The sequence below is a fragment of the Gossypium hirsutum genome, chromosome D05 (genome assembly GCF_007990345.1).
Source record: "Gossypium hirsutum isolate 1008001.06 chromosome D05, Gossypium_hirsutum_v2.1, whole genome shotgun sequence".
NCBI classification, from domain to species: domain Eukaryota; kingdom Viridiplantae; phylum Streptophyta; class Magnoliopsida; order Malvales; family Malvaceae; genus Gossypium; species Gossypium hirsutum.
This window is the reverse complement of record NC_053441.1, coordinates 61600099-61721017: the sequence shown is the minus strand read 5'-3', so window position 1 is coordinate 61721017 and position 120919 is coordinate 61600099. Positions and strand designations below refer to the sequence as shown.

General features: G+C 32.5%; 6 protein-coding genes, 2 long non-coding RNA genes and 3 other non-coding genes across 13 annotated transcripts; 7 read left to right on the top strand and 4 right to left on the bottom strand.

Moving 5' to 3' along the window:
* Nucleotides 1–8238: 8238 nt before the first annotated feature.
* LOC107902909 (dynein light chain 1, cytoplasmic) lies at nucleotides 8239–9600 on the top strand. Its single transcript, XM_016829017.2, has 2 exons — nucleotides 8239–8588; nucleotides 9322–9600. Exons 1-2 carry the CDS (start codon nucleotides 8451–8453, stop codon nucleotides 9511–9513), a joined length of 330 nt encoding a protein of 109 aa, XP_016684506.1. The 5' UTR covers nucleotides 8239–8450; the 3' UTR covers nucleotides 9514–9600.
* Nucleotides 9601–26677: 17077 nt separating this feature from the next.
* LOC107903527 (double-strand break repair protein MRE11) lies at nucleotides 26678–34043 on the top strand. The gene is made up of 23 exons (XM_016829601.2): nucleotides 26678–26878; nucleotides 26976–27022; nucleotides 27095–27230; nucleotides 27308–27465; nucleotides 27754–27844; nucleotides 28138–28257; nucleotides 28339–28407; nucleotides 28516–28607; nucleotides 28780–28882; nucleotides 28968–29075; nucleotides 29172–29234; nucleotides 29329–29400; nucleotides 29555–29632; nucleotides 30308–30370; nucleotides 30463–30523; nucleotides 30853–30935; nucleotides 31284–31397; nucleotides 31747–31824; nucleotides 31986–32057; nucleotides 32171–32421; nucleotides 32754–32853; nucleotides 33286–33486; nucleotides 33704–34043. Exons 2-23 carry the CDS (start codon nucleotides 27006–27008, stop codon nucleotides 33734–33736), a joined length of 2163 nt encoding a protein of 720 aa, XP_016685090.2. The 5' UTR covers nucleotides 26678–26878; nucleotides 26976–27005; the 3' UTR covers nucleotides 33737–34043.
* A 274-nt stretch (nucleotides 34044–34317) lies between these two features.
* TRNAF-GAA (transfer RNA phenylalanine (anticodon GAA)) lies at nucleotides 34318–34390 on the top strand. Its single transcript has one exon. It is a non-coding gene; the product is annotated as a tRNA-Phe (tRNA).
* Nucleotides 34391–38690: 4300 nt separating this feature from the next.
* Nucleotides 38691–38763, top strand: TRNAF-GAA (transfer RNA phenylalanine (anticodon GAA)). Its single transcript has one exon. It is a non-coding gene; the product is annotated as a tRNA-Phe (tRNA).
* Nucleotides 38764–38825: 62 nt separating this feature from the next.
* On the top strand, nucleotides 38826–38898 carry TRNAF-GAA (transfer RNA phenylalanine (anticodon GAA)). The gene has a single exon. It is a non-coding gene; the product is annotated as a tRNA-Phe (tRNA).
* Nucleotides 38899–40185: 1287 nt separating this feature from the next.
* LOC107903528 (uncharacterized) lies at nucleotides 40186–45676 on the bottom strand. Of its 2 annotated transcripts, none has more exons than XR_001685838.2 (5): nucleotides 45030–45676; nucleotides 44850–44931; nucleotides 44407–44767; nucleotides 44181–44303; nucleotides 40186–40440 (listed from the first exon to the last, which is right to left on the bottom strand). It is a non-coding gene; the product is annotated as an uncharacterized lncRNA (long non-coding RNA). The 2 variants fall into 2 exon arrangements; XR_001685839.2 differs by having other exon boundaries at nucleotides 44191–44303; nucleotides 45030–45661.
* Nucleotides 45677–46401: 725 nt separating this feature from the next.
* On the top strand, nucleotides 46402–48071 carry LOC107903531 (chlorophyll a-b binding protein 13, chloroplastic). The gene is made up of 3 exons (XM_041092412.1): nucleotides 46402–46717; nucleotides 46928–47089; nucleotides 47430–48071. Exons 1-3 carry the CDS (start codon nucleotides 46601–46603, stop codon nucleotides 47937–47939), a joined length of 789 nt encoding a protein of 262 aa, XP_040948346.1. The 5' UTR covers nucleotides 46402–46600; the 3' UTR covers nucleotides 47940–48071.
* A 982-nt stretch (nucleotides 48072–49053) lies between these two features.
* On the bottom strand, nucleotides 49054–58748 carry LOC107903530 (myosin-2). Its single transcript, XM_016829603.2, has 25 exons — nucleotides 58589–58748; nucleotides 57873–58319; nucleotides 57007–57108; nucleotides 56766–56909; nucleotides 56524–56674; nucleotides 56394–56421; nucleotides 56109–56277; nucleotides 55853–55916; nucleotides 55712–55725; nucleotides 55534–55618; nucleotides 55177–55280; nucleotides 54929–55067; nucleotides 54623–54741; nucleotides 54351–54503; nucleotides 54176–54265; nucleotides 53851–53928; nucleotides 53392–53550; nucleotides 52035–52220; nucleotides 51651–51856; nucleotides 51407–51542; nucleotides 51157–51286; nucleotides 50926–51039; nucleotides 50724–50839; nucleotides 50410–50625; nucleotides 49054–49805 (listed from the first exon to the last, which is right to left on the bottom strand). Exons 2-25 carry the CDS (start codon nucleotides 58299–58301, stop codon nucleotides 49332–49334), a joined length of 3606 nt encoding a protein of 1201 aa, XP_016685092.2. The 5' UTR covers nucleotides 58302–58319; nucleotides 58589–58748; the 3' UTR covers nucleotides 49054–49331.
* A 22364-nt stretch (nucleotides 58749–81112) lies between these two features.
* On the bottom strand, nucleotides 81113–85512 carry LOC107903532 (ADP-ribosylation factor GTPase-activating protein AGD5). 2 transcript variants are annotated; one of them, XM_016829604.2, is made up of 11 exons: nucleotides 85194–85512; nucleotides 84336–84394; nucleotides 84082–84172; nucleotides 83608–83662; nucleotides 83407–83497; nucleotides 83068–83302; nucleotides 82543–82738; nucleotides 82212–82393; nucleotides 81809–82036; nucleotides 81665–81720; nucleotides 81113–81506 (listed from the first exon to the last, which is right to left on the bottom strand). In XM_016829604.2, the coding sequence occupies exons 1-11, from the start codon at nucleotides 85242–85244 to the stop codon at nucleotides 81347–81349; spliced, it is 1404 nt and encodes a 467-aa protein (XP_016685093.1). In that variant the 5' UTR covers nucleotides 85245–85512; the 3' UTR covers nucleotides 81113–81346. The 2 variants fall into 2 exon arrangements, with proteins under 2 accessions (XP_016685093.1, XP_016685094.1); XM_016829605.2 differs by having other exon boundaries at nucleotides 82543–82723; nucleotides 85194–85503.
* Nucleotides 85513–94685: 9173 nt separating this feature from the next.
* On the bottom strand, nucleotides 94686–95532 carry LOC121216912 (uncharacterized). Its single transcript, XR_005913121.1, has 2 exons — nucleotides 95393–95532; nucleotides 94686–94963 (listed from the first exon to the last, which is right to left on the bottom strand). It is a non-coding gene; the product is annotated as an uncharacterized lncRNA (long non-coding RNA).
* A 12720-nt stretch (nucleotides 95533–108252) lies between these two features.
* On the top strand, nucleotides 108253–109434 carry LOC107903533 (protein indeterminate-domain 14). Its single transcript, XM_016829606.2, has one exon. It carries the CDS (start codon nucleotides 108509–108511, stop codon nucleotides 108992–108994), a length of 486 nt encoding a protein of 161 aa, XP_016685095.1. The 5' UTR covers nucleotides 108253–108508; the 3' UTR covers nucleotides 108995–109434.
* Nucleotides 109435–120919: the final 11485 nt, after the last annotated feature.

Here is a 120919-nt window from a genome sequence, read left to right as displayed (position 1 = left end):
TTCATTGTAATGGATCTCATATTAGGATTATGAATAAGGAAAAAATTATATATTTGGTATGAATCATTCTTGCTATGAATATCTACCTGTTTTCATTTTGAGAATGATAGAGAAGTGTTCCATTATTGAAATATATTATGCATGATTCTTGAATGCTTCAGTATTTGATTGACTATTGAATTCTTGGTTGTTCAGTATGTTTAAAAAGTTGAAATTGATTAAAGTTGTATGTGAAGGGTTGAAAGTAGAAAATTTGACCGTGCAGTATCCACTTGAATTGTGGAATAATTTAAGAGAAATATGGCTATCGAAATATGACAATTTTATCTAATCCTTGTTATGATTAGATGCGGCTAAAGTTGCATTGTGAGTGATGATAACTCTACAAAATTTAGGATAAGTTCTCAATTAAGATTATGTGAAAATATTATTATTAATGGGAACTTGTTAAAGAAATTTCTTTTTCAACTTTTCATGCTTCAAATGTGCTTCTGCAATAGCAATATCGTGAAAAAGATTTTAAGAAATATTCTGAATTAATATAATATCTTGAATAAAATAACAAGTTATTAAATGAAAAATTATAAATCATGGCCTCCTGGATCTGTTCCATTCCTTGAAGTGAATGCAACAATACATAATAAATTCAAAAGATGTAAACGTAAACATGATAGGTGGAGCTATAATAATTGTCAAAGGGGTGATCATAATAATTGTTTTCACCACCAGAAGTGGAAAGGTGAAGATGATATGGAGATTGATAATAAGATTAATGCTGAACTTTAGGTTAATACTTTCATACTATATTTTAGATTTTAATTGTTGCAGAATTATGATATATTCATACGCTTTGCTTAATTTTGTACATATAACTATGCAAAGGAAATGTTCGTTTATGCATATTTTGAAACTTGATAAATTGATAAATTCTATTTGCAACAAATCTACATGGCTCGGGCTTAGATTTTATTGTATTTAGGTTAATGGTCTATGTTTGAATGCTTCAAAGATGACATCTATAACTACTTTTAGATTTATTAATTTGGTGCCTTCTTCGATACAATGTTATTATATATGTTTGTATGGTTAAATCACATGCGATGATAAACTAAAAGTTTACATTAGTATCGTTGAACCACATGCATAATAAACTAGAAGTTTATTTGTCTAAATATGTTAATTAGTTGGCATGATTGGTCAGACCATCTTGATCAATAATGATGCGACAAGATAAGAATTTATATGAATATTTATTAAAGAACCTAAAGATTTTTCATTTATCGAGTGTTGCTTGTTTTCAGATAAATTTATTAAACCTCATTAACAAAAATTGATATTAAATTTGTTGCATCTATGAAATAAATATAGGTCCATTTATCCAATAAGTGGATATTTTGATATTATTATATATGGTAGATGTATCTATAAGATAATCACATGTGAGTTATCAAATTGCAACCTGCCGTATGTGTGATTAATTGTTTAATGATTTGTTTAAGAACAAAATTTTCAGATTATGCAATTGAGACAATTCTTACTTACTAATGTTGGTGAGTTTATTACTCAGACTTTCAATGATCATTATATGCAGATTGTTAGTGTGAGTATCTAATGTAAAAGCATGATGTTTATACATATAAAATGGTTTAGCGGAATTAATAATTAAATCCCTCCAATTAGTAGCTAAATAATATCTTTTGAGAACACTACTTTTGAATATATGTATGAGCTGGATCTGATGTTTTACATTAATTGACACTTGTATGCATCATGCCAATAAGTTATGATATATACTCCCCATTACAATTGCTTTTGGTAAGGAGCCAAATACAATCCATTTATTTGAATGTGCAATATATGTTCAAGTTGCTTCGCCACGATACAAAAAAAGGGTATTCAAATAATGTTGGGGATATATATTAATTATGAATCTCCTTGTATTATTAGATGCTTTGAATGAATTGTATATTAAATTATGACATGATTTTTGTTTGGATTTGATAGTTTTCCAACATTAGGGGGGGGGAAGAAATAATAGCTGGATGAAATAATTACTTGGATGAATTATATTATCTAGATCCTCATTGAAAGTAATTTGAACCGGAAGCTCAAAAGATAATTCATTTTATTGTAAGTTAATTGTCAAATGTATTTACTAACCTAATAAGAATAATCAAGTATTATATACCAGCTAATGTGTTGAAGTCCCATTAGGATCACCTGTTAGAATAAATTAAAAGTAATGCATGCCAGAAGCATGGTAGATCCATTGGTTTCAAATATGAAAATTCTCGTAAAAAAATAATAAATCAAGATGGTTGTATAGTAGAGGCGGGTTCTCCTGAAGAAACCCAAAATATAAATAATTATTCAAACTCTAGAAGAGATTCAAATACCTGAAAATGGAAATGATGAAAATAATGAGATCTCAATAAGTTATGTTAGTACAATAAAATATAGAATTGTAGAGAATAGAAAGCTCTTAGCAACGATTTTACATTCAATATTATTGTTGAAATAATGAAAGAAAAGGAAGATATTAAATAAATTTGTCGAGAAATATAAACATAGAATAGATTGGCCAAAGTGGAAAGATGCAATTCAAGTAAAATTAAATTCTTAAAGCTTTTGGACTAGTAGTGGAAATGAAGTTTTTTACTAAGTTTGTCATTGATTATAAAATGTATAATATTCTTTTATGGTAGATACTATTTTTGATATCTTATTAGTACGACAATTCATGAAATTTTGGCAAGTGTCTAATGGTTATTGTTACAGCTTTATATGAAAGATTATATAAATAAGTTTATACTGAAATCCTTGAAAGATTTAGAATGCTAAAAACATATGTATTTTTTATAAAAAAATCATGATCAAAATTTGTTATGATTACTGTTGGAACTTTTGAAGAAATCAAATATATTTCTCTAAAATTATGCCTCACTCATAATTTTCAGAAAAATGATGATATGAGAGTTTATTAAATCTGTTCAAGTGATAATTTGAAAAGACAGTATTCAAGATTAACTACGTAAAATATGAGTAATTATGTGATATTGTCACGAGGGACCAACAAGTTTTAACAATCAAACTAACTTCAGACCACACTCCATTTTTTCCAAGCCAATAAAAAATCTCCAACCACCAATGTGTAAATCCTCTAAATCCCTCTTTTCTTAGACTGTAAGAGAACGTTGAAACTTTCCAAACAGTTTCTACATAAGGACAAAGAAACATAATATGTTCAAGTGTATCATTCTTCGATTCGCATCTTCAAAGAATTTTAAATAGTGGACATGTACATTTTTTTTAAGAAATCATTTTAAAAATTTAAAATGTTTATTTTAATAATTTTATTAACTCATAAAATAATATGTAAAATTACACTTGGATTATTATCAACTCATTAAAATTATTATGAATTTATTTATAATAATAAAACTATAATGACACTTTAAACCTTTTAAAAAATAATAATAACATAGAGTATCCATTTTTCTCTTTCTTTTTTAAAATTTTTCTTTCCTTCAACCCATTTTACCTGGCTAAATTTTATATAAAAAAATTTGATGGTTTTAGGTAGTTTACTAGGATATTTAGAGAAATAGATTGATTTTGGAGAGAAAAGTAAAAATGCGTCTAGTAAGACATTTTTTCTGCTTATGTGGCAAGAAAGTGTGCCTTGCAGGATGCATATTCGCAACAGTAAAATTCCAACAGTTACAAAAACTCCAACGGCTAGTTTATTTGCTATATAAACCCTAGCCATTTTCTCTAGTTTGCATTCAAATCCAATTCTCTCAAGTTTTTAGTTCTCGATTTTTCATTAAATTTCTCTAAAATTTTTGTTGTTTTAATTTTCTATTTCATATTTTATTCGTTTAAACTGATGTTTATAATGACAAATACTCTTATTCATTTTGATAACAACCACATTTTCGACGTCCAATTGCAAATGGTAGGAAAATATTTTTAATTTTTTAAATTTTAATTAAGTTCATTATTAAGTTGTTAACATTATTAAATTTATAATTTTTAAATTTTTTTATATTCAAGCTAAAGATCAGATTTTGGAGACGTACATACACAATCTATCATTGAGGGCACCGCGTGTAATTGAACGATACTTGCAAGAGGTGAGATTCTTGCACGTGTCTCGTGTGCTAGGGGGTTTAGATTGGATTCCACACTTATTAGCGTGTTGATGGAAAGATGGAGACCTGAGACACACACATTCCATCTTTCAAGCAGTGAGTGTGCAATTACACTCGAGGATGTACCTTTACAACTCGGTTTACTGGTGGATGGGCCAATCATTATGAGATCAAAGATCATTGGTGGTTGGAGCGACATTTGTGAGCAACTATTAGGCAATGTGCCAGACAAGGTTTTTGGTAGTCAGATAAAGATGAAATGGTTGAAAATTAATTTCAGTTATCTCAACGACACCTCGAGTGCCATTGAAAGAGAACAACACACCCGTGCATTCATCTTAAGGTTAATCAGTGGTGTTCTACTGCCCGATAAATATAAAAATTTGGTACATTTAAGGTGCCTACTACAACTCGTCGACTTGAAAGAAACGGGTCGACTTAGTTGGGGATCAACCATGTTGGCTACATTGTACCGAGAGATGTGTCGGGCAACACAACCATAAAAAATTAAAATCAGTGGTTGCATACTCCTTCTGTAATCATGGGCATGGTACCGGCTACCATTTTTACATCCCTGAGTCGACACCCCTTATACTTTGCCGCTCGTAACAGGGTAAAATTTATTTGATAATATAGTAACCATAATATTTTTTCATTATTATATTTTTGAAATAACATGGTATTTGAATAGGAGGAACAATCGCGCGAGTCATGTGGGACTAGCAACGAAGCTTGAAGGTGTTCAACTAATGTTAGATCAATGATCGAAAGCCGATGTTAGTTTTTAAAATTTTTAATTATATAATATTTACCTAAGGATTTTAAATTTAATATTATGTAGATAATAAAATTTATTGTTTCGTACTATAGTTTGAATGGATGTCATACGCCGATTCGAGAATTCAAGCATGCATTCTGGTCAAATTTTTTGTCAATCCTAATATTTGGCACGTGAAAGTGTCATTGATAGTTTACACTATGGTGGAGATGCATGAATCCGGTCAAGTGATGTGACAGTTCGGGTTTAGGCAAACTATTCCACCATCATAAAGCACTGCACAAGGTCAATTTGTGAAGAAGAATCAATGAAGATTTGCCTAAATTCCATGGGCAATATATCAACATTTAGGAGCATAGGTACAATTTCATACCTAGTCACGAACCATTTCTCGCTCCAAAATTGGTGACCTTTTTGGACTACATGCCATGGTTCAGACATCACGGCAAGCCATATCTTCTGTCGGAAAAGGCAAGGACTAGGCAATGTCATACTAGGAGGCCAAGACAACCCCCACATCAATCCTAGGTCGGGAGTGTATGCCTAGATGGATTCATCGTCAACTCCAACCTAACACGAGGCACCAAGAGCTATACCACCTCTCGGTCAGTATGATTCATATTATTCTGGTGCTTTCACTAACCCTGTTATTTTTACACAAGCACAACACTATACACCACCAAAACTTGCTTCAACACCTTATTTAGATATGTTTTTTGCACCATCTTCGTCCCCAGCACCATATTACACACCAATGCCAACAACAACACTGACGTATCTGCCATTTCTGATAATTCCAACATTTTATTTGCAACCGGGTTATGTGACACCATACACTTATCTGTCGATAGTGTCGCAAACACCTCCAACATCACTATTCTACCGTGGTGGCTCATCTTCGCGACGACTTGTTAATGGAATGGAAGACATATGATAGCAAAGTAAGAGGACACAATACTCAACCATGAAGGAAGGAGATGAAGACGAAGACGAAGAAGATGTGGAGCCGAAAACCCAACTTGTACAAAGAAATCTGTCTCGCTACCGACACCCATTAGGTTGTGACACACATTCGGTCTGGTGACATTGATGATTCTTTTAAAGATTTGTCATGTAAACCATCATTTACTTTGTTAAATTTTAATTTGTATTGTATACAATTTTTTTCATCCATAATGTATTTGATATCAATAATGTACATATATTTTTTTTACAATCTATGGAAATTGAAAAAAAATTCTTATATTGCATTTTACTTATTTTACATCAATAGTATATAAATATTCACAATTTACCAAAAAATAAGAAGTAATAAAAAATGAACAAATTGTCTATCAAAAGAATAAATAAATGTGTTAATGAGGTATTGTTCTCAATGTTTGCCCCAAGTGTGGACATGTTGGTCTCGTATGCCTTGAATTCCTACAATAATTACATAAACTTTGGTTGGTCTATCCTCTCTCAAATATCTATATTTTCGTGTATCCGAGTAGAAGCCGGCCGACCTTTTGGCTTGCGACGTAACGAAATATTCGGTACCAACTCGAATGAAGCGCCCAATATAGGTGGTCACATACTTTCATCTGGGACATGTGGAAATTCAGATTTCCATACGTTATACATGTGTTCTAGTTTGTACACTTCGTCAACATAGATCATGCAATCTAGTCGTGCCAGGACACATGCAGTAATTGCATGTGCGCATGAAAAACGAAGTGGTTGAAATCTCTCACAATCGTAGGTCCATCATTTCAGGTATACACGGTACAATCCCCTAATAATACCTTGGTCGAGTCTATTGAACTCCGTAACCTGAAATGATAAGTTTGGACATGAGTGACACATTGTAGATATAGAGTTCACTCTTTTTGCATTTTCTCTAATTTCTTTCATCACATCCTAGCACCAAATGTGACCTCCCTTTATCTATCCTATATACTGTTTAGGCATAAAAAAATTATTTTTGGTGAATTTAAAACCCATCAATTTTAACATTTTTTTATTTCTTATTAATGTGGCACATTAATAAACTGACACACATAAATACTATGTCTCATCCATCGTTAATAACCACATCATCAAATGGTTAAAGGATTTAATCGATTAATTTTTAAAATTGAAAAACTCAATTAGAAAAGAATTAATTAATTTTTCCGAAATAATTGAAGAGTCTTTTATAAAACCAGAAAATGGAAAGATATGTCAAAACTTTATCCCAAATGAGAAATGCACCAAATTTTGGCAGAACTTGACAAATAAGAGTACGAACGTCATCGTTAAACCATATTGATGAGCCACAACGAGTAATCCACGTGTTTGCAATATCCGACCACAATGGTACTCTTGTAATTGCCTGCCCCTTAAATTCCCCCATGATGCATCTCTCTTCGATTTTATTTTATTTAAAATTTAAAATATGAATTTAATTTAGAGGTGAAAAACCCGAATCACTTGATGAATTTCGAACATATTCACTTCGAATGGAGCATATATATATGTTGAAAAGTGGATATAGGGTGGATACTTTCTTTTGAATAGTAGATATGGAGTGATTATAATAATTACTTGACTCAACTCAACTTGCGTCATTATATGAAATTACCATTGTATCATTGTATATGTAAGCTATTAATAGGATAAAAATGTAATATTTTAATATAAAAAATTCATATATTTTATGTTTGAATATTTTTTAAATATTTAATTGACTTTAAATAGATAGAAAATATTGAAGATAAGTAACAAAAATTAAATTGAAGTGGAGCGAGATGGGTTGAGGATGGATGCATATAGCATCCATGGAGGTGATAGTAGTTTTTAATATTATACATCCATAGTAGGGCAGGGCGGATGGTGGAGCAGAGTGTGCCAATGGTCGAGCAATGGTGAATTTAGCAATATTTGTCCTGTCCCACTCCATTGTTATCCCTAATTTGATCCCAAAAATTAAAGAACGAACTCCAAAACTCCAATTTGCTCCCCCTGAAATAGGGTTCATCCAATTTTTGGGAGCTTGAACTTGGTAATAGTTCTCACATTGGGGTCTAAACTTTTTGTTCAAATTAGTCCTTGAATTAAGCAATTATTCTTACATTTGGAACTAAACTTTTTTCAAGAAAATATAACGAACTAAATTGGACAAGCGGAAACAATTCTTAAGTTTAGAAACTAACTTCATAAAGAAAACACTTACTAAATTCAAACCTCAAATAATGCATTAACTCCCGAGGTATTATTAAATTTTATAAAAAAAATTAAAAAATTAAAAAATCACTTCTATAAATTTGGGTGGAATCAAAATCCATCAAATTCAAGTTATTTTTTTGCAGTATCAAAATGGGTTCATTTCAGTATATTCCATTGAATCTATTGGCGACCACAAAATGTAAAATCCTGGCCTGGTTGATCCACTGGCACCTAACGCCTTCTATTTTCATCCATAAATACCCTACTTTTGCTTTCATTTTATCACCTCAAATCTTTGTTGAACTCCTTTCATATTATCTATTATATCAGCCATGCTTGAAGGCAAAGCAGTCATTGGTGACACTGATATGCTTCAAACCATGCAGCAAGATGCTCTCCATCTTGCCGCTAAAGCCCTCGATTTTTTCGACGTCACCGAAGCTACCGACATTGCACGGTTCGTAAAGAAGGTGAGATAACAAGTAAATGCAATTTTTTTCTTTTTTTGTAGTTGAGATTGTCGGGGACTGAATCCTGATCACTGAAAAGTTTAAGAGTTTTTCCATCACTGCACTGACACACCGCAAAATGTTTATGGAAATTGAACCATTTACGAGCATGAATTAGAGGTTAATGGCATTGTACCAATGATTCATTTCATGTCATGTGTGATATGTATAGGGGCGTAGCCAAAAGGGGCAAGGCAGGCAAAAGCTTGGTCCCTTGGCTTAATGGTTTAATTGTTTTTTTAGTGCTTTTTAAATGTAAATAGTTCAGTTTAATTTTTTTAGTTTGTTTTAAATAAAAAAAAATTGTAATTTTGGTCCCTTTTAAAAGTTAAAAAGTTTAGTTCAAGTCATTTTAATATAAATTTTTTAACTTTGACCCCCAAACTTTTTTAGTTTTATCTCCACCCCATCATATAATTCTTGGCTTCGCCCCTTTATATGCTTTGTAATAAGAACAATAATAGTTTGATTGAATCCGTTTTGAGAAAAAAAATAGAATCCTATCTGTTCTTTTAAATTTTATTTAAAATATCTTATATAGTAACTAAAAATTGAACCGAACTAAATACACTTAAGTAATATCAGTAACAAAACCGAATCAAATTTAATAAAATCGAACCAAACATTTTGGTTCGAAATAATTTTTTTTTAATTTACTCGATTTTTTTAACCCTAATTTTGTATTATGATGCAGGAATTTGACAAAACATATGGAGAAGGGTGGCAATGCATAGTAGGAACAGATTTTGGTTCATTTGTGACACACTGCTCTGGCTGTTTCATTTATTTTTGCATTGGCAGCCTTGCTTTCTTGCTTTTTAAGGGTTCAGCTGTTCCACAATCTCACCCAAACCAGTTCAATGCTTTAGAAACAGTCAAAGCTTAACATAATTTGTTTTGGTTCAGCACAGAAATATTTGTCATTAGAATTAAAGAGGAAAAAATGGCAAAAAATGATGAGTTTTCAACTTTAGCAATCTCTTTTCTTTTTTCTTTTGTCTTAATCAATAGTCAGATTGAGTTTTTGATCATTCCAGAATCAAATTGTGTTCCGATTAATCCAAAGTCAAATTATGTCGGACCTCAAATAAAGAGAAAGGTCTCTAAATGATTTTCTTTTTCATTCATAACACTTAAATTGAGACTTAAAAAAAATAAACACATTTGAAGAAAGAGTTTATTATCTTCCCTCAATAAATTTATTTTTTTAATCTAACTGTAAATAATTTAAAAAAATTTAATCTGTAAATTACACACGGCTTAATGAAAAATTGTGCCACATAGATAACAAGCTTAGTGAAATGTGAAAATTGAACTAAGATTAGAGTTTGATGTATTCAAATACACTAAATTAAAGTTAATATATGTATTCCAAGGAGAAGATTTCGATGTATATCACATTCTTCAATCTTCGTTGTGTTGGGCGAAGTTAATTAAACATAGTTCTATGCCCTCTACTAGTAATAATATGAGACAGAGACAATGTCGAGAAAGGAAATCTCCACCTTTGAGGTACATTAAGCTGAACACAGACTAAATATCCCAACTAAGCTGGTTGATCCACTTTTACAACATTTTTAAAATATCCATAAAGGAGTGTGTTAGACTAAATACTTGAAGGGTCAACCAACCTCGTAGATCCACTTTTACAACATTTTTAAAATATCCATACCTCAGTTTTCATTTAATATAGTTGAAATAAAAATTTTAAAATATTCATAGCTTAATTATCATCTAATGAACTTTAATTTTGGGTTGTTTGATCAAGTAAGGGAAATTCGATGCAATTCATATTCAATGTAATTATTATTTATACTCACTATTGCGAGGATAGCTCAATTAGGAGAGCGTTAGACTGAAAATTTGAAGTTCACGTGTTTGATCCACGTTCATCGCATTTTAAAACATAAAGGAGAGTGTTATACTAAATTCTTCAAGGGACATGTCTTCTATCCACTTTGACAACATTCTTAAAATATCAACACCTCAATTTTCATTACATTTATTGTAGTTGAAATAACATTTTGAAAATATGCATAGCTTCGTTATCATTTAATGTACATGAATTTTAGGTTGTTGGATCAAGTAAGCGAAATTCGATGGAATTCATACTCAATCTAATTATTATTAATTTTAATCACAATTGTAAGGATAGCTCAACTCGGAGAGCATCAAATTGATGATCTAATGGTCACGTGTTTGATCCAAGTTCATCGCATTTTAAAAATATCGATAAATGGAGAGTGTTAGACTAAATTCTTCAAGGGTCACGTCTTCAGCCCGCTTTCATAGCCTTTATTTTTTAAAACTATACATAGCGCACTTGTCATTTAATGTAGTTGGAATAACATTTTTAAAATATGCATAGCTTAGTTGTCATTTAATGTACTTGAATTTTGGGTTGTTGGAAGGGAAATTCGATGGAATTAATACTCAATGTAATTATTATTTTTACTTATAGTTGCGAGGATAGCTCATTGGGAGAGCATCAGAATGAAGATCTGAAGATCATGTGTTCGGCCCACGTTCATCACATTTTAAAAATATCCATAGAGAAGAGTGTTAGACTAAATACTTGAAGGGTCACTTGGTCGATTCACTTTCACTCTATTTTTAGAATATCCATACCTCGGTTTTCATTGAATGTAGTTGAAATAACAATTTTAAAATATGCACAGCTTAGTTATCATTTAATGCACTTGAATTTTGTGTTGTTGGATCAAGTAAGGGAAATTCGATGCAATTCATACTCAATATAATTATTATCATTTTTACTTATAATTGCGAGGATAGCTTAGTTGGAAGAGTGTCAGATTGAAGATCTAAAGGTCCAAGTATTCGACCCATGTTCATCATATTTTAAAAATATCTGAAGAGGACAGTGTTAGACTAAATACTTGAAGGGTTACCTGGTCGATCAACTTTCACAACATTTTTAAAATATCCATACCTCAGTGTTCATTTAATGTAGTTGAAATAAAATTTTTAAAATATTCATAGCTTATTTATCATTTACTGAACTTGAATTTTGTTGTTCGGTCAAGTAAGGGAAATTTGATGCAATTTATACTCAATGTAATTATTATTTTTATTCACAGTTGCGAGTATAGCTTAGTTGGGAGAGCGTTAGATTGAAGATCAAAAGGTCACCTGTTCGATCCACGTTCATCACATTTAAAAGATATCTATAAAGGAGGGTGTTAGACAAAATTCTTGAAGGGTCACGTCCTCGATCCACTTTCATAGCTTTTTTTATTTTTTTAATATGCATAGCTTAGTTATCATTTAATGTACTTGAATTTTGGGTTGTTCTATCAAGGGAAGGAAATTTGATGGAAATAATACTCATTGTAATTTTTATTATTTTTACTCATAGTTGCAAGTATAGCTCAATTGGGAGAGCATTGACCCGTATCGATTGATGGTTAGACTGGATCGATCAGGTCGTCACTGACCCAGATCGAACCAACAGTAGTCGAATCGGCTCGGAGTATCGTAAGGGTGTCGCACCTGCACCACCGGACACGGCGGTGCTGGCGGCTACGACGACAGTGTTTCGGTGGATGGCGGTGGTTGGTCTTCTGTGGTTGAGTAGTAGAAGAGTTACACTCCTACTGGAACTCTACCAAAGAATTTGATTTCAGATTAACTATTTCAAAAATAATATTATTTTAGTAGTTCAATATTAAATTTAATTTAATACTTATCTTAATAATATTTTATTAATTTAATATTAAAGTGATTGTCTTAATATTAAATTTAAAAACATTATATTATTTTAATAAGATTTATTATTAAATTTAATCTAATATTTATCTTGACAAATATTATATTAATTTAATATTAAAGTGATTAAGTTTAATCAGAGTTGAACTCTCTAAACTCTCCCAATATAAAGAGAGCCTTGGGTTATTATTTTTGACACACTTGAATGCAAGAGAAAGCTGTAGAGAGAAAATTCTCTGACGAGGTTATTTAAGAAAATTTCTAAAGATAATTTTATGATTTATAACTTGACCCAAAAGTTTAAGAAATTGTGAAAAAAAATTTTTATTTGAAACAAGCCCACACTCGATAGACGTGAGCTTGAGGGTAGCAAAAAAGACTACTCAGTCAACAAGCTTATCCTAGACGAATCGAAAGGTACAATTTTGATTAAGTGTTTATTACTTTAGATATCATAATCAAGATCTTGTTTTGAAAAATCTTTTAAAACTCTAGTTTTTCCCTAAATTTATTTTTCACTGCATTTTCCAAACCCGTTTTTTCTAACAAGTGTGCATTTAACATATATCAACAAGTCATTTGATAATTAATCACAAGATTAACTAGCCCGATGAACTATAGCAAAAAAATTAAGATATTCAGGTAACTACACTATACCAAGGAGCACCGTAGTGCCATCAGGGGTATGATTGTACAATCAGAGGCACCAAAGTGTGAAAAGGGCACCGAAGTGCAAACCTGTACAAGCGCACATTCTAGCTCTATTGGCATGTCAATCATATTCTAATTGTTTACTACGTTCAAACGGGCATTTATACAAGATTCATAACATTTATAAGTCAAGGCACTTCCATGTTATCAATACACATTTTGTAACAAGCCACATTCATTCAAAAATCCATATGAATCATGTTTCATAAGTATTCAATAATTCTCAATTAGGTCCTTACTTACCTTAGCATTAGTTTGTAACATTTTAAATCCCAACTCACAATATTAGCAACATATATATACTCACAATTCAATAGTAAAAAGTATGTATAAATACATTTCTATACCTTATGAACTTACCTAATATATTCGGATAATGAGTTGGTTCGTAGGGGCTATTTTGCAATTTTTTCTTTTTATTGGTTTTCCTCTTTACAATTTAATCTTTGATCTATATAATAGTTAAATTCAATTTATCAATCTCAATTGCATTACCATACTCATTTTCATGCATATAACCTATTAATTACCGATTACACATACATCCCTATCCAACCTTCAAACATTAAAATTTACCGAAATTTCATGTTAAACTTGTCATACTTTCATTCTACTCCTTAAACTCAAAATTAACCAAAATCTCTTTACAAATTAGTCTTATTTAACAACCAAGCTTATAAATATATCATTTAACCTCAAAAACATCTAAAAACATTAATGGCAAGTTTTAAAACCTTTAACAATTTTATGAAATAGTCCCTGGGTTAACTAGATTAAGCTACGATGATATTAAAAATATATATAAAAATTACGAAAAAGGGATTTAGATAGGACTTCCATGCAAAGGCCGAATAGTTTGAGCATTCAACAATGGTATTTTGATTCTTTTCCTTTCAACTTTTGATGGAAGATGAATAAATAAAAATGTTAATGGTTTTGTTTTATTTAATTCCAACATATTATAAACTAATTATAATTATTTTAACATATAATCACCTAAAACAAAGCAATTAATGTTCACTACTTTAACATTAGGGTCTAATTCCCTTTTTTATCCTTGCACATTCACTAGTTAAGCCATTTTTACTAACAAAATCTAAAATGATTAAGTTTTATGATTTTTACGATTTAGTCATTGTACCTTAATTAGCTATCCAAATACTAAAATTTTCGGACCAAACTTCAATTCACCTATACAATAGCTCTGCAAATATTTAATAATACTTACAAGCTTGGTTTATGAAAACAAGGTCCTGATACCTTCTTTTCCAAAACTACTGACTTATGGACAAACTACTTGCACCTTGACTAATTGATCAATTAATAAAATCTGTCAAATCACAATTCACTAAATCACTAAATTTGACTCATAAATATTACTTAAAAATATTTACGGACTCACTCGTCGAAATTGTGGTCTTGAAACCACTATTTTCGACACCAATAAAAAACGAGTTGTAATAAGTAATATGTGAAAATAATAAACTAACATGACATTACAAATATGATAACATGTTTAGTGCATTAGATTTTGGAAATAACTAAATTTTACTTAATGAATTTAATAGTTATTCTTTGGTGAGGACTGGAATTTTAAAATTTGTAAAGTATAAGGACTAAAAATGATCAAATAAAAGTACAAGAATTGAATCCACAACTTTTGCAAAGTATAGAGGCTAATAGCATAGTCTAACTTATATTAAATTTCAACAAGTGATTCTCAAGTTTGGTAAAAGTACTATGGAGGCCCTTATACTAGGAGCCAGGTTACATTTTGCCCTCTCTACTAAAAAATGAGCAAATTAGTCATTGTATGCTAGATTAGACAGCAAACTGGTCCTTTTGTTAAAAATTCCATCAATTTACTGTTAAAAATGGTCCATATACGTCAACATGAGGTACACCTAGCACGCCATGTGTATTTGTTTGGTTATTATGTTAGTCACGTCAGTTTTTAATAGTAGAAATTGATGAAATTTTTAACAGAAATGATCAATTTACTATTTGATGACTAATTTTCTCAAGTAAAGGGGTAAAATGTAATCTAACTCCTAATAAGAGCCTCTATGATACATTTACGCTCAAGTTTTTGAGCTTGTTAAAGTTTGACAACTGAATTTCAAATGTCAAAATATGCTCATGTGGATCTTCTTCTTTTTTCTATTTAAAATTTTTAATCTAATCCCTAACGTATTGTTTTCAGAATTAGATTGGATCAGTTGGGGTTTTTGTCTAAAATAAGAGATTGGATCGGTTAACTTACGAATCGATTTCCTTTATCTTTTAAATATTTTTAATAATTTATTCCAATGAATTAGACAAACTTGTTGGATCGAAAATTAATGGTATAATATTCAATTATTAGTTCAGTTATAAAAAAACCTTATTTGATATCAGTGAAATTTTTATGAACTTAATAAGTATACTTACTAGTAAGTAAAATTTGATAAAGGAAATACTAATGCTATTAATGATTGATGTACAGGCCCATTTTGACCCAAAACCCAAAAACATTAGCCCAACTAACTTACCCAACAACCCTCAACCCCTCAGCCCAATAACTTAGCCTAAACCTGAGGCCCAATACAAACCCAGGCCCAATTTTAAAAAAATCTGCCTAGGGTTTCAGCTGACCCTAGGGCCTGCTGGCCAACCACCCCGCCGCACGTCCACTTGCCCTGCCACTGCAACCGCCACCTGCAACACCTGCAAAATGGAAACCAAACACGCAAAGCAAGAGAAAAAACAGCAAAGCAGTAGTAAAAGTAAAAGAAAATGTGTATTAAGAGGCTATAAAAAGGCCAGGAAAATACCAGAAAAGGGGTTTCGCTCCTTCTTTGTTCCATGAACATTCGGCAATAAAAGAAAGGAAAGATATCCAAAGGTTTTGATTTTTTTTCTTTTATTTTCTGCTCTTTTTGTCATCTTTATTTCATTCCAAATAATAAATATTAAATTAACAAAGTAAAAAAACGGAAAGAAAACCATACCTGCGCCGCGCCGGAGGAAGGAGGACCGAGTGGTTTCGCTTCTGTTTTTGTGTCTTTCGTGCATCTTTCGCGAGGTTCGGCCTTAGATCCGTGGCTTAGAGGCAGTCGGCTTCAAAAAGGAACCAAAAAGGTCCGATTTTGAGCCTCCGGCCGCTATACATGGTGGCACTCCGGCGGAGGCTCACCGGCGACCTAACTCCGGCCATGGCCGAAAGGGGAGAATATTTGGGAGAGTTTTCTGGTTTTTCTTTTTAGAAAGGAAGAAAAATGAAATTTTTAAAGAAAAAATGAATTTTATAAGGCCCCCTAAACGACGTCGTTTAAGGCTGGGCTTAATAGCCTAAAACGACGTCGTTTTTTCCCACGGACCCGCGCATCGACCCGACCCGAAGGGGAAGATCCGCGTGTTTTCTTCAAATGGAATAATTCCACGCACAGTCCCTCCGACTTTGAAGCGCGTTACAATTTACCCCCTTTTTATTATTTTTTTTATTTCAATTTAGCCAAAATTTTCTGTTTGTTTCAATTTAGTCCGCTAAAGTGCCGCGTTTTGAGTTCTTGTTTATTTACTGTTTTGGTCCCTTCCTTTCGGCGCACGTTGCAACTTAATCCTTCTCATTTTTTTAAATTCGCCCAGTATTTTCATCTCTATTTCAATTTAGTCCCTTTTTTTAGTCTTATTATTATTATTATTATTATTATTATTATCATTATTACATACTTATTTATATTTATTTTATTAAAATTTCGGTACATGTATATACGTACATATATTTTTATGATATACATACATTATTTTTGTAACATATATATACTTATATATTTTTATATATTTTACAACTTCTATACATATCTATATATCTATATACATATTTTCATTTTCATAAATATATACATATTTATATATAATCTTTATATTTTAAAATATCCCCTTTTTATACTTTTTAAATTCATAAATGCATACATATTACTTCATATATTTTAATTTATATACATACATATTTATTTTTTTCTTTTATATATTTTGTTAATTTATGTATACACATATTTTAGTTTATGTCTGTATATATCTTTTTATATTTAATTGTATTTGTTATTTATTTCATTTTTGTTATTATTTTAAAAGAATGCTTTAACTTTATTTGTTTATATTTATTTTGATTTGTCCCTTTTTTATTTATCTTATCTTTGATGCTATTGCTCGTATTATTATTTTACTTACATCATTATCCTCGTTATTCCATTACACCCATTTTTATTTAGACTCCGAAAAAGAAATTTTAATAATATAAGTAATACTCGGTATTTTAGATTTTCGAGAGAATCGAGCCCTAACGTATTGGGTTCCGACTTTCTTCGTTGAATTTAAATAATCGAGATTACTCTTTTAAAAATGATAAAAAGCTTGTTATCGAGAATCCAATATGTTGTGTCCTAATGCATTGGATGTGACACGTTGTTTTCTCGAGACGAGGATTTTTCGAAATAAATGCAATATTCAATGTTTAATATTTTGAGAAATTGTGCCCTAACGTATTGGGTTGCGATTTCTTCATTTGATTTAAACAATTGAATATTCTTTTAAACTTTATTACACGAATCTTTTCAAACTCAAGTTTTAAACGATATCGGGAATTAAAAAAGGATCGTGCCCTAACTTACTGGTCGTGATCCCTTTTTTATCCAAGATAGTTAAATGTCTTTTGAACAAGCATTTCCATTCGCGTATCGGGAATTCGAGACATTGTGTCCTAACTTACTGATATGATTCTCTTTCTCGAATAACGTGAAACATGCCCTTTTCCTGAAAATTTTCAACTTTTTAATACAAGGACCGTATTTTTAAATTCTTCAAAGTTTTCACTCTTCGACACTAAGACATTAAGTAATCAACTAGGTACCAATTTTGGGCGTATCGAGGGTGTTAATCCTTCCTCGTGCGTAACCGACTGTCGAACCCGTTTTTCTGAATTTCGTGGACCAAACTTGTTGTTTTAATAAAATCAAACTGTTTATTAAAAACAACCCCTTTTCGAGGTGATCCAATCACACCTCATAAAAAAAGGATTGGTGGTGACTCCCGTTTTCGTTTCATTTTTCAAAACCCAAGTCAACCCCGTTTTTCATAAAAAAAATGGTGTCAACAGCTTGGCGACTCCACTGGGGACGGAAAATAAGTGAGTCGAGCCACGAGTTGATTACTTTTTGTCTTTTTGTCAAAAATTAAAAATTTGGTTTAAATTTACGATCCTTTCATTGCATTTTATTCGTCTTTATTACAATTTTCATTGTTGTGGTTTATAATTGCTCTGTTTGTTTAAATTTTGGTATCTTTTTGCATTGCATTGCATGACCGTTGGTCACCCCTTTTAGGTGGGAGTGAGAAGCTAGTCCTTCGTGAGGTTTTCACCTCCGTGCAGGATAATGGATCGCTTTTGGGATACATCCGTACCTATGTCTTCGTGAGATTTTCATCTCCGTACAGCCATAGGGAAATGTATTCCCCTGAACCGAACTCGGTCCGTATGAGCCTATAATGGGTGAGGATCGAGGAATCTGCTGGTTCGGGTACCCTTACTTTAGAGCCAAACCTCATGTAGTGAACCTTAGGAGCCCACCCTAGGTAGAACCACTTCGAACCCCTAGTATTCACCCGAATAGGGGTTCTATATATTTTTGCTTACTTGCTTTGTACTAACCTATTTTCCTTTTTTGATGATTACATTGCATTTTTATCATAAAGAGGTGTTGATTCAGGTTCGGTTGTTAAATAAAGAGCTTGTCATAAGGAATGGGTCTTTTGATAAAGTGGAAAATAATACGGTTGCCCGAATATGTTCCGAGAAAACACAACAAGAGAAAGATGATAGAGGACAACACAACTATTGCTCTGATGCCCGAGGATTCAAGATGACGAAGATTATTCAAGAACCACTGAACTTTCTTAAAGAGGAGCCAACGAGCATCATGAGGATAAACGAGTAACGAGCCGAGGCCTGGATCAAGCAAAAAGGAAATAAAAGAGACGTCCCTTTCGAAGAGTTCATGAGATTCATCTAACGCGCGAATGAAGAAAAGGATCGTTGTCTTGGAATATAAGGGCAAGGCCGTATGTATATCCGCTTTATGTAAAGAGATTTGTTTTCTAGTAAAGTTCATCTAATATAATTGAATCAAAAAATCAACGTCTCTTTTTGCATTCATGCATTTGCATTACATTGCATCATATGCAATAGATTTTCACAAAGTGACCCTAATTGAGTAAAATTATTTCAGCTAATCTGGAAAAACCAACATTCTTGTGGTACCCGAACAGGAACAAAAGGACATGGGCCAAAGATTGGAAGAACTTGAACAACTCCAAAGGGGGAGGCAAGACCAACTACAAATACATGAGCGGTTAGCTAAGGTCCAACGGGATTGAGTTCTGTGAAGGGGTCAAAAAAATGTTCATATCAATGTCATACATGAAGATAAAAAGGGACCTTGTTAGATATCCGCCCTTATAAACTTGGAAGTGTTCTAAATAATCAGATTGTAGAAGAGACCCCTATAGTATTTAGAACTTACTTAGAGTAATATTCAAAACAAACTTGTTGCTTTTAGCTTAGAAGCAACAATAACTCTTTTGTGAAATAGACTCATTTTAATGAAATGCATCTTTGCGATCATTTTTGAGCCAATATTCTTTCATTCTTTATGAATAATTATTCTTTCATTCTTTTTCCAAACCATTCATTCATTCATAATCATATTGTACAGATAATCATTCTTAAATTCATACATTCTTCGTATATTCTCTTGTACCTATAATAGGTCCCCAAATATCAACGACATGAATGACACTGCTACAGACTTAGAATCTCCTTTTGAGCGAGACATGTGTTTAGAAGGATCTCACGACTTTGAAGATAACATAGATCGTAGCTTATCTCCAAACTTGTTGAGGATGGTAGAACAAGAGGATAAACAGATCCTACCTCTCAAGGAATCATTAGAAATTGTGAGCTTGGTGAAGATTAGAATTGACCTGACCACAAAGACGAAACAAGACCTTGTTGAGTTACCTCTAGAGTTCAAAGATGTCTTTGTATGATCATACCATGGTATGCCTCGATTCTTATAATAAAACATGTACAACAGCACGATGTCAGAAATTTACAGTGCGAACGATGCAATTCTTTGCCGGGGCAAGCCTCTCTCGTTGAGTCAGCATAGCTTTGCCCATTTGAAGTCGAGTTTCCATCCTTTCAAGATGTTGCTGGATTTTATCCTGATTAAAGAGGAAGATCCAAAGGTTTTGTCGTAGTTGCGTCCCAAAAGGGCTCTATGAAAGAAATCTGGTACCAAAGAAGGTTTTTCACATACAAGATAAAAGTGGAAGATCTTATGTGGAAGACTTTAGAATAACATTGATTCTGGTCGAAAAGTGTGACCAGGACTTGCCTGATCTCGTGAGTTCAGACTCCAAAAAAAAAATAAAAAAATCAAAAAAAAAATAAAAAAAAAGAGAGGTCAAGGCGAAAACCCGCAAAGGGCGCTTTGACCAAAGGTAGATCTGAGTTGAAAACCCGAAAAAGGGCGACTCAAATTTTGAGCAAAATAGGGCATGGACATCACTATTATCGAAGACTTCTAATGGGCATTGCTTCATTTTTGAGAGGCTACTTCATGGATCAAAGTCATCCTATACCGATACAAAATTTCAGAAATGATGGTATTGGAAAATGCATTGAACTTAAATGATAGCACGATAACTGAGGTTTGAAATCAATTCAGAAGCAGACACCACATTTTGTCACCAAATTACCTAGAGGTGAACAAGGACTGGCATGAGAAATTACTATTTGCCCTCATCGTTTGTCGAACATCTGTACTGGGGCAACACCTCTCTTTTTGGTTTACATGATTGAGGTAGTTTTACCTATTAAGATCCCCTCATTGCTTGTTGGAGGGATCCAATCGCGATATGATCAGTTGGCCCTAGGAAAAGGGATTAAAAGCTATTCATCAGAGTCGGATGTACCAGAAATAAATTATATGAGCCCACAATAAACAAGCTCGTCTCAGAGAATTCCACGAGAGGGCTAGATGTTGAAAAAGATTCTTCTTTAACGAAGGGATTCTAAAGGGAAATGAATGCCAAACCAGGAATGTCCCTATGTTATAAAGAAGACCATTTTCAGAGGAGCACTGATCCTGAGTGAGATTGTCAATCCTATAAACTCGGATCCAGTTAAGAAACACTTCGTTTAAAGAAGAAGGAAGGACCAATATGAAAACCTGCAAAATGCACTTTGAGTCAAACAAAAAAATATATAAAAAAATGAATGAATGAAAAAATGAAAAATGAAAAAATGAAAAAGTAAAAATGGAGAGGCTAAGGGGAAAACCCACAAAGGGCACCTTAGGCCAAAGAGGATTTGAGTTGAAAACCCGAAGGGCGGCTCAAATATTGATCAGAATGGGGCATGAAGTGATCAGATTGGGGCATATGGTGATCTTGCTATACCTGAAAGGGTAAGGCGACATCTTGGGGCATCGACAGAGTCTTGTAGATCTCCTAAACACATGTCAAACTAAGGAAAATCTTCAGAAAGTTTGTACAGAGAAGTTCAAGCTGCGATATCTGGGGCACCTAACCTTCATACTATTTATATATTGAATTTGTTGTTCTTGGAATGCTTTATTCTTTTTCGAGATATGTGTTCCAATCAATTCCTCTTTTATTCTTGCTACCCTTGATAATTCATTCATTTCAAGCTTGCTCTCAAATCAATTCTATTTTATCTATCGGTATAATCTTTTGCAAGCATGTTGCATTAGAATAATGATTAATGGACTAATAATACTTTCACAATGGAAGTTTTGTATATTACTCTAGAAGTTTCTAAATAATATAGGAACCTGAAACAGGACTATTGTTTAGAAAACACCAGGTTTAAAGGGTGAAATATCTAAGAAGGAAGAATCTAAGACTATCATTTCGGATTTTGTTGTCCAAACATTGATGGAACAAAATGACAAGAGACCAGAGCTTCAATGAACCAACAAGCGATGTTCACCAAGCAATAAGAAAAGGTTTTCTGGGAAAAGAAAGTTCTTCATTGTGCATAAACATTTGGTATGACACCTTGGGAATGGTGCAGGAGACCAAAGAGTTTCACATTATGTATTCTTGAATTGTGATAGCAAAGGATAGAGAAAAGGCCAGATCTTTCTACCCTTGGGTTACAGCGGGAGAAAGATGGTACAAATTTTATGACCCAGTGGATTGAACTTTGAAATTCACAGTGGGGGGCAATCAGATTAAGTGTTTCTTTGGATATGCCAGCCAAGCAAGAAGGCGTTGTAACACGTCAGTGATAAAACAATGAGTAATAACAACTCAAACATTAAGGAATCATCTTCATGACATCATGCATTCATTCAAATGTCATTCATACACATCTAGTTAGGAGCATTTGATTCGTTCTGATCATGTCATCCTAATCACTAGGCACAATTAGGTTCATAAAATAGAACATGCAGGTCATGTTCTCCAGGGAACAGATCAATGAAGTAGCAGATCTTATCTTCCTGTATTTGGCAGCGGAGGGGATCGAAGATAGCAGATCTTGTCTTCCTGTATTTGGCAGCGGAAGGGATCAAAGATAGCAGATCTTGTCTTCCTGTATTTGGCAGCGGAGGGGATCGAAGATAGCAGATCTTATCTTCATGTATTTGGCAGCGGAGTATATCGAAGATGGTGAATCTTATCTTCCCAATACAGTGGAGAAGTAGATTTAAGCCATTAGTCCTATCTCTCTAAACAGTAGTGGAGTAGGTTGAAGATTCCAAGATTCTGTCACCCTAACCAGTAGTGGAGCAGATCGAAGATGGTGAATCTTATCTTCCCAATACAGTGGAGAAGCATATTTAATCCATTAGTCCTATTTCCCTAAGCAGTAGTGGAGTAGGTTGAAGATTCCAAGATTCTGTCACCCTAACCAGTAGTGGAGCAGATCGAAGATGGCGAATCTTATCTTCCCAATACAGTGGAGAAACAAATTTAAGCCATTAGTCCTATTTCCCTAAGCAGTAGTGGAGTAGGTTAAAGATTCCAAGATTCTGTCACCTTAACCAGTAGTGGAGCAGATCGAAGATGGTGAATCTTATCTTCCAATACAGTGGAGAAGCAGATTTAAGCCATTAGTCCTATTTCCCTAAGCAGTAGTGGAGTAGGTTAAAGATTCCAAGATTCTGTCACCTTAAGCAGTAGTGGAGCAGATCGAAGATGGTGAATCTTATCTTCCAATACAGTGGAGAAGCAGATTTAAGCCATTAGTCCTATTTCCCTAAGCAGTAGTAGAGTAGGTTGAAGATTCCAAGATTCTGTCACCCTAAGCAGTAGTGGAGCAGATCGAAGATGGTGAATCTTATCTTCCCAATACAGTGGAGAAGCAGATTTAAGCCATTAGTCCTATTTCCCTAAGCAGTAGTGGAGTAGGTTGAAGATTCCAAGATTATGTCACCCTAACCAGTAGTGGAGCAGATCGAAGATAGCGAATCTTACCACGAATCTCATCCCCCTGAAGTTGCAGCAGAGTGGATTGAAGCCACAAGTCATAATTCTTTTTGAAGTTGCAGTGGAGTGGATCGACGCAACAAGACACAGTGAACTGGAGTGAAGCTACTTGAAGAAGAGAAGCACCAGAACAAGTCAAGAATCGGCGAGGCCGGGCAAAATTTCTTAGTCTTTGCTCTATTATCGTTACACGACAACGAGCAAAGAGGGGCAACTGTACAGGCCCATTTTGACCCAAAACCCAAAAACATTAGCCCAACTAACTTACCCAACAACCATCAACCCCTCAGCCCAATAACTTAGCCTAAACCTGAGGCCCAATACAAACCCAGGCCCAATTTTTAAAAAATCTGCCTAGGGTTTCAATCTGAAACCCTAGGCGCCGCATCTGCTGACCCTAGGGCCTGCTAGCCAACCACCCCGCCGCACGTCCACTTGCCCTGCCACTACAACTGCCGCCTGCAACACCTGCAAAACGGAAACCAAACACGCAAAGCAAGAGAAAAAATAGCAAAGCAGTAGTAAAAGTAAAATAAAATGTGTATTAAGAGGCTATAAAAAGGCCAGGAAAATACCAGAAAAGGGGTTCCGCTCCTTCTTTGTTCCATGAACATTCGGCAATAAAAGAAAGGAAAGATTTCCAAAGGTTTTGATTTTTTTCTTTTATTTTCTGCTCTTTTTGTCATCTTTATTTCATTCCAAATAATAATTATTAAATTAACAAAGTAAAAAAAGGGAAAGAAAACCGTACTTGCGCCGCGCCGGAGGAAGGAGGACCGAGTGGTTTCGCTTCTGTTTTTGTGTCTTTCGTGTATCTTTCACGAGGTTCGGCCTTAGATCCGTGGCTTAGAGGCAGTCGGCTTCAAAAAGGAACCAAAAAGGTCCGATTTTGAGTCTCCGGCCGCCATACATGGTGGCACTCTGGCGAAGGCTCACCGGCGACCTAAGTCCGGCCATGGCCGAAAGGGGAGAATATTTGAGAGTGTTTTCTGGTTTTTCTTTTTAGAAAGGAAGAAAAATGAAATTTTTAAAGAAAAAATGAATTTTATAAGGCCCCTCTAAACGACGTCGTTTAAGGCTGGGCTTAATAGCCTAAAACGACGTCGTTTTTTCCCACGGACCCGCGCATCGACCCGACCCGAAGGGGAAGATCCGCGTGTTTTCTTCAAATGGAATAATTACACGCGCAGTCCCTCTGACTTTGAAGCGCGTTACAATTTACCCCCTTTTCATTATTTTCTTTTATTTCAATTTAGCCAAAGTTTTCTGTTTGTTTCAATTTAGTCCGCTAAAGTGCCGCGTTTTGAGTTCTTGGTTTATTTACTGTTTTGGTCCCTTCCTTTCGGCGCGCGTTGCAACTTAATCCTTCTCATTTTTTTAAATTCGCCCAGTATTTTCATCTCTATTTCAATTTAGTCCCTTTTTTTAGTCTTATTATTATTATTATTATCATTATTACATACTTATTTATATTTATTTTATTAAAATTTCGGTACATGTATATACGTACATATATTTTTATGATATACATACATTATTTTTGTAACATATATATACTTATATATTTTTATATATTTTACAACTTCTATACATATCTATATATCTATATACATATTTTCATTTTCATAAATATATACATATTTATATATAATCTTTATAGTTTAAAATATCCCCTTTTTATACTTTTTAAATTCATAAATACATACATATTACTTCATATATTTTAATTTATATACATACATACATATTTATTTTTTTTCTTTTATATATTAAGATATACTTTATATATTTTGTTAATTTATGTATACACATATTTTAGTTTATGTCCGTATATATATTTTTATATTTAATTGTATTTATTATTTATTTATTTCATTTTTGTTATTATTTTAAAAGAATGCTTTAACTTTATTTGCTTATATTTATTTTGATTTGCCCCTTTTTTATTTATCTTATCTTTGATGCTATTGCTCGTATTATTATTTTACTTACATCATTATCCTCGTTATTTCATTACACCCATTTTTATTTAGACTCCGAAAAAGAAATTTTAATAATATAAGTAATACTCGGTATTTTAGATTTTCGAGAGAATCGAGCCCTAACGTATTGGGTTCCGACTTTTTTCGTTGAATTTAAATAATCGAGATTACTCTTTTAAAAATGATAAAAAGCTTGTTATCGAGAATCCAATATGTTGTATCCTAACGCATTGGATGTGACACGTTTTCTCGAGACGAGGATCTTTCGAAATAAATGCAATATTCAATGTTTAATATTTTGAGAAATTGTGCCCTAACGTATTGTGTTGCGATTTCTTCATTTGATTTAAACAATTGAATATTCTTTCAAACTTTATTACACGAATCTTTTCAAACTCAAGTTTTAAACGATATCGGGAATTAAAAAAGGATCGTGTCCTAACTTACTGGTGTGATCCCTTTTTTATCCAAGATAGTTAAATGTCTTTTGAACAAGTATTTTCATTCGCGTACCGGGAATTCGAGACATTGTGTCCTAACTTACTGATATGATTCTCTTTCTCGAATAACGTGAAACATGCCCTTTTCCTGAAAATTTTCAACTTTTTAATACAAGGACCGTATTTTTAAATTCTTCAAAGTTTTCACTCTTCGACACTAAGACATTAAGTAATCAACTAGGTACCAATTTTGGGCGTATCGAGGGTGCTAATCCTTCCTCGTGCGTAATCGACTGTCGAACCCGTTTTTCTGAATTTCGTGGACCAAACTTGTTGTTTTAATAAAATCAAACCGTTTATTAAAAACAACCCCTTTTCGAGGTGATCCAATCACACCTCATAAAAAAAGGATTGGTGGCGACTCCCGTTTTCGTTTCATTTTTCAAAACCCAAGTCGACCCCGTTTTTCATAAAAAAAATGGTGTCAACAATTGAAGTAAAAATTTTAAATTAAAAATAAAAAATAAAAAATGTAAATTTTAATTTTAATTTTCTAATTATATAAATTACATCTCAATTTTCTCCAAAATACTAATTTCAAATATAAAACTCGAACAGAATCTTCTGACCATCAGCTCCACCATATTAGACCCCTTTTCTTCTTGGAACCGGGTTACGTGGACCGGGTTATTGTCTCCCCCAAATTCTGTCTCATTTTCTTCTCCCCCTTCTTCTTTGAAATTACGCGCCGGTTTTTTTTCCTTCACTTTCTCAACTTCATACAAAAACTGGAAAATTTTTACAGTTCATATCACTTATTTTGGCAGCTAATCTCGTACTCCCCCCCTCTTTTTTAATATATTTTCTCCTTTTTATTTGATTTACTTGCTGTTGAAAACTAAGTTCTTTCTTTGTTTGTTTTTTTGTTTCAGGTTTTGAATTTTAGAGCTTAATCTATTACTATGGCCGACTCAAGAAGGTACAATTTCTCCTTTTTTTTGTTTTTTTTTTGGGGCTGAATATTATGTATTGAAGGAAAAAAAATTTGCAGTGAGGATAGTAGCAACACACTTCGAATACTAGTAGCGACGGATTGTCATTTAGGTTATATGGAGAAAGATGAAATACGACGACATGATTCATTTCAATCATTTGATGAAATATGTTCAATTGCGGAGGAAAGACAGGTATATTTGCTAAAACATGGAATTTCTTCCTTAATTTCTTTTAGTGTTGGTATGCACTGACTGTGATTTGGTATTAGGTGGACTTTTTACTTCTTGGAGGAGATCTTTTCCATGAAAATAAGCCTTCGAGGTCAACTTTGGTTAAGGCCATTGAGATTCTTCGTCGGCATTGCCTTAATGATCAACCTGTGCAGTTTCAAGTTGTTAGTGACCAGACTGTGAATTTTCAGAATGCGTAATGGTTCTCTCTTTTTCAGTGTCGTATTGTATCTTATCTTTGTCTTGTACTTTGCCATAAGTCATAAGGCTCATATTTTTGTCTAGCTAGTGATGTGATAATATTTAATCAATGATTCTATGCTCAAATGTTTTTCTTTTTTTGGTAAATTTGTTTAGTTAATTAAAGTAAGTTCATTTACTTATATGCACCCGATATGCAAATATGCTCTTTCCATTGGTTGCTTGATAGCTGGTTCACAGATTTTATCACGTTCATTTGTAAAATGCATTGCTCTCTTTACAGATTTGGGCATGTGAATTATGAAGATCCTCACTTCAATGTTGGCTTGCCCGTGTTTAGCATTCATGGAAACCATGATGACCCTGCTGGAGTGGTAAGGAATTCATTGAAACATGCCTTTCCCCCACTGTATCTTTCATTCTATAGATAAATCTTGCTTGTTCAACCTTTTCTCTAATTTTGGTGTTCCATCCTATGTCTCATAAATTTTCATGTTTCTCTAATCCCATGTCTATCTACATATGGGATACGATAATCATAGATAGAACTTTCCAACTGTTTACTCCCTTTTTGATTTGTTAGGTAATCTTGTTTTCATAGAGTGAATAAGTCTGCTGTTCTTAAAATTGTTTGTGTGTTCTGTTCCTAAGTGTTTATTGGTGACAGGACAACCTTTCTGCAGTTGATATTCTTTCTGCATGTAACCTTGTCAACTACTTCGGGAAAATGGTTCTTGGTGGTTCAGGCGTTGGTCAGATTACACTCTACCCTATTCTTATCAGGAAGGTCTGCTTGTCATTTTGTTAATATGAGCTAGAAAGGTAATTGTCTTTCATTGGAAAACTTATGTTTCTTTTTGAATTGCAGGGCTCAACTGCTGTAGCTCTTTATGGTCTTGGGAATATTAGAGATGAGCGGCTCAACAGAATGTTTCAGGTACTCTACAAGTTAAAGTTGATCATTTTTACAGCTCATTAGTTTCTGAGTTCCTGAATATTCAGTTAAAATTCCTGTTTATTTGGTTTATTGTATTTGGTTTCTCAGACCCCCCATGCCGTGCAATGGATGCGACCTGAACCTCAAGAAGGATGTGAAGTGTCTGATTGGTTCAACATTCTGGTGCTTCATCAGAACAGGTTCTGTGTGTGTGTGGTTGTTGCTAGTCCATGTCTGCGTGTATCATGTTTACGTATGTTCTGTGTTTTGATTGAGTTATTTCATGCATGACCAAAATTAGAAGTGGAAAAGGATGTTATGATGTAAATTCACATTCGGACATATTAAATCTTTTTATAATGTGGCTTGCAGAGTGAAGATGAATGCTAAAAATGCGATAAATGAGCGCTTCTTACCACGCTTCCTTGATTTCGTAGTGTGGGGACATGAACATGAATGTCTTATTGACCCTCAGGTGCTGGAGGTGTAAAATATTTTTGTCTTAGCCTTTATACCTTTGAGGATGCAAAAAAAATTGAAGGTTGATTTTAATTTCATAGGAAGTACCAGGGATGGGATTTCACATTACTCAACCAGGTTCGTCCGTTGCAACGTCACTGATTGATGGAGAATCAAAGCCAAAACATGTGCTCCTTTTAGAAATTAAGGTTGCATGTCTATGAAAGATTGGATTTTTCATGTAATCAATCAGCATCTGTTTCTTCATTATATTTTCTCTCCATAATTTGCTGCTTTTTTTGTAGGGAAATCAATATCGTCCAAACAAAATACCTTTGACATCAGTGAGGCCCTTTGAATATACCGAGGTAAAGCAGTTCCGTTTTTAATTATTTTTAAAAGTATTTCAAAAGGCAAGAAGTTGAGAATAGTTCTTTTATCTTACTCATGTTCATGATTTAGGTTGTGCTGAAGGACGAACCTGACATTGATCCCAATGATCAAAACTCAATTCTTGAACATTTGGACAAAGTGGCAAGTCTCTTTCTTGCATGAGATAACAGTTTTGGACTTTCTGAGTTCCTATATTATCCAATAGAGAAGTTTAACAAATTAAGTCTTTTAGTTATTTATGGTAGGGACAAAATCCTTTGCCAACTTCTTAGTAATAACTTAACTTTTGATTTAGGTGAGCGGTCTGATTGAGAAATCTAATAGGAAAGCTGTCAATGGATCAGAGCAGAAGCTCCCATTAGTCCGAGTTAAGGTAATTTCAGACTCTGTTTTGTGAACAATGCTACTATGATAGCTTATGTGTACACCTGAGTTTTTTTCTTTCCCACTGACATGTTTCACCTTTGAGAGGTAGAACAATCTGTCCCTTTCCCTTGCACTCTAGTGTGTATCACACTCAAGAAGGAAATTGAAGAAAGACTGTTAAAGATCTCTAACTCAACTAAGCCCAACAACCCTTTTTTCTATTTTGATTTATTTTTAGCCATGATTTCTTTTATGCATTTTTCTTTTCAACTACCTCTATCCTCTTTATCTCCCCTTGCATTCTCCTTTTCCTCCCCCCCCCCCCTTTTTATGATGTTTTATTGTTGGATGTGAGGGTTGCTATATGGTGACAGATATAAAGGATCTCACTTAAAAATTTCGATGTTGTCAAATGAGTCATATGTCTAAAATCTTTTACTATATTCAGAAAACTTTCGTCATGGTATCTTTGTTGCTAGCACTTCATCATTTGGAAAATGCTTACACATCCCCTTTTTTTCTTTTTTGTTTCTTAGATCATCCATCCTGTATTATTTGCAATTTTTTATTATTATTCTACTTTACTCTATGCTTGTCTTGATTCTGTAAGGCGTTGATTTCCAAAAAGAATGTACCTTAGCATTCAGAGATAACCTTTTCAATATTACTCTGCGATATTTAGGTGGATTACTCTGGATTCATGACAATAAATCCTCAAAGATTCGGGCAGAAGTATGTTGGGAAGGTATCTTGAGGCTATTGCTTGTACCATACGATGAATAAGTTCTCATTTTTCTTTCATTTACACACTAAATTATTAGAATTCAATATTTGCAGGTTGCAAATCCTCAAGATATTCTTATATTCTCCAAGTCTTCTAAAAGGAGTCAGAAAGAAGGTAAACAAGCTTATGCCTGCTGAAATTAATCTTGTAAACCCCTAATTCTTAAGAAAATTAGGTAGCCAGTTAAATGTTCTGCTACAAGGCTCAAGGGGCGAAAGTGACAAACATATACTGAAACTGCTGTTGGCTTGGAAGCTTGATTTCACTTTTGAACACTATCAGATATTATTACTTGTTAGAGAAATCTGCCATAAGATGCTTCCAAAACAGCATCTGGATTGTCAAAGCTCTCCTGATGTCTTAATCTTATCTGCTTGATGTTAGCTCATAGAAGCATGGTATAGCTTGAGTTCAACTTAAAAGGTTTTTTTTAATGGTTGTAGCCAAAATTGATGATTCTGAAAGGCTTCGTCCAGAAGAACTAAATCAACAGAATATAGAAGCATTAGTTGCTGAAAACAATCTGGTAAATCAAACTTAGCATTCCCTGTTTCCTTAGCCTCTTTCTTAATTTTTATATATATCATTTAATACTTATTTCATTTAGTCCAGGAGGGTACTGAGCATAATCATCTCGAAATATTGTTCCTATGGAAACTATTTTTTTATTGAAAACTAATTATTCTATTTTCGATGCATGCTCAATTGTACATGATTAAGCATGAATTGAGCACTTCTGCATATGAAAGTTGTATTAGATTCCAGTTTTCTTTGAGCTAGTGCGCTCAGTGGGACTTGCTTGACAGGAAACAAATATTTATTCTGAAGTTTATTCACCTTTAGCCTGACCCTTCTTATCATGTCTATCTTGCAGAAAATGGAGATTCTTCCAGTCAATGACTTGGATGTTGCGCTGCACAATTTTGTTAATAAGGATGACAAAATGGCTTTCTATAACTGTCTGCATTATAATCTTGAAGAAACTCGTGTAAGTATTTACTGCTGTTCACATAATGCAAATCATAATGTCTGAATGGGGCGGGGAAGACCAAAGAAGAAATGGCAGAAAGTATTAAAAGGAAACAACTTCTGCTGGTTTAACTCATGGTTCTAAATAGAGCTCAATGGCTTTATTTGATCCGTACAGCCTTACTTGATTTCGAAAAAGGCTTGTTTTGGTCCTTGTTTGATTTTATGTCCACTGGATCTTCCAGTAATAAATTCCTTTTGGGTGGTATATTGCAACATAAGCTTATGATTTTCTGCTTGTATTTGCTTGACAGTGGTTAGTTCTTTTCTTCATTGGTAGTGATTTTTTCACTCTTTTGATTTGACAGAAAAAAATTGGAAAGGATTCAGATGTTTCAAAGTTTGAAGAGGAAGACTTAATTCTTAAAGTTGGAGAGTGCTTGGAGGCAAGAACTTAAAGTTGATATAAACATTACTACAAACTTTTACTGCTAAATGCAATACCCTCAACTGGAAAATTGTTCCTTGGTCAATTGTTCTTTTTTGCTTGTGCCTCCGATAGATGGAAATGGTAGGCTATACTTCAATTCATCTGTTAATTTTACAGGAACGTGTCAAGGAAAGGTCTTCGCACCCTACAGATACCTCTCAGTTCACATCCAGTATGCAGTCGTTTGAGGTATCTTATTTTATATTTGCTCTGGGCTAGTCAACCATGATAACATGTATGTTGCTTCTGGTTGCTTGTATAAAATTCTCTGCATCTAAACTTCTCTTTCTTCAATATTATAGAACATCCGGAGCAAAAATGTTACAGGAATAGGAAGTGCAGCCTCCTTTAGTGATGATGAAGACACAGCGCAAATATTAAGCTCCGCAAATAGAGGCCGGAAAGGGTCTTCGTCAGCTTCTCGATCATCACGTGATGCTTCTGAACTTGGTAAAAGTTCCACTAGAGGAAGGGGTAGAGGTAGGGGCAGAGGCTCTAGTGGCTTAAAGCAGACAACTCTTGATGCTACTTTGGGGTTTCGCCGTTCTCAAAGGTGACACTTCGATCTGACCTGTGGACTAGTAATTTGACTTAGGTCTACAGAAAAAAAGTATCAGTACAATGCAATATAAATCCCAATACCTTCTTATGAGACTGTTAACTCTAGTTTAATGCTAAATGTTTCTTGCTTTGTACTAATGGTGCTTCTAATTTTGCTACTACTTGAAAATGAAACTAATGAGCTCACAACTAGAAATATGAATTGTTGTTAGTAGTATGCCATATATCTTTCTTTATTGCACTAGAGATTTCATTATTAATTTCTTTACAAGTTTGGATATTTGCATCACTGGCTAAGTTTCATGGGTAATTTGCCTAAAGCAGATCTACCTCGGTTAAGGTTCAAAGTATTGCTGATGATGAGGAGAACGTTGACTCTGCTTCAAGTGAAGAACATGAAATTAATGAGGTTGAAAGCAATTCGGTATGAAATCCGTTCTCAATTAATTTCTTACCAGCATCCATGTTTCATTTCCTGTTGCTCCTCTTTGACTGTACATGGTAATCGCAAATTAAAGAATGATCGCCTTTTAAACATGGATTATCCCTCGACTTCTTTGTTTTTATATCTGAATCTATGTTATCTGCACTAGGATGTGAGTGTTAGACATTGGTATGGGTTCAACACAGTATGTTCATTTTTTTGAAGCTTTTCCATGTATTTGGAGGGGCATCTTCCCATACCCATGTCTGAGTAATTGTCGGTAATGGATGTTGGACACGGGTAGTTATACAAAAATGAAGAGTCGGAGCAACATGGATTTGAATTGTGCTGTCCATATTGACATAATACCCCCATATAAAATAATGTAAACATGGACTGATAAATGTTTCTTATCTTTCTTATCCTTTGAAGGAAAACGAAAATGATGAAATTACTAAAGGTAGAGGACGCAAAAGAGCTGCACCAAGGGGAAGAGGTAGAGGCACTACATCTAAGCGGGGAAAGAAATCTGCTAACTCTTCAGTTCATAGTGGGTTGATGAACAAGCTTGACGATGATGACGACGATGATGCTGAAGAGATTGCTCGGAGATTTAATAAACCTCAACCTCGGGTTTGTGATCTTCTCCTTGTTTCTTCTGTGCACCCTTTTTTTACTCAGGTTTTAGTACATGTTTTACCGTTGTCGCTTCTAAATTACAAATTGAGTTCCGATTCTACTCTTAGCTTCACTGTGTTGTTAATCTCGGCAAGTTTCTATTCAGTATTCTTTTCCCTTCATGCATCAGGATTGCGTGATTGAAATTTGAACCTTTTCTCTTGTTTCTTAGGTAACAAAAAGTTATGGTGCTTTGAGAAGGTAAGAGTTGTCACGATTTACTGTCCCCCATCAGCATCTTAGCATCAACCTATATATGATTCTGAGGAAGAGCAACTCCATGTAGCAGCAGACCTTGGTCGAGAATGTACTGATCTGATTTGTACATTGCGTTTCCGATGCAAGAAATTTACTGTCAACTTAGTAAGAGTTGTGTACTGTTTTGCATATAACCAAAACTGGTAAAGACGTTTCTAGTTCCGATTTGTTAAATTTTACTGTGATTCTCGAGAAATGTATGATTTTGTTAGAATAGCGGGTCCACTTGTAATTTATTAATTACATTTTATGAATGTCAACCACGTAAATTGGTAGTGGTAAAGTGAAAATGAGGATGGGAAAGGAAGCATGAGAGGTGAGTAGCGTACAAAATGAAAAGAATGGGCAGTGAATCTGGACAGTCACAAGGCCTATTGATTCACTTCTTTACTAAGTATATTTAATTTTATGAGAGCGTCAGACTGAAGATCTGAAGGTCGCGTGTTCGATCCACGCTTACTGCATTGTCATTTTTTTCTTTAAAAAATATAAATTGAAATATTAACCATCTAAATGCAATAAATAGTTGCGGGGATAGCTCAGTTGGGAGAGCGTCAGACTGAAGATCTGAAGGTCACGTGTTCGATCCACGTTCACCGCACATTTTACTTCTCTTCTTGTTAAATCTAGACCGTCCGAATGATGAAATATGTGAAATCTCGACCGTCTAAATTCGTATTCTTCTTCTTCTTCTTTTTTGTTCTCTTTTTCTGGGAATCTCGCTTAAAACCTCGACCATCCAAACCGGCAAATGTTTTAATAACTTAAAATCTAGATAGCAAAACCTTAATAGGATACACGAATTTCATATGCAGACATTTGGGTTATTTAAGATTTGATCCCTAAATTATATCTAATTTTTAATTTTGTCCTAATTTAATATTTGAACTGTTATTTTGTTATATTAATCCAAAAAGTTAAACAGGTTGAAAAAAAAATCGCACACTCAGCCAATAAAAATATGCCACCTGATTGTTTCTCTACACATGTTTAATGACATGACACCTATAATAAATTCAAAATTCAAATATATATATATATATAAATTATAAAAAAAAATAAAAATAGACACGTACATAATTCCTTGAAAAGCATTTATAAAATTATAAATATATAAATTCAAAAAAAAATTCTGAGAGTTTGTTTTTATAATATATAAATTATATAATATAAAAATTTTGAAAAATAAAATTTGAAAACTTAAATTGAAATATATATTTGATTTGTCTTATTTGAAAAATATAAATATAAATTGTTTTTGAAAAACAAAATAGCTTGAAAAACTTAAATTGTGAAAGATAGAAAGTTTGGAGAAACAAATTTTTTATATTGGAGCCTATTACAAAGAGCTCGTGCCTCTTTACAATATTTTTTCTGAGAAATTCAATCCCTTACATTATTACAAAGATTGCATAATAGCTAATTTTCATATTATTATTATAATTTGTAAATAATATATTCTCTCTGTTGACACCATTTTTTGATAAAACGGGGTCGACTTAAATTTTGAAAACGAACACGGGAGTCGTCACCAATCTTTTTTGATGATGTGTGATCGAGTCACCTCGAAAAGTGCTTGTTTATAATAAACGATTAGATTTTTATTAAAACCGCGATTTTGGTCCACGAAATTCAAAAAAACGGGTTCGGAAGTCGGTTACGTACGAGGAAGGATTAGTACCCTCGTAACGCCCAAAAATTGGTACCTAATTAATTAATTAATGTCTTAGTGTCGAAGATTGAAGAGATCTAAAACACGATCCTTTATTAAAATTATTAAAAAAATGCTTGAATAAATTGAAAGGAGAGTTAAAGACCCACTTGTCTCAAAGTAACGAAACATCACATCCCGTAAGTTAGGACACAATATTTGGAACCATAGAGAATAAGCTTGCCTTTAATTTTTATTGAAATTTTATATTTTTGAAAATTAGAAGGACATTTTACTATTTTGGTTTAATGAGAAAAATCGAAATCCCGTAAGTTAGGGTACGGTTTCTCAGGTTACCAAAACACGAAATGTTACCTCATAACGAAACTTCTTTTATTTTTTTGAGGTTTTTTTTAAAAGGGTATTTAGCTATTTAGGTTTAGCGAGAAAACCGAAACCCTGTAAGTTAGGGTACGACTTCTCGAATCTTTAAAACGCAAAGTATTGCCTTAATTTTCAAAAAGAAATCCCTTTTTTATTAATGGGCATAAGTCGATGAAATATCTATCAAAACGCGCATAGTTTATTCGGTTATGCCTTAAGAAATCGTTTAAAATCTTTGGAGGGATCATACGGCTAACAATGATATTATAATACAATTGAAATGATCATGACATAACGTGCATCATAAAATACATGTAACAATAACAATAATACTAACGAACCTTAATCCCAATATGCATGAATAATAATAATGCAAGTAACAATATAACAATAACATTAAACATTATACTAATGAATCTAAATTTGAAAAGTATTTGAAAATAACAAATAAATAAATGATGGAATAAAATTGCAATAATAATGACAAAAATGAAATAAACAAGCCAAATTAAAAATAATGAATAAATAAATAAAAATAAAACTAATGTTATTTTGACCAAAAATTGAAAATAAATAAATAAATAAATGGAATATTAAATAAAAAAATTTGTGCTTTTTTAAAGGAAAAAAAGAATAAAAATAAAAATAAACAGGCTAGGGACCGAATTGAAAACGGACTAAAATTCGAGGTCAAAATTGCGAATAAATAAAACAGGGTTGCCAGGGGATTGAAATGAAACGCGCTCAAAGCACGAGGGACTTTCAGGGAAATAATCCCCTGTCCTAAAACGCGATGCTTCAACGAGGATTAAAATGAAATCAGCATAAAATTTATGGGCCAAAACGAAAGAAAACAAAAGGGTCAGATTGCACTGCACTATAAAAGCGGAGGGGCTGAGAGCGCAAATGGCCCCTCCAGACGCAACACGCGGATCCTTGAGGCCATCTGGTCAGGTCATGCACGGGTACCTCCATACGACGCCGTTTTGAGGCCACTGAAACAGACCTCAAACGACGCCGTTTTGCATCTATTATAAAGGTAAATTTTTTTAAAATCATGCTGCCATTAGAAAATAAAAAAAACTGTTAGAAACTCTCTCTTTCTCTTCTCTTCTCTTCTTCCCCAAATCTGGCTAGAGCATCAACGAGCTTTTGTGGTGGCTCCGTCGCAGCTCCGCCCTAGCGCCGCCGTGCCGGAAGGCTGACAGACGTCCGAAACCCCAAAAAAAATTATTTTTTAAAAAAAACTCCTATTTTCTAAAATACCCAACCGATTTGGGTGTTTTTGAAACAAAAGTAAAAAAAGGAAAAAAGAATGGCCTTTCGGCCTTACTGCCCTGTCGATTGTGACCCAGGCGAAACCCTAGAGGGCTCTCGGGGCCTTGACGAACGGAGGAGACCTCCAACGATGGCGTGCAATCCGGCCACAGGTACGTTTCCTTGCTTTTTTATATTTTTGAATGTATATAAAAGAATAATAAAAATATTGAAAAGAAAATCGCATAAATATTGAAAACAGAAAAACGAAAGTACAAAATCACCTTCGTTTTTGAATTTTATTTCTTAGTGTTCGTAAAAGTGGAAGAAAAATACAATCATCCGATTTAGGCTTTTATAGCTGATTTGAACAACTCTCTATTCTATTGTTTTTGTTTGTTTCTGTTGTCCGCTTCTGTTTGGCTTCTTCTTTAGCGTGTTATTTGCTCTTGCAGGTGCCAGATGCGGTGGCAGAGAAGGTGTGGCATGTGCTGGAGGTGTGGCAGAGGCCTGAAGACCTAGTTGCGGCACACCTAGGGTTTTCTTTGGCTGAAACATGTTACGTTTTGTGGGCCTAGGGTCAAATTTGATTTGGGTTAGAACTTTAGGCTTGATTGGGTTTAGATTGAGGCTTGTAGTTTTGTATTATTAGGCTTGAAATTTTTAGGTAGTGGGCCCGGGCAAATTGGATTTGTTACACTCTCACTACAACATTTTTGTAGGGAATCTCATTGTTCATTCTTAGTTGTTTTTGCAGGGAATCTTACTATTCATTTTTGTCTTTGCTTGGCGGGGAACCTTACTGTTCATTCTTGGTTGCTTTTGGCAAAGAATCACTCTCGTTCATATCTGTCTTTGCTTTGTAAGGAATCTCACTATTCATTCTTGGTTGCTTTTGGCAGGGAATCACTCTTGTTCATTTCTGTCTTTGATTTGTAGGGAATCTCCCCTGTTCATATTCTGTTTTTGGACTGGGTGTATTGTATGTGCCAATTGCCATTTAGCGAATAAACCCATGCATATTGAGGTTCCACAAGCGATACTTCCTGATACTATATTTGAAGCGGTTGTTAGAATTTCTTATGATATCCAATTGAAACAAGTTCTTGCTAATGGTAAGAAAGAGACTTTGAATGTGGGTGTTGTTCCTATTTTACCAGAGGGGTTCGAGTTAGCTGCTTGATCGTATTTCGTCCGATATGAAAGAAGAAATAGACAATCTTTCTTTTTATTCATCTCTTGCCTTTGAATAATTATCATCAATTTTTTTCTTGATTCTGGTGATAGTTACTCATCTCTCTGTAAATTTATCAAAGTTATAAATATATAATTTATATATTATAAAAAATGATAAAAAATACTAAAAGTTGAAATAAAACGAAATTAAAATTTATAAAAAAATTAAGAAGATTCCAAAAGTATATAAATTCTGAAAAGTTATAAAAAAATAATATATAAACTCTAAAAAATAAAAAATTTAAAAACAATTGAAATTTTAGAAAACTTCAAAAAAGAATAGGTAGTGAATTGTAGATACCTTCAGGGAAAAAAAAGCCTATTGATTTACTTATGTACATCTATTATGTTTTATAAGATCCTTTACACGATTGCGGGGATAGCTCAGTTGGGAGAGCGTCAGACTGAAGATCTGAAGGTCGCGTGTTCGATCCACGCTCACCGCATTTTCATTTTTTTCCTTTTGAATATAAATTGAAATAGAACCATCTGAAGGCAAAAAATAATTGTGGGGATAGCTCAGTTGGGAGAGCGTCAGACTGAAGATCTGAAGGTCACGTGTTCGATCCACGTTCACCGCATATTTTCTATTTTTCTTTTTGTTAAATCTAAACCGTCCTAAAGATGAAATACGTGAAATCCTGACCGTCTAAATGGCTTTCCCTTTTGTTTTTGTTCTATTTTTCTGGGAGTTTTAATAACTTAAAACCTAGACCGTCCAGATAGCAAAACCAATAAGATACAGCACGAATTTTATATGCAGACATTTGGGTTATTTAAGATTTGGTCCCTAATTAATATTCATTTTTCCATTTTAGTATCTAATGTTTTAATTTTGTCCTAATTTAATATTTGAACTATTATTTTGTTATATTAATCCAAAAAATTAATAGGTTGAAAGAGTAAATTACACATTTAGCCAATAAAAATATGCCACGTTATGGTTTCTCTATACATGTTTAATGACATAACACCTATAATAAACTCAAAATTCAAATATATATAAATAATAATAAAATAGATAATTCCTTGAAAAACATATATATTATAAACATATAAATTCAAAAAAAAATTCCGAGAGTTTGTTTTTATAATATATATAATATAACATAAAAAATTAGAAAAAGATTATATAAAATATTATAAAGTTGAAATAATAAAACGAAATTAAAATTTCTAAAAAATAAAAAAAATTCTAATAATATGTAAATGGCTATTTATAAAATTGACCCAAAAGTTTTTTTATTAATTATAAAATTGATTCACTTTTCAAAATCATGTACGTAAATGACCCGTTTTGAACAGTGAACTTCGATGTCATCATTGCCATTAGCGGTACCATGCTTCATAATGGGCCAATCATTGGCTGGATTTAAAAAGAATATTTTTTTGATGTTGTCGTTTAGAGGGTAATCTGGGGGCTGACAGGAGTCCCGACCCCCCTAAAATAGAAATTTGTTGTTTAGGTTATTTAAAACTTTTTAAAATTTTAAATTAGTAAAGGTAAAATTATACTTTAGCCCCCCTAAAATTATAAAAAATTGATTTAATTCTTCAAAAATTATAAATATATAGACTATAAAAATTTGAAATTTCATGCGACCCTCCGAAAACATTGTTTTGACCTTGCCCCTACCGCTGTTGTCATTAACTTCACCTGATTGAAGTGCAATTATGTAAAATGTTTAAAGACATGATGAAACAATTTTCTTTTTTAGATTGGATGAAAAAATGTAACATCGTCACTGGTGACTATACCTAGTTAAATGCTTTTAAACTTTTCTTTTTAACTTTTAATCTATTTGCATGTCAGTTTTATTCTCTTTTGAAATTAAATTTAAATAATCTTTAAAAAAATATGAGAAAAATAAAAATAAATCTTTTTCATTTTTTTATTTTTAAAAAATAAACTTAAAAATTTACGTCAACTTTTGTAAAAAATAGTCTGCTACCCTAGCACGTCTCTGTATGCTTCTCTGGCAAGTTTTTTTCTTGTGTTTTCTTGTTTTGGCGACGTTCATCTCCATTGATTTGAAGTGATTTCTTTAACGGAGGATTCGAGTACAGCATCCATGGAATCAGAATTTGCGGGTTTATCTCTTGATGAAGAAGAAGAAGAGATCCTGCAAGCACAAGGTGACTTAGATTTAGTTATTAATGAAGAATCTCTTAGTCTGGTTCGTTGTTTTCTTACAGCCAGTATCATCCATTATCCAACAATGAAAAGTACCATGGCTAATCTATGGCATCCGGTCAAGGGTGTTCAAATTAGGGATCTGGGGAAAAAGGTACTTGTTTAAGTTTTTTCATGTTATTGATATGGAAAGAGTTATTAAATGGGCTCCTTGGACATTCAATAATCATCTACTAATTTAACACAAGTTGCAAGGGAGGAAGATCCACTAAAAGTTCATTTAATCTCATCATCGTTTTGGGTTCAAATACATGATGTGCCCATTGGGTTTTACTCTGATAAATTAGTGATGCAGTTAGGGAATTTTATTGGAATTTTTTCAAGAATACGATGGATCTAGTTTGGGGAAAGAAAATATGAATTTCATGAGGATAAGAGTTCAAGTTGACATTCGGCGCCCTCTCAAAAGGAAAAAGCAGGTTATGTTTAATAACAAGTGCTCTTATGTTAGATTTAAGTACGAAAGACTGACTCTTTTTTGCTTCTACTGTGGCCGTCTTGGACATAATGACTCCTTTTATGAAGCAAAAATGTTGGCAGGGGTTGAAGTTGATATGATGGGATGGGATTTATCTTTGCGTGCACAATCAAGGAGAGCCCAAGCAATGAGAAGTGTATGGTTAAGGGAGGAAGGAGGTTCAGGGGGAGGAATGAGCGGAGGAAATAATGAAAGGGGAAGCGTAGGAAATTTTAGGGGAAGTGTTGATCCTATTTTAAGATTTAATCTGAAAGGTAATGGGTTCTCCTCACAAATAGAAATGGTTAGACTTTTAAATGATTATAGTCAAATGGCTATAGAACAGGAGTTGGAGAATGAGATGATTATAGGAGAAGAGGGAAAAAAGAGAGGGAGAAAGGATATTGAGGATAGTAGGGAGATGAAAAGGAGAGATAGGAAAGTACAGGGATTCAATCATTTATTATCGGCAACTGCCAAGAGGCAAGACGACCGATCGCAATGAAAATATTAAGTTGGAATGTCCGAGGTTTGGGGAATCCTCGGACAATTTATCGACTTTGGCATTCGCTGAAGAAACACTATCCCCAAGTGATCTTCTTAATGGAGACAAAAATAAACAAAAAAAAAAAAGATGGAAAAAATTCGAAGAAGTTGTAGATTTCACTTTGGAATTGATGTGGATTCGATTGGATCTAGAGGAGGACTTTGTTTAGCATGGAGAGGGAATACTAGTATTGCACTATAGAGTTTTTCAAGTAGACATATTGATGTGATCATTGAGGAAGAAGGAGATGGAGAAAAGTGGAGATTTACAGGTTTTTATGGTTCCCCTTATTCATATGATAGGAAGGAATCATGGAACTTGTTGCGAAAATTAAGAAACCAGGGAGATGACCCATGGCTGGTTTGTGGGGATTTTAATGAAATCTTATATGTTTTGAGAAGAAAGGTGGTTTGCCTAGAGAAGAGAGAAGGATGGAAGCATTTCGGAAGGCTTTGGATGATTGTTGTTTAGTGGATTTGGGATATTCAGGTAAGAGGTTTACGTGGGAGAGGGGAAATCTGCCAGAAACTAATATCCATGAAAGATTATATAGAGGGGTGGAAACAGAAAGATGGAGTGACTTATTTCCAAATTTTCTAATTCAACACCTCCCACATTCATTCTCAGACCATTGTCCACTTCTTATTGATACGGATCACAGAGTTAAAAGGATAGCAGATCAGAGGTTCAGGTTTGAAGCATGGTGGATTTTAGAAGAGACATTCTTGGATGAGACTAAAAGTATTTGGGAAAACTCAACATGAGACATTGTGAAGAAGCTGGACAATTTAAAACGAGGGTTACAAATGTGGTGTGTCCGGTTCCAACAGAATAAAAGGATGAAAAAAGAGGCCTTATTGTCAAAATTAGAAATGTTGCTTGAAGCGGATAGAAGTGAGGAGAACTTGGCAGAGATTATTGACACAAAAATCCATCAGAATTTAGAAATTGAGAAGGATGAAAGCTATTGGGAACAGAGGGCCAGAATTAATTGGTTGAAAATGGGAGACAGAAATACAACTTTTTTTCATAAACAAGCATCGCAACGAAGGAAGCAAAATAGAATCCACAAGCTGTAGGGTGAAGACGGTAGGGAGACGGATAAATGGAAGGATATGGAGGAAATTGCCAGATCGTACTTTTTACGTTTGTTTTCAATAGGAGGGCAAAATAACTTTGAGAATATCTTGACACGTATTAGAAGGTGTATTTCTGAGGAAGATAACATTAAACTGAAGGCAAGGTTCACAAATGAGGAAATTCGGGAAGCTCTTTCAGGAATGGGTCCTACAAAGCACCGGGAGAGGATGGTTTCCCAGCCTTATTCTATCAAAAGTGTTGGTCAATTGTTGGGGATGACGTCTCCAATTTTTGTCTCCAAAGATTAAACGAAGGTATGAGGTTACATTCAATTAATAAAACAAATATTGTGCTCATCCCATAAATCCAGAATCCCTCAAGCATTACCCATTTTAGACCTATTAGTTTATGTAATGTGATTTACAAATTGATTGCTAAAGTCATTGCGAATAGGCTACGGGGGATAATTCATAAATGTATTGATTTAGTAAAGATTGCTTTTGTTCCAGGAAGGCATGTGATAATGTGTGACTTGCTTATGAAATTCTACACACTTTGAAACTGAAGAGATTGGGGAAAAAAAGATTCATGACTGTTAAACTGGACATGAGTAAGGCATGTGATAGGGTTGAATAGGGGTTTGTTAAAAGAGTAATGGAAAAAATGGGTTTTGACCCAGGATGGGTTGATTTAGTACTGAATTGTATCTCTTCAGTCTCATACTCCGTGAGTTTCAATAGAAATATTGGTCAAACGTTTCTCCCATCGAGAGGTTTTAGGCAAGGGGATCCTCTAAGTCCATTTTTATTTCTTATTTGTGGAGGACTCTCAAGTCTAATGAGGTTAGCAAAAGAGGATAATGTTTTTAAAAGTGTTAAAGCAAGTCGAAGAGGGCTAGCTATCTCCCATTTACTATTTACAGATGATTGTATTTTATTTGCAGAAGCTACGGATAGGGGAGCACATTCATTAAAACAGATACTGCAAGAATACGAGACAAGTTCTGGGCAATGTGTGAATTTTGAAAAATCGACAGTTTTCTTCAGTACTAAATACAAAAGAGAGTGAAAGGAGTGCTGTTTCACAGATCCTTGGAGTCAGAAGAGCTAATGATTTTGAGCGATATCTAGGACTTCCTAGTATGGTGGGGAAAAGAAAGAGATTATCTTTTTAAAATTTGAAGGACAGACTCAAGCAAAAAATCGACAGTTGGAGTATTAGGTACCTCTCACAAAGAAGAAAGGAAGTGTTTATTAAGGCAGTTCTCCAAGCTATTCCAACATACTCGATGGCTTGTTTTCTACTCCTTAAGACGCTTTGTACTGATTTGGATAGAATAATAGCCAACTTCTGGTGGCAAAAGAGATTTAATAAAAAAGGTATCCACTGGTGCACTTGGAAGGATATATGTCTATTAAAAGAATATGGTGGTCTCGATTTTCGTGATTTTGCTAAATTTAACGTTGCATTATTAGCGAAGTAGGGATGGCGTCTTATTAATTATCCGAATTCATTATTTCCCGTGTTTTGAAAGTAAAATATTTTCCCAATTCAGATTTCTACAAAGCTCAGTTGGGGAATTTACCTTCATTTACCTGGAAAAATATATGGGCTGCGAGAGGACTTTTTAATAATGGACGCTGTTGGAGGGTGGGGAGAGGTGATCAAATTCCCATACGGGGAGATTCATGGATACCGGGGATCTAAGCTGACAGAATCACGATTCAAGAAGACAATGAAAATGTTAAATTAGTCTCGGATTTAATTGAGCCAAATAGCAGGAGCTGGAAAACAGAGCTGATAAGAAATACCTTTCAACCAGATGTTGCAGAGCAAATTTTACAAATCCCTTTTGCGAAGACAGAACAAGAAGGTTTTCAAGCACGGAGAGGAGAACCGACAGGGGAGTTCTCGTGAGGAGTGCCTATAAACTATTACATGATTCTAATCTGGATCCTAATGATTTATTATTACATACCGAGACAAAAAATTTCTACAACAAATTATGGAAGTTACATATCCCTTCAAAGATTCAGATGACAATTTGGAGGATTTCTTGAGATTTTATCCCTTCCTTTGTCAACCTCAAAATAAAGAGGGTAGTGATGAACACTTTTTGTCCCAAGTGTGGTTGTGCTGAAGAAAATAGCTGGCATATTTTTATTCAGTGCCCTAGATCAATGGAAGTTTGGAATCAGTTAAATTTATTGTGGGTGCTGAATCAGAGTATAAATAACATGTGGGGATGGCTTACCTGGGTTTTTGATCGAGGTAATGAAAAGCAGTTTCAACTTTTCTGTTGTAGCCTTTGGTTCATTTGGTTTAGCAGAAATCATCTCGCATATGAAAAAAGACTCATGTCAGGATCAGAAATAGCGAGGAAAATCAGAGTCTATATTACAGAACTTGCAGTAACAAAAGTAAGAAATCTTACTCTCCATTCATCTGACAATCTCCAACAGATACACAAAAGGGGATGGACCTTCATTCATTTTGATGCAGCTTACGATCGTCTGGAGTTCAGATCGGCTTCAGGTATAATAGTACGGAACGAGAATAGAGAGATTCTTGCATCACAGGTAGTCATTCACTCCAACATTGCAAATCCATTCACAGCAGAGGCATATGCAGGGTTACATGCAATAAAATTAGGGATTAGACTGGGAGTAAATAAATTAACAGTTTTAGGAGATTCCAAAACTGTTATCAAGAAATGCCAAAGCTTCTTCACAGATAAATCAGTCATTGGAGCAATTATCACAGATATCCAAAGTCTAAAAAACAGGTTCCAGGAGATTGAGTTTACTTTTGTCCCTAAAGCACAGAATATTTATGCACATACTATAGCAAATGAGGCTCTTAGAAGAAGAGAAAGTTTTTACCTGGAGAGGGAAGTCCCAGAAGTGGTTCGGAGAACGGTAGGAAATCTCTGGCCAAATCCTCCGGATTGAAGAAAGGGAAAGGTTTTCATTAAAGGATAGCAGAGACAAAAGCATTAAATTGGTAACCTGCTATCGTTATGACTGGACGGTGGGTTTGAAAAGACGATAATTAATGGTGTCCAGCTATCTAGATTTGACTGGTATAGGATTAGCTTTATTTTCAAATTTTGTTTATTTTGGTCAAGATGGGCTAGTTTAAGCCCGATTTATTTTCTTTCTCTAGTCCTTATTGTAGTGGCTATTAGCCCAATTTTCTTTTTTACATATGATATAAATCCAGTCAGAATTATTTAAAAAAACTTAAAAAACTATATAAAATTTTTATTTAAATTACTGAAATATATTACTCAATTTTTTAAAAAATTATCCAAATATATCTCTCAAATATATCCCTAAAAATTGAAATTTTAAGAAACTCCGAAAAAAAAAATCCCGATAACGATTTATATGAAAAATCTAGAAAAGTTTAATATGGGGCAATAACGTTGGACGGTCGGTGAACGTTGAATCGACAACTGGTCAATAGTCCACTTCATTGCATTAAAACCAAACACGTGGCGTTTTTACTTCAATTGGATGAACGTCGCAACTGTTCTTTGTGTTTTTTTTCTTTAACGTTAATTTTGTTTTTGAGGTATACTTATATATATATTAAAATACAAATTTAAATAAACAATAAGTATTTTTTTATCTTAATAAGTGATCGATAATTTAATATTTATTCTAAATAAAAAATAATTTAAAATTTATAATCAGCGTTTACTTATTTAATATGTCTACAAAATTATTAAACTCGTTCTGATAGATACATTCCGAAAATAAATTATAAATTAAGGGGAAGATATAAATTGTGGATAATAAGGATATGAGTAAGGAGATACTTAAAAATCCTTTGCAGCCTTCTCATTGGTTGATCATTTGAAGCCTTAAATCCCCACCACAATTCCCTTACCCCCTCTTTGCCATCCATTTCCTTTGATTCTTCTTTTCTTCACCACATATAAAATCTTCACATCCATTTTCATACATTTTGCAACTCAAAATCAATCCCCATTGACAAACAATGGCTTCCATGCTTAGCTCTGGAACTGTTCTTAGGCCAACCCCATTTCTTGGCCAAACCAAAAATGCTAACCCTCTTAGAGATGTTGTCTCTTTGGGCACTCCCAAATATGCAATGGTTAGTTCTTTAGGTTTCCCTTTCTTTTACAATTTTCTTCTTGGGTGAGTAGTTTTAACCTATGTTTCTCGATTTAGGTGTGATTTTCTAAATTTTTTCATATATTTGGAAATTTTCTTTTCATATTCATGTGTTATTTATGAAAAATAAAGAGTCGAGCTTGTTTATTGGTTTTTGTTTGCTCTGATTTTGGGGGTGTGATATGTGTAGGGAAATGAACTATGGTATGGGCCAGACAGAGTGAAGTACTTGGGACCATTTTCAGCTCAGACTCCATCTTACTTGACTGGAGAATTCCCTGGAGACTATGGTTGGGACACTGCTGGTTTGTCAGCCGACCCTGAGGCCTTTGCCAGGAATAGGGCTCTTGAGGTAACCCTCCCACGTAATATAAATATTACAATATTATATCAAGGTTAAAAATATCATTTGATTTTAAAAGTTTTTTTTCCAAGCCCAAAATTTAGAGATTATAGTTTTCACTCAACTATATTAGTAGTCACCCAATTATGATTTTTTGATTACCCAATTATAAAAAGTTACAAAATGATCACTCAATCCATTCATTTTTAAGTTAGCCAATTAGTAAGTAAAAAAGATAAAATTGAATAGTTAAAAGGACTATTTTATAACTTCTCATAGTTTTTCATTTTCCTTAAAAGCTATACCTTGATAAATATTTACTTCATTGTTACCAAAACAAAACATTCAGGTCATCCATGGAAGATGGGCAATGTTGGGAGCACTAGGCTGCATCACACCAGAAGTACTTGAGAAATGGCTTAGGGTTGATTTCAAGGAACCAGTATGGTTCAAGGCAGGAGCTCAAATTTTCTCAGAAGGTGGCTTGGATTACTTAGGCAACCCTAACCTAGTCCATGCTCAAAGCATCCTCGCCGTTCTCGGATTCCAAGTCGTCCTAATGGGACTCGTCGAAGGATTCCGCATCAATGGCCTCCCTGGTGTTGGTGAAGGCAATGATCTTTACCCTGGTGGCCAGTACTTTGACCCTCTTGGCCTTGCTGATGACCCCGTTACATTTGCTGAACTTAAGGTTAAAGAAATCAAGAATGGTAGGCTAGCCATGTTTTCAATGTTTGGTTTCTTTGTTCAAGCCATTGTTACAGGTAAAGGTCCCTTGGAGAACCTATTGGACCACCTTGATAACCCTGTTGCAAACAATGCTTGGGTCTATGCTACTAAGTTTGTGCCTGGGTCTTAAATGAAAATAGCCAAAAGGTCAAAACTTGTATAATTTGCTTTGTGTGGATTAGAAATTGAGATATGTGTATTTATGTGATTGTAGGTTTTGAACAACTTTGACAAATCAAATTATGTGCCATTAAGAATTGAATTTAACTCTTCATTGATAGATAAGTATTCGTGTTAGACACTAAATAGAGATAAAGATATGACACATCAACAATCTTCTAAATACAACCAAAATGTTTAAAATAAAAAAATCTAAGCATACTATTGTTAGACAGATAATTGAATTCGAAATCCAAATAACTTAGCTTGAACAGTGAAAAAAAGGGTAAATATGCATTTCGGTATTTAAATTTGGCTTCAAGATTTAAATTGATATTTAAATTTGTGTGTGTATAATTTAGGTACTCGAAATTGATTTTAAGGTTCAATTTGGTATATAAAATTTATTCTGATTTAATTGGGCACCTGAACTTGGTTTCTTAATTCAAATTTGTACTTGAACTTGACTTTTTAGTCTAAATTAGAACTTCTAGTAAATGACTTATTTGAACAAATTTGGACTATGAAGCCAACTTCATGTACTAATTTAAAGCAAAAAAGTCAAGTTTAGGCAACTAGACCAAAAAAGGTTTAGGTACCAAATTGAACATTGAGGCCAAATTTAGGTACCTAACTGGATAAAAAAAAACCCTTAAGTACCAATTTGAACCTTGAAACCAAATATAGGTACCAAAATTTATATTTACCCATAAAAATAAACATACTAAGATTTTACACATACCTGAATCTGTCTCATCCCAATCCAAGTTAGCTCTAGAGAACAATTTTTACCTAAGAACAACAATGCCGAATCCTAATCATAATAAAATGCCAAAATGATTCTCTATGATATATAATATGTATTTTTACTATTTTCTCAATTGAAAAAATGGAACATGTAGTGCTAAGAGATTGCATTCATGTCATGATTATATTAAATTTTGATATTAACCTTGACACAAAAAATATATATTTTTTGACATATTCATGAATTAATATAGAGTCTACGACACTTGTATCGAGTGGTTGACAAAGAAGAGAGAGATGGGACAAACTAAAATTGCACTGTTCCATAACAAAATAAGTTAAGGAAAGGCATATAAACATTTCTGATTTCATCTGAATTACAAAGAAATTACAAAAGTTTGATCTTACATCACTAACAAACACAGAATTATACACAAAAAAGAAAACTATGCCAAAACTATTCAAAGCAAAAAAGCAGTCTCAACAAAATCCCTATTTGTCTTATGCACATTAGAATATATCTGTTGCCATAAATGTAAAGAAATTGTACCTGAGAATGGAAAGGGGCGGTTCTTTTTGGCAGCAGTTCAGTATTGCTTTCAAACCAGGAGTTCTATCACGCTCTTGAACCTAACTTCCCCCACCATTTTCTTCGAGCTTTGTCTGATTCAGGGTGGCCACGCTTATGTAGTCTTGCCTTGGCTTCCTTTAATCTCAGCTTGTAATCTTTCTTCCATGTCTCGAACCGGAGTCTTAATGTCCGAAGTTCATCATCAGGATTCATATTAGAAGCCTGCTGTGGCACTCTGAGGTCCATTAAAGATTTTGCATCGGCATCGAAATTTTGTTTCCGCTGCTCAAATTCCTTTAACAGATTGCCCAATGCATTCAAAGAACCGTTCTCTCTCCCCCCAACAACATCAGGCATAGCACCAGAAAATAAGACAGGTGTGTTCCCACCGGTTGTTCGAGATCCCATGGACACGTTATCTTCAGAATCATAGCATCGAGGCGATAACACATCAGCTCTTCCTAGCTGACCTGCACCATTGTCAGCAGCAAGACTCTTTCGGGCTGCAGTAAGACTTGTCTGCAATAAATGCATTGACATCTAAGTTACTACTATAATAAATTTTTTCTATAACATTACATGGAAAGTAATAGTCAGTTTACATGATTAACTACAATCATTAGGATCATAATAATGTTGCAATTACTTAGATGATTATCAAGAACTTCAGTAAAAAGTACCATGGAGGCCCTTGTTCTAGGAGTCAGATTGCATTTTGTCATCTCTACTTAAGAAATGGGCAAATTAGTCCCTATATGTTAGATCAAAGAGCAAATCGGTCCTTTCTATTAAAAATTTCATCCATTTGTAATATTAAAAACTGGTGTAGTTGACAGAATAACCTGACACTGACACATGGCATGTCATGTGTACCTCATGCTAACATACAATGACCAATTTTCAACAGTAGAAATGGATTAAATTTTTGAAGGAATAGACCAGTTTGCTTTTTAATTTAGCTTACATGGACTAATTTGCCCATTTTTTTAGTATAGGGTGCAAAACGCAATCCAACTCGTAGTACTCCATGAAACTTTTATCCAAGAACTTCTGTGCCGGTCAACAACTATCGCCTTAGTACAAACATGTTTTGATATTAATATATAAAAACAGAAAAACTTACTTGCAGTGATACCATTTGCTTTTGCCACATCTCTTCCATTGATTTCATCTTTGCCTCATAGTCCAACCACCTTGCCTCGGACTTCTGTAATTGTTCCCGTAACGTGGCATTTTCATGTTCTTTTTGCCCCAAATTCGTTTCTGCCTTGAGAACCCTTCTTTGGAGTTCTGCCATTACAGAAGGTAGAACTTGAATCTGTTGTTCATGGAGCATGTCCTGGTCAGCCAATAAAACGGGTCATACTAGGGAAAAAAAACATGCTTGGATGCAAGCAATAAATAAAAATAAATGGTCAGTATATCTTTAAAGAATACCTTTGCTTCAAAAATCTTCCTACCCATCTTTCGTCTAGATTTTACACTTCCACGGTTTGACTGTTTCAAATTATGCATGTTGTTGAAATGTCTCCGGGCCAACCACCCACGGATTACTGCAATGGAAAGAAAAAAAAAAAGTGGTTATGATAAGAAAACCGTACAGTGGAAAGTGACAAATTTAGTTACCAAGTATATTTACCAGATTGTAAATATATGACTGCCGTCAACTGCTCATCAAGTAATTGAGAAGCAAATGCTGAGCATCTATTTGACTCAGCAGCATACTTCCTTCGTATATTTTCACCACAGACAACTGCATTGGAAAGAAAATGTCCGTCAATTGATAAGCAAATAATATTAAAATGTGAACTGGCAAAATATAGGCGCTCGTAATGTAAAATGGAAATAAGTTTTGCTTGGAAGAAATTACATGATTGAATACTTTTTGCTCCTTTGTTGAGCTCATGGAAAAGACGACGAGCTCGGTGACCACGGAAGTATTTCTGAACCTCAATTACTCCTCTCAACACCTGTTTTCTCCTATCCTCCAATGCACTAATCTGCAAACCATAAACAGAATGAAATAAGTTTGAACTTTGAAGCTCCGTTTTCCAGAAGTATGTTAACTTGAAGGTCCAACTCCGAGAAACATATAAACAGGACAAGAGTAAAGAACTTACCTGTCCAGTTCGAAGAAACAGTTTGGTATAGCCAATTTGATACATTTGAGGAAGGACATTAAATTGTTTTAGAAGTGCAACTGAAATACTCAATGGATCCTGAGATTCAATGGGCTCCGACAGTAGGAATCCGTACCTGAGAAATGCACAAATATAAGATAACTATGCTGAAAATAATATTAAGAAAAAAAGAAACTAAAAACATTAAAACTAGCCATAAACTAAAAATGGTTTTATCCCTTACCTTTCTGTAAATGCCTGATGTGTCATTCTAGTAGGATATCCAGACCTCGAGATTCTAATAACCTCAAAAATTCCATAACATCTAAGCTGCTGCAAGACAAGATCTTCTTCATATGTACCAGGGAGTTGCTTGGAGTTTGGTTTTATGCAGCAAATAAAATGAGATCTTGTACTCTCCAACTGGTGCATTAATTTGAAGAGCTGGCCCTGCAAGTATGGAAGAAAACGAATTTACAAAGCATGCCAGCATGTGGTAAACACAAATATTTCCAAAGACAGTTTTAGATATCCCTCATTGCCAAAGGAATGTAGAGGTTTTCAAAGGCAAATTCAAATATTAGTTTATAATCACAGATACATTTGGATCACAAGAAAGCAAATTTACCTTGAATTGCAAAGCAACACTTTGCATTGGTGTGTCCAATGAAGTTACTGATTGCAGAGGTTGATTAAACATTTTTTTGACAAACAATTGTGGCAACTGACTGTCACAGGATGATAGAAGTTGGACTACCTCAGAGCTCAGTGGATCACGGTTCTTATCCAAAAAGCCATTTGTATCATAGAGTACCTGGCAGAATTCATATAAAATCAATAATCATGTATGCATACCATTTTATTAGTATGGAATGCCATTTAATTAACTTGCAAACAAATCAAATATATATTATATATTACAAGGTATAAGATTCCATGCTAAGTTGGACGATCGATTTAAATGCCATGTGGATAATTTCTTTTAATTAAATTAGAATGTATTCAAATTTTAGATACAATAAATCACTTACATATATCGTGTAAATATTTTATATATAAAAAATATAATTAATTAAATGTATTTTTTAATTTAAATACAATAAACCCATTACAATAAACTCATTCATCTATATATAAAGATTACTTTACACCAATATTAATTAAAGGCACATGGATTGTTTTATAACAATAATTAATATTATCATGTACACACTAAATTATTTTGTTACGGGAAAGTGCAATTTTAGTTTTTCCCATCTCTCTCTTCTTTGTCAACGGGTGAGGGAGAATGTCATGAGCTGCACAAACGAGCCCAAAACTAATGTGCACGTTTTTAGACTCTTCATGTTCCCTTGGGGTCATTCAGCCCAACAAGACTGGCCCATTGCTTGAAAGAGACCCGATACCTATCTACTTAGATCCATGTTAAAACGTAAACACTACAATAACTTATATTTTTACCAAAATAATTATTGTAAATCCTAAAAGATGTATAAAATTTAAATCCCTTAGAACTATCATCTTATAGATAAGCACTAATCTCAATCATTGATATAATTCGATCTGTATTGTTGGTTATGGGGTAACTTAACCATAAAGCTCTCCCCCTTCATTTGTAATCACTTCATTCTTGAACTAGAGAATATTTTTGAAAGCATTTATTCATACACTTGGTGTGCTATTGCTTTCTTGTGACTTTTCTGTTCGATTCTAAGTCTATTTGTCTTTACAAGTTGCTTCCGCTTTATTTTGGTGCCTTATAGAAATTCCTTTGTGAATTCTCATTTTCAAGAGTCAGGTTGATTTAGGTGGATTTGAAATAAAGAAATAACCTAAAGTTGCGCGGTTTACCAGACTTTAAGTTCTACCAAAAGAAACTAGTTCTTGAATATTATCCACTTTCTTGATTAATTTCCATTGAAATTGAATGAAAGGACAAATCCTAAAAAGAATTTCAAACTGTCCCCTAAAGACCAATAACTGACCTCGCCCGCAAAATGTAGAACACCAAAGGCCCTGCCTCTGTCTCCTTTGAAGTATGAATTAGAATTCAAGTGTTGCTTCAACTTATTAGCAAGGGTGAAATCAGTTGAGTTGGGTGCATTTGATTCCTCGTCCAGCAAGGAAAGTATCCCTAAGGGTTTCTGCAAAATAAACACCAAAAATGAAGAAAGACAGATTATAAAGGCACGTTTTTATTTGAAATGCAACAAGATGTGATAAGGAAATAAAATCTTCAGCCAACATTAGCACCCAAGCTAAGACAACGTACTTTAGTAAGACCAAGTTCAAGTTCTATCTAAAAAGAAAAACTATAGAATACACAAGAAACACATGATACATAAGATACAGAACAGAGTTCAACAATCCCTTAAAATAGTCCTAGGAACTTCAAATGAACCTTGCTAACAAAGAAACTATCGAACCTTCAAAGTTCAAATTACCTTCTCAAATAAGTCCAAGCACTCTTGGTTGTCTTCAAAAACAACTTTAGTCCAATCAATCCCTTCCAAATCATACTCCTGAAAAATGAGAAAAAAAAAAAACAGGAAGTTGGCCAAAATAATAATCTCAGATAAGGAAGTGAAATCAAATCCAGATACAAGAATAGACAACTGAGAACTAGATTATAAAGAACTTTTGGCTTGAAAATTAATATGTTCAGTAAGATGAAGGCAGAGAACCAAAATCCCAACTTAAGAGTATAGAGGTACCATTCTTATACAAAAGTCAAAATACTGTGGCAATTAAAAGATTTGAGTGGCTTACCTCTTGTTCAAGCTTAAAGAGGTGTCGGTTAAAGTGTTGCTGCAACCTCTCATTTGCATAATTTATACAAAACTGTTCAAAGCTATTCTTCTGAAAATCAGATGACGACATTATTAGTTGGACAAACTGAAATTCACAATGATAATCCCCAAACAGCTGCTTCGAAACTATTTACCTTCAATGACTCAAACCCATAAATATCAATGATGCTTATGGACCTGCCAATGTGTTTTTTGCCAGCTTCAAGTGAATTGTTGATTTGTTCCACAAGCCAGTCAAACAAGCTTGCATAGATGAATTTTGCCAATGCATCTCTAGTGTCGATTGCCTATATTACAATTTAGTTAATGTATTATCATGTTGTCAATGTATGCATCACAGCAAATATAGAATGCAACTTATGAAGGATTGAGAAATAATAATTTCGTTAACAAATACTAGACAAACCTGTTGCAAAGTCAATTTTTTAGCAATACTATCCTTCCCAACTTGGATTCTATGAGTAGATATAGCTTGCATCAGTTCATGTGGTGCACAACCGATCAGCGTGGCAACACTGGTTAAAGCTGCAACAAGGAATTAAAAAGACCTCGCATAAATAAGCATCTTATGAACACAATATATTAACAAACATGAAACAAAAGACTCATTAAAAATTTAATTTTAAACAGATCCAACTACCAATTATATTAGCAGGCATATAACTACTGATGATGAAAATCACATATAATGAGGTCTTTACTGCACATATACCTTCGTCAGCTAATGCCTCCACATGATTTTCTTTGTCAATTACTTGAAATGATATATTTCCTAACCATAACACTGCAGCAAGCATTGCAAATACTTGCTCTTGCTCTTCTTTGCAAATCTGAACAATATCAAAGGCTTCCTGCAGAAGTGGCGAAACTATTGCTTAAAAGCCAATGAGACAGAAATTAAAGGGTAAAGAAATGCCTACACTATTGATGGCAACATTAAAATCGGATCTTCTGAATTACCTTTAGCTTTTGGAATTTCTGACCATCATCAACACCATTAATTACCAAGCAGTCACTCTGGACAAGATAGTTGTACTCATTAGCCATTTTAAGATTCAATCTCTCTGCAAAGACATGATTCCAAGGATCATAAATATACATCACAGATTCAATCTAGTGAACAAAAGACCAAGTATCAGGAATGCTTTGGCAACCCGAATATTTAAATGATACAAATCATATGATACAATATCTTAAAAAGTAAGTTTCACAACTTGAAAGAAATAACATGTCCAAGCATAATTCCACGTAGATAATACAGACTTCAACTTTTCTACACTAGCATGGATTGCAAAACACTGTAAAATGAAATTGTACCTCTTAGAGCTGGTGGAGCGCCAGCACAAAGTTGATAAAAGATATGGTAAGACCTTTCACCAGCAGCCAGTTGAACTACCCTTGACTGCTCAAAGGTGACAAAAAAATCCACATCAGACACAATACATGACAACAAAGATAAAACCTGATATAATGTTGAACTATGGCAAGAACTCACCTTTTCGAGAAGAACTATCCAGGATTGTCATTGGTGAATCAATATTAGCACAAAAACCAAGTCAGCAACCAGGATTAGTCTATACTGTTTTATTACAATAAAGTATAATAGCATTTTATTTTTCAATTTCACCATGCTTACAAGTTTGGATATTGGCACCAGATATCTTCCCCAATGCAGTAAAATGAATATCAATAAGTTTCCCCTGCACCAGAAAGAGTGATAAACACGACATTTTTTTCTGAGGTATAGCAGATGTGAAATGTATAAACCACAGTAGAAATTGGTCATCTAGGGTAAAAATTAGCATTGATTCTTTTAGCCATGAGAATAATTTATACATATTTACCTTCAGTAAAGAACATTGGGCAAATGAAAGAGGGGAAGAAGAACTTACAAATCTGCTAGAACTGTCATTCCTAGATGTCTTTGCATTCCCAAATGCTTCAAGTATACAATGCGTCTGAAGGATTTTACACTCTTTCCCACCATATCCGCCACCAAGGGAAGCTAGGTACTGCATTGCAAATTTTGCTGTCTCAGTTTTCCCAGCCCCAGTTTCCCCACTGCAAGATAAATTTAGATTATGAAATTCTACAGTTCATAAAACAAACAATTTGCTTAAAGATCCACAACTTATATTTTATCATATATAACTACAAGTATTAAAAATCCAGCTAACCTTATGATTATAGACTGATTTAATCCATCTGCAAAATTTAAATTACAGACAATAAATAATCAGAAACAATTTACTACAATCACTTTATGCTAACTTTAGAAAGAAAAAAGGAAAGAATTGTTTCATTCACCATTCATCATCTCATTATAAGCATTGTCTGCTATAGCAAAAACATGAGGGCTATCTGTAGCTTTCTCTCTATAACTTGTGACAAAATCCTTCCCATAAATTTGGACATCTTTGAATGGATTGACGGCAATTAAAACCGGACCTGCTTTACTCTACACAAAGAAAATACATATAAAAATGAAGCTCAGAAGCAGAGATAATCCTCAAAAACAAGTACATGAGCAAGGATTTTATCCTACTTACATATATCATATCATGAGAATATCTGCGCTTAAGATTGTGAAGAACTGACGGCTCATTCAAATAACTGAGCTGTATGAGATCATTCACACCCTCCAGAATTCCTGGGTTTGCTGGTAAGAGCTGGCTGGTAGAGACTTTGATGACCTACAAGAGCCATAAAATATAAATTAAACACCAACCTGCCAAAAGGTATACTCTAGTCATTATACAATTGCAAAAATCATGACACATTTGAACTTACATTTCCATTGGAGAGAGAAACAATTGATTCCTCTCCAGACGTAGATTGTATAGTTCCAGATCCCCACATCCCATTGGATAGCCGACACCAAACATGAAGTTTCTGTAACCAAATCCTCTCACAATGAATAGATTTTCTTTAATCAAATAATTGACCTAAAATAGTAATAACTTTTTATAGAAGATAAACAAATGCCAAGTGGATGCTCCGATTTCATGATGTTCCAATAAAAGAACACAATTCACAGTCATCTTGCAATCCAGATACTTGCTGAGTTATAAACCCTAGCACCGTATAACAAATCAACAACACTACCAACTCTAGATTTTAACATTTCCAAGTTCATTATAATGAATCGTAAGTTTATAATGAAAAAGTTGGATTCCATTTAGTTATTGCCCTCAATTACAAGTATAACACCCCCAACTCATTTCATCAAAATTCATAAGTATTCCTAGTTAAAAGATTCATTAAAGCAACATTACATTTGACACACACATTACTAACAGCAAGAAAACCCTTTTTTTTTTTTTTAAATCACAGCTAAACGCCCTAAACTTTTCTGCAAATTCCCATTTCATAAAAATTCTATATTTCCTCCTGTGCCTACTAAATTTACTACTTAGCATTAAATCAAAAAGGCAAAGAAAACAAAACCTTTTGCAGATTTATCAAATATCACCCTAAGATTAATCTAGAGATAATAAAAACTCTTCTTAAGCTCACTAATCAAAAGCTTCATTGGGTTAGGCAGTAACACATTAGCAGCAACAACAATATATATATATATTAAAAATTAAATATCAAACCAAGTTAAACATATCAAAATTGGGGAAAAAAAACCGTAATTGCCACTTAATACTTACTTTGTTAAAAAAATACCCAATATTAGCATTCCCTTTCCCTCCTTTCACCTCAATTTTCCCTTCCAAATCCTCCCCTTTCTTCTCTTCCACGGCATCCAAATTATACGGTGAATCCACATTCACATCTTTCCTCATTTTTTTACTCCCAAAACTAACTATCTTCACTCCCAGCTCCTTTTCGTTCCTCTTAACTTCCTCTTTTCCTTTCACTTCACTTAAAACGGCACCATCTACACCATTAGCATCGATTTTGAAGTTCGTCGGAAGGGACCGGCGAGCCGACGGGAGTCTGGCTTTGGAAGTCGGTCGGACCGGTAAAGCCGGCGGTAAATCTTTAGGTTTATCGACTTCGTCTTGTCGCCGGAGAGATTCCAACATTTCTTCTAGCGAACTTTTCGCCGGAGCCTTCGGCGAAACCGATAACATCATTTTTTAGAAACAAGAACCCTAAAATCAACCGGAAAAAAAAGTGAATTCTTCTTTTAGAAACTCAATTTTAGTCTCTTTATAAAACTCGCATTGAAAAAAAGAAAGACTAAAAAAAGAGATCAAAACAGCATAAATTATGAAGTAAAAGAAACAAAACAGAGAACTGAAACGTTTCGAATTTTGTTCAAAAACTGCGGTGGAACTATCATCTGCTAAAATCCCAGAAAGATATAGAAAAATCAAAGATTGAAACTCATAGAAATTCAAAAAAAAAAAAAGGTTCTTACAAAAGATTAAGGTTGTTAGAAGCAAACATTTACACACACACACACACACTCAAACTGTTGAAGTTGTTTTGGAGTAAACAATGAGCTTCTTCTTCTTTTCTGCTTAGCTATGGCCTACGGGTTTAATGTCAGAAATTTAAAAATATACATAATTAAATAAAAAATATTTTTTTGAAATAAAATAAATAGAAAGTTTGGATCTGAGCAAAGAGGGGGCTTTTTAGGGAAATATATTTAAGATTTGTTAGATTGATTAATATTTTAAAATCTGAAACGAAAGGAAAAAAGAAGGGGTTTTTGGATTAGATCGGGGATTTGTATAAAATTACCGTTATAAGTACTGTTTTTTGAATTTTTATTGAATTACTTTTATACCCTTTTAGTTGTATGATTTTTTTTTTAAATTTAAAATTTAAAACAAATACATATTACAAAACTAGGTCAATTCCCCCTTATGCCAGCTTGATTAGTCTGTTAATCTCTTGATTCTCTTTTCTAGAAATATGCGAAACATGCCAATAATTAAGCAAAAATTCTCAGTAATAACCTCCCGTTGGTCCCTTTTGAATAATCTTAGCTGTCTTAATACATGACCAAAATCTTAAACCCTTAAAATGCTTTAACCATCCAAGATTCCCCAGAGAGCCATCAGTATACAAACACGCCCAATTCCCAGCCAAATGTGTGCAATAAGTCAGAATCTGAGTTGAATAATTTACGTTTTGCTCACTTCTTTTTAAAAATTTACAAAATAATCACTGAACTATTTGAAATTTTTCATTTAAGTTTCTAAACTATTTAAAAGTTATTTAAGTCAATAAACTGTTAAACTCTTTTTAAAAAAATCACATTAACAAATTTTAAGAATGGATCAATAAACGCATCTTAAATCGAAGTAGATTTAACAATTAATATCGAAAATCGAAGAAAAAATGGTTTTAATATATATCAACAAATAAAATAAGTTATATGCAACAATATATTTGAATATTAATATTATTTTATAATTGAATTAAATTTAAAAATATTTTTTATTATTCAAATTGAAATCATGTAAATTCAGCCTACTGGATTGTGCAGACCATTTGACCGGTGACCAAATGTAACATAGAGAAAACAAGATACAAATGGACAGAACAAAAATCATTTTTCACAAAATAATAATCAACATGATATTGTAAATTCAACTATGGTAGTCGGTATTGTTGTAGGACCAATACTATCACACTATCCTTGTCGTTTTGGTGTTAAATCGATATTAAATAATTTAAAGGTCGTTTTAGATAGGCAATTCGTTTATCTATGGTTAGTGTAAAAATAGCAGTGGCGGTGAGATTAGACATAGTAATAATACTGTAACGTGAGATAAAAAGAAAAATTAAATGCACTGTGTTAGAAATAAACATCTATCCAAATGGACCATAAGTATTGTTCAAATTAAAATTTAAGTATGTTTCGGCCGTATATATCGATTAATCAAGCATTTTAATATTTTAAATAATTTTTTATCTCGACTATTTTACTTTTATAAATACATTTAAAATTAAAAACGATATATTTATCAATAAAGTATTAAATACTCTAAATTCAACTTTTCTTTTTGTGATATCCAAATCATGGTCCATTATTTGGTTAGTTTAGAATGCAAAACGTTTGCATCCATGAACAAAAAGGCTTACTCACCTCTTTACTGTCCCCCTTAACGGGATGACCTCATATAAGCATAAATCGTATGTTTTATGTTAAGCTAGTTTAACTAGTCTATCACCATCCTAATTATCCTCTCCAGAGATGTGCCAAATGTGTCAATGATCAATCTGCATCAACCGCTGATGAATTTTCCTGATCAAATCAAAATTACAACCATTAATACAACTTCCATTTTAATATTACACTATGGTAGGTAGATAGGTAAATTTAAATTTAATTACCCATATTTATACTTTAACTATTTTTTTTTAATTTTCAATAGACCCTTTAATAATATTTCCCTTTAAATTATCAAAAATTAATTTAACTTCTAATCCAACCACAACAATTAATTTACTCACTCATTTAAGCATTGATTTACATAAATTAATATGATAGTTAATCCCCCAACTTAGATGTTGTTGGATCACAAATTAATGAACCATGTTAATATTTATGCCCCTTATGAAGTTTGGTCACATCTATTTTGGGAAGGTAGCAACTAATATTTAATAATTTATTTATTTATTTATAATTTTTTTTAAAAATTGTGGTTAATTCTTAAATCAACTAAAATTGAGTAACTAAAAATTTCATAAACATTTTTACCATATTCAATTAAAAATATAGATCGACTTAAACTCCAGACGCCAAAATTTTCAAAAACCTTACTTTGTCATTTCAACCGAAATTTAATTATTTTTTAAACAAATTTTCTTACAAATACTAGAAATCCTATCACATCTGTATGCGTGTGGGAACCACAAATTTAGAACACCAATGTGTGTTTAAAAATAATATACAATAAATAATTAAACGTATGGTTTGAAACTAATTACTAATAACACATGAAATATGTATTATGTTAAAATTGTTTATCATAGTGTTGTCATCAATCTTGAATCAATATCGAGTTAACTTGTAACACCAACTAAAATCTCACCATATGCATATTTTTATTGTTATTTTAAATAAAAGACTAAATTATCCTCAAATAATATAACTTATTTTAATTTCAGAAAAGTATTTATGTAATTTCTTAACCGAATTAATGATCCGATTGAGAGTGATGCTAATTTAATAAAACAATTAATAAATAGTACATATTTGATGTAAAAGAGGAAACAAATTTTGTGGTTTGAGAATTTCTTTTCTTATTTTGATATTTTTTAAGTTTAAATGATGAAAGCTTATTTTATAATTTAAAGTAATTAGGTTGATGACTAGAAATTATAGCATGATTAGGTATTTTTATAAGTCAAAAAGTTTGTTAATGAGGACTTTGGAGGGAAGTTCAAATAATTAAAAGTTTGAATCTTATAATGAGAAATTGTATGGATATTCTTTTGACTTTGTACAAAATAGTTTATGTCTTGAGTATAACTCATAAATAGGAGGATAATGCGTTTCATCGCACTTGAACCCATATCCTCCTACATTGACAACAATGTTAAGGCTAATTGAACTAAGACTCAATCGACTACTCAAGTTAATCATTTGGATTAAAATGACGAAAATTGTATTTTTTTTATGATTATCAATTATAAAATAAGAAAATATATTTTATTTTCTTTTAGATAAATTTGATATCTAGGAAATTAAAACTAGTGCTTTCCTAAAAGATTAATAAATAAAGATAGTGCCAAAACCACCCATTAATATTTCAAAATTCTTTTATTTTACAAGGGCATATAAGTAATTATGCATTCACCTAATTCCAACGGTTAACGTGGCCCACTAATCTTGTCACAAAAGCAAAAACAATTAGGAAAGGGAAAAAGTTGTAAAAGAAAATCGAATAATAATATTTTATTTTGTTAGAGTTTACCGATGTATAAAGTTTTGTCATTAATTTTTAAGGATTAAGTGTAGCCTTTAATAATATGTTGTTAATTAAAAAAAGTAAACAATTTCATACTGTCTAGGAATAAACTGCAAATGGATTATGAGTCTATATAGACCCATATCCCACATCGCTTAAGAAAATAAGAGAAATGAGACTTAAGATCTATATAAAAACTTGTTTTTGTAAAGTTTATTTTCACAAGAGGTGACACCAAATTAAAAAAAAAAGATATTGGGGGCAGAAAGTGTTTCCAACTGGAAGCGTTTTTCTATCAATACATTAAAAGCGTTTATAGCTAGAAATGTTATTTTTACTTAATCTTGTAATTTTTCAAAAAAAAAAAGCCTAATCAAGTAATTTGTAATTTTATTTTAAAAAACGAAATTTTTGGGAAATTTACTTGTATATTAAGGTATATTTTATACTTGATCAAGCTAGTGTTATGAGTTAACTAGGTATTAATTTAGTTTGATAATAACAAAAATACTCTTACTTTACAATCTAAATTGTACTATTTTGAGGGAGTTTTTGTCATTTTATATATTTTACATAGAAAAATATACCAGTGTATAGAGTTGTCTATGGGTTGGGTTGGGCTGGGTCGACCTGATCTGGCCCGCATTAAAATTTTTTATATAAAAATAAATTTAAAAATATAATACATTAAAACATTAAAATAAATGTTTCCCAAAATATGAGAAATTTTTTTAAAAAAAATATATACTTAAATAACACTAAGATAAGTGCAACTTAGTAAGTAAATATCTGTTAAGTAGTAGCAAAATTAATAATAAAACAAGAGTAATACAATATCCAAATAATAATAACAAAATAGTAGTAATATAATAGTGAAATTATAGCAAAGCAATGAAAAAAAAAACAGTGGCAAAATAGTAGGAAAATAACACCAATTTTTTTTTTTTGCAAATTCGGTTTGGACCCATACAAAAAAACTTACCCAATGCCCGATCCATTTAAAAAACAAGCATTATTTTTTTGTTTAAACCCATTTTTTGAACCTATATTTTTACCAAAATCTTCCTACTTTTTAGGCGGACCAGGTGACTCAACTCATGTCCTCTATAGTATTTAAAATTTATACTTTAACCATTGAATCAAAGTCTCATTTATTATTTATATCAATTTTTTATAAACATATTTATTACTATCATAATCAAATTTTATATCTTAATTGTGTTTCATATAAATTTAATATATTTATATAATATTTAAAAGCTTTTTATCATAGGAAGATAAATTAAGAAGAGAGTGTTTAAGGGTTTAAAGCTTAATTATTTATGAATGGAAGCACTTGAATGAAATAGGTCACCAGTGTCTCGTCTCGTGACCAATTTTAAGAAAAAGTTTCATAATTTTTGTCCCCCCAAGGATTAAAAAAGCAATTAATCCCGGCGAGATTTTGAACTTTATTGCTTCTTTCTTTCCCTTGATTTATGTTCTAAATGGGACCTATTTTTGCAAACATGTGGACCCATTTGATTTATCTCACTCTAATTATCATTTCATTTTTTTAAAAAAATTAACATTTTTAACATTTCCAATAATGTTTATGACATGAAAATTGCTACGTGTGAATTCTGTCTAAATTTATTATTATTTAAGTCTAAAAACATTTCGATTGTCAATTCATTATGTTTTCATAATGCTTGATTTTAATTATAGTTAATCGAATCCATATTATTTATATTTATAATTGTAATTAGAAGTGCTCATGGCTAGGCTGGGCCGGATCAAAGTATAATATTAATATATTTTATGCTTGGCTAAGCTCAGCTCGACCTGAAATATGGGTTTAAAATTTTACCTAAACCAGTTCATATTTGCAAAAAACTAACCCAAGCCTATTTTAGGCCCGACCATATTATTTTTAAATTTATATTATATTATTTTAATGTTTAATAATTATATATATTTTTATTTATTGAAAGTTTTATATAGTAATCTTAACATTATTTTAATGTTGATATTAGAGTAATATTATATATTTAGTATAAGTTTTTTTTAATATGTTCTAAATTACATAATACATATAAAAAAAACATAATATAAAGTATTATAAAATTTAAAACAGGTCAGGCTGGGCTCGGGCCTTGAATGTTCAAGCTCAAGCTCAACTTATATTTTAAACGGACCTAATTTTTTTTGCCCAAACTCATTTTTTGGGCCTAAAATTTTTGTCTATACCTTCTCAAATTTCAGACGAACCGGGCGTCGAGCCATGAACAGGTGTAAATGTAATACATTTTATATTTATTTAATTTTAGGGTAAACTACACCCATGGTCACTTTTGTTTACCTTAGGTTACGTTTTAGTCACTTATGTTTGAAATGTTACGTTTTAGTCATTTACATTATCATGTTGTAACATTTTAGTCACTGAGCCGTTAATCGTCGTTAATGGTGTAACGGTAAGCTGACATGGCACGTTAAATCATCATTTCAAACAAAATTTTAGGTTAAATTATACAATTGATCCCCATATTTTTTTTCGTTTTAAGTAATTTAATTTTTTTTCTTTTATGTTCTTTAAACTTTCTTCTTTTTTTTTCCATTCTCTTTTGTTTCTCCCTCTGTTTTCATATCTTTCTCATTTCTTTTAACATATTAGGAAGTCGAATTGGCAGTGAAAAAAGAAGTAGGAAGTCGACTATCATCATTTGCCTATAACTAAAACCCATAAACCCATACCATGCTTCTTTCTTCACTACCAATTCGACTTCCTGGTATGTTAAAAGAAATAAAGAAGGTAGTAAAACAGAGCGAGAAGCAGAAGAGAATGGAAAATAAAGAAAGAAAGTTAAAAGAACATAAAAGAATTAAATTGCTCAAAACGAAAAATTATGGGGACCAATTGTACAATTTAACCTGAAGTTTTTGTTTGAAATGATAATTTAACGTGCCACGTCAGCTTACCATTGCACCATTAACGACAATTAACGGCTCAGTAACTAAAATGTTACAACACAATAACGTAAGTGACTAAAACGTAACATTTCAAACATAAGTGACTGAAATATAACCTAAGGTAAACAAAAGTGACCATGGGTGTAGTTTACCCTTAATTTTATTATTATGTGAAAAAGGAAAGAATATTTACAAAGATGTCTCATAAATGGAACACATAAGCATGCACTGTAAAGTTGATTATTATTCTAAATTTGTAAAAGTTGTTGGGATTAAATGTTATTATTTGCCCTTTTTTGAAGCATCAATTCAATGATTATTGCATGTTGTTTTACTAAAAAATTGTTAATTAATTTTGTGAAATCTAATGTAATTGCAATCATTTCTAAGGTAGAAGAAAAAATAAAGAAAATTAAAATACTGCTTTGATTCATTATAATAAAACATAGAAATGATTGCAATTACAATATAATTTGACAAACTTTTCTTTTCTTTACTTTTCTCAAAATAGTCCCTTCAATCCTATTAATATCCCTTAATTGGACAACTTTTGATGTGGGCTGCAAATAATTAGTAAGTCAAATTAATTAATTATTATTATTAATGAGAGAGGTCAGTCATTACATAGTAATTAGCTTGCAAGGAACCAAATAGTTTTAGAAAAAATAAAAAAAATAATAGAAATAAGAAATTTAAAAATTAAAAATAAATATTCAAAATAATAACTAAATAAAGAAAAGATAGATTAAAATAAAGTGGAAGATGAAACGAGTAAACCGATGGATATGATGGATAGAAGGATAAGTGTCCAATTGGATACTTTGAGATATAAATACCAACAAGCTCAGTTAATAACTCTAATCAACCCTCCATGAAATAATCTTTGACAAATTGAAGGGTGAAGAATGAATTCCCACAACTCCTTGAAGAAAATCGAGAAGAAAACTACTTCTAAAAAGAAACTAAACCTCAGAGTTGAAAACTTTATTAATGAAAACAATTGTGTTATTAATGAACAATGAAGAAGCCTTTATATAGACTAGCTAAGTACATTCAAATAAAACTCTAAAGTATACTGGAACTCTAATTAATCTAAATAAGAATGATTGTAAATTAAACTTTCTTGTTTGACTAAAGCATATAAAACTCCTAAACAACTTAAAATACTCAAACAATTTCTAAAATTCAGAATAAATAAATAATAAAACCTAATAAATACAATATTGAGCTCATATATAATAAAAATTTACCCTAAAAATTGAACCCAATATGATTTAAACTTTAATTAAAAGCTTGAAACTTGTAATTTTCGTAATAATCCTGTCAAGAAATTATACTCGCATAGTCTTCACTAATATGGTCATAATTCGAGTTCTCGAACTAGAAATCGAGTTATTCAAAGTGAGTTTCAAAGTTAAGAGATAGAGCTTCAAACGTTATATAGACATTTAAGCCCATAAATGATTGGATCCTATCCAAAAATTTGTCGCGACTTGACTAATCTTTTCAATTTGAAAAATGACAGCTTGGTTTAATTTACTTTAATAAATTTCACTCATTCTGTGCATGTATCATTCCTCGTTTCTTCGAAAAGATCCTTCCTCACATATTGTCTTTGATCGAATCTTGGTTTGATTTGCTTGGTCTTTGAGCTTGTTGTTGGGCCTTGAGGTAGTGTAAACCCATCACATCCATGGGTCTGAAATTGGGCCTTGAGACTCGCATCACTTTTTGCTTACACAAAGAACTCACCTAGTGATTCTTTGATTCAAACATATTTAAGTTGTTATTTTTTTGTTATTTATATATGTTTTATGTTGTACACATGTTAAAATACTTTCTATAGGCTTTAGGAACATTTGCATATGAGTGTAGGCTTGTTTAAATTGCATTTTCCTGCACTTTTGCTATAGGGTATCAATATCTATCATGAGGTATCGATACTTCTACGCCATTTTCTTCATGAGGTAAGGTATCGATACTTAGTTTTTAGGTTTTTTTTAAGTTCCTATGTACATATAAATTATGTATGATCAAGTTATATTTGCATGTATACTTAGGGGGAGTGTCTTAGCTTAAATTTTTAAATTAAATTGAAAATACTTTGTATTTTAATAATCTTTATTAAAAATCATTTGACTTTTCAAGAAGATGTGAGGTTTAAAGGCAAACTTTTGAATTTCTTGAAATTAAGGCCATAATATCACTTGAACACTTTTGTTTTAATTCTTAAATCTTGTTGAAAATATTCAAGATAATCGAAAGTACTTTTATCTTTTTTTGAACCTTTGATGGTCATTTTATAGAGTATAAAGTTTTAAACTATTTTCTTAAGCTCTAATTACCATGTTACCTTAAGTTATGTATAAGGTATTTGTACATATTCTAGGAATAGTATAGTCTTAGGATTTGATTTATGATTAGGATTAGCATATGGACTTAGAATTAGTCCTAGAAATAATCTTTAGGACTAGTTTTAGGACTAAAATTAGGATCAACTTTTAGATTCAATTTAGGACTAGCTCTAGGATTTAACTTAGAATTAAGTTTAGAGACTATAACTAAACTTAGAACTAGAATTAGGATTAGACTTAAGTTTAGGACTTAGGATTCCTTTCATTGGTATCTTGCTATGAATTGACATGTCCTTTAGTTACATTTTTCATGACATATTTTATGCTTTTATATAAACTTTGCTTATATTAATATGTCATGATCATCTCCCTCACTTTACACTTTTATTTTTGTATTCATTGTACGCTTGTATTACTATATCACTGATTGGATGCCATTGTCATGTCATATGCTTCATAAAATTTTATGTTCAACATGGTGATAATGTGTGATGCTAAATATGTTTATTGAATGAATTGTTTTTTTGTTTAGCTATATGCTTTGTTCATTCAATAAAATATGGTTTCATATTTTTCTCCTACTTATGTTTTTCATGATTAATATCATTGTAGTTTTGCTAAGGTTTGATATCCAAAAGCATGATACCATTGTGATTTTCATGCCTTATTCTTGTAATAACAATTGATATCTTGAAAAGAGGAGGATGTTTCAAGAATATGCACCTCGTAAGGGGGAGTACTAGAAATAAAAATTGCATATGCTTATATTGAATTACTCTTTGTATGAAATTTTGACATAGGATGACACCTTGATCACAATGCTTGATAACAATCGAGCTATGAATTCCACAACTGTAAATGATGTTACATATTGCAGAAGTCATATACTCGACACACCAACTTTTGGTTCCTTACCTATTTAAACTCAACTTTTACTTACGTCAAAGTATACGAGTCACGCATACATAGTCCGTCATCCACTTAGGATTAAGGTCTGCTACACTTTGAACGTCACAAGTGAATAAATCCATAAACGAATTCAAGATCTATTTTTCTTCGGTCTAGTCCGATGTACTATCAGTCCAATAAGTCACATCTATGTCTCTATCTTTTGGGAGTCATCCGCTCTGATGCCCAAGACAAATCATCTCCCCAATTGGGATTGATAAACGAGATATTAGTTTTTCAAACGGTTTACTCATTTCCGATTAGACTAAGGACATGTTTAGGTTCATCTACTAATACAAGTTGTCTTTCCATATTATGATCAGACCATGTAATATCGCTTAGTATTAGTTTAAACATTATACAAATTATATTAATGTAATCCATGAATTTCTTTATTAACTAATTTGTTCATAAGAAAATTACAAGTTTACAAACAAATATACTACACTCAGGGCACTAGATCCAAAAAAAAAATCAATTCCTAGAGTGACCTAAACCTTCTCAATTTTATTTTCACAAACAAGTGTTTCCATCAAGAACAAAATATCTACCTTATTAGAACAAACCGACTCTTTAAAAGTTATAACTGCATGAAGGTTGCAAAATCCTCAGTAGTTCCAAGCTAAGCAAATTATGGAGCTCGACAAGCCTGCTGAGTAGAACTCATCGATATAACACTATCGATAAAAATATCATTATTCAACAAAGAGTAAACACCTCCACTTCTATGCTTCCCATCATTAGTGGAACCAACAAGAACTCACACCCTCTTCTTATTTTCTTTTATTTGCATTATTACATCCTCCTTGTTTGCATAGCCCTTTTGTTTCATTTTGGATATTGAAGAATTTTCTTCAAAGCCCTTCTCTTTCTCAACATCCATAGAAAATTCCACTCATGTGTTGGCCGATTTAAACTTGTTACTTTCGAAAAATGGCCTTTTTGTTTTCAATCCTTGTGCCTTGGTCCTCTATAGGACTCAAACTTTATATTTCCTAGAGACTTGAAGTCGAATGGGGAATTGAGAATCTTGCTAATCTCACCTCTAAGGATTCTTTCCGGCTTGATTTTATGCTCTGACTTCTTCCTTGATTTCTTTTATCCATTCCTGTTGAGCTTCCCTTTCTGAGATAGTCTATAGTTTTGGCAATGAGCTTAACTATGACTGACCTTTCCGCACAGATAACAAACAATTAGAATCCTTTCATAATTGAAAGCCACTTCTAAATAGTTGTTCCCTTACTTCTTTAGTATTTTCCATCTCATAAGAGGCTCTTGGATATCAAACCTCACTCTAAATCACATATATATATTTATCCCATTAATTTCTCTTTTCATGTTCCATAAGATTTCCAAGATTTTTGGCTAGAGATACAATGTCAAAACCCAATGACAATTGACGCATTTGAACCCAAAAATCATCATAATGAACATCAACATGAAAAGGGTTCTGACCTTGTTTCAATTGTTGTACAAGCAACAAGAAGTTATTAAATGATCATGGCCCCAACCAACTTCTTCTTAAGATCAAACTTATGATAGAATTGAATAAGATAGAGATTTTCATTGGGAGCCTTGATATAAACGCCCTCAATTAGACACCATTTACTCAACAAAGTCTTATTCATTGCTTTTGGATTCACCATATGCTCCTCCAAGAATGTGCCAACTAGACATAAGTAGTAGTTTATTTCCTCTTCTGTTGTGCTCTCCTTTATGATCAATAAATTTTCATTCTCTTTATCTAACAAAGGTAAATTCTAGAGGAAACACCTCCACTGCTATGTTTCCCATCATTAGTGGAATCAACAAGAACTCACACCCTCTTCTTGTTTTCTTTTATTTACATTATTATACCCTCCTTGTTTGCATAGCCCTTTTGTTCCATTTTGGATATTGAAGAATTTTCTAAAGCCTTTCTTTGTCTCAATATCCATAAAAAACTCCATTCATGTGTTGGTCGATTTAAACTCGTTAATTTTTTAAAAAATGGCCATTTTGTTTTCATTTCTTGTGCCCTTGTCCTCTATAGGACTCAAAATTTATATTTCCTAAAAACTCAAAGTGGAATGGGGAATTGAGAATCTTGCTAATCTCACCTCCAATGATTCTTTCCAACTTGATTTTATGCCCTGACTTCTTCCTTGGTTTCTTTTAGCCATTCTTATTGAGCTTCCCCTTCTGAGATAGTCAATAGTTTCAGGCAATGAGCTTTATTATGATTGACATTTCCACACGGATAACGAACTATTAGAATCCTTCTATAACTGAAAGCTACTTCTAAATAGTTGTTCCCTTACTTCCTTAGCTTTTTTCCATATCATAAAAGGCTATTGGATATCAAGCCTCACTCTAAATCACATATATATTTATCCTATTGATTTCTCTTTTTAGCACCATCATATTCCAAGAATTGTTCCATAAGATTTCTAAGATTTTTGGCTAGAGATACAATGTCAAAGCCCAATGACAACTGACGCACTTGAACCAAAAAATCATCATAATGAACATCAACATGAAAGGGTTCTCACATTGTTTCAATTTATGTACAAGCAACAAGTAATTATCAAACGACCATGGCCCCCGGCCAACTTCTTCTTAAGATCAAACTTATGATAAAATTGAATAAGATAGAGATTGTCATTGAGAGCCTTGATATACTTCCTCAATCAGACACCATTTACTCAACAAAGTTTTCTCCATTGCTTTTGGATTCACCATCTGCTCCTCCAAGAATGTGCCAACTAGACATAAGTCGTAGTTTATTTCCTCTTCGATTGTGCTCTCCTTTATGATCAATAACTTTTCATTCTCTTTATCTAACAAAGGTAAATTCTAGAAACCAAATTCCATATTAACTAGATAGGAATGAAAGACATGAGACACCTTGACTTGGCATGACCAATCACATGCACAGACACTAGAGCAAAAGCATACACATTCTAGAGAAAAGGAAAAAGCCTATTTTATGCATTATCAACGAAGCCGATGCTAACACATCATTAAAAATTAAGTCACACAAATTTTATTTAAAACCATTTTAATGACATATCATTGTCTTATTCATTGATAGTGCATGAAATTACACATTATCAGTGCATTAAATATAAATACAATAAGTTGCAACAATTATTGTTTAGTTCATCAATAGAAAAGAAAGTAAATGATGTGTAATAACATTTTTTTAATTATACCATTTAAAAATAAAATAAATCGTAAAAAGTGTAAAAAAGATCATTTATAATTTTAGAAATACATTTTCTTTCCTCTATGATTTTAAGAAATTGAGTTTTAAGTAAGGGTTACTAAATAAACAAAATTTTCATGACTTTTTTTTGTTCAACTTTCGTGACGTTTTAAGTGCCACCAGATAGACAAACTTTTGGTGACGTTTTTGCTTGAGCAACAGAGGGAATGTAAGTGAGAATTTTACTTTTAGTGACGTTAAAAAGTGTCACAAAAAAAGCTCTTTTTGTGATGTTCTAAAGCGTCACGAAATTTGATTTTTAATTTTTTTTACTTTTAGTGACATTAAAAAGTGTCACAAAAAGAGCACATTTTGTGATGTTTTAAAGCATCACGAAAATTTTTTTGTTACTTTTCATGCGTGACGTTTTCTTATGTTTCGTTAAAAGCATCACGGAAGCTCAAAAACTACTTTTTTTGTGATGTTTTTGTATTATGATGTATTCAAAATGTCATTAAAATCATTTTTGGTGTAGTAAGTTCTCATTAAATAAAGCAAAAAAAAAAATCCTACCTAAACAAGAAAAATAGACTTTGGTTTTTCTTATTTTACTTAACTTTTTCTCATCTTACCACAATCCAAACCCATTTTTAGTATGAAAGTGTCTTTTAAACTTGATGCATAGGGTTTTTAATAGACATCTTCGTTGGTCAAGCACTCACCCAACTTCGACCTTGTATAGGATATGTTTGACCTTGAACTGACTAGGTTCTACTAGAATTCAAATCAAATAATAAAAAATATAAAAAAATTGTTAATATTTTTTTAATTTACGAACCAAGCCATAGAGGCAAGTTAGGCCAAGTCAAATTCAATTCTAGACAACAATATTTTGAAATTGGATCATGATCCAACACATGAATAGGATTATTTTCTACGAAATTTTATGATAAGAAGATTCAATTTTAATCTCGATGTCATTTTTGTCGTTGCTCGCTAGGAGGGAAGTAATCTAATTGAGCCAACGTCACACAACAAGAAACTTGAGTTTGATTCAACATTCACTACTTAAAACTCAACTCAAGTTTGTTTTCAATCCTTGTGCCTTGGTCCTCTATAAGACTCAAACTTTATATTTCCTAGAAACTTGAAGTCGAATGGGGAATTGAGAATCTTGCTAATCTCACCTCCAAGGATTCTTTCCGGCTTGATTTTATGCTCTGACTTTTTCCTTGATTTCTTTTATCCATTCTTGTTGAGCTTTCCCTTCTGAGACAGTCAATAGTTTTGGCAATGAGCTTAACTATGACTGACATTTCCACACAGATAATAAACAATTAGAATCCTTTCATAACTGAAAGCCACTTCTAAATAGTCGTTCCCTTGCTTCCTTAGTATCTTCCATCTCATAAGAGGCTCTTGGATATCAAGCCTCACTCTAAATCACACACACATATATATTTATCCCATTAATTTCTCTTTTCATGTTCCATAAGATTTCCAAGATTTTTGGCTAGAAATACAATGTCAAAACCCAATGACAATTGACGCATTTGAACCCAAAAATCATCATAATGAACATCAACATGAAAGGGGTTCTCATATTTTTTCAATTGTTGTACAAGTGACAAGAAGTTATTAAATGATCATGGCCCCAACCAACTTCTTCTTAAGATCAAACTTATGATAAAATTGAATAGATAGAGATTGTCATTGAGAGCCTTGATATAAACGCCCTCACCCTCAATTAGACACCATTTACTCAACAAAGTCTTATTCATTACCTTTGGATTCACCATATGCTCCTCCAAGAATGTGCCAACTAGACATAAGTAGTAGTTTATTTCCTCTTCTGTTGTGCTCTCCTTTATGATCAATAAATTTTCATTCTCTTTATCTAACAAAGGTAAATTCTAGAGGAAACACCTCCACTGCTATGTTTCCCATCATTAGTGGAATCAACAAGAACTCACACCCTCTTCTTATTTTCTTTTATTTACATTATTATACCCTCCTTGTTTGCATAGCCCTTTTGTTCCATTTTGGATATTGAAGAATTTTCTCTAAAGCCTTTTTTTGTCTCAATATCCATAAAAAACTCCATTAATGTGTTGGTCGATTTAAACTCGTTAATTTTTTAAAAAATGGCCATTTTATTTTCATTTCTTGTGCCCTTGTCCTCTATAGGACTCAAACTTTATATTTCCTAAAAACTCAAAGTGGAATGGGGAATTGAGAATCTTGCTAATCTCACCTCCAATGATTCTTTCTAGCTTGATTTTATGCCCTGACTTCTTCCTCGGTTTCTTTTAACGATTCTTATTGAGCTTCCCCTTCTGAGATAGTCAATAGTTTTAGGCAATGAGCTTCATTATGATTGACATTTCCGCACAGATAACAAACTATTAGAATCCTTTCATAACTGAAAGCCACTTCTAAATAGTTGTTCCCTTACTTCTTTAGCTTTTTTCCATCTCATAAAAGGCTCTTGGATATCAAGCCTCACTCTAAATCACATATATATATTTATCCCATTGATTTCTCTTTTTAGCACCATCATATTCCAAGAATTGTGCCATAAGATTTCTAAGATTTTTGGCTAGAGATACAATGTCAAAGCCCAATGACAACTGACGCACTTGAACCCAAAAATCATCATAATGAACATCAACATGAAAGAGGTACTCACCTTGTTTCAATTGATGTACAAGCAACAAGCAGTTATCAAATGACCATGGCCCCCGGCCAACTTCTTCTTAAGATCAAACTTATGATAAAATTGAATAAGATAGAGGTTGTCATTGAGAGCCTTGATATAATTCCTCAATCAGACACCATTTACTCAACAAAGTTTTCTCCAATGCTTTTGGATTCACCATCTGCTCCTCCTAGAATGTGCCAACTAGACATAAGTTGTAGTTTATTTCCTCTTCAATTGTGCTCTCCTTTATGATCAATAACTTTTCATTCTCTTTATCTAACAAAGGTAAATTCTAGAAACTAAATTCCATATTAACTAGAAAGGAATGAAAGACATGAGACACCTTGACTCGGCATGACCTATCACATGCACAGACACTAGAGCAAAAGCATACACATTCTAGAGAAAAGGGAAAAGCCTATTTTATGCATTATCAACGAAGACGATGCTAACACATCATTAAAAATTAAGTCACACAAATTTTATTTAAAACCATTTTAATGATATATCATTATCTTATTCATTGATAGTGCATGAAATTACACATTATCAGCGCATTAAATATAAATACAATAAATTGCAACAATTATTGTTTAGTTCATCAATAGAAAAGAAAGAAAATGATGTGTTATAACATTTTTTTAATTATACCATTTAAAAATAAAATAAATTGTAAAAAGTGTAAAAAAGATCATTTATAATTTTAGAAATACATTTTCTTTCCTCTATAATTTTAAGAAATTGAGTTTTAAGTAAGGGTCACTAAATAAACAAACTTTTCATGACATTTTAAATGCCACCAGATAGAAAACTTTTGGAGACGTTTTTGCTTGATCAACAGTGGGAGTGTAAGTGAGAATTTTTACTTTTAGTGACATTAAAAAGTGTCACAAAAAGAGCACATTTTGTGATGTTCTAAAGCGTCACAAAATTTGATTTTTAATTTTTTTTACTTTTAGTGACATTAAAAAGTGTCACAAAAAGAGCACATTTTGTGATGTTTAAAGCGTCACGAAATTTTTTTTGTTACTTTTCATGCGTGACGTTTTTTTATGTTTCGTTGAAAGCATCACAGAAGCTCAAAAACTACTTTTTTTTTGTGATGTTTTTGTATTATGATGTCTTAAAAATGTCACGAAAAATCATTTTTGGTGTAGTAAGTTCTCATTAAATAAAACAAAAAAAAAATCCTACCTAAATAAGATTAAAACAGCCTTTGGTTTTTCTTATTTTACTTAACTTTTTCTCATCTTACCACAATCCAAACACATTTTTAGTATGAAAGTCTCTTTTAAACTTGATGCATAGGGTTTTTAGTAGACATGTTCATTGGTCAAGCACTCATCCAACTCCGACCTTGAATAGGATATGTTTGACCTTGAACTGATTAGATTCTACTAGAATTCAAATCAAATAATAAAAAATATAAAAAAATTGTTAATATTTTTAAATTTACGAACCAAGCTATAGAGGCAAGTTAGGCCAAGTCAAAATTCAATTCTAGACAACAATATTTTGAAATTGGATCATGATCCAACACATGAATAGGATTATTTTTTACGAAATTTTATGATAAGAAGATTCAATTTTAATCTCGATGTCATTTTTGTCGTTGCTCGCTAGGAGGGAAGTTATCTAATTGAGCCAACGTCACACAACAAGAAACTTGAGTTTGATTCAACATTCACTACTTAAAACTCAACTCAAGTTTAGTCAATACTATTATAAAAGTTTAAGCTTGACTCAAAGTTTGAACTCAATTCGATTAAGCTCATCTACATTATTTACATATTCAAATTCGAACTCATTTCATGTACAAATGTTAACCAAAAATAGGGTTTGGGAGGTTTTAAGTGAATATATATCAAGGGTAAAAATTCGTTTAGGCTCATGAGTTGTTTGAATCAAGAATTAAGATACTCGAACATAACTTGTTCTATAGCTCAAGCTACTCGATCTTGACCTAACAATGATCGAATTGAATTTGAACTCTTTTTGAATAGAAATCAGAGTAGCTTAGAAACACAAGCATCCCATTTACATCCCTTATAAAAGTAAGGGAAGATTTGAATGGATGGAAGAGAACTGTGTAGAACATGGAGTTGGCCCGGAGATTGGTGGGTGGTATTGGAATACCAAGAATGATTATCGGCATACCTAACGGGGGGATTGAGAAATATTATCAGTTGCAGCCAAAAAGAAAATTCCCAAAAACTCAGTTGTCTTGGAGTGTTTGTACATATAATTATGTCTGATAAATGACAGTTGAAGTAATTGTAGCTGTTTCAAGTACAGCAATGATTTTGTCCAACTACAAAAGTATCTTCTGGTTTGGCCATTTACTAGCAAGCACCATTGCAAATCAGGTACATGCATGTGAGGGGAAAAAATAAGAAGAAAATGATGAATTTTCATGGGACAAATATTGTTTTACTTTTGTGATTGTTATTTTGTTTAAGCATACATTAATCATATTTATTTTATCATTTTTTCTTTAATTTTTAAAGATAATTTTCGCTTTTAATCTTTAAATTTTAATTATTTTTTGTTTGTTAGATAGAAAAGTTGATTGAACAATTAGCATTCTACGTATACGTTTTTAAAATTTGTTGAGTTAAAAAAAAAGATTTATTTATTTTTTCTTAATTTTTAAGTACACATGAATCATATGTGAATTGTCACATCAATATCATTAAAATTTTAATAGTTCAGACAACTTTTCATCCAATAAATTAAAAATAATTTAACTAAAATTTAAAGGTTAGAGACTAAAGTAATCCCAAAAAAGAAAATTTTTATTTATAATATCCGAACATAATTCTTTAGTTGTTTACATTTGAAATAATGTAAGATTTAGAATGATCAACGAGGTTTTGGTAGTGTTGTTTATATTCGAAATAAACGTAGATTCTCTTTCAGATTTATTATGAGTTTTAAGTCCCATTATATATAAACTTTGTTCGGAGTTATTTTAATTTACAATTTAAATATATTTTATATTGAATTTATTCTAGTTATAATTACTGAAATATATATTATTTATAATTTTAATGTAGTTAGTTCTAATTTGTAAACTAAAAAAAAAAGATTTAAAGTGATTTTGGATTCAAGTGTGGTGTAGGGTTAATTTTAAAACCTTCAAAGCTGGTCCTACACATGTTATCTATGCTCTTAATTTCAAGAACCCTAATCCAAACCATGCTTATCCTAATTAGTATTGTAATAAAAGAGGCTTTCATTACCACACACCATAAGTATTAGTTAATAGTGTGGGATCAATCATTAATAATTGTAATTTCGTCTTGTCATCGTCAAATCAAACTTTGGTAAATCGATTAGTCATTGTCAAAGGTTCGCAAGAGATCTCACCGTATTCGTAATACACGAAGAATAAGTTTTAAATTACCTATCCTCTTTTCCATCATCTTAGAGTTCAATATTGTTTTCACTATTACATTGATGTATCTTGATAAAGTTCCCCGATAATGATTCCTGATAGATCTAGCAACACGCTTGCCTTGATAAATTTCGCAAATATGCAAGAATATAACCAAAAACAAAAACGAAAAGAAACTAAATTAGAACTATTATTGTTTTCCGAGAAAACAAAATGGTTTCAAATTAAAAATAAACTAACATAAACTAAAAACTACAATCATCAAATTTTTTTGGTGAATTATAAGAGGGGGGGCAAAACCATAACAGCAACGCGACTACCGTAACTCAAATGTAGACCACACCTGGGACAATGAACACTCTGGCCATGAGACCAGCACATAGAATTTACAATCAGTTTTTATCAACTCTCATTCAATGATGCTGTATGGATTTCTTACACCATGTGAACTACCCTAAGAGTTTTTGGAAGATGCAAAGAGGGTGATAGAAAAATTAGAAAGGGAATGGGAGAGAAACTGGCATTGTCGTTTCTGAGTGCACTTGATTTAGGCAATATTTGTTAAGCTTTTGGATTAGGTTTATTATTGCTTGAATGGAGGAATGGATAAATTGAAAGCAGGCGTTTTCAGACAAAACAACGAGACAGGTTTAAAAAGCATGTTAGTAGGTTCCCTTTTGTGCATGAAAGTGAGTTTAATTAAACCTAATATCAGTATGGCATCCATGGAAATTGGAAAACGACCCACCTGCTTAATGTTCGCATTTTGTCATTTTTTATTTGATTTCATCATAAAAACAAGTCGATAATTTAAATAGGTTTAACTTCGATCTGAAAATGATATAAATTATAAATGAAATTTGAACAAATATTTTAAAGTGATTTAAATCAAAGGTGATGTGACTTGAAAAAGTCTTTCTTGCAAACATAAATGGCTCGAATCAGAATCTAACTCGACTTTAATTAATCCAGTCTAAAACTAATCTGCTCAATAAATTTGGTTAAAATAGCTATATGTGTCAATTACACTATATAAAAAGTTCTTATTATTTATATCTTCCGATATATAAACACTTACTGACATGACATAATTAAGACATCAATTCAAATATCGAATTCACAAATTTATACATGATTAAGTTATAAATGAGATATTAAAAGATTAAATGAATAAATTATTATCACACGAGACACAATAAAATTATTAAACCGAAGCGTTTAGATAAAAATATTTGAAATATTATAAAAACAAAGAGATAAAACTATATAAGCACAAAAAACTAAAATCAAAATTTAACTATAATAAAGAAATCAGATACCACTCAATATCTAAAAGAAGAAGAGAAATTATCAACTTCCCCCGCAGCCGAAAAACCTAATAGCTTTGGGGCACTTTGAGCATAGCTTAATTCTTCCAACTTTAGACCCTCGGATTATGACAAGAAGCGTTAAATTAATATTTGGGGTTTGAATTTACTAATTATTTATATATTGAGATATGAATTTTTTTTTATCTAAGTTAGGTTTTGAATTTGACAATTATTCTCACATTGAGGCTTAAATTAGGTGACTGCTCTCACGTTGGGGCTTGAACTTTTTTTGTTCAAGTTAGTCCCTAAACTTGGCAATTGTTTTCCATATTGGGGCCTGAACTTTAGGTCTTTAAGGAAATATCGAGTACTAAATTGGATAAAAAAAATTCAAGTAAATAGTTACCAAATTGAGGCCCCCAAAAGTGATTTAACCTTAATCAGGACAATTGCCTATTTGCTCTATAAATACTAGATTATGACAAACTCATGATGTAGGTGAAAAAAGATTATATAAAAATCATAAAAAATTATATAAGAAATGAATGTGGTTTTGGTTAAAATGATAGAACAGAGATAATAAAAATTATTTTGGGCTCAAATATTATCATGTGTATATATTTTTCTAGAGTTTATATAAAAATATAAAAAGACAAAATACCTAAAATAATAGATTTTTGATAATTTCATAGATAGTCTCAATTGATAAGTTACATAAACTCAATCGAATTCTTAAATATTAAACTAGATTATTACACACCCATGGTGTTGGTGAAATTTTTTTGGGAACAAATATATTTATAAAAAAAATTAGATAAAAAATAAACAAAATTTTGGTTGAATTGGTAAAGTTGAAATATTAAAAATTACGAGATCTTTGGTTCAAATCCTATTGTGTTATTTTTCTAAATTTTATATAACTTGCATAACATATTTATTATTTTATAAAATGATTTGATTAGATATTTGGTGCGTTGATACTAGTGTTTAAAAAGGACCAAGAAAGAGAAGATGGCAATGGAAGATGGTGATGACAAAGAGGTCGATTCACTTGTTACAGGCGAAGAGTCAGAGTAAAGCTGAGTAGGAAGGAAGTTGGAGGGGAAAAGGCAATAATGAGAGGAGATTGTAGAGTGCTAAGGCTTAAGGGAGTAAAAACGGGGAAAATATTATATATCTATCGTGTGTTGGGATATAAGAAGAAAGGTCTTCATACCTAACAACATTATGTCACCAACAATAAAGATAGTGGCCCGCCTATGTGGTCGATCAATGGTAAGTCCACTATAATGTCAATTGTTAAGTCTCAATTATTCTTTCTTAAAGATAAGAGCGTACCACTAATAACAGATGACATGACAAGGGAGCCCATGAATGGCCAAGGATGGATGGCATATGTATCGGCAATATAAAACATGGGGAGTGGCTAATGTTTGGGTGACCAATTGGATGGTGAAATATGGGTACATCTTAGACCACTACTTGTACTGCCAGTCTATGAGTGCCTTTTAAATCATGTTTCCGATTGCCACGTATATCAATGGGGATAGAGGTGTGACATCATATTTTGTTAAATGAGTTAGACTGCAATTGATGGATGCTCAACCAATCACCTAACATAGGGTGTAGATAATGAAAGAGTAGATGTGTAATAACTAGAGACTTCTTTACAAAGTAGGAGAAGAAGCAACCTATTGCATTCAAAGTACATTACTCTTCACGCTACTCGTATACAACTCGATTGTATGTTGATGAATGAATTAAGCGAACTCCACATTTTTTTTCCTTTCAAAAAGATGAAAAGGAAGTCCAAAAAGTCAAAATTTGAATTTTGATATTTTAATTGAACATAATTTTTTTTTTAAAGTCCACATGTCAGTTTTTTAAATAAAAAAAAGTCAAACTAAATCCAATAAAAAATTTACATATCAAATGAAAGGTAAAAGATGTTTTCTAAAAACATATATCAACACATCAAGGACTAACTAATAACATATTACAAGAGTAAGAGGGCCAAATTATTCCAATTCCATTACAAGGATTAAATCCAAGTTCTAGCATAATAGAGGGACCAAAAACATAGTTTGACTAATCTGCTACCATCTCTAACCGTGCAAAAAGAACATAATAATGCTGTTAAAAGAAACCATGTTTTGAGCAAGACTGATTTAATCCAATTCAACCTAAACTATCTTTTATTAAAGTATTGGCATATAAATCTACTCATACATCACTCAAATATGAAAAGAAAAACAAAAAAAATAACTGAAACTGCATCTACACATGGTTTACAATCAAATTCCCTGTAAAAACCCTTCCAAAGCTCTAAATTCCTGTGAAAATAACTTTTTGGGTATAGTAATTATGACAAAGCCATTGGTCATCGGAAACCAGACCTGAATCAGTGTTTTGTGAACATCCCTTGCGTCAATGATGAAAAATCGTAATCCTTACCTGTTTGCGAAGGATTTGAGGACGGAGCTGGGGAAGCTGATTGAGGCTTGCTTGCTCCGGTCGTTGCAACACCATTTGATGGGGCAACTTGTCCCAATCCATAAAAGCTACAAGAAAGGACATAACCAGTACTTTAGGAGAATGGAACAACTTATGACTTATGAATGAAATTAGTAATCTAACCAATAGCTATTTATGGGACAAACTCGTGACAAGGCCGACGGTATTAAAGGAGACAACTGAGAACAAAGAGATTAATATGTACCTGGATGATGGATATGCAGATGAGTTCACCATTTGTGTCTGTCCCATATTCATAGCCTAATGCAATGAAAAAGAAGTGCACCAGATGAGAAACTTGTTAGATATACTTGTTTTAACGAAATTGCAACTATGTGATGGAGTCTACCTGCATAAGTTTCTGCAGATCAGCCTGCCCAGCAACGGGCATCATCATTCCAGGGAATTGGTAGCCACTGTTTGGCCAAGCTTGAGAGGGTATGTTTGTGCCGTTAGATGGAGGCTGTTGAGCATTTCCAGGAGCAGATTTAGCTGCAGCAGCCATGAGAAGGGACTGTTGCTGTGCTAGCATAGCTAGTTGTTGTTGATGCATAGCGAAAGGTGACACCATATTGGACTGTAATTGATTGAAACCATCACATCAACAATGTTGTACCCAACAAAGAAAAAAAAGGATCAGAGATAAACGCAAAGTCATGCTTATCAATTAGCTCCAACCTGAAAATGATCAATTAATATAAGTTCTACACCAAGGACTCCTAAGACCCAAGTAAATGCTGTTGAAGATATACCTTTTCAAAGAGGCTCATAATATCATTTTTAACATCTTTTTGAGGCTTCTCTGGGACTTGGTTGGTTGTTAATGGAGGTAAATCACTAAATAAATCCTCAATTCCACTAGTAGACTTGGTATTACTTTCAGCAGGTTTTGGTGGATTGGGTTCGTCAGTTGTGAAGGCCCCTCCAGCAGCAGCTACAGAATAGCATGTGTCAAAATCAAAAGAAATTATAAAATGCTCTAACCATTTCTCAGGAGGCTAGTACTAGGTACAAATACCATTAACAAGATAATAATGAAAAAACGTCAATGAACAAAAGTTATTGAGAAATGTCAGGACATACACTGGAAGCCTGCCCAATCATCAGTAGAAGCTGCCTCAGAACCATTCTCACTTGGACCATCATCCAAGGACAGCATGTTGAAAAGGTCTGTAGCATAATCGACTTTAGGAGCAATGGCTACGGGAGCAGTCTCTACGGCTGGCTTTGTTGCCTCAGCTGGCGCAACAACTGGTTCAGGCTTCTGTACGGGTGGAACCTATTCGATCAACACATTATGTGATATGAACATTTAAATAATAATAAATAAGAGTGGTAAACTACTGGAATAGAATCCTATACACTAGTAAGCAAGAAAGTAAGTTAACCCATGGACAAACAGATTGAAGACTTTAGTTCAAATTGATACTACTTATTTGCTACTTTAGCAAGTGATAAACTTTCTTTCCATATGGCATTTGTCTCATACTTCTTCATTCTAATGCTAATTCCTCTAGGTTATCCATGTAAATGCATTAAGAGAAAAGCGGATGACTGATTTTCTAGAAAGAATTAGAAACAAAAGCACATACATAAAGAACTTAGTACCTGATCAGGTCCCTTAGGAGGAACAGGAAGACTAACTCTTGTTGCAGGAAGATTTTCTTTCTGACCAAGTGCTTGTTTGTTCCTCCTTTCCTCAAATGAATTCTCGGAATTACTAAGGTGCCCATGACCACTTGTTTCAGTAGGTCTCTGCCAATGTGAGGGAGCCCTTTCGTCCAACCTTCTAGATGGTGATTTGGATTTTCCATCTCTAGGAACCCATCTTTTTTCCTCATACCTACAATATACAACAACAATTAATATAATACAAAAAAAAATGAAAATCCTTCACTTAATCTAAAATAGGTTAATGGTGGATACAGAAAACTCTATGATACATACTTTGCACGGATGAAGTTCTCAATTCCAACTCTATCATAATTAGGGGGTAACTCAGCTTCCCAGTAACTGTTTGCCTTTTCATTCCCCATTGCTGCATGATAAACATTAATCATTGTCATAATTTGTAGGCTCTTATCATCTTATCATTAAAACCATCACCAATCATAATAATGCAAATTCATGACCTAACAAATAACTTACATTGAATAAAAGCAACCTGCTCAGGAAGCCATGTGTCTAGTGTAGCAGATCGAACCTGGAGCAAGAGCCAGTAAGATGCAGGTATACAATTGGGAAAGATAAACTGGGTTTCACTAATCATAAAACCAAAATTTAATAACCGGTAACATAGAAAAAGAAACATGCTCAAGCACTATACGGTAAAAGGTTTTTTAGGATCACAGTTACATCGGAGACAATTGGATGACTGTAGGATCACCTACATATTGAGGAGGAAAAAGAAAGATGAAATCTTAGGTAGCAGAAAACAAGAGCAATCCCAACATCTGAGTGAGCCAAATCCATACCCATAATGGGAACAAGGTCTAGAATTAGTCTATCATGAAAATATGTGAATGAAGTACAAAAGTTGTGACGACAGCAGCAGCAGCAACTCGATGAACTTTCTCAATCAGGAAGAGATAAAAGTACATATTCTAGAGATAAGAAAAGCACCTTCGATATGTGTACCCCAAGACTTCTGTGGATCCCAGAACATTGCATGCATATAAAGATACCTAAATTCACACTTGCCCATCTCGGACCTCTGAAGAGAAAGGAAGCAATTATTAGCACTATGATAAGAATGATGTTATCATTAATCCAACGACAGAATCTATAACAATTTAAATTATATTGAAACAATTTATATATTAGTTTTTGCTATTATGATATCCACATCATCTCTCTAGATTTTTCTCGATACATACTTGGCTTTGCAGTCGGCGCATTCCCTATTCTCCGGCAATTTAAGAAGACTTTCAATAATCTGCATGTGAAGAGTAAAAAAAATAAGAACTTTATCAAACTGGCGGAATATCAAAATCAACAAAATTACTAACATGAACAAGAATCAATAATTAGATGAACCTACTATATCAAATAGATTAACAAACAAGCACAATAACCTAAAGTTCCAGGCAAGAATTATACGTTTACAATAGAAAATGGAGGAAATTAACACCCTCGACCACCTAAAGCATATGCTCTGATGCCACATGGGAAGATTGCGTAAATTTGTTCCTATGGTCCAAAAATCAACCTTTCAAAAGTTCTCAAATATATGAACAAATAAATCATAATCGCCAAACTTGACAAAGATCTTAAAAAAGGAAAGGGATAATTAGGCAACAGAACTTGAAACTCATAGAGAAAACTGATTGAGGAAAACTGAGTTTAGTTCTCCGAAATAGTAAGAAACTATTTAAAATCCAATTTTTAGCTGACGAAATTCTATTAATCTCAATGAAATCTACCGGCTCGATCTATCTAAACCGATCTTAATCTAATAACAATTTTACATTAATAACCATTTATTCATATGGAAAGATTCCTAAAATGAGTTCATATTCGCTATTCGACATTCGATTCGATCAAATCCTTTAACAAAAGCTGAAATTTAAATCAAACAACCAAAAAGCGAAGAGAAATTTCAAAAAAAAAAATCATGTGAAAAGCAACAAAAATTGATATAAAAAACACAGATCAAATAAAAAAGTTGAAAACACGAGGGAGCTACTTGGAATTACGAATAAACAAGGTCAAAATGGTGAATTTTGAAGAATAACCTTTCGGTGTCTGGCGTTGAGCTCCTTGGTAACGCTGGCCTTCTCGTTCATGTTTAAGAAATGAAAAGGAATCTACGGCGAGCGAGAGAGAGAGATCGGAGTTGATGCCGAAGACGACGAGAACAACGCCGGCGACGACGCCGACGAGGAAGAAGAAGAAGAAAGGGTAATTTCAAAAGAAAGCCGAGGTCAATTCGGTCTTTTCGTCGCCTCTCTTTCTCTCTTCTTTCCCTCTCATTATGTTCTCTTTTCTCTCTCTCTCTCTCTGATTTTTATGCCACTAGAGATAGAAAATATTAAATAAACAAATAATCATCCCGCTCCTATTCTAATTTTATTAGAAAAATAATAAATTATTCCATTTTTTCAAAAAAATATTTAAAAAAAAAAATTATATAATAAAATTTCGATTTAATTAATTAAAAATCATAAATGAAATTATTGGTTTTATTTAATAATAACAATATATTCATAAAGAAAATATTCAAAAACTATTTTATATACCGAAATAAAACAAGATAAAACCACTTCTTAAAAACTTATCTTTATTGAAAAATTAATCCTTTGTGTGGGTCTCCAAATTTCACCATATGTTGTCTCAGTTTTAGTTTGAATTTTCCCGGTTCTTAGTTTATTTGTGATCATATTTGATTTTTCGATACAATGCCTAAAATTATCCATAAATAGGAAGATAATACATTTTAGCACACTCGAACTCACGTCCTCCTACATTGACAACAATGCCCATGCCTTGACGTATCTTTGTAAAAACTACTAAATATACATTTTTACATAAATATTTTATATAATTTATTATTTAATTAATCTAAAAATATGTTAAAAGGTATTTCTATATTATATTAATTTTCCAAAAAAAATAATATTCATTTTAGATTAAGGTTAGGTTGAGTTGGTACACATTCTAATTATGAAATTTATTAAAGCATTATAATTTATTTTTAATTTTTAAATAATATTTCTCAATTTCTATAATGCATTGGAAATAATTTATAACATTAAAAATGTATTGAAATTATTAAAAAAATACTTTATAATTATATATTTGGAAGTAAAAAAAAGAAGAAGATGAAGTTGATTCCCAAGTAGGGTTGGGAAGAGGTTATTGAGCTGGCCATGTGATATCCAACATTTTAATTTTGTAATTATGCCCTCACAATTAAGAAATCATTAGCCATTGAGTTCTTCTAATCATTAAATTATACATTGTCTTTTCTTTTTCTTTCTCAACAAAAACATATTGAAAAATTAGGTTTTAAATTTAAACTGTTTTCTTTTAACAATCCATCGTATCTGTTGTTTTTTTTTTTACAGAATGTTTAAAACTATTTATAATCATTTTTTAACTCATAACTAAGAGGATAATGCGCCAGATCTAAGCATGATATTAATCTACTTTACGTTTGCCCAAGCTCGGCCCAACCAGAAATCTGGGCTTAAAATTTTGCCCAAACTCGATCATATTTGTAAAAGACTAACTCAAGCTCATTTTATGCCCACCCATATAGAGACGAATCTAGGGGGGCTGGTAGGGACCTCGGCTCCCCTAAAATGGAAAATTACTATTTAGGCCATTTAAAAATTTTTAAAATTTTAAATTAGAAAAGGTAAAATTACACTTTGGCCCCCTCTAAAATTATAAAATTTTTATTAAATCCTTTAAAAATTATAAAGATTTAGACTATAAAAAAATTAAATTTTCATTTGGCCCCCTAAAAAATTGTTCTGGCTTTGCCCTTGCGCCCATATTATTTTTTAATTTTTTTTAAAAATATTTATATTTTTTATTTTAATATATAATAATTTTATACATTTTTTATTTATTAAAATTTTTATATAGTCATCTTAACATTATTTAATAGTATAAAATTTATTTTTAATATATTTTAAATTACATAATATATATAAAAATAACATAATATAAATAATAAAAACTTAAAACGGGTAGGGTCGAGCTCCAGCATTGAATGTTCAAGCCCGAGCTCAGCCCATATTTTAAACGGGCCTAATTTTTTTTGTCCAAACCCATTTTTAGCCTAATTTTTTTGCCTAAACCCTCCCAAAATTTGGGTGCACCTTTGGGCTTGGGCGGGTAGTCTGACCCATAAACATGTCTAACTCGAGCCCATATCCTCCCACATTGACAAAAAAATTCATTCCAATCCATCTTTAAATAAATAAATAAATAAATAAAAACTTTCTTTTTTGTTTGTTAATTATTGTATTAATAATATTATCATATTTTCCAACACAGTTCAAACTAATCATTAGAGTATAGATTCCTTAGATGATTACATCCACCTGTAAAGAGTTCTTTCCATTGGGCATTAATTGCATTTGTTTTTTAAATGTTCAAAATTTAAAACCAACAAAAGCAAATTTATTATAACTTTAATGCAGGGTAGTAGGCACATTTCAACATTAATGGTATGTGTTAGTTTTAAATTGATATTAAATAGTTGATATTTGTTTTAAAATTTTGGGTAAGTTATATAGTTGAGGTTATCTAATTATGGTTTTTTTTTGTCATTAATTGGCGTAAAAATAGAAACATCTAAAAATCCAAGATAGTTGAGTGACCAAAAATGACAAAATTAAATAGTGGAATGACCATTTTATATCTTTTCATAGTTGAGTGACTACTAATATAATTTACCCTAAAATTTTAAATGTATTTCGATTTTCTTTATGTATTTTTATCTGTTTTGATTAAAATCGACTTGTATCAATGTATCAATTTTTTCTATTGGTACAAGATTCTAATATTTTTATCTTGATTATTTTATTTTTATAATTATATTTAAAAATAAAATTCAATCATTTAATTAAGTTATTCAACTTAATTAATCATTTAAAACATATATATATATATCTAAATATAAATATATTTTTATATAGAAATAAATGAAATATCTTGCACGCATATATGATATATGAAAAATGTTTAAAAAGAATCGAGAAATTTAAAATGATTCATCGAAATACACTGATACTAATACAAATCGAAATAAAAATGATTCATTAGTGCGATGCTAACAGTCTAAAAGTCTCTATTTCCATTACTAAGATACGTTTTTGGAATTTTAGGTAGGTGCTAAATATGAGTATGTTATACCGATATATTAATTATAATTGTGAAATGCAATTGTACTTTCATAAGAATATCATGATATTATACTAAAATTAAGATACTAAAATTCTTATATAACTAAACCCACATGACGGTTAAGGATATTCACAGCCTTAAGTGTGGCTTGGGTTTGAATCGTATTAGTTGTATTTGCTGTTCGGGCTTTGTCCTGTTATTGTAATTCACCAAAAGAAAATTCTTATATAACTAAAAAATTTATTAGAATGCAGATCATGACACATCTATCACGTATATGAAAAAAAAATATTTTTTAGTATATTTCATGTTCGTTTTACGGTTTATGTTCAAGATTTGTGGTTGACAATAAACTGTATTAAAGTAAAGGTTATTATCAAGTACTGATAATGACACATCTACCACATAAATGAAAAAAAAAGGTAACCAATTTATTTTTAAAAAATATTTTTCATGTCTATTTTACAGACTATGTTCGAAGTTTCTGGCTAATAATAAACCATATTTAAATTAAATGTTATTATCAAGTACTAGATCATGACACATCTACCATGTATATGAAAAACCAATAGTTATGGCTCGATTTTGAAGTTACAGTGGCCACTCAAATGACCTAATAAAAAAGCAAATTGCTTATTTTATGGAAAATTAAAAATGGGCTTTACTTGAATTTATAAAATCATTAATTTATACTGAATTTAATTAGGATCTAATGAAATAAAAGCTCTTATTAATTTTGAAAATATATTTAACTATTAATTTGTCGTTTCGGAAACTAGTTTTGTAGTGAAAAATCCAAACTCTATTATTTACTAATAGAAGCCATTATTCCTAATTTTTTTTAGACCAATTATTAATTTATTATTTAGTTATCTAATTTATCTAGTATTAGTCACAATGCATGCAAATATCAAAATATTCCCGTAACAATACGCATGTCACCATTCATAAAAATAAATTGTTACAAACTGAATAAAATAAAATTATAAAATTTAATACTTATTTAGAAAAAAACCGCGTCAAGACCTCCGAATGCTGAGTCCGAGCCCTAACCTTGCGGATTACCTAAAAAATGTTAAACTAATGGGATGAGCTTAAAAAACCCAGTGTGAGTCTTAATCAAAGGTCAATAGAGTATGCAGAACTTACAAATCATGCAAGAAACCGGTTTAACAATTGAGCGCAAAAGCTTAACATATTATCGATAATTACAGATGTACACAGGATTCACAAAATCATGGTGCTTTCAACAGTTATGCATATGCATGCTCGAGAATGACAATGCAATAAGGTCCTACCCATCCATTCGCTACACACCACGAGTTCCTCATAACTCGTCTACTGAATCACCAAAACAATTAGGAGCTGTAGCTCAGTGTGGATAAACAACCAATAACGGTTTGCAGACAAGCTGCCAATAATGTGGACGAGCCAACAAAAATGCAGATAAACTGCCAGTATTAGTGTAGACGAGCTACTAGTAGTGTGATTAAATCGCCCAATCTCCTTGGTACTCCGGTGTAGTGCACTGACAACAATGTTGCAGACTTTAAATGTCGTCAGTACTCCATGAAACTCTTTTGTCATCCACGAAATCCAACCAATGTAAATGTAGTAGGACACATTATCAGTGAAAAACATCACGCTTATCAATATCAGTTCAGTATAATGGCATGCTTATCATGCTTTTCGGTAAATGGTATTGGGGTATGCCTTACATGCTTTCAATTAACAAAATTAGTGGCATGTGTACATGCTTTCAATACAATCAATGTCATACATGGTATGTAGCATAAATATGTACATAACACAATATCAGTCATGGCATTTTTGTATGCACATCAACCAGTAAGCACACTTTACCAATATAAATTATACAATATCAATTTAAGACTAATTGCGCAAGGTAAGATCCACACTTCATATTCGACATGCATCAAAAAGAAAATATATGTGCATTCAGTTTCCCCATTGAAAGGTACACACACAATTCGACCAAACACCAAACAAAAACATCAATCAAACAACTCTCAAAGACATACCATCATTTGACCAAATCAAACAAGAAGTACTCACGTACACAATGCACATTTAACTAAGTCCCACACCTGAATTACGCAAGTTTGCAAACCAATTGCTATCTGCAATTTTCCCCAACTCAAAATTGAATGAACCTAATCATACAACTTTAGATAATTTAAAACGTAAGGATCACGAAATGTAATTCTAAGTATTTGTTTCTTAGAAACGATCAATCCACAACGAGCTTTGCTTTCAACGGGTCGCTTAATTCCTTCACTTCAATAGAAAAAATATACAAATTTATTAAAACAATTATAAGTTATCAATTCTATGGTGATTAGTCTAATTTTAATCTTCAAACTAATTTTAATTAATCTAAGTCAAATTAATCTAATTGTTTATCTAATTTAGATATAATTTCAATTTCACCATTACTTGAACACTATTTATAATACACCATGTCTACATGTATCGAATCCAATAAATTAAAATAAATTTTAATATAAACAAAATAATCTAATAATTCCACCACATTTACCTCGTTCTCGAATAGTTAATTAATTCAAATCAAGTTATCATAAGATGCAACAAATTCAACTTAATTATCTCTATCCAAATCAATTAACATTGATAAGCTTGTACCGACTAATCTAAACTGTCACCTTTAAAAAAAGAGAGACTAATGTAAAATTAAGTTACATGAATTCTAATTACACTTAACTTAGAAACAACCCAAGTTAATCTAGCCAATTAATTCTAACAAATTTTAGTTATATGACTAATCTAAACAATTTTCCAATAAATCAAACATAATCAAACTAATTAATCAGACCACAAAATTGTCAAAATAGCAAAAGCATAAAAACCAAATCTACCCAAACATGATAACAAGAACATCCACAATATCATTATATCTAGTAGCAAGTCAACATTAAACAAGCACATCAACTAAACCAATTTTGATGGCATTTAAAGGTAGTGGCTGAAGCAAACAACAATTGAAACAAAAAAGGAATGAGTGTTGGAAAGTTTGAGATTAGCACAACGACCACAAGACAATTGACGGCTAAAATTAAGTGCTGATCGACAAACACATAGCAGGCTATAACAACAAGAAATTGAAGTTAATTGACACCCAAACAACAGGATAATTGGAGGCTGATCGATAAGTATTTGGTATAACAACATTAGTCGACCAACATATAAAGTAGTACACACGCATACACCATTCACAACTGATTTGAATCCCACACCTCAATTACAATCCATAGAACACTAATAATTGACCGGAGCACCACTACAAGTAACACCCCAAAGTATAGAGGGTTAGATGAAATGAATAACCAAGTCATGACCTAGGCTCGATGGTTAAGTAGTTAGTGTAACCCCTAGAGGTCTTAGGTTCAAACCACTTCTTTCCTATTTATTTTTTTTAATTTTCAGCAAACTAAGGTAAACAAATCTAGGAGAGTAAAGGAAAATTTTTCCCATATGCTTAATAGACTATTCGTTTTTTAACCAAGAACTCTGAGGCATAAACTTTCTTCACTTGAAGATACCCTGGACCAATTTCTTAGATACCGACATCGGGCGGATGCTTTCATGCTAGAATACGCCAATACTCTACCTTGCTAACGAATCAGTCGGGTGGCGGATCATACTACTATAATGCGCCAAAATAGTTAATATGCATACATTATTCTCTCAAATGGGATCCGTCGAATTTAGGGTATGACAAAGAAGGCTTGGATGGCTACACCAAAAGAAGAAATGAATAAATAGTGAACAGAAAATAAAAAAAAATTGACTTTTAAACCTAGGTTAACTAGGTGGGACGACACAAAATAGGAAGGGAGCAAAATTGCAACAATTTTAATCAATTTACAAAAGAAGGGATTCAAACTTATCTCTAAGCCAATTACATTGTCTCCTTACTCACTCTTAACTATTAAGCCAATAAATTATTCTTGTCATAATTTTACGAATTTAAAATTAAGAGTTTGGGAAGTTACACTCCCTCCCTCCCTCTATTTTCTCTGTTTCGTTTTCCTTTTGTTTCATCCCTTGTTGTGTCTCTTCCTCTCACTGTCGATGGTGGGTTTCCCTCTCTCTCGTTGGCCAGTGCTCTAGGGCTGACACCATAGAGTTGACACCCGCTGTCCCCTCCTCCTCCACCTTTCGTCTCTTTCGCCCTCCCCCCATGTTTCTTTTCTTTTTTCTTTCTCTTTCCCTTCTTTTTTTCTCTATTGTCGGCTCCTCCTTTGCTGGTTGTAAGGGATGACTTTCCCTTTATTTTTATATATATTTCATTTATTTAAGATTTTGAAAATCTTTATACTAAATTTTTATTACCTTTGCATAAAAATATAAATTTACGTAATGGATAACATATTATATGTATATTTGAAACAAAGATTTTAGATTCATAAAGTGTAGAACCAAAAGTAAGTACTTAGGAAGGAGGACAAACTCTTAACCAAAACCAGTAAGTTTACCCTGTATATAGGATCCCACCGTTCATCCCCTTTTCAAATTTAACTTCAATCAATTCAAAGTACAAAATTGAACTTAAACTAAGAGGAATTGAATCCCAAATAATATGGTTTGCAAATAATAAAGCTACATTAACTAGAGAGTTAATGACTTTATTTACACTTTGTCGATTCCATAGGAAAGGCATATTAAGGAATTGATTTCTTAAAGTAAGACACTCACTTAAAAACCATCCCCAATTTTAAAGTTATTAGACTTGTTTGTGGGTTAGGCTAGGTCAGATTCAGGCAAGGCTCATGTAAAACTTCTATATTGATTTTCAAGGTCAAGACCAAAAAATGGGCAAATTTTTTTTCCAAGCTTGACTGAATTTAGAAATGTAAGCTCAACCTTGACCCACTCCACCTATATTTACTTTTAATTTTTTTATATAAAAACAAATTTTAGAAAATATATTATATTAAGCAAACTAAAATAAATGTTTCCTAACACATTAAAAATACATTAAAAAAGAAAAAAAAAGCAGTGTTAGAAGTATAAAATAAACAAGTTCATATTTTAATTTAGGCTAGATTATTTAGTTCGTTAGGTTTTTTGGGCTTTAAGGGTAATGAATTAAATTGTTATTAGGTTAGTAGTTTATTATAAATATATATAATTATTATTTAACATCTATAATTAATATAAATAATTTTTATAATATAATATAATATAATATAATATAATATATATTGTTGGCCAAAAAAGTTCTACCCAAAGCCCAACCTACATAAATCTGAATCCAATTTTTAGACATTTTATTTTTATTTAAACTCTCACTTTTTTTGACAAGTCTTTAAATTTAGACAAGTGACATCTCTCTAAATAATTGAGAGCTCAATAATCACCTTTTTCAAGCTTTAGTTCTTTGTTCCTGAAAAGAGATTCCTGGACCGATTAAGCCTTTGCAAATAAGAATTCATGGGACTGGGAAATTATCCCAAGAGAGCCTTAAAAAACCTCATCGTCTTGAACAATAGTAGCATAGCCTATGGACTTTTCCACTTGAAATATAGCTGTATCGAGGTTGCATTTAACCCAACCAACATCATGGACCATCCATACAACTGACGAAACTATGGCCTGATAGGAAGGAGTCGACATTCGTTTGATACACACCCTTGAATCTCTCTATGTCTGCCCACAAACAAATGCAATTTGTTGAAACCATATAGCTCACAAACATGTTAGAAATTTATCCTTATCAGGTCTAAATATGCCTTCAAAACAATCCTTAAAAAATTGAGAAATAGATGTGACAGAGACAAAAATCATTATGATTTTTTTGTTCCTGAAAATATTTTATCCCCTAACCACTGGCGAGAATTGCGAATTTTAATTTCTTTCAATTCAAGGGATAAAAATGGTATGCATAGAAATGCATTATTTTTAAATAATGTAAAAAACTGTGATCAAGTTTTGACTAAAAATAAATATCTTAGTAGTAATAAAAAGAAACTAATTAAATTAAAGTTTTTTCTTTGACCCAATTATCTATTAGAAGATTTAGCTTATATGAATCGATATTGGTTTAATACTAATAACGACAGTTGTTTCAGAAGTCCCAAACATCTTTCAACTCGAGACAATGAAGCAAGGCATGGTCTAGAGTTTTCGCCATTCCACACCTGGCACAACCAATATCCTTGCTAATCTCTCTTCGAGGTAAGACAGTTTTGCAGGGAACAAGTTCTCTCAAGCTCTCACAGCAGATATGTTTTACTTTAGGCGACAGTGTACTGTTCCTAATTTGTTGCTAGCATCCCTCAACTGCCAAGGTAGAAATCTTTGTAAAAGCTTTTTAGCTTTAAATATGCCTTTCCCAATAAAATTAATTAGGATTAAAACTGTAGAAGCCCAAATTTGCTGGGCCCATTGTCCAGAAAATACAAATAGCAACCCATCACAAAATTAAACCAACCCTAACCAAATCCAATTTAGCCCAACAGACTAAAACCCTAAACCCAGCCCAAACCTAAACAATTTTCAGCAAAAAAAAGAGAGGAGAAGAACCCTAGCCGTCGCCCCACCTTGGCCCGCCACTACCAGTTGTCTGCCACCAGCACACCCACTTGCCTCCACCACTCTATGCCTGCAAAAGAAGACAAAAAAGGACAGCAAAGAAAAACACCAAAAAATGAAATTCTTTGTATTTTTTTTTTGGATTTTGGGCTATATAAAAGCCCTATGGTCATTGTGCCAGGGGGGATTTTGATGTTTTTTGGAGATTTCAAAGGGAAGAATCGGTTGTATTTAAGGGGGATTTTTTTATTTTTTGCTATGAAAACAAAAGATTTTCTTTCAATATTAACAGATTCAATACAAGAACCATTCGAAAATATATATACTATCAGGGGCTCTAACACCAAATCGGAGAATCAAATCTAAAACCTAAGGTGACTCTTTCTTTTTTTTTTCTTTAACTGTTTTGAGTTTATTTTCTACATAAAAATACTAAAAAATATAAAACATAAAAATATATGCATTATTAAGCAAAAAAAAAAAGAAAAAAAAATTTTACCTTTTCCGGCCACCGCGTGCGGTGGCCGGCGCCGGCGCCGGCGAGCCTCCGGTGGCCGTCCGGTGACCGGCCCCCCTGGCCGAATTCCCCTTTCCCCCTCCCTTCTCTCTCCCTTCTCTCTTCCCTCTCTCTCTTCTTTTTTTTCTTTCCCTCTCCCAAATGATTTTTTTGGCTATTTTAGGCCTTTATATAGCCCTCCAAAACGACGTCGTTTTGGGGGCTACACTTAAGCCTCAAAACGACGTCGTTTTGACCATTGCCCGACCCATCCGACCCGACCCGCTAGAGGATCCGCGTGTTTTCGTTTGAATGGGATATTTATGCGCGCAGTCCTTCCGCTTTTTCAAGGTTTTGCAATTAAGTCATTTTTCTTGTTTCCAATTTGGCCCCATAATTTCTCGCGCTTTTCGATTTAGTCCCCGCTAATGTGCTGTGTTTTAATGGAATGGAATAATTGTTGTTTCGGTCCCCCTATGTTTTGTGCGCGCTCAAATAAGCCCATTTCTCTTTATTTCCTTTCACATTTGCCCCACAACTTTGTTTTTAATTCAATTTTAGTCCTTTTTTCGTTTATTTTTATATCTCTATTAAATATCCTTGTTATTTTTATATTATTAGTACTATTAGTATCACTATTATTATTATGTATTAGTATATATTTTTATTATGTACGTGTATACATATATATATATATTTTCATATTTAATATTTTTATTTCATTTTTATTCTAATATTTTATTATAATTTATATATATACATGTACATATTCTTTATTTATTTTAAGTATATATTTTTATATTTCATATTTTCTACAGGCATATATATACTTATATATTTACATATTTTAATTCATATACTTATAAATGTATGTACATACTTACGTTATTTTATTTTTATAATATACATATTTATATTTTTTTGTCTTTATGTAATATATATACATACATGCGCATGTTATTTATATATATGTAATTATGTTTTCATATTTTATAATTCTTGTACATACACATATATATATATGTATAGACATACATATTTTCATTATATATATATACCTACATAGTTTTTTTTTGTATTTTAAATCTTTTAAAATTCATACATGCATTTTTAAAACTTTTATAATTTTATTCATTTCTTTATTATTATTATTGTTTTACTTTATGTTTATCTATTTATTTATGTGTCCATTATTATTTTTTTTAAAAATGTTTTAGTTTTTTTTATTTTGTTTATTTATTTGTTATTGTATATAATTGATTTTTTATATATTTATTTTTGTTATCTTCGCTCGTATTATTTTTACTCGCATTATCGTAATTGATATTCCGTCACATCAATTTTTACCCGAATTCGTAAAAAAGGAAAATTTTGGAAACAAAAGCAATACTCGATACTTGGGATCTTCGAGAGAATTGGGCCCTAACGTGCTGGGTTCTAATTTTCTGTTGAATCTAAATGCTCGAGAATGCTCTTTAATAAAAAAACATAAATAAAAACTCATTATCGGGATTTCAATATGTTGTGTCCTAACGCATTGGATATGACACGTGGTTTTCTCGATATGAGGATTTTTCGAAAGTAAAGGCAATATTCCGTATTTAGAAATTTCGAGAAAATCGTGTCCTAACTTACTGAGATTCGATTTTTCTCGTTGATTTTAAGTAATCGAATATCCTTTTAAAATTAAAATAAATGAGGTTTAAATAAAAAAATAAAAGGAAAGCTTACTCTCAAAAAATACAAGGTGTCGTGTCCTAACTTACTGGATGTGACATCTTGTTAATTCGAGATAAGAAGGCATTTTTCATTTTGACTTATCCAAGTAATTTTTTTTAAAAAAAATAACGCAATATAAAGAAGGATCTTATTTTTAAATTCTTTTCGAGTTTTTAATTTTCGACATAAAGACATTAAATAATCAACTAAGGTACCAATTTTGGGCGTGTCGAGGGTGCTAATCCTTCCTCGTGCGTAACCGATTCCCGAACCTTTTTTCTGAATTTCGTAGACCAAAATCGTTGTTTTCATAAAATTAAATCATTTATTAAAAACAACCACTTTTTGAGGTGACCCGATCACACCTCATCAAAAAAAGGATTGGTGGCGACTCCCGTTTTCATTCTTTTTTTCAAAATCCAAGTCGACCCCGTTTTATCAAAAAAATGGTGTCAACAGATTGGCGACTCCACTGGGGAAAAAAGTAAGAGAGTCAAGCCATGAGTTGATTATTTCTTGTCTTTTTGTCGAAAGTTGAAAATTTGGTTTAAATATACGATCCTCTCATTGCATTTCATTTGTTTTGAGTTATAGTTTTTATCATGTTTTGTATTCTAAAATTTTTATATCTCTGCACATTGCATTGCACGACCGTTGGTCACACCCTTTTTAAGTGGGAGTGAGAAGCTACGCCTTCGTGAGGTTTTCACCTCCGCATGGGATAGTGAATCGCTTTCGGGATACATCCGTACCTATGTCTTCGTGAGATTTTCATCTCCGCATGGCCATAGGGAAATGTATTCCCCTGAACTGAACTCAGTCCGTATGAGCCTATAATGGGTGAGGATCGAGGAATCTGCTGGTTCGGGTACCCTTACTTTAGAACCAACCCTCATATAGTAGACTTAGGAACTTAACCTAGGTAGAGCCACTCCAAACCCTAGTATCTACCCGATTAGGTACTTTTTGTTTTCTGTGCTTGCTTATGTTTTTCACTAACCGATCTTGTTTTGTTTTGATTATGATTGCATTGCATTTGCATTTTAGGAAAGAGATATGGATTCAAATCCAATTACTAAATTAGAAAGCTTGTCATGGAATACGAATTCCTTGATAAAGTGGAAAACAATACGACTTCCCAAACATATTCTGAGAAACACAAGAATGGCGATGGAAGAGTTCGTGACCTTGCTTGGTGGCCTAGGGATTCGAGACGATTGTCCAAAAGCCTTCAACAAGCTGACGAGCCTTATGAAGATGGGCAGATGATGGATCGCGACCAAGATCAAGAAAATGAGTTAGCAATGGCATCTATTGGTGAGATTACCTCAAACATGCGGATGAAGAAAAAATCGATGTTGTTTCTTGGAATATGAGGGTGAGGTCGTACATGTATCCGTTTTATGTAAGGGAATTTACTTTCTAGAAAAGTTTCCTAAATGTAATTGAATCAGAATCAACGTCTCTTTAGGCATTCATTTCATGCATTTGCATTACATTGCATCATATGCATTAGATTTTCACGAAGTGACCCTAATTATGTAAAATTATTTCAGCTAATCTGGAAAACCAATCAACCAAACATCCTTACGGTACTCGTCGCAAAGCCAAAGAAATGGATCAAAGATTAGAGAAACTGGAGCAAGCGCAAAAAGAGATGCAAGACCAGTTACAGGTGCAAATGAAAGAACATATGGAAAAGATCCAGAAAGACATGGCACAAAAGATGAAGGAGTCTCAGGATGAACTAATGACTAAATTGACGCAATTAATAACCAAGGGAGTGGATAAAGGGAAAAATCCTGTGGTTTGCGATGAAGAAGGAAACAATGATGAGCCACTTTTTTCTCCAGGATACACGCCTCCGCAAGCGCAAATTCAGATTGAACCACATCCACGAAGATCTTCTGTTTCAATTAGGCCTCAACACTTTCAAGGTGACGCTTCAATACCGAAGAACCTTCAGGTCAGATCTGGTTCTAGTCCTGACGATAATCTGGTTGTCCCAGACTTCGATGAAGTAGCGGAGAAAGACAAGATGAAGGAGGAGTTACCAAAGCAGTTTGAGGAGAAATGGAAATGGATTGAAGAGAAGTTTAGGGCGATAGAAAGTATCGACAGCTATCGTGGAATAGATGCGAAAGATCTGAGTTTAGTTCCGGATTTGGTGCTTCCTTACAAATTTAAGATGCCGGAATTCGAGAAATATAATGGGACCAGCTGCCCAGAAGCTCATATTACTATGTTCTGTAGGCGTATGGCCGGATACGTCAACAACGACCAACTGCTCATACACTGCTTTCAAGATAGCCTCACAGGGGCAGCGTCTAAGTGGTACAATCAATTGACGCGTATCCAGATTAGTTCTTGGAGGGATTTAGCACAAGCCTTTATGAAACAATATAGTCATGTAGCTGATATGGTCCTTGACAGAATTACCCTTCAAAATATGGAGAAAAAGCCTAATGAAAGTTTTAGGCAATACGCACAAAGGTGGAGGGAGGTCGCTATCCAAGTTCAGCCGCCACTCCTAGAGAAAGAAATGACGATGCTCTTCATCAACACATTGAAGGCCCCGTTCATCACCCACATGTTAGGAAGTGCTTCGAAGAGTTTTTCAGACATAGTCATGAGCGGTGAAATGATTGAAAGTGCCGTGAGAAGTGGAAAAATTGATGCTGGAGAAAATAATAGGAGGTCAGACTTAAAGAAGAAGGAAAATGAGGTGAGCAATGTGAACACCTACAACAAATCGATTACACAGCCAAGAAAGGTGATTACTAGTCAGCAAGGTTCATCTAGACAAGAATCGTATGTGAAGCAAGGCACTGAGAACCTTCAATTCACGCCAATTCCGATGTCATATAAGGAGTTGTATCAAAGCTTATTCAACGCACGTGTTGTTTCCCCTTCCTATTCAAAACCCCCACAACCTCCATATCCAAAGTGGTATGATGCGAACACACAATGTGACTACCATGCAGGAATTACAGGGCACTCAATAGAGAATTGCATCACCTTCAAAAAACTAGTTGAAAAACTCATCAACATGGGTATTGTCAAGTTGGGTGACTCATCTACTACAGAAAATCTGCTACCCAATCATGATTGGCAATAAGGTGAATACGATGTATGAAGAGATACTGGGAAGTGTTCACATCAATGACATGCATGAAGACACAACTGAAGAGGGAACTTTGTTAGATGTCTGCCCTCATAAACTTGGAAGTGTTCTAAATAAATCAGACTGTAAAAGAAGTCTCTGTAGTATTTAGAGCCTACTTAGAGTAATATTCAGAACAAACTTGTTGCTTTTAGCCTGAAGCAATATGAATTTTTTTTGTGAAATAGGCTCATGTTTGAACGTCATTATTTTAATGAAATGCATCTTTGCGATCATTTTTGAGCTAATATTCTTTCATTCTTTATTAATAATTATTCATTCTTTCTCCAAAATCATTCATTCATTCATAATTATACTGTCAAGATAATTATTCTTAAATTCATACATTCTTTGTATATTCTTTTGCACCAACAATAGGTCCCTGAATATAAACGACATGAATGACACTGCTACAGACTCAGAATCTCCTTTTGAGCGAGACATGTGTTTAGAGGAATCTCATGACTTCGAAGATGACATAGATTGTGGCCTATCTCCGTACTTATTGAGGAGGGTAGAACAAGGTGAAAACAAATTCCACCTTACGAAAAATCAATGGAGTCCATGTGAGGCATGAAGGTTATTAGGTCGATCTCGCCAAAAAAAAGGTCTGGCGGTCATCAGTTTATCTTCACGGGAAGAAGCTGCTTCATATGCCAATGTCACGAAGTCGACAGCAAATTTTTTAAAAAATCACGAAAAGTCGAAAAGAATCATATTTGACAATGCACTAAATTTGAACAAGAGCAAAATATAAGAAGTTTATAGTCTGTTCAAGATTAACACCATATCGCCAAAAAAACTCTCTCAGGGCAACACCCTCTTTTTGGGCTTATCGCGGTTTCACCTATTGAGGTCAAGATTTCCTTCTCTTTGAGTTTTTGGATCCAATCCTGGTTGAAGAGGAATGTTCAAAATATCTATCATGGTCAAATGTACCAAAAGAAAATGGTATGAGTTCGCCAAAACAAGGTTTGCTCCAGAGAATTCCATAAAGGGGACCCGATATCAAACAAGATCCTTCCCATACAAAGGGGACTTCAGAAGAAAGTGGATGCCAAGCCAGAAGGACCTTATGTGGAAGGCTTTATCTGGGAGAGTGTAGGTATTGACCAAGATAGATGGCGAGAACTTGCCCAATCTTGAGAATTTTGATTCAAGGAACAAATACTTCACTTAAAAAAAAGAGAATTAATGAAAAATAAGAAAAGAAAAATGAGTGAAAAAAGGAGAGGCCAAGGTGAAAACCCGCAAAGGGCGCCTTGAGACCAAAGGGGCTTGAGTTGAAAACCCTAAAAAAAGGGTGACTTAAATTTTGGATCAAATTGGGGCATGAGGCGATCAGAGCAGCTCAAATTTTGATCAAATCGGGGCATGTAATGATCTTGCTATACCTGATTCAACAGGAAAGGGTAGGTAGCATCTTGGGGCATCGACAAAGTCTTGCAGATCTCCTAAACACATGTCAAACACAGAATGATCTTTCAAAGAGTTGGTACAGAGAAGTTCAAGCTACGATATCTGGGGCATCTTGTCCTCATACTATTTTTTTCTTGGAATACTTCATTCTTTTTCAAGATACGTGTTCCCAATTAACTCCCCTTTTATTCTTGCTATCCTTGATAGTTTATTCATTTTGAGCTATGCTCTCAAATCAATTCTATTTTATCTATCGTTATGATCTTTTGCAAGCATGTTGCATTGGAATAATGATTAATGGACTAATAAAACTTTCACGAATGAAGTTTTGCATATTACTCTGAAAAGTTTCTAAATAATATAGGAGCCTGAAGCAGGACAATTGTTTAGAACACTCCAAATTTAAAGGTTGGAAATTTGGGAAGGAATAGTCTAAGTTTAGACTTTCTCTTTGGATTTTTGTTGTCAAACGCGTTGATTGACAAGACGCCATGTTGGTGACAAAGCTTGAATAAACAAGAAAGTGATGATCTTCAGGCAATAGGAAGAGGTTACCTCGGGAAGGAGAGCCCTCGTTTGCGCATGAGTCTTTGGTATGACACCTTGGGAATGATGTAAGGGACCAGAAGGATTTAAATCTTATACCCTTGAATTGCGATAGGAGAAGATTGACAAAAGCCATATCTTTCTACCCTGAGGTTACAGTGGGAGATTGATGGTACAAATTTTATGTCCCAGTGGGTTGAACTTCGATGTTCACAGTGGGGGGCAATCAGATTACGTGTTTCTTTGGAAATGCCGGCTGGTCAAGAAGGCATTGCGACACGTTAGTGATAAAGCCTTAATAAGCTTTTGAGCGATGATAACCTAAGCATTAAGGACATTCTGCATTCATTCAAATACCATTCACGCATGTCTAGTTAGGAGCATTTGATTCATTTTGATCATGCCATCCTAATCATTAGGCATAATTAGGTTCATTATACAGGTCATGTTCCCTAGAGGACAGATCAGTAAAAATTGAAGATAAACCTTGCCTCTCTCGGTCGTAGCAGAGCTGGTTGAAGTTATCAGATCTTGCCTTCCTGCATTGACAGTGAAGCAGATCGAAGACAAACCTTACCACTCTCGTTTGTAGTAGAGCTGGTTGAAGATAACAGATCTTGCCTTCCTGCACTGACAGCGAAGCAGATCGAAGACAAACCTTGCCTCTCTCGTTTGTAGTAGAGCTGGTTGAAGATATCAGATCTTGCTTTCCTGTATTTGGCAGCGAAGCAGATCGAAGATGGCAGATTTTACCTCCCTGACTACAGGGGAGTACATTGAAGCCGATAATTCTATCTCCCTGTATTTGGCAGTGGAATAGATTGAAGATTGCAGATCTTGCCTTCCTGCGTTAACAGCGAAGCAGATCGAAAACAAGCTTTGCCTTCATTGGTTACAGTGGAGCTGGTTGAAGATAGCAGATCTTGCCTTCCTGCATTAACAGCGAAGTAGATCGAAAAACAAAGCTTTGCCTTCATTGGTTACAGTGGAGCTGGTTGAAGATAGCAGATCTTGCCTTCCTGCATTAACAGCGAAGTAGATCGAAAAACAAAGCCTTGCCTCCATCGGTTGCAGTGGAGCTGGTTGAAGATAGCAGATCTTGCCTTCCTACGTTAACAGCGAAGCAGATCGAAAACAAAGCCTTGCCTCTCTCGGGTGTAGAAGAGTTGGTTGAAGACAACTGATTTTATCTTCCTGCGTTGACAGTGAAGCAGGTCGAAGACAAACCTTACCTCTCTCGGTTGTAGTGGAGCTAGTTGAAGAATTGCAGATCTGATCTCCCTGAGATTACAGAAGAGCAGATCAAAGATAGTAATCCTATCTCCCTGAGATTACAGTGGAGCGGATTAAAACAAAGGATCTTATCTCTCTGAAATTATAGTAGAGTAGATCGCATCAGGATTTACCTCCCTGTGGTTACAGTGGAGTACATTGAAGCCGATAATTCTATCTCCCTGGTTGGCAGTGGAATAGATTGAAGATCGAAGATGACCGACTTTACCTCTTTGTGGTTACAGTGGAGTATATTGAAGCTAGTAATCCTATCTCCCTGAGATTACAGTGGAGCGGATTAAAATAAAGGATCTTATCTCTCTGAAGTTACAGTAGAGTAGATCGTATCAGGTCTTATCACCCTGAGGTTACAGTGGAGTAGACCGAAGAATTTCAGATCTTATCTCCCTGAGGTTACAGTGGAGCAGATTGAAGCCATAGTAATCTTATCTCCCTGAGATTACAGCGGAGTAGATTGAAGCTAGTAATCCCATCTCCTTGAGATTACAGTGGAGCAGATTAAAACAAAGGATCTTATCTCTCTGAAATTATAGTAGAGTAGATCGCATCAGGATTTACCTCCCTGTGGTTACAGTGGAGTACATTGAAGCCGATAATTCTATCTCCCTGGTTGGCAGTGGAATAGATTGAAGATCGAAGATGACCGACTTTACCTCTTTGTGGTTACAGTGGAGTATATTGAAGCTAGTTATCCTATCTCCCTGAGATTACAGTGGAGCGGATTAAAATAAAGGATCTTATCTCTCTGAAGTTACAGCAGAGTAGATCGTATCAGGTCTTATCACCCTGAGGTTACAGTGGAGTAGACCGAAGAATTTCAGATCTTATCTCCCTGAGGTTACAGTGGAGCAGATTGAAGCCATAGTAATCTTATCTCCCTGAGATTACAGCGGAGTAGATTGAAGCTAGTAATCCCATCTCTCTGAAGTTACAGTGGAGCGGATTAAAATAAAGGATCTTATCTCTCTGAAGTTACAGTAGAGTAGATCACATCAGATTGAAGCCAGAGATCTTATCTCCCTGAGATTACAGTGGAACAGACCGAAAAATTTCAGATCTTATCTCCCTGAGATTACAGCAGAGTAGATTGAAGATAGTAATCCTATCTGCCTGAGATTACAGTGGAGTGGATTAAAATAAATGATCTTATCTCTCTGAAGTTACAGTAGAGTAGATCACAGCAGACAAAACCACAGATCTTATCTCCCTAAGCAGTTAGTGGAACAGATCACATCAAGTCTTATCTCCCTAAGTAGTAGTGGAGCAGACTAAAAACACAAATCTCATCCCCATGGAGTCGTAGCAAAGTATATTGAAGCTACAAGGCGTATCTGAACTTGAAGTAGAGTGGATCGAAGCAACAAGATGTAGCAGGCTGGAATAAGGCTACTTGAAGAAGAGAAGCACCCAAAGAAGTCAAGCCTCGGTGAGACCAGGCAAATTTGGTCTTTTTTAGTCTTTGCTCTGTTCTTGTTACACAAAAACGAGCAAAGAGGGGCAGCTGTAGAAGCCCAAATTTGCTGGGCCCATTGTCCAGAAAATACAAATAGCAACCCATCACAAAATTAAACCAACCCTAACCAAACCCAATTTAGCCCAACAGACTAAAACCCTAAGCCCAGCCCAAACCTAAACAATTTTCAGCAAAAAAAAGAGAGGAGAAGAACCCTAGCCGCCGCCCCACCTTGGCCCGCCACTACCAGTTGTCTGCCACCAGCACACCCACTTGCCTCCACCACTCTATGCCTGCAAAAGAAGACAAAAAAGGACAGCAAAGAAAAACACCAAAAAATGAAATTCTTTGTATTTTTTTTTTGGATTTTGGGCTATATAAAAGCCCTATGGTCATTGTGCCAGGGGGGGATTTTGATGTTTTTTGGAGATTTCAAAGGGAAGAATCGGTTGTATTTAAGGGGGATTTTTTTATTTTTTGCTATGAAAACAAAAGATTTTCTTTCAATATTAACAGATTCAATACAAGAACCATTCGAAAATATATATACTATCAGGGGCTCTAACACCAAATCGGAGAATCAAATCTAAAACCTAAGGTGACTCTTTCTTTTTTTTTCTTTAACTGTTTTGAGTTTATTTTCTACATAAAAATACTAAAAAATATAAAACATAAAAATATATGCATTATTAAGCAAAAAAAAAAAGAAAAAAGAAAAAAAAATTTTTTTACCTTTTCCGGCCACCGCGTGCGGTGGCCGGCGCCGGCGCCGGCGAGCCTCCGGTGGCCGTCCGGTGACCGGCCCCCCTGGCCGGATTCCCCTTTCCCCCTCCCTTCTCTCTCCCTTCTCTCTTCCCTCTCTCTCTTCTTTTTTTCTTTCCCTCTCCCAAATGATTTTTTTGGCTATTTTAGGCCTTTATATAGCCCTCCAAAACGACGTCGTTTTGGGGGCTACACTTAAGCCTCAAAACGACGTCGTTTTGACCATTGCCCGACCCATCCGACCCGACCCGCTAGAGGATCCGCGTGTTTTCGTTTGAATGGGATATTTATGCGCGCAGCCCTTCCGCTTTTTCAAGGTTTTGCAATTAAGTCATTTTTCTTGTTTCCAATTTGGCCCCATAATTTCTCGCGCTTTTCGATTTAGTCCCCGCTAATGTGCTGTGTTTTAATGGAATGGAATAATTGTTGTTTCGGTCCCCCTATGTTTTGTGCGCGCTCAAATAAGCCCATTTCTCTTTATTTCCTTTCACATTTGCCCCACAACTTTGTTTTTAATTCAATTTTAGTCCTTTTTTCGTTTATTTTTATATCTCTATTAAATATCCTTGTTATTTTTATATTATTAGTACTATTAGTATCACTATTATTATTATTATGTATTAGTATATATTTTTATTATGTACGTGTATACATATATATATATTTTCATATTTAATATTTTTATTTCATTTTTATTCTAATATTTTATTATAATTTATATATATACATGTACATATTCTTTATTTATTTTAAGTATATATTTTTATATTTCATATTTTCTACAGGCATATATATACTTATATATTTACATATTTTAATTCATATACTTATAAATGTATGTACATACTTACGTTATTTTATTTTTATAATATACATATTTATATTTTTTTGTCTTTATGTAATATATATACATACATGCGCATGTTATTTATATATATGTAATTATGTTTTCATATTTTATAATTCTTGTACATACACATATATATATATGTATAGACATACATATTTTCATTATATATATATACCTACATAGTTTTTTTTTGTATTTTAAATCTTTTAAAATTCATACATGCATTTTTAAAACTTTTATAATTTTATTCATTTCTTTATTATTATTATTGTTTTACTTTATGTTTATCTATTTATTTATGTGTCCATTATTATTTTTTTTAAAAATGTTTTAGTTTTTTTATTTTGTTTATTTATTTGTTATTGTATATAATTGATTTTTTATATATTTATTTTTGTTATCTTCGCTCGTATTATTTTTACTCGCATTATCGTAATTGATATTCCGTCACATCAATTTTTACCCGAATTCGTAAAAAAGGAAAATTTTGGAAACAAAAGCAATACTCGATACTTGGGATCTTCGAGAGAATTGGGCCCTAACGTGCTGGGTTCTAATTTTCTGTTGAATCTAAATGCTCGAGAATGCTCTTTAATAAAAAAACATAAATAAAAACTCATTATCGGGATTTCAATATGTTGTGTCCTAACGCATTGGATATGACACGTGGTTTTCTCGATATGAGGATTTTTCGAAAGTAAAGGCAATATTCCGTATTTAGAAATTTCGAGAAAATCGTGTCCTAACTTACTGAGATTCGATTTTTCTCGTTGATTTTAAGTAATCGAATATCCTTTTAAAATTAAAATAAATGAGGTTTAAATAAAAAAATAAAAGGAAAGCTTACTCTCAAAAAATACAAGGTGTCGTGTCCTAACTTACTGGATGTGACATCTTGTTAATTCGAGATAAGAAGGCATTTTTCATTTTGACTTATCCAAGTAATTTTTTTTTAAAAAAAATAACGCAATATAAAGAAGGATCTTATTTTTAAATTCTTTTCGAGTTTTTAATTTTCGACATAAAGACATTAAATAATCAACTAAGGTACCAATTTTGGGCGTGTCGAGGGTGCTAATCCTTCCTCGTGCGTAACCGATTCCCGAACCTTTTTTCTGAATTTCGTAGACCAAAATCGTTGTTTTCATAAAATTAAATCATTTATTAAAAACAACCACTTTTTGAGGTGACCCGATCACACCTCATCAAAAAAAGGATTGGTGGCGACTCCCGTTTTCATTCTTTTTTTCAAAATCCAAGTCGACCCCGTTTTATCAAAAAAATGGTGTCAACAAAAACCTTCTTTCACATTAAGAAATTCTCATGTTAAACTTTTTTCCACATCAGAATAGATATAATATTGTTAGAACGGGTAGTCACGAATCTTGAAAAAATTAGTTAAATCGTAAAACAAGTTCTAATGACACTTGATCATAAAAAAATATTTGATCTAAGGAGGGGTAATAAAGTAATTAGAGTATGAGGTGAGTTGTTTAAATAGGGAAATATCTCCTTCCCTCCCTCTTGATGGTTAAGAGGGTAGTCAACGGGCTCGATCCTTAGGGTCATTTGGAGGTATAGTCGTCTAAGGTTTAAGACTGAAAGAGATTCAAAGTATTGTTTTCCAGTTTTTAAGAGGTTCAAAAATTTTCTTTTAACTTTTAAAAGTCAAATTATTTTTATCAACTTTTAAAAGACTTAAAAAATTATTCTCTAATTTTTAAGTACGGGTTTAGTAGTCACAAATCTCGAAAAGATTTGAAGTAAAACTAATATGAATGATATCTATAGTCCTAGAAAAGCAGTCATTGGATCTAAAGAGGGGTAATAAGGTAATTAGGGCATGGCTTGGGTTGTTTACATATGGGAATATCTTCCTTCCCTCCCTTTTGATGGTTAAGCCTCTTTGCCGAGATGGAAGAGGAAGATCAAAGAGGACAGCCACTGCTTCCTCTGCCGATCGCCGCCACAGTTTCCAGTTCTTCTTCACTAAGGAATCATTCAACGGTAACTGATCAATACTACGAAGGTCCTTCACTTGATCTGCAATTATCAGTCAATCTACGGCCAATCCAGAAACCATCAGGTAGTGTTAAAACAGGAGGCTCCATTTGTGATGTTAAGTCCGATAGCAGCAATATCGAATCCTTGAGATGGCAAGCGGGGGAGCAAATTCGATTGGCAGCCATCGAAACGGCATATGCAGAGAGAGTGAGGGAGCTTGCAAAGATGGAAATGGAGATGGCTCAGTCTGAGTTTGCAAGAGCAAGGCATATGTGGCTAAGGGCAAGGGAGGAAGTTGAAAAGGCTGAGAAAATGAAGCAAAGAGCAACAAGGCAGATCGATTCTAAGTGCATGGAGATCAGTTGCCAGTCTTGTAGACAAAGGTTTAGACCTTAAAAGTCTTGCTTTGTTTAAGTAGAGATAGATAAGTTTTCCTTTGCCAAGTTGGTGTTTGGGAGCTTAGAAAATTTGGGTATTGAATTTATGGTTCAATGGATTAGAAGGAAATCAACAAACAACACCATAAAAACAGCATGATGATCCGAAAAATCCATTGATGCTTGGCTTTCATGAAACTGAGGTAGGTTCAAGGATGGAAGTTATGGGTCAAAAAGAACTTATGTAATTGGTGATTATGAAGAACAATTCATATTTTAGATTAGACAATTTGTTTATTAGAGCTTTTTCCAATATCTCCTCTTCTATTATGATTATGAGTTCATATCTAATCTTCAATGAATTCAGATCTTTTGTTAAAAAAAAAAAATCCTCTGCTTTTTTTTACTTAGTGTTGGGCACATGATTGAATTTGATATGATATATTTTTCTTTTTGATATTTTTCATATATTTAAAAATTGTATTTTTTTATGTTTATAATATCGGATATAAGTTTATCTTTGCTTATATTGAGTGTTTTATTGACTTGATGTCATATGTTTTTTGATGCGCAGTGGGATACGGCATGTTTAGTTTATTTTTTGTCTCACGCTACAGTATCTAATCTCACCGTCAGCACCGCCTATCCAAATACAGTCTACGTTACTCTCTCATATATAAATTATATATGCCTATGAAATATTCACTTATCCCTAAATGAAATGAAAATTTTATTATTTATTAGTTAATTATTATTCTATTTTTTTCTTATTTTCAATCTTTATATTCAATTTCAATTAAAAATTTTAATTTAAAATATTAAAAAATTAATTAGTTATACAAAAATAATTTAATTATTATTAAATTAAATTATAAATTGTGTTATACTATTCTAGTAAATATAATGTATTTGGAAGTTACAGACATAATTCTAATTACAAACAACAAATTCAAAAACTATAATTAAAATTAATCATTATAAAGTACAACCAGATTGATAATTATAATATGTCTAGATCTATAGCAGAATAAGTTTATACATAGTCTATATATAGAGAGACATAAACAAAAATAAATATAGACTAAAAAAAAATTGACTTCCTCAGGAAAAGTTTGAGTCTCGAGTAAGAGTTTTGTCTTACTTGTCATGAGAGTTTGAGTGCTTGAAGAGACAACAAGTTTACAGAGTGAGATTACTTTGTTGGGTGCGTAATATCGTCATCCACCCAGGAAATCTCAACATTTGCTCTTAGTGAAATTCAAACTTGTGACCTCTAGCATATACGACACTTATGGGGTAACTATCACTTGAGCTAGCAATGATAATTACATTTTATTTTTTAATAATTTCTTATAAAAATACATGTTAAATATTTAATTATTGAATTATAATAAGCTTTAAGATATTTTTTTATTTTTATATTTTAATCAATTTTTCATTAGATACTTGGTGATTAATTAATTTTACATTAAATAATTTAATGAATTCAACTAAAGCTTAGTTTATAATTAAATTAAATATAAATCTAAAATATTTAGGATGTGTTTGATAAACTACAGTAGACTTTTATTTGATTAAAAATAAAAATGTTCAATATTTAATATTTTAAACGTGTTTGAAAATTATTTTAATATTTTACTTAATATAATTTTTTTTTTGAAAAAAAGAGCGTTAGATAAGATAAATAAGTTGGTAGCTACTTATTAACGTAGAAAATATTAAGTTAGTTTTATTTTATCAAAAAATAAAATAAAATATCCTTTTAAAAAATAAAATATTCAAATTACCATATCTATTCTATCTAAAACTATCTAAAATAATATAAAATATTATATTAATACGATTAAAATTTAAAAATAAATCATTTTTAAAACCAATATTTATTTTTATCAAACAACATTTTCTAATTTACCAAATAGTTTTAATGAGCCAAATAGCCAAATAGTTGTCGAGCAAAATCTCAAGTCAGGATCATCATAAGCAGGAACACACTGTTTCGACTCAGTGAGTCAGAATTTTCCCTTAATGAGTCAAACCTGCCATCTCTTAAGAGTAAAATGAATGAGAACAAAAAGCGAGTAAATGCATCAAGAACATGACACAGCATAAAGCTGTATCCATTTGGATTCAACTTCTTAAAACATTTGCTCATCAGATATCAGACACCCACCATATCCATGTTGGGATTCAACTCAAAAAAACTTGTTAGATGTTACTGTTGTTTTTCTTTTTCTGTTTCGGAAATTTGTTGTCGCAGCTAAAAGTTTGTTAAAATTTTTATTGTTAAAAATTGGCATGACTAATGAAATAACCAGACTGTTACGCGTGCACCTTATGCATACTTTTAACAGTAAAAGTAGATAAAATTTTTAAGAGAAAGAGCAGTAACTCATATATAGACTAATTTATTTATTTTTTTATGTAAAAAAAATGCAACCTAACTTTTACGATATTTTTAAAGTTATTTACAATATAGCTTCAATAATGAATACATTGATTTGATATTTTTAGTGAGGTCTGAAGTTTCACACAACTAGGCCCCGTGAAAAGTACATTTGTGTTGTTGTTTCAAAAAGATGAAAAATGATACGTGATAAAAGGAAGTACCTATGATGAAGATTGCAAGAATCTTCTAACATCTAAACACAGATTTTTTCTTTGTTTTTGCCTCCAACTATGTGGGTGTCCTCCTAAAACCAACTTTGATCTAAAATCCTACATATTTGAAGAATTTTTGTTGGATCATATCTTCATATTCATGTTAGCCAAATCGAACATGAATATTTGGGTTGAATCTTATATTATTGTCTATAATGTTATATTCCGAAATAATATGCGTGTAAGGCATATTTTTTAAGTTATCTTATATTACAGATGTAATCTTTAATTTGGATCAGTATGCTTTTTGTTTTTATTATTTTAATCAATTTAGATTTTTTTCTCAAATAAATTTAAGATTAATTGAAACCAAAAATTATTTTTTTCCGTAACAATGAAATAATAAATGTTAGGGACGAAGTTAGAAATTTAGTTTAAGGAAAGTTAAAATAAAATTATAATTTGGGGGGGGCAAAGATAAATATATTGTATTAAAATACTTAAATTAAATTATTTATTTTTTAGAGGGGACAAAATTTGAATTTTTCCATTTAATTAAAGGCTTAAAATGCTTAAAATTAATATTTTAGTTATCGGAGAGCCTTATATAACAATTTCACCATTTAGCCAAAGGAACCAAAGCTCCCACCACTAGCTACGCCTCTAGTAGATGTTTTGTGTTTCTATGGTTGTTGGTTATTGATTCCGAGTATGGAGTAACTTTAAAACTTGTGATTGGGGTTTATCTTTTAATAAGTTTACCAAACGCGAAAGATTAATCACTGGACTCACTCCAGTGGATACTTTAAACAACCAGAAAAAAAGTTGCTAATAAAATTTTATTTCAACTTTAAAAAAAATTTATAACTTTATAGAAATTGAGACTAAAAAATATTTAATAAATTAAATTAAAAAAGTTACAGTAAGAATAATTTAGTAAAATATGCATTTAGATAATTTTATATTCTGTCAAATAAACATATAAATATTATATTTCAATTAAATGAACCAAATAAGATAATACAACTTGTTATTAATAATTTTTCATTCTCGTAATTCTATTACAAAAAAGTTATCTTACACCCCTATAACTAACACTCCTAATATAAATAAAGAGTCAACATACCTCTATCACTTTGAGATATTGCTAATTTCCTTGAATTTGGGACAAATATAAGATCAAGGGCGTAGTTAGGGGAGCTGGCAAGGGTTCTCACCCTCCTAAAATGGAAAATTTTTCAATTAGACTCTTTAAATTTGTAAAAATTTTGAGTTAATAAAGATAAAATTACACTTTAGCTCTCCTTAAAAATGATAAAATTTTGATTTAATTCTTTAAAATTATAAAGATATAAGCTATTAAAATGGTGAAATTACATTTTTACTATCATAAAGTTTATAATTTAATTTCACCCCTAAAAAAATTTTCTAACTTTATCGTGTATAAGATGCAAATAACCTTAAAATTTAAAGGATTTATATATAATATATGGGTTCCATATCCAAATCTATATAAAATCCAAGTGCTTTAAAAAACCAAATAAAGTAGGGGGACAGCATTGGCCGGTGGGTTGGATTCCAAAGATAAATGAAGGATCATTGGACCTTATAACTTACAGCAAATGCTTTAAATGGTAGTGTCCTAAGTTGGATTGAAGAATCACCAGACAATCATATTAATGGGAGACTTTAGGCTGACATACGACCACTTTGAATTATAGGGTTTCCTTTGTCCTATACGAGCTTATTTGGTTACAGTCATATAATTAAAACCCCCTTATATAGAAGTTGAATTGCAGCATAAAGCTGTAGGACATGGTACAGCCAAATAATTCAAAGTTGTCATCATTATGACAAAACCTTAACTTTTGTTTTTTCATATTTGTCCACATATTATGATGAGCCGATGCTGTATTTTGAAAAGAGAGAAGTTTTTCAATAGTTGGTTTAAAATTACTCATAGATGAAGTGAGATTTTGAAATTCAAAGAGGAGAATGTTTTTCTTGGATGAAGTCAATTTAAATTTAAGAGTAAATAGCTTGTTTAGTTGCACTTGTTGGTTGTGTTTTGGGTATGATAATAAATATCGATAATGGCAATAGATGTTACGTAGAAACTTTTTTGGGACAAAACTAGAGGTAGAGGAGAAGAATTTCACTAATGTAAGAGGAGTTTCGTCTACATGTATTCAAGTATTGAAAAATTTTGTTCTAATCAAAGTTAAATAGTAAAAGTATAGTTCTATACGAACTCAACTAGTGCGATATTTATTTCTTCAAGTGACGAGATTTGAGTTACACAAACTCAGTCGAATATTTTTCTTATCTTTATACTTTGTATTTTTGCATTCGTGTCAGACACTTTTTTGAGAAATTATTATTGTTTGTAAGTGAGGAATTTTGTGTAAAACAATTGGGTTCATCATTGCAGCAAATTATCTATTGTGTAAGATAAATTGAGCTTAAGCCAATAAATATTTCAAAGCAATCTTTAATTGAATTAAATTTTACAAAATAAAATTATTGATCAAAATTGCTAGCTCACTTTTTTTACTCAATTAAAACAACAATTTCAAACATTCAATAAACCAAGAACTTTTTCAAATATCAATTATTGAAACTAGAGTTCACACCCTTATCTAGAGGCTAGTATTAGAAAAAAAAAATGATTTCACATTGATTGACTAAAGATTGGACATGGTTTCACTATCTAAAAAATTTCAGTCCTTTAGAGATAATGGTGGGACTCAAAAATCATAATCGAAACATGTGCAAACGTGAATCTTTTATATATATATATATATAAAAGTAAAGAAAATGATCATCAATTGTAAAGCTATGGAGAGCAAAGTTTGAGTAATTGACATGAAAGAATGGAAAGTGCTTACTTCCAACTCCTTTTTATTTTAAGAAAAAAGGTATTAAAATTTTAACAAATTGTATAAGAATCAAATAGACAGTGAAATTCAATTGGTTGAATTTTTAATTCAATGACTATAAAATAAAAATCTTAAAATTTTTCTTTATAAAAATTCAAAAGAAAAAGAAGTAGTAAAAAATATAAATTAATATAATGCGTTTGTTTTTTTCTCTTTTGTTTTGTCTAACGGCGGTGCTAATCTTCAGGCTGGCTATCGTCCGTCTTTTTCTCCCTCCCACCAATCCTTTCTTCCTTTTTTTCTTTCTCATTCACTCCATATGTCTTCTTTCTTTTCAGTTTGCATATATATTTTATAGGTATCTTTGTTGTCTTCACTAGTTGTGATGGACAGATGAAGGTGCTTGTCGTTCGCTAAAACTCTATCGGCCACCAGTAGTTTTTCTAGAAAAATGGGTGGCTCTTTGTTAGCTTCTTAATCTGTTTCTGTTTTGAGAGTATTTCAGAATAATAAATGATTTTATGAGTCGATTTGGACCCATGTTGTCTTAAGTTTTATATGTTTTTTGTTTGTTTTTCTATTGTTTAATAAATCTTCAGTTTTAGAAGTTTTTGTCTGCTCTTGTAGCACGTCTTTTGGTCTTTCTTATGCATGCAATCTTCCTTTTGCAAGTGATTTTAAGGATGATTTTGTTGTTGTCCTCTCTAGTTTGGTGAATACGTGATTCTTTTGTCGATTTTTGCTCACCGCTTCGGACCATCCAGACTGATTTTCTTATCGTATTAAGTGCTTACAATCACTCTAGATATCTCGTACTTGAGTTGTAGCAAAACCACTTGTCAACGTGTCATAATATTCTATTGGTGCTGAGGTTAAAGCCTTTGTTGTGTTGATAGAGCTTGTTATTTATTATCTACGACGAGTGTTGTTATTTTTCCCCCGAATTGTATGGTTCAATTCATTGAATGAATTAATGAATTTAACTTTCCAAAAAAATTCAATAATAATATAACCCGTGTATTCCTTTTATGAATTATAATAATAAATTTAAATATTTAAATCAATTTAAATTTAATTCAATCAATTTTTCATTAATTCACCCTTCAAATTTTAAAGTACGGATTAAACCAATTGTACCATTGATTTTTGGTCCAATCTGGTCATGATATATCTTATAGTAGCGTGTGAAATGATTTTATTAGATAAATTCATGTAGTTTTTCTTATCAAAATCTTTAATGGAAAATGAATTCTGCATATGTTATTTGAGTTTGATTCTTAGAAAGAAAGAAAAAACTATATAATCCTTTATAATAAGAGGAATTTACCTATAACAAGTTTCTCACATGGACAAATTAAGTGTTCTCTTAGGGTGAGTTTGGATGGGCGGTGCGTTTACCTGCAATTAGTGTAAAAACAGCGGTGGCGATGAGATTAGATACTGTAGTGATACTGTAGCGTGAGACAAAAATTAGCTAAACGCACCACATCGCACCCAATCGCCCATCCAAACCCACCCTTAATCCCATACATAAATTAATGATAAACCTTGTCTTAAATAAAATACAGTGGCTTGCACAGTTACAATCAATGCGGATCTCTAATTCCCTTGTATTCATCTTAACAACATCTTTAATATGGAAAAGAATAAACAAAAATATTTCTTTATGTAGTTTTCTAAGGAAAATGGATCTCTTCATATATGGATACTTTATCACATTAAGAATCTTCAACATATTTTTGTATGACTTGATTTTCTCCATAATTTGATCTCAATAAAGTGTTGCTAACAATCATTAAAGATGTGCTATTAAAGAGTCCAAAAGTTTTAATCAAAAGAATGCCAACCAAATACGACATGTTACATTGGCCTGCCCGATGCAAGCTAAGTTGTAATTGAAGTAGTATTTGACGCATGTAACTGGCACTAACAATATCCCCTTGGCATTTTTGAACAAAATCATAACATGTTCAAGTAAATGTGGTTTTCAACTAAACACTCCCCTGAATCCATCTATGAAGTGAAACCATGAAACCATCCATTAATGCAAAAATAATATATAACATCAATAAAAACTCAGTGTAGTCATAATATCATACAAAAGGCAAAAATTAAAGGCAACTTCAACAAGTTAATGCCACAAATATAAAAAGTATTAAAAGTATCGTTTGAAAAACATATAAAAAGAAAAATAAAAATCCATCCACCATAGACTCCTCCCTTTAGCTCCTCATACTCAATACCATCGTACTTCTCCCCATTTTTTGCTAAAAAATGCAAAGGCATTAAACCCCACGAGCAAGCAAACTGGTCTTCTAGCGGAGAGTACGAGTCCTATATTGATTAACGAGCTTCAATTGAATCTCATAATATCGTATGTTCTTCTCCAAACAGGCTAACTCTTCATCAAGGTGTTCATTACTTGCCCGATAATTGCAATTACACAGTATTGTTGTCAAGTAATAATTACAATAATATAAATCCATTAAGAAATATTCCGATGATTGAATCTAGAGTAAAGTGTGCAACAGACTTCAATTAATTATCTCAACTCAATAACTAACTAATTTACTAATATAAGTTAAAAGACAAAAGAGCAAGTAAATATGACAATTAAAGTAAATGAAACAATAACTAATTATTTTGATTATTCAACCTCAATTCATGAAAGTAATGGTTAATGATCACCTTCAGTTGATTGCAATTAATAACTTATGTTGGATTAGTGCTAATCTAGAATCATTGACACAAATTCGTCTCCAGATTTAAGCCAAGTGCTTAAAAAACATAAGTGACATTGTCGCACCTTCCCCAACACCTCCAAGTGATATACTAGAGTTACTAGCTTCACACTTGACTATTGTGGTTGTCAACTGGAGGTTATTACTTGGAACCAATATCTTGGTTAATCTCTAACTAGCTCACCAGTGTAGAGTTGGTGGCTAGCTCTCAACCCACTTTCTCTAGAATTTTCTATTAGTACACAACATGTGGTGTAAGTTGTGCCCATATTATAAGTAACAAAAACATAAGATATACATTAGATATCATTCTACATAATATGACACATTTAGAAGACTCCAAGATAGAAGAGTGTTATCTTGAGTATGACTCTTGAAACTTATCATTATCTCAGTAGCAAGCTTTGGAAGAGTCTTGGTTCAATCATGAGATTTGAAATTGGAGATAAACCTTAAGATAATTTATTCGAAAATCCTTAAAAGATATTTCTTGGAGCCATTGTTATGTTAACTATCAATTTGATAAAATTATTGAACCAAATTTTAGTATATTTTTATGTTAACCTCATAAATATTAATATTTTATATTTATAAACTCAAATTATGTAAAGTTCCAAAACTGCCGTTTTCAACACCATTGAAAATCAGATTATTACATATAAAATCAACTAAAGGCAATGAAAGGTTCGAGAGTTTCCTAGCTCACGAACGTTCTAACATATTATTTTCATTGAGCTAGGCTAAACCTGCTCTGTAGGCTCAGTCGATAAAGATTGATCAACATTAATGGCGTGATCACCTCCTGTAGAAGCTGAATCCTTATTTACAGAAACAACACCTACTTTCGAGTCCATAGGAGGCCTTTTCTTTCCATTCACAATCTCAACCGGCCTTTCTTCTAAATCCTCACCCAAGTCCAAGATTTGCTCCAACTTTGCCGACCCATCTAATTGTTGGCCCATAAGCCTAACCTTTAAATGAGCATATGAATTTGCAATGGAATATTTCCATTTTTATGTATATTTTACAAGCACAGAAAACTAATAAAGTTTATGTTAATCAAATTTGTATGACCACATAAACGACTATGCATTGTCATATAATTTTTTTTTGAAGTTTTAAGCAGTTTGTTTTTTTATTATAAATTTTGAGTCTTTTAGAATCAAGACCAAGTAGTGTAAACATTAAGGGTCAAATTACTTGAATTTTTTTAGAATTAGGACCAAATTGAGATCATGTGTAATCATTGAGTGGAAAATTTGTTTTAATATAATGTCTAGAACTACCCATAGTCCCTCTCCAACCCATAAATAGAAGGATAATACGATTCAACACACTCGAATCCATGTTCTCCCTATATTGATAACAATAATCATACCAATCGAATTAAGCTTATTGAATAATCCCTTTAGCTATTTCATAAAATTAGCCCCCCAAATCAAATGCTAATCCGTTTTAAGATCCAAAAATTCATGGTTCAAAATTGGTTAAATGACTAATTCTTAATTTAATGAATTCAATCGATCTTATTATCAATCAATTTAATATTAAAAACGTAAAAAAAATTAAAAAAAAGTTTGAAAAAATCATTTTTTAAAATATAAAAACGATTAAATAATAATATCATAAACATTATAATATCACTGCCCGACTTACGGCCTTACTTTAGTGTCTTTTTCCTTTTTTGCATTTGCGCAGGCTTTAAATTGTTAATACTTTTCTGGACAAATATAAAAATCATTTTAACCCGTTCTTTTACTCACTCAGGTCAACCGATTAAAGACCTTACTTCATATTGATGTATTGATTGATTCCTAATTCAACCAATCGGGTCCGATCTAATTTAAAGAATTATGTCAAAAATTATTAGTTACATCGTATAAATTAACACTCCAAATACCTAAATTCACCAAAACTTACTATTATTTTTCTTCTTTGTTATAGATGTATAATTTTTAAAATCATTACCGCCTCAATGAATCGCTTCAATTTAATTTTTTCTACTTATCTTTAATATTTTCTATCTTTTTAAAATTAAGTAAATATTTAAACATAATTCATTAAAAAATGTTCAAATATAAAATATATGGATTGATAATGCACTTAATAAACATATCTTTATTATTTATTTTAATTAATTTTGGACATGAATTTTACCTAATCTGGCACTTAATTTTTATGTAGGACAATTTCTATGTAGGGTTTGGCTGTAACACCCCAAAATTTGACCTGAAAGCCCGATTAGATCTGAAGGGTCACTATGCTCATCGAAAAGACCCACTCGATCAATCGTTCATTTAATCACATTAAAACGTAAAAATTAAACATACACACAATAAATCATTTAACAAATCATTAAATTCCAAAATAAAAATCAAGACACCCAAATTGACCAATTAACAAATCTTAAGTGTCATGGGACTAGACATTTCATCTCGCAATTCTTGTGGCCTTAGACGATTTCTACACTTCAAATGTACATAAGTCAGCCTAACTCTTGCAAGGTAAGAATTCTCACAAAAATTCTCTTAAGGCATCGAAAATAAATCGAAAGCAACTCAAACACAAAAGAAAGCTTGAAAGAACAAAATAACCACAAAAAAGCAACGCCCACAAGGTGTTTGAGTAAATGCTCTCAATTAGTATTCACTACTAAAGAATGAAATGCAATGGATACAATAGATGATTACAAATGAGGGGGAGGTCATCTATTTATAGTTAAGCTCCACCAAAACCAACGGTATAGATTTGAGTTATATTGATGGATAAGATCAAAGCCTATCTACAATTAAGGGATTTACATAATCCTTAAAGATTACACAATCAAATCTTATTAGATTATAATCTCCTACAATCTTCTAAGATTACTTTTCATATCTACCGAGGTAGCCTTGATCTATCATAAGTGCTTCATTGGGCCACCAAGGCTTCAAGTAGATATGCTTTGTCACTTCAGACAAAAAACTTTAAGAGGACCTATTTAAAAGTAAAAAAAAAAACTTTATATAAAAAAAAGGTAAAACTACAATCATTTTATAAGGCATCAGTGTCGAGTAGATCTATTTAAAAGTTAAATTATTTATTTAAGTGTTTAAGTTTGAAAGTTCGTCTGATATTTGAGAAGGTTTGCACAAAAATATTATGCTACAAAATGAATTTTGGGTAAAATATTTAAGTCTGTTTAAAATATGGATTGGACCTAATCTGGTCTAACCTATTTTTAAGTTTATAATATGTTATTTTATCACTGTAAAATTAATTTTTACTAATAGTAAATAGAAAAATATTCTATGTACTGTCAGCGGGGTTTCTAGACTCCATAAGTAGGGTCAGGGGTTGATAAATGTCTTATAAGGGTATAGTAATGTAACACCCCAAACCTGGCATGGACATTATAGCCAAATTTGGGAATGTTACGAAGAGGGTTTTGAAACAAATTTTACCGTGTTGAAATTTCCCGTATAATTTGTTACTAAAAGAGAGTCCACATTTTATAAAAACATATTATTATTATTATTATTATTATTATTATTATTATTATTATTATTATTATTAAACTCATTAAGGAAAACGTCGGTAGTCTATTTTGTTACGTAAAACTTATCTTGCAGCAGAAGTTTGAAATTGTTATATTAGAAAACTTAGCTTGTCTTTTCAGAAAAATATTTGTTTGCGTAAAACCATTGTTTTCGGAAATTGTTTTGTTGGAATTCACAGAATAAAAAT

Coding starts and splice junctions, on each gene's coding strand:
- LOC107902909 (XM_016829017.2), top strand. CDS start 8,451: ATGCTTGAAGGCAAAGCAGTCATTGGTGACACTGATATGCTTCAAACC. Junction 8,589..9,321: donor TTGCACGGTTCGTAAAGAAG/GTGAGATAACAA, acceptor ATTATGATGCAG/GAATTTGACAAAACATATGG.
- LOC107903527 (XM_016829601.2), top strand. Junction 27,845..28,137: donor ATGATGACCCTGCTGGAGTG/GTAAGGAATTCA, acceptor TATTGGTGACAG/GACAACCTTTCTGCAGTTGA. Junction 32,854..33,285: donor ATGAGGTTGAAAGCAATTCG/GTATGAAATCCG, acceptor TATCCTTTGAAG/GAAAACGAAAATGATGAAAT.
- LOC107903531 (XM_041092412.1), top strand. CDS start 46,601: ATGGCTTCCATGCTTAGCTCTGGAACTGTTCTTAGGCCAACCCCATTT. Junction 46,718..46,927: donor GCACTCCCAAATATGCAATG/GTTAGTTCTTTA, acceptor TGATATGTGTAG/GGAAATGAACTATGGTATGG. Junction 47,090..47,429: donor CCAGGAATAGGGCTCTTGAG/GTAACCCTCCCA, acceptor CAAAACATTCAG/GTCATCCATGGAAGATGGGC.
- LOC107903530 (XM_016829603.2), bottom strand. CDS start 58,301: ATGATGTTATCGGTTTCGCCGAAGGCTCCGGCGAAAAGTTCGCTAGAA. Junction 55,917..56,108: donor ATGACAGTTCTAGCAGATTT/GTAAGTTCTTCT, acceptor TTTCTGGTGCAG/GGGAAACTTATTGATATTCA. Junction 49,806..50,409: donor AGCAAATGGTATCACTGCAA/GTAAGTTTTTCT, acceptor CATTTATTGCAG/ACAAGTCTTACTGCAGCCCG.
- LOC107903532 (XM_016829604.2), bottom strand. CDS start 85,244: ATGAACGAGAAGGCCAGCGTTACCAAGGAGCTCAACGCCAGACACCGA. Junction 83,663..84,081: donor TTGGGGTACACATATCGAAG/GTGCTTTTCTTA, acceptor CTCTTGCTCCAG/GTTCGATCTGCTACACTAGA. Junction 83,303..83,406: donor GAGAACTTCATCCGTGCAAA/GTATGTATCATA, acceptor TGTATATTGTAG/GTATGAGGAAAAAAGATGGG.
- LOC107903533 (XM_016829606.2), top strand. CDS start 108,509: ATGGAAGAGGAAGATCAAAGAGGACAGCCACTGCTTCCTCTGCCGATC.